The 129,297-nt window shown below is 31.9% G+C and overlaps 8 protein-coding genes and 3 long non-coding RNA genes across 27 annotated transcripts; 5 read left to right on the plus strand and 6 right to left on the minus strand.

Annotated features, from left to right (window-relative positions):
- Window positions 1-877: 877 nt before the first annotated feature.
- On the minus strand, window positions 878-2,956 carry LOC111701678 (EF-hand calcium-binding domain-containing protein 7). Its single transcript, XM_023473071.1, has 4 exons — window positions 2,875-2,956; window positions 2,364-2,461; window positions 1,461-1,568; window positions 878-936 (listed from the first exon to the last, which is right to left on the minus strand). The coding sequence occupies exons 1-4, from the start codon at window positions 2,898-2,900 to the stop codon at window positions 878-880; spliced, it is 291 nt and encodes a 96-aa protein (XP_023328839.1). The 5' UTR covers window positions 2,901-2,956.
- Window positions 2,957-17,923: 14,967 nt separating this feature from the next.
- LOC111701694 (complexin-2) lies at window positions 17,924-37,195 on the plus strand. The gene is made up of 6 exons (XM_023473095.1): window positions 17,924-18,209; window positions 28,058-28,132; window positions 28,458-28,565; window positions 30,908-30,958; window positions 31,186-31,249; window positions 36,154-37,195. Exons 1-6 carry the CDS (start codon window positions 18,183-18,185, stop codon window positions 36,225-36,227), a joined length of 399 nt encoding a protein of 132 aa, XP_023328863.1. The 5' UTR covers window positions 17,924-18,182; the 3' UTR covers window positions 36,228-37,195.
- Window positions 37,196-40,994: 3,799 nt separating this feature from the next.
- LOC111701681 (protein PFC0760c) lies at window positions 40,995-67,462 on the minus strand. Of its 4 annotated transcripts, XM_023473074.1 has the most exons (25): window positions 67,384-67,462; window positions 66,170-66,408; window positions 64,154-64,193; window positions 63,620-63,703; window positions 62,900-62,963; window positions 62,404-62,455; window positions 61,636-61,959; window positions 61,456-61,557; window positions 60,598-60,700; window positions 59,700-60,347; window positions 59,339-59,409; window positions 58,961-59,003; window positions 57,070-57,183; window positions 54,869-54,964; window positions 53,218-53,318; window positions 52,290-52,868; window positions 51,637-51,692; window positions 50,988-51,068; window positions 47,869-47,977; window positions 47,618-47,655; window positions 46,316-46,358; window positions 45,317-45,401; window positions 44,162-44,513; window positions 42,089-42,154; window positions 40,995-41,656 (listed from the first exon to the last, which is right to left on the minus strand). In XM_023473074.1, exons 1-25 carry the CDS (start codon window positions 67,415-67,417, stop codon window positions 41,566-41,568), a joined length of 3,615 nt encoding a protein of 1,204 aa, XP_023328842.1. In that variant the 5' UTR covers window positions 67,418-67,462; the 3' UTR covers window positions 40,995-41,565. The 4 variants fall into 4 exon arrangements, with proteins under 4 accessions (XP_023328842.1, XP_023328843.1, XP_023328845.1 ...); XM_023473075.1 differs by lacking the exon at window positions 63,620-63,703; XM_023473077.1 differs by lacking the exon at window positions 59,700-60,347.
- Window positions 67,463-74,344: 6,882 nt separating this feature from the next.
- LOC111701682 (uncharacterized) lies at window positions 74,345-89,355 on the minus strand. 3 transcript variants are annotated; one of them, XM_023473078.1, is made up of 15 exons: window positions 89,014-89,355; window positions 88,264-88,331; window positions 87,895-87,955; window positions 87,665-87,794; window positions 80,142-80,174; window positions 80,006-80,079; window positions 79,433-79,805; window positions 78,960-79,218; window positions 78,782-78,898; window positions 78,412-78,701; window positions 78,063-78,321; window positions 77,592-77,705; window positions 77,179-77,536; window positions 74,995-75,243; window positions 74,345-74,842 (listed from the first exon to the last, which is right to left on the minus strand). In XM_023473078.1, exons 6-15 carry the CDS (start codon window positions 80,043-80,045, stop codon window positions 74,592-74,594), a joined length of 2,310 nt encoding a protein of 769 aa, XP_023328846.1. In that variant the 5' UTR covers window positions 80,046-80,079; window positions 80,142-80,174; window positions 87,665-87,794; window positions 87,895-87,955; window positions 88,264-88,331; window positions 89,014-89,355; the 3' UTR covers window positions 74,345-74,591. The 3 variants fall into 3 exon arrangements, with proteins under 3 accessions (XP_023328846.1, XP_023328847.1, XP_023328848.1); XM_023473079.1 differs by having other exon boundaries at window positions 88,264-88,338; XM_023473080.1 differs by lacking the exon at window positions 87,895-87,955.
- On the plus strand, window positions 75,567-77,163 carry LOC111701691 (uncharacterized). Of its 2 annotated transcripts, XR_002765255.1 has the most exons (7): window positions 75,567-75,745; window positions 75,819-75,891; window positions 75,958-76,017; window positions 76,106-76,204; window positions 76,323-76,383; window positions 76,487-76,565; window positions 76,699-77,163. It is a non-coding gene; the product is annotated as an uncharacterized LOC111701691 (long non-coding RNA). The 2 variants fall into 2 exon arrangements; XR_002765254.1 differs by having other exon boundaries at window positions 75,958-76,204.
- On the plus strand, window positions 81,489-82,634 carry LOC111701689 (uncharacterized). The gene is made up of 3 exons (XR_002765251.1): window positions 81,489-82,257; window positions 82,315-82,468; window positions 82,578-82,634. It is a non-coding gene; the product is annotated as an uncharacterized LOC111701689 (long non-coding RNA).
- LOC111701690 (uncharacterized) lies at window positions 86,209-87,658 on the plus strand. 2 transcript variants are annotated; one of them, XR_002765253.1, is made up of 4 exons: window positions 86,209-86,912; window positions 86,973-87,102; window positions 87,215-87,283; window positions 87,412-87,658. It is a non-coding gene; the product is annotated as an uncharacterized LOC111701690 (long non-coding RNA). The 2 variants fall into 2 exon arrangements; XR_002765252.1 differs by having other exon boundaries at window positions 86,209-87,102.
- Window positions 89,356-91,397: 2,042 nt separating the features above from the next.
- Window positions 91,398-96,937, minus strand: LOC111701686 (uncharacterized). The gene is made up of 7 exons (XM_023473086.1): window positions 96,882-96,937; window positions 95,927-96,435; window positions 94,574-94,835; window positions 94,397-94,513; window positions 93,489-93,918; window positions 93,016-93,228; window positions 91,398-91,993 (listed from the first exon to the last, which is right to left on the minus strand). Exons 2-7 carry the CDS (start codon window positions 96,235-96,237, stop codon window positions 91,824-91,826), a joined length of 1,503 nt encoding a protein of 500 aa, XP_023328854.1. The 5' UTR covers window positions 96,238-96,435; window positions 96,882-96,937; the 3' UTR covers window positions 91,398-91,823.
- LOC111701685 (uncharacterized) lies at window positions 96,934-104,497 on the minus strand. 4 transcript variants are annotated; one of them, XM_023473084.1, is made up of 11 exons: window positions 104,397-104,497; window positions 103,794-104,019; window positions 103,241-103,508; window positions 101,932-102,066; window positions 101,085-101,416; window positions 100,123-100,387; window positions 99,264-99,374; window positions 99,070-99,204; window positions 98,508-99,024; window positions 97,808-97,981; window positions 96,934-97,392 (listed from the first exon to the last, which is right to left on the minus strand). In XM_023473084.1, the coding sequence occupies exons 2-11, from the start codon at window positions 103,895-103,897 to the stop codon at window positions 97,190-97,192; spliced, it is 2,244 nt and encodes a 747-aa protein (XP_023328852.1). In that variant the 5' UTR covers window positions 103,898-104,019; window positions 104,397-104,497; the 3' UTR covers window positions 96,934-97,189. The 4 variants fall into 4 exon arrangements, with proteins under 4 accessions (XP_023328852.1, XP_023328853.1, XP_023328849.1 ...); XM_023473085.1 differs by having other exon boundaries at window positions 98,508-99,204; window positions 103,241-103,514; window positions 103,795-104,019; XM_023473081.1 differs by having other exon boundaries at window positions 98,508-99,204.
- A 176-nt stretch (window positions 104,498-104,673) lies between these two features.
- LOC111701687 (uncharacterized) lies at window positions 104,674-110,372 on the minus strand. 7 transcript variants are annotated; one of them, XR_002765250.1, is made up of 12 exons: window positions 110,219-110,372; window positions 110,023-110,055; window positions 109,590-109,655; window positions 109,214-109,282; window positions 108,692-108,768; window positions 108,170-108,256; window positions 107,770-107,994; window positions 106,997-107,077; window positions 106,251-106,302; window positions 105,563-105,680; window positions 105,366-105,404; window positions 104,674-105,165 (listed from the first exon to the last, which is right to left on the minus strand). XR_002765250.1 is itself a non-coding variant. In XM_023473091.1 (11 exons), the coding sequence occupies exons 1-10, from the start codon at window positions 110,309-110,311 to the stop codon at window positions 105,594-105,596; spliced, it is 870 nt and encodes a 289-aa protein (XP_023328859.1). In that variant the 5' UTR covers window positions 110,312-110,372; the 3' UTR covers window positions 104,674-105,397; window positions 105,563-105,593. The 7 variants fall into 7 exon arrangements, 5 of the variants coding, with proteins under 5 accessions (XP_023328859.1, XP_023328856.1, XP_023328857.1 ...); XR_002765249.1 differs by having other exon boundaries at window positions 105,366-105,416; window positions 105,558-105,680; XM_023473091.1 differs by having other exon boundaries at window positions 104,674-105,397.
- A 4,198-nt stretch (window positions 110,373-114,570) lies between these two features.
- On the plus strand, window positions 114,571-128,494 carry LOC111701679 (ATP-dependent Clp protease ATP-binding subunit clpX-like, mitochondrial). The gene is made up of 24 exons (XM_023473072.1): window positions 114,571-114,678; window positions 115,099-115,214; window positions 115,920-115,967; window positions 116,316-116,457; window positions 116,621-116,687; window positions 116,798-116,815; window positions 117,074-117,152; window positions 117,453-117,480; window positions 117,811-117,874; window positions 118,190-118,233; window positions 118,489-118,573; window positions 118,989-119,065; window positions 119,202-119,276; window positions 119,761-119,814; window positions 120,373-120,493; window positions 121,863-121,885; window positions 122,017-122,089; window positions 123,341-123,399; window positions 124,435-124,546; window positions 124,749-124,817; window positions 125,407-125,536; window positions 126,215-126,291; window positions 126,711-126,802; window positions 128,173-128,494. Exons 1-23 carry the CDS (start codon window positions 114,644-114,646, stop codon window positions 126,771-126,773), a joined length of 1,659 nt encoding a protein of 552 aa, XP_023328840.1. The 5' UTR covers window positions 114,571-114,643; the 3' UTR covers window positions 126,774-126,802; window positions 128,173-128,494.
- Window positions 128,495-129,297: the final 803 nt, after the last annotated feature.

A 129,297-nucleotide genomic window follows, 5' to 3' on the forward strand; every position in this document is an offset into this window, starting at 1 on the left:
TTATTATTATTTTTATTATTATTTTTATTATTATTATTATTATTATAATTATTATCATCATATTGACCTAGTTTGTCCCCCCTGGTGGTTAGATCTGTAAACAATGTCTCATGATGAATAAAACCTGCAACAAGAGCAAACTTTTCTCTTTAATTTTAAATAGTTAAATTAATTCAACTTTTCATAAACTATTTGAAATATTACAATTAGAAAGTACATGACTCTGTCAAGCTCTAGATAATCTCAAAAATATTTGAATTAGATTGTAAATACTACATTTAAAATCAATAAGCACTTAAAACGAGATATTCTTTACAAACAGTTTAAAACTTTTGGGCATACTGTTACACTGTAGTCGGAACCATACTGTTACACTGTAGTCGGAACCATACTGTTATACTGTAGTCGGAACCATACTGTTACACTGTAGTCGGAACCATACTGTTTACACTGTAGTCGGTACCATACTGTTTACACTGTAGTCGGAACCATACTGTTTACACTGTAGTCGGAACCATACTGTTACACTGTAGTCGGAACCATACTGTTACACTGTAGTCGGAGCCATACTGTTTACACTGTAGTCGGAACCATACTGTTTACACTGTAGTCGGAACCATGCTGTTACACTGTAGTCGGAACCATACTGTTTACACTGTAGTCGGAACCATACTGTTACACTGTAGTCGGAACCCTATAGGCTGGATTACGTATGTGAAGTATTAAGCTCATTTCCATAAAATATTCAAGTCGTCACTGTGGACATCCTGTGATAACAATAGTTGTACATTAGCGATATTTTACAACAACAAAACTGTTGACCACCGAGTCATCTTTTCCAAAATCAAAAATTTTAATTTCAAAATTTTGTTAAGTCTTAAGCTTTTCCTGAATTACTGGGATCCAATTTTTCAAAAGAACTCAGCAGTCCATAATCTGAAATATTTTTAGGACTTAAAAATTTATTTTTAGGATTTACAAGTTTATTGTTAAACTATATGTTATATATTGATAAACTACTAGGTTTAAGTTCTATCTCTAATATCTCTATGAACTAGAAAACTACTAGGTTTAGGTTCTATCTCTAATACCTCCATGAACTTCATAAACTACCTGTAGGTTTAGGTTTTATCTCTAATATCTCCATGAACTTTATAAACTACCTGTAGGTTCAGGTTCTATCTCTAATATCTCTATGAACTGGATACACTACCTGTAGGTTTAGGTTCTATATCTTATATCTCCATGTACTGGTTGAACTACTAGGTTCAGGTTCTATCTCTAGTATCTCTATGAACTGGATAAACTACCTGTAGGTTTAGGTTCTATCTCTAGTATCTCTATGAACTGGATAAACTACCTGTAGGTTTAGGTTCTATCTCTAGTGTATCTATGAACTGGATATACTACCTGTAGGTTTAGGTTCTATCTCTAGTATATCTATGAACTGGATATACTACCTGTAGGTTTAGGTTCTGTCTCTAGTATCTCTATGAACTGGTTGAACTGCATCCTAGTCCTTGTCTGAGGCCAATGAAAGGATAAACGGCTACTCGTTGGGTTAAACCCTAAACAATCATAGATCAGATTTAAACTATTTTCTATAAAATAAAATTTTATAGATTTGATTTCGATTCATCATTATTCTTCTATAATTTTTAACAGATATATCTTGTTAAACTCCTTTGAGAAAAACTCCTGAAATATGAGTTGCAGAAAAGACAATCTCCTGAAATATGAGATACAGAAAAGACAATCTCCTGAAATATGAGATGTAGAAAAGAGAATCTTCTGAAATATGAGATGCAGAAAAGAGAATCTTCTGAAATATGAGGTGCAGAATAGGTAATCTTCTGAAATATGAGATGCAGAAAAGATAATCTTCTGAAATATGAAAAGCAGAAAAGACAATCTCCGGATATATAGGATGCAGAAAAGATAATCTACTGAAATATGAAAAGCAGAAAAGACAATCTCCGGATGTAAAGGATGCAGAAAAGATAATCTACTGAAATATGAAAAGCAGAAAAGACAATCTCCGGATGTATAGGATGCAGAAAAGATAATCTACTGAAATATGAAAAGCAGAAAAGAAAATCTCCGGATATATAGGATGCAGAAAAGATAATCTCCGGATATATTAGATGCAGAAAAGGAAAACTCCTTAAATATGGGATGCAGAAAAGGTACTGAAATTTGTTCACATGTTTATTGAGACCAATTTGAACAGTTTTCTAGCTCTAATATTTCTTACACTAAAGTGGTCTCTCAGGAATAGGAAGAGTTTGCTGATATGTTTATAATATACTAGGGTTTAATATGGCTGTACGCGGCCCCCTTCATGTAAAGTGTTCTGTTATTACCTGCAAACTGCAGAGCCATCTGTAGTTGACGTTTAGAAGTTAAATCTTCTACTGGAGACAAAACTACCATAGAATATGCTGCTCTCCCAATATCCTCCCTGAAAAACGTTTACAAAATTAGAAAATTAATTTTCCATATTCGTAAACGTACGCATTACACAAACACCAGCGTTACAATTATAATTGCAAGCCATATCTAAATCTACTTTTTTTTAAATAGTTAATAATGAAGCTTTTGTAGTTAGGTATGGATCTGTGTTATGGATATTGTTTTTTATTATGATATGATATTAACATTTTAATTATTATATTATTATCATTATAATATTATCATTGCGGCAAGAACGGGACAACATACATGCAACATACAATTGTTATTAAAGGATTAGAAACTAATGTAAATGTGCCAACATAGTTTAGGACAAAAATACAACGTTTTTATGACGATTTAAAAACTTGAACTTATTAAGCTGTTTAATAAAAATAAAAATAAAAATAGAATTTAAATTACCAAGTATAGTCCCCATTTTCAGGCATTTTTCTGAAAAAAAAAACATTTTTAGTTACTAACCTTTTTATTTACATTCCTTAATAATTTGGAACAAAGGTAAAATATTTCCCTTGAAGATTTAGTAAACATTTATACTTTTGCTGATCATCTTAAAACTATTATTATACAGTGAAAACCAGAAAACTGTAGAATAGGAAGACGACATTAAACCGATAATTAAGTGTATTTTATAGTTTTACTAGTAACTTATTTAATTCACATATTATGTGAAATGTGTTTGTTTACACTGCACAATTGCTGTGTTTCATACTCATTAAACTATTAAAAGTCATAACTTGAGCCTGAAAGTCGTCTTCCTATTCCACATTTTATCACTGTATGATCAAAAATTACATTTATGATCTGAAGCATAATATGTAAATAGGTTTATCTACATATTTGTTGGATCTCATTTTATTTAGATCAAAGAGATTCTGTTGCAGTTTCAAGTAACTCATTTTTCTAGCTTGAAAAGTGTATAATTCTGACAATTCCTACATACTTCTGTTGATAAACCTAAATTGAACTAAATAATTTTAATATAAAAAATCCCTCTCTTCTCCTTGGATTTACTCTTATTGTTAAATACTTTTCCCTTCTCTCGTAACAGTCCTAACTTTACTATTTGTATCTACTATACCAATACATTCATATTAGGGAGGTAGACAAGCTTTCTACAGATAGATAGATAGATAGATATGTAGATAGACGGATAGATAGATAGATAGATAGATAGATAGATAGATAGATAGATAGAAATGGTCCGGTCTATAGATACCACAATAATTGATCGATTTTTCTGGTTAAAATGAAATCGATCCAATACAAGTATGATAAACGAATTCAACGTATAAAGACGACTCCTCGCTGAGCCACTGTGCAACACTGGAAATTAGACAGAAGGAAAATGTCAAATTTATGAAAAAGTACTTGTACAACTTTGTGACCCCGACCTCCTCTTGTTTTGTTTTACCCACATTTTTTTTCCAACAGCTCTACAACAAGAAGAGCTGTTTCAATTTTTCATGCAATTTACTTTCGTTTGACCTCAGCTCTCATGTTTCCAGGATCCACTTTTACTCACCCTTGGGCCACCTGGTACCTCCTTCTTTACTGGACCACCCTGCCTCCTAACCCCCTCCTCTGCCTCTTGAACCGGATTAGCCGGAAATTGAACCCCTTGATAAATGGTATTGGATGGTAGAGAAGGTTAAACTAGAAACTTAATTAATTAAACACTTGCAGTAAGATCTAACTTGTTCACTGCTAACTGTTCAGTTAATTATCTGAACCTTTATTTTCATCGAACTTCGCCGGGAGGATTTATACGTACTAAAAGGAGTACAGCTGTTTCCTCAAGTTATCCTTGCCCCTTGAATCTAGCTAGCTATGTAAGGAAATCACAGGCAAAAATGTTTCTAAAAAAAATTTGAAACAAAAACTTTGGCAAAAAAGTCTCAGGCAAACTATCACTGGAAATAAAGTCCTGAGTTTTAGATTCCTGTGACTTTTTCCCCTAAAATGATATGGGGGGGGGGGGGGCGCCCAAAAAAACACCCAGGAAATAAGATCACAGGAATTAAAGTCCTGAAGAAAATATAAAGCAAAAAGCTTGTAGTATGTTGTACATTATAAATGATTCAATGTTTAAACTTAGATATAATGATATTATTCATGATTAGCTTAAATCATGCTACACTCTTAAATTACGCTATAAAACATGGGCAGAGATAGATTTACTACATTAGATCTAATATCTTTAAAATGAGGATACATCTGAGACTATTTCATAAAAAGGACTTTTATTCTGTGCATGGGTGTATGTATATAGCTGTATGGGTGTTTTTAATATCAACACCTTTTTTCCAATGTTGTAAGCCTCCTTCGTTCCATGCATTTTCCACTATAAGAGGATTTTTTTCTGGAAACGTTTTTGTACAAGATAAAATGAAAAAATAAAATACTGGAACCAGAAAAAAATCTCAAAATGGTAAAACTTTATTTCCAGAAACTTTTTATTTCAAGGAATTTTTTCTTAAGAACTTTTTTGTGCCAAAATTTAGGACTTTATTTCCGAAAACTTTTTTTCAAAGAACTTTAATGACGGTCACCTTTCCGCTTATAGGGACTGTAAAGGAAAAATGAAAGGGGTATAGGCTGAAACCTGAGCATTTTATTAGTTGATCGAGACCCATCAGAGTTCTTTCTGATGTTACTGTCTCTAGAAATTGATATAAAACTGTGTCGAATTTATACGAAAATCTATAAAATCTATATATATAATATATAGCGTGCGTGGCATCTCCGATTCAAGATTGCATGAGATATCTTTGATTTTCTGCATCGAAAATTGAGTATTTTTAATCGTGGCTTCAGTAGCTGTGAGTTGTGATGCTAAAGAGCTTGGTATTTTTAATTGAAATTGTTACATCACAAATCGTATGATGACGTCATTAACCTGTACTCTGATGTAAAGCTGAGAAGTGAGCAAACAGGGAAATTGTTTGAAATTTCTAGGTTTGTTTACTTTTGTAACGGTATTTATTATAGAAATAAGTGACTAGAAGCCACAGACTACACAGACTGCTTATCTCCTTTCACAGGGTGGGCTACGTAGCCTCGTAGGCCTAAGTTGACCCGGCTCGACATGCTACGTTTTTACGATAGGTTTTTAGAGTGCCATCTCACGGCCACTTGTTGAATGTAATACTCATTCAGGGGTTAAGTTTTACAACTATTAAAAAGAAATACTCCATGAAACTGAAACATAACATTTTTGAATTCAGTCTATTTAAGTTTCATAGCCAAAGGATCCTTAAATATCCCTGAATACAGATGTTTGCTGATTGGTTGTGTACAGTACTTGCACACAATAGAACATGCTGTGGAAAACATTGCATATCTTAGGTTTCAATCAAACTCTGTAACTCTCTTATAACTGCTAGAAGCCTAATTTATTTCTCTTGTCTGTAAATACTGGTTTTTAAAAGGGGAGGGCGGGGGGGATCAGGGGCTGAGAAAATTGAAATATACAGGGTTGAACAGGAACAAGTTGTAACATGAATAAACATTTTTCTTGGACAGATTTGAAAATCAAGGATTTCATAACTAAAAAACCATAAAAAATGTTTAAAGTGTTTATTTTAAAAGTTTTCTCTATCATATCACATACTAATGTTTTAACCATGTTTTAAAATTATTTCCGAATTTTAATATGAATAAAGTAATTTCATGCAATGCACTATTGTAACACAAAGACTTAGATATAGTGGTAACCTAAACATTTCCGGAATATTGAAGGTTAATAATTTTTTAATCTATGTCACCCCCTGGGTACCCAGTTTTCACAACAATGTCAGTAAAGGTCCTGAGTTTTTGCCACAAACCCAAATTTTCTGATCCCTATAACTCTGCAACAGGATGGTGTAAACTTTTGATATTTCAAACTCAGATTATTTGATTTAAAATTCGGTGATGGTGAAGGACCAAACCTCTGTAGAGTAAAAAAGTAGATGTTAGTTCCACATTTATTGAAAATATATTTCGGTCTGGGGTGACCCTCGTCAGTTCTTGAGATTGTTTCTTCACAAAGATTAAAAACAGATTATTTGAACTAACATAAGTCATAGTTTGAAATATCAAGGTCTACGTCATTGGGTTGAAAATATTGCAGGGATTAGAAAGACTCAACTCCTTTCGTCCGGTTGTTTGGCCAGCAATAGCTGACATACATAATGAGCAAAGAGCTTTATTACAAAGCTAGCTTCCTATTACGTCACGAAAATACTTCATCTTCGCCCCCCCCCCTCCTACTTTCTTTGTACCTTCTTCAAGGAATGTTTCCTGAACTGAAAACGAAAAGAAAATATTGAATTGAGTTTTATTAAATTCCTGTGTTACAGAACTTCTCTTGGAAATGAAATAAAAGAAAGTTTAAAATCAGAACTAAAAAATATATAAAATTATACAAAAAAGTCACTAAATTACCCTACAACGGGAAATATTAGGTGTGATATATTCCCTCAAAATTGAATAAAAGAGATATAAGAAAAAAGAAACTTTCTATTCAAACTATTTTTTTCATTCAAAATGTAATTCCGAGGAGGGAGAATTTGTAAACAGAAAATGCATTTTTAAAATTTCACTTCTTAATTTTTTTGCAGCTTTGCACTAATGTTTTTTTGCGGATTTTTGTCATTTCTCTTTAATTTTTTTAAAATTTTTTTAAATAGTTTTTTTACAAAAGAGCAGATTTTTTTAAAACGTTTAAAATCAGCATTTTGATAATTATATTTTACTATTAATTATCCTTAAACACGAACCTTCAAAAATAGTTGTGACTGCACAACAACGCTATAGTCGCGTTTTATTGACTCACCCTGTATATTGTAAACTTTTATAATTAAATACAAGTTAATAATTCAAGCAAAAAGAGATTTTGTCTTTCCATAAAAATTTCGTTAAATAAAAAGATAGATGTATGTCTTCTAGACTTTTCAATGTTCCTTAGTTCAATATTGGAAATTCGGAAACTGAACACACAAAAAATCCATTACACAGCACTGGAATTTTTTGCTATAATTGTAACAAACATGTTTGCATATAGAATATGTTCTAAAATCATACAAACTGCAGAGAAGAAGATTATCAAATGAATCTCTTTGAAAATTTTTAAAATTTTGAATTTAAAATATTATTTTTTAAGATTTATTAAGATTTATTTTATTTAAAAAAAAATTCCAAGAGTTCTTGACGGAACAGTTTATATCTGCTTTTATTTTGAAATATTTTGTCTGAATAAAATCCTCTCTAAAACTTAAAATACTACATTTTATCAATAAAAGGTACCTCATAGTTTAACCAAACCTGTGAACAATCCCTTGAAATAAAAAAAGGTCCGACTCCGGTAGCCCAAAAGTAAAGTTGAAAGTGTTCTGGGACTTCTATAGATTGGGTGTGGCATGAGTCCTCCTAAACTTGAACCTCAGTTTACTACCAACCCTGGAGCCGGCCACACACCACCTTGTTTACATTTTATAAAACCGGTTTTCCTCGTAAACATTTCTACATCGAAATTAGACATACATTAGACAGTACATCATGTAATTAATATTTATTCAAGGCAGAACTATTGTTATTAATTAGTTAATAATTTCTTTATATTGTAGTTTGAGTGTTTACAGATAGATAGATAATCTGATAGATAAATGGATAGATGGATATCTGCAGTGTTCTAACTTGTAGAAACCCAGAGAAAGTATAGAGACCATTATACCAAGAAGGGGGGGGGGAGGTTTATTTGCTTAAAGCTAGGATTTGTTATAATTTTGTAATTCTGAATTTTTATTCATTTTTTTTACTTTTAGCTTTATCGTAAAGAACTAATTTTACAGAAACATCCAAGAAAGTCTCAATATAAAATCTTTTGGAAAAAAATCCTTATTTCTTGCTCAAAAAATATTCATAAGTAATTGTAGGCTTTGCATTTTTATTTTAAAGGAAAAAACTGGGAAGCCCAGTATTTTTGTTTTAAATAATGATGATTTTTTAAAGGTAACGCTATTTACTTTCTAACCTTTCTTAATGAATCTATGTAAGAAAGTCACAGGAAAAAAAAATTTCTGAAAAAAAACCTGGAAATAAAGTCCCAGGAAATAAGATCACAGGATCTAAAGAAATGAAGAAAATATATCCAAAGAGAAAAAGTCCTAAGTTTTGGGAAAATGACGTCAAATCTAAGATGTTTTCATAAAAAAGAACTTTTCCTCTATGCTTATGCACACATGTTGAATAAAGCAAGGGGTGTTTAAAATATCAAACCTCTTTTTTCCATGCATGGTTGTAAACATCTTTTGTTCACATGAATTTTCCACTACAAGAGGACTTTTTTCCGGGGTCCTTTTTGTATTAAACCACAAAAAAATCCTTGAAAATAAAGTCTCAAAATAGTAGGACTTTATTTTTCAGAGACTTTTTTCCACAGGACTTATTTAGTGTTAAAATTACTGGCTTTATTTTCGAAACCTTTTTTTGCAAGAACTTTTTGGCGGTTATCTTCTAGACTACAACATTTTTTGGTCTGATCGGTTCAGTCATTTTGAAGTTTATTGTTCTTCAATAAAACAATTCGGGGATATCCCTGTTTAAATTGATGAATTAAAAAAATATTAAATAAGAAAAATCTGCGAAATCTTAAATTGTTATTATCTATTGTTAAACATTTTTTCTGCTTTTCATTTCCATCATCAAATGTAAAGAAAGAATCATATTTCCACTGAGTATAAGCTACTATAAATAATACTATATTATAGATTTATAAGTATATATGTTCAAAATACGAGAATTCTTTGTATAATAAAGAAAATGTGAGATATATTTTCAAAACATATTCAAACTAAAGAAAATTTGAAATATCATGTAGAAAATATATTCATATCATATCACATATACATATATTGTATTTATATATTCTGATTATTTATTCAAAAGCAAATATAAGGAAAGGTGGAACATGAATTAATCATTGAATGTCTTTCACGCAAACACGGACTGGGTGTCTCAAACATGGACTGGGTGTCTCAAACACGGACTGGGTGTCTCAAAAAGAAGAAAGGCAAAACTAGGGTGTCCACTGTCCAGAATTTACTATTTATAGCAAAGGGTATCTCAGAAAAGTTACAAGCACACAAACGCAAACTTGGCCAATAAGGTTTACGGAAAATAAGCAATGTTTTCCAGAAATTTAATCCAAAGAAAATCAAAACTATTACACAGAAATATTTCCGAAATAATTTAGCTTTAAAATAATGCTTTCTTAGCCAAATTTTTTCTTCTTACATCAAATAACTCATTATTAGTGGATTTTTAAAAAATGTATATTTTAATCGGAATTGTTTTGAGGCTGAATTTTATAATTGTTACTAAACCATGTGATAAAAAAATTGACAATGCTTGGTTCAGCCTTTTAGACAATTCAACAAACAGACAAGCCAAATATATATAATATATACATATACAAAAATAAATTTTTTTTTCGGTCAAAATTTTCATCTTTAACCATCAATAAAAATTCTCTGGCGTCAAAAGAAATTGTGCCCGCAGATCAACGGTGTTGACGTTAATAGTATAAAAACAAACAAGATATATTATATTATTATATAGAAAATGTTTTTAAAATCTTACTCAATATTTTTTTCATTTTCTATCCTTATCATCCTCTTGTAAAGGTAATAACTTTAATATAAGTTGAAAAGCTTATCACATTGTAAAGTAAAAGTAAGAAACATTTAATAATATTACATTATACCTACGCTGTATTCTCAACAAATATTCATTTTTAAACTTTTTAAACTTTTTTTTAACCTTGTTTCAACCAAATTATCGGTTCGATTTCCACCAGCTCAATCATTTTAAAATCACTTTTTTTGTAAAATTTGTAAAATTTCCTTTTTTAATATTGTAATGACACATGTACTCATTGCAACAACAAAAAATTGAAAAAAGAATGCGCGTGCATCAACTTTTGAGTCGTGCACACTCCAAAGCGAATTTCATAAAGATTTGTTTACTATTAATCATATTGTATTTATATTAACGTAATATTTTTAATCAAAAGTAGAAATATTGGAACATCTCCCCCCCCCCTTGGGAAACCTTCTTTGAAAACAGTTCCCCCTCCTCCTAAAATCTCAAACTTGAGTTCCAAGACAACATTTAGAAAGTAACTTTAAGAATTTTCAGCACGCAAATATTTTGTAAATCATTAATAAATTTACTTTACAACTTTCAACTTTCTTGGCTTCTGACTAGTAAACCTACAAAGTATGCTTTGAGTAAAACTGAAGTAAATAAGAGTAAACTTCAATATATAAGAGTAAACTCAAACATATAAGAGTAAACTCCAATATATAAGAGTAAACTCAAACATATAAGAGTAAACTCCAATATATAAGAGTAAACTACAGTATATAAGAGTAAACTACAGTATATAAGAGTAAACTCAAACATATAAGAGTAAACTCCAATATATAATAGTAAACTACAGGATATCAGAGTAAACTACAGTATACAAGAGTAAACTACAATATACAAGAGTAAACTACAGTGTATAAGAGTAAACTACAGTGTATAAGAGTAAACTACAGTATATAAGAGTAAACTACAGTGTATAAGAGTAAACTACAGTGTATAAGATACTACAGAATATAAAAGTAAACTACAGTATATAAGAGTAAACTACAGTTTTAAGAGTAAACTACAGTTTTTAAGGGTAAACTACAATATATAAGAGTAAACTACAGTGTTCAAGAGTAAACTACAGTATATAAGAGTAAACTACAATGTGTAAGAGTAAACTACAGTGTATAAGAGTAAACTACAGTATATAAGAGTAAACTACAGTTTATAAGAGTAAACTACATTACATTTAAGAGTAAACTACAGTTTATAAGAGTAAACTACAGTATATAAGAGTAAACTACAGTTTATAAGAGTAAACTACAGTTTATAAGAGTAAACTACAGTTTATAAGAGTAAACTAAAGTAAATACTGCAGTTTACTGTTATCAATGAAAAGATTTTAAGAATAATAATTTACAAATTAAACTAAGTTGAGTATAAAAATATTCCCTTTGCTCAGTTTTGAAATTAGTTTGTTTATGCTTCTAATGGCTTTCATTCATTAACCCGCTTTTCATGTTGTTATTCTCTTTTTTAATATTTACTATTTGTGTCAGCCGACTACCAATCATTTTCAACCAACCATAAATTGAAAAACATTTTATTTTTCCGGCCCTCCGTTGCATCTATTTTATCACTCTGCACAAACTTATATATCTATATATGTAAAGTAGTAATCTTTGTACTTAATTTGGCTTTGGGATTCTAAGTTGAGTGGGTCGACTTTTCTAGGGGCAAAAAGCTAAAAATGTTATCCATTCATCAACGTTTTAATTAATATAAACATTTCATAAAACGTTTATATAATCTCATAAAACTTTTATAAAATCTCATATAACTTTAACACAATCTCGTAAACCTTAGGTATAGAATCTCAAAAAACTTTTATAAAACCCTTAAATTTTAGATATAGAATCTCATAAAACTTTTATAAAATCCGTAAATCTTAGATATAGAATCTTATAAAACTTTTATAATACCCGTAAATCTTAGATATTGAATCTTATGAAACTTTTATAAAACCTGTAAATCTTAGATATAGAATCTTATAAAACTTTTATAAAACCCGTAAATCTTAGATATTGAATCTTATAAAACTTTTATAAAACCCGTAAATCTTAGATATAGAATCTTATAAAACTTTTATAAAACCCGTAAATCTTAGATATAGAATCTTATAAAACTTTTATAAAACCCGTAAATCTTAGATATAGAATCTTAAAAAACTTTTATAAAACCCGTAAATCTTAGATATAGAATCTTATAAAACTTTTATAAAACCTGTAAAACTTAGATATAGAATCTTATAAAACTTTTATGATACCCGTAAAACTTAGATATAGAACCGTTTAAAGCCATAAACTCTTAGCATGATAGAATCTCATTAAAACTTTTATAAAATCAAATCATATATTTTACCGCAGTCATAATTATTACAAATATTAACAATACATTATTGCAATTTATATATTTGTAAAACAACTGCAGCAGGAGAGCTTAGATAGCTTATAGAGATGTTTTCACAAATTTCAGAATCTCTAAAAACTTCTCTGTATTTAAAAAAAATCTTTTATAGAATTTCATGAAGTAGTTATAGAATCTATAATTCTGATACTTTTTTACAAGAAATACTTTTTGATCGAGTGCGGATACAAACAAGAAAACTTCCTTCGCAGTCCGCACGATAAAATTCTCAACTTGTTTTAAAATTTCAATCTTTTTATATTAAAGACACAGCTTAAAACCCCGTGAAGACTCTTCAGTGTGTTTCCTTTTCAGTCTGAGCATTGATAAATGATACAATAATAAATTATGAAAACTAAAATTTATACTCTCAAATCTGTAAACTTCTTTAAACAATAAAAGAATTTAAGGAGTAAGAGCTGGCTCATATGTCTTTGAACAAATTTTTGTTATTGGAAATTTTCTTGTAATTTAGCCAAAGAAAACGTTTAAATCTTTGACTTGATTTTTCTCTTTGATAGAATATTTTTGATCAAATCTGAACTTATATTCGCTCGTTTCGCGGACAATAACCACCCCCAGATAGATAAATGTATAAGAAACTGGAAAAAATGTTACTCCTGTATGAGGGTTTCGACTTTTTGCTTAAGACATTATTTCTCTTTGCCATTTGTTTACAAGTTGTATGCTTTAAGTTATTATTTTCAAGTTGCTTGTTTTTAAATGGTTGGTTTACAAGTTGTATGCTTTAAGTTATTAAGTTTCAAGTTGCTTGTTTTTAAATGGTTGGTTTACAAGTTGTATGCTTTAAGTTATTGTGTTGTTTTTAAATGGTTGGTTTACAAGTTGTATGCTTTAAGTTATTAAGTTTCAAGTGCTAGAGATGTCAACGATAGTGTAACGTAACGTAAAATGTACGTTTTTGTACGTTACGTTACAATAATGTGTAACGTTTGGATATACTCTATATAACGTGAACGTTAAACGTTAACGTTAGAGGAGCTCATACCTAACAATAACGTTAAACGTTAACGTTAGAGGAACATACCCCTAACGTTAGCGTTTTGTGGAAATGTAACGTAATTTTTCTAATATCTACAACTTTTTTGACCATAACGTGAAGAAATGTTTTGTTTCCATGGGGAACTTGAAAGTCTAACGTTTGTAACATTAATTGTGATTTGATTGAATATCGTAACGAAAGGATTTCTATTTCAAAGTTCAACTTATAAAAAGTGTAACGTTGTGTAACTGAAAAATGCATTTCTGTTAATGAAAACGTTTTTAAACGTTTTCCCTTATAATATAATGAAAAGTTGAATGTTGCAGAAATGGGTTATTATTTTAATAATCAGGAAACGAAAGTTTTTTTTACAGAGTAAAATTTCAATAATGTAACGAATAACATTTTAAAAAATGTAATTCTGAAAATCAAAACGTTTCATAACTTTTCTCTGAATACTAAATTGATTAGTCTAACGTTAGATATATGCCTCATGAAAATATTGTTCATAAAACGTTAGACTATGAGGGCTGAGTTTTAATTTCAAAAGTGTAACAATAATTCTGCCAATCAAAACATTTCAAAACGTCTCTAATATATCAATGTTAGAGATGCGACTGATGATTATGACAGCAAAGACTAATGGTTTTTCATTTCAAGTTTAAAGAAAATGAGTTTATGCCACAAACTCTAATTTTCATTTAATATATCTTTGCAACCCGATGTCGTAGACCATTAATATTGAAATATACAAGGTTTAAACCATCGGGTTGGAAAGATATAGGGATAAATAAATTTGAAAAAAAATAGTTTTTTTCTAAAGTGTAAACTAGTTTTTTTGTAACATGCTATTTGTGAAAATTCAAATCTTATAATTGTTTCTTGGACATCAAAGGTTTTTGATTTGCCATTGTTTGATGAAACACACTAAAACTCTGGAAAAGGAAGACGACATTAATAAATTTTACGTATGCATTTTCTGTTATAAAGCAAATGATTTACTAATTGTAAAAAAATCAACCTATTAAGTGGAACGGATTTGTGAACAAACACAATTGCTGTGTTTCATGTTTATTTGACTACTTGAAATCATAACTTCAGTTGGCATGGTTCATGTTTTAGGTTGAAAAATTTAGAAATGTAGATACTTACTAAAATACTAAAATGCGTGCTATGTTTTATTCATCAATAGATTTTTATGAAACTTTAGAATAGAAAAAAAACTGATTTTTTAATCGATTTTTTTAAAGTAAAAAATGTTAAATAATTTTATTTCGCGTTGTTTGTGTTAAAAAGATTTTGCACTTGTCTTACTATATTTGATATTTTTTAACCCCAAACATGAACTCTGAAAACATTTTCATTGTGGTTTGTAAACTAAAGCTAATGCCGCTTTTTTACTCACTTTGTAAGTAACATAAAAAAAAGCACAAAAAGAACTAAAAATTCGCCACAAATTATTATTTTCTAATCTCTAATCTCTACATCTTTGCGAGCTGGTGTTGTAGACTTTTGATATTTCAAGCTATGACTTCTGTTAGATAAGAATGTCTAAAGGAATTAAGTTGTTCACAAACTTATATTTCTAATCCCAATATCTTTGCTACCCAATGTTGTAGACCACAGATATTTCAAACTATAAATTCTGTTAGATAGAAGAAAAGGGTCAGTCTGCATTGCGTAAAAAAAAGAAAAAAATAACCCTAAACTAATCTAAAATAATTTAAAACTACTATTCCACATGCAAAAGTGGTTTGCCTTGCCGAATTTTAACTCATTTTATGAAGTGTCCCAAAACATGTCTATTTTTTAAGCTCGTCAAATACGCGATGATAATTTCAAGTGATCCTCCATTTAAAGAGGGCCATACTCGATTATCAATGATAACGTGTATACCTTTATCTGATTTTGACGATTTGAAAATTGGGAGTGTTTTCCTATCGTGTAAATGTATGCTGGACATTAAGGGTAATTGATTTGTGACTTTTTTTAGAACTCAGCCAGCCACCCACCTGAGGTCGCTGCGTTTTAAATTTAAAAAAACATTGTAATAAAAAAAAATTTCAAAATTTCAAAATAGGGTTGCGAATTGACAATTTAATATTGGAGAAATCGCCGTAAGGCCTAAAAAAATATTTCAAAAAATAAATATGATGCATCATTTGCTTGAAAATTTCATGCTGAATTCAGATTCGAAAACCATTTTTAAATATATTTTAAAATAAAAAGTTATGGCCAAATAACGATACTAAATTCCGGTTTTTTAACTTTTAAATGTTTTTGATGAGTTTTTTAGCTCTAACTCACTCAACTTTCAATTTTTTTAAACGCTTTTCAGATTTGAATTCAACACTGAATTTCCAAGAAAATGATGTATAACATAAAAATAAAAAATAAAATCTTTTTTTGCAGCCTTACGGTGAATTCTCCGATATTAAATCGTCAAATCGCAACCCTATGGACGATTTTGAAAATTTTTTTTTATTGCAATATTTTTTTTTACTGAAAACGTAGGGACTTCCGGTGGGCGGTTGGCTCTATTCCAATATTGATCACCCTTACTGGACCTGCCACTCCATAAATGGAAGGTCACTTGAAATTACGTCTCTAGTCCCTTTAAGACACACTTTGAGTTAAAAGTCTAATGCTAAAAACTTTCATTTACAAATTTTAAAAATCGTTAAAAAAATAATATTATAACATCTTTATATTGCATAATGCATATTCTTCTATACAATCTCTAAAAAGGTTAACAATACAACAGCAACACACAGGGTGAGTAAAAAAATGTTATTATCACGAAAAAATCTTGCAATGCTTTCATTTAGAAACAAGATAATTTTAATAAAGTGTAACGTAAGAAACATTAAGGCTTGAACATTTTAATAAAACGCAACGTATAGAAATTTTTTTCAAATCTTTCTTAGAAACGAAACGAATAAACAGTTTTGATTGTCAGTTGTAAAAAAGTGTGACAAAAAAAGTTTTCACAATAACGTTTCGATAAATCGTAACGTAAGAAAAGGTGCATTTTAGTAAAATTTCCAAACGTAATTAAAAGAGTTTTTATTGGAAACGTTAAGATAAAACGTAACGTTAACAAAAAATATTCTTTGCACTGAAATGCATTGTAACGTACAGAACTATGCCTCAATTGACGTTTTATTAAAGCAAAACGTTTGTCATATTTTAGATCTTAAACTAAGTGAAAATGGAACGTAAGGTCTCTAAGAAATATTTACCTTGCATGAAAGTGGAACGTTAAAAAATTGTGGTTATGTTACATAAGCTTTAACGCAACGTTGGGAAAGTTTTTTAAAACGGGAAATGCAAAAGCGTAACGGAGCTTACTGTGTTTTCACTAACATTTACTAAAGCTTAACGTTGTATAAGGTATTCAAGTGCAGAAAATTCATAACGTAACGTTACTCTATGCCATAAAATTTCATAATATGCAACGTAACATTTCAAACGTTTATACTTTTGATGAACACTATCGTAACGAAAGCTAAAATCTAGAAAAATCAAAACGTTGACATCTCTACAAGTTGCTTGTTTTCAAATGGTTGGTTTACAAGTTGTATGCTTTAAGTTATTGTGTTTCAAGTTGCTTGTTTTTAAATGGTTGGTTTACAAGTTGTATGCTTTAAGTTATTGTGTTTCTTAAGTTGCTTGTTTTTAAACGGTTGGTTTCTAATTATTACATGTTTTAAGTTATTGTGTTTAAAGTTGCTTGTTTTTAAGGGTTTGTTAACAAATTTTGTGTTTATAAATTGTCTGTTTACAAATTGTCTGTTTACAAATTAATAGTTTACAAAAATATTGTGTGTTCAAAAATTGTTTTTCTTTATAAATTGTTTGTTTGCAAATTGTTTGTTTACAAATTGTTTATTGACAATTTTTTGGTTTACAAATTATTTGTTTACAAATTGCTCGTTTACAAATTGTTTGCTTACAAATTGTTTGTTTACAAATTGTTTGTTTAAAAATTGTGATGCTGGTAACCAAAACTGAATTCCTGTGCCCTGGAAATGTCTTGTTTAAAACTAATTATAAGTTAGTTAAAACTAAAGCTATAAAACCTTCCATAGCCTGGAACAATTCCCATATGTAACTTTAAGACGGAGAAACTTTCAAATTATGTAAAATGTTCTGAAATCCAAAAATGTAAAAAATTATTGTAGAAAATTCTTCATAATGAAATTAACTAATTGAAAGATTCTAAAATCATAACAAATAACGTTTAAAGAGGCTGCTAGCGTAAATTTAAGTGATCCTCCCATGCAAAGATGGCAATGCCTCATTTACAACTGTACCCAGGAAACAGGTTAAAGAAACAAAAATATTGAAAGCAAATTTATAATTGATCAGACGAAGCTTTTGAGGGACTGTTTAAAATGGGGCATTACCATCATTGCATTGAGGGTAACTCGAAAAAACGCTTACAGTCCCTTTATTTTGAAAACAATGAAATGGAAACCTTTTAAATGTTTCAGATACCAGGAAATTGAGACAATCTCATAAATTGATCAATAAATCATTCAATCAACCAATCAATCAATCAATCGACCCTACATATCCCGTTTTCTTGAAGAACACCGTGAACCCCTGAACCTGCCTCAAGATGATGATGCTCAAGATGATGATGCCGGTAAGTCATTAAGTCTAAAGTCATGAATTCATTAAGTCATTAGGTCAATAAAGGGACTGTAACGGAAAAATTAAAGGGGTGTAGGATGAAACCTGAGAATTTCAGGCGTTAAACAATCCATATAAAACATCTATCTGATGTACATATCTCAAAAAATTGATATAAAACTGTATATGGGGGGTATAAAACTTTTATACGAAAAATCATATATATATGCAATTTGTATAAAAGTTGAAGTATTAAACAGATTATATTCAACAAATACACAACCAATCTGAAAACGACGATATCGCACAGAAGCCTGATAATCTCAGGTATTCTCCTATTATAATTTTGAAAATTTTATTTTGCATTTTTAATAGATATAATTGATAATATTATTACATATAGTTTATATAGTCCGTATTACGTCACCATGAACTTCAGCCAATGGCAGTAAAGTATCGTTGTCACGTGATACAGACGGAAATCACGTGACCAGTATACTGCATCGCCATTGGCTGAAGTTCTGGTGATAGACTATACAGACTATAAGGACTATATGTAATAATATTATCAATCATATCTATCAAAAATGCAAAATTAAAAAAATATAATAGGAGCAAACCGGAGATTCTCAGGCTCCTGTGGGATATCGTCGTTTTCAGATTGGTTGCGCATTTGTTGAATATTTTATGCAAAATTACATACATATGAATTTTCGTATAAATATGACACAGTTTTATATCAATGTCTCGAGACAGGAGCATCAGATAGATGTCTTATAGGTATTGTTCAACTCCTGAGATTCTTAGGTTTCAGCCTATACCCCTTTTCATTTTTCCTTTACAGTCCCTTTAAGACATTGAGTCATTGAGTCATTAAATCATTACGTCATTAGGCCATTAAGTCATTAAGTAATTAAGCAATTAACTCATTAAGTCTTTAATTCATAAATAATAAGTACCATTATTTCATTATGAAATCACTTCAAAAAGTCGTTAAGTCATGAAATCATGAAGTCATCATAAAACTACTTAAAGAAGTTTTAAGTATAAAATAGATAATTTATTATAAAATTGATGCAATAAGTCATCAAGTCAAGTCTTAAATAGATTAGCCATTATAGATTTAATTGAAGTCATGAAGTCATTAGTGAGTTATCAAGACTAGTAAGACACAAGTAAGTCAGTAACTTTTTCGAAAGAAATGACTGAATCATATTTGCGAATTAACAAAATTTCATTCAGCTATTATACAAAAAAGTTGTGAACAAAATAAAGGAATTGAGTTTTTGCCACAAACTCAAATATTCTGATCCCAATATCTTTGCAACCTGATGGTGCAAACCTTTGATATTTCAAACTAAGCTTATTTTTTCTTAAAGTTTTAATAGTTTGAAATATCTAAGGTCTACGACATTAAGTTACAAAGATATAGAGATTATAAAATCAGAGTTTGTGGCAAAAACTCAACTCATTAGTTCAGAAATAAGAAATGTTAAATGTTGAAAAATATTAAATTTCAACCAGTATAAGAAATCCTATAGTTGAGAATCCTTAGAACATTCCAGAAGAAAACAAAAATAATTAAATCAATAGTTTTGTTTGCGACAAACAAGTTTTTTTGTTTATTTTTCCTCATTGTGAGCAAAACTATGTGTATCTGTAATTCAACAGTACCAAGTAAAATCTTTATCTGAACAGAAATGTGGAAGATATCGTCGTTTTGACGTTTCAACAAGTTATTGATTCTGATAATTTTTCCATTTTTCTTAAAAGCAAAGTAATTTGCCACTTTGGAGAGAAACCATAAACGAAAATAAACAGTTAGAAAAATATTGATATTTAATTTAATCTTGATCAGACAAAACTTTTAAATACCATTGTAAATCAAGCGTTGTCATTTTAAACTTTTAAATCAGAGATTTCCTTTTTTATTAAGAAAAGAACTGACCTGGATTTCAAACTATGAATGTAGCTAGAGATATGAAATTCTATATTTGAAAAGTTGTTGCACCATTAGGTTGCGAATAAGAGTTTGTGGCAAGATTGTTTTATAATTTCGATTGTGCGTCCTTTAAATTGCTCTATCACACTTATTTCATAGTTCGGTCCTTGTCCCCCCCAAGCTGTGACATTCGATCAGAATTTGACCTTTCAAACAAAATTTTTTAGCCTTATCACTTTTAAACTTTTAAACAGCATTTGCGTTTTAGATTAAAAAGTAAAATCAATACTTGGCAAGTTTAAAGATTGTTGAATTATTGACCAAAACTTGTTATTGGAGTTAAATTGAAGAAACCAAAATGTAACATGATCAAACCCAACCGCCCTACTTTTCAATAAGGTAAACCCCATTAAACCCCATCATTCTGCATAGCCAGACTAAAAGAAATAATTGCAATGTCATTAGGTTCACCCTATATAATTTAAAACATATGCCAAACTCGGGTACGAACACACCTCAATGTGACTATAAGCAAAAATTGAAAGGGTAATATATCTAATCTCAGTCTAAACATTTTCTCTGAAACATAAAACACTAATTTCCAACGCATTTATGCTATGTTCACAATAAAAAACACAAAATTATATATATGTTTGTCCATCAAATGCTCAAGTGACACTACAGGAATTGTACCCTACATGGGCCGTTGCTCATTTACAAAACTAAAACTGGTTTGATGCCGGTGTCTTCTGTCTGCACAACACATAGTACACATTCAAAACCAGGGGCAACTCATCAATCAGAGGAGAATAACCCAGGGGCGGCTCACTTTCAAATAGAGACCAATTGATTGTGAACCACTTCCAAACCCAGAAAAAGAAAAAAGAAAAAGAAAATTAATTGATCGATTGTACCCCATGACCGGCGGGTTCCAGCAAGCAAACACATTTAGCCCAAAGATCAAATAAATTGATAGATAGATAGATCTGTACAATTATCCAAGATCAGACTAAGGCAAGTAACGATTAGATAACATATACACTCTTAACAAATCAAACACCGTGCATAAAAGAATATTCCAATATATATTTTATATAACAAAACAGCACTGGTAAACATTCTCCTTCTTCTTAATCTATATACATTCAGAATTCTTCCTTGAGGAATCTCATATTGGAAATCAACATCGTCGGGAAAAGCTATAACGTCATCCTTCACATCCTTCAAATAAGAAATATTTAAATGTCGTCTTATGCACAATTACCGCGTACATGTATTCAGAAAAGGTCATTGAATACATTTAACAGGGAAAAAAGTATGCTGAACATCGCCAAATAAATTCAATTTTTGAGATGCAAAATTATTAGCAGTACAAACGTATTTTTTTATATTAAATAAGATTGTTTTTATTTTTTATGGTAAAGTAACTACATTTAAAAAATTAAAAGACGACCTTTAAAAAAACTCTTTTTCAAATGGAGTACTTAGTCTGTAAAGCATGTATAATCATATGGTAGGGCGAACCGCGTCAGTTATATCTCCCTTCTATTCCTTACTCCCTGGTCCGATACCTTACTGCAGCATCAGACCATGCCCGCCTAGAAGGAGCACTCGTTCTCCTCTTAGGAGTCAGTCTACGAAATCCTGGAGCAGAGCTAACCTTGACAGAATCAGAACCCGTTTCCATCTCCCCATAACTGGAGTACTGGAGTACATCTACCTCAGGATCCTCCTCAACCATGTCCTCATCCTCATAATTATCATTATCATCCTCTTGCTCCTTCTCTGGTTCTCCTTCACACAGTTTTTCAGAACTGAATTTTTCTGTGAAAGCCTCTGGAAAACGTTCAACCTTAACCTCATCCTCAACGAAGTTTATTAAGTAAGAATATCACCCTGAAGTAACCATGTGATGTTTTGTGTTTTGCGACTAATTGGTCTCGATCTGAAAGTGAGCCGCTCCTGGATTATTCTCCTCTGATTGATGAGTTGCCCCTGGTTTTGAATGTATACTATGTGTTGTGCAGACAGAAGACACCGGCATCAAACCAGTTTTAGTTTTGTAAATGAGCAAAGGCCAGGGTATGGTACGATTCCTGTAGTTTAGTGTGACTTAAATGAATTGCTTGATACTATCAGATAATATTAGTATACAGGGTTCAGATAATATTAGTATACAGGGTTCAGATAATATTAGTATACAGGGTTCAGATAATATTAGTATACAGGGTTCAGATAATATTACTATACAGGGTTAGATAATATTAGTATACAGGGTGGTTCAGATAATATTAGTTTACAGGGTTCAGATAATATTATTAAACAGGGTTCAGATAATATAAGTATACAGGGTGGTTCAGATAATATTAGTATACAGGGTTAGATAATATTAGTATACAGGGTTCAGATAATATAAGTATACAGGGTGGTTCAGATAATATTAGTTTACAGGGTTCAGATAATATTAGTTTACAGGGTTCAGATAATATACCCCAATAGGTAATTGTGTGGTTGATAGTTTCTTAGCTGAATAGTTTGTGCAGGATAAAATAGGAGACTTGATATGACGTCATAAATATCAATTGTTCTAAGATTTGGTTCATCCAGTCGAGGTTGTGACGTCATACCTACCTTCATATCTGAACTATTTTGTATCATTTATCTACAATATGTTTTATAAATATTAAAAAGATTAGACGGAAAAAAAGTCTACATGTAGCTGGTACACAGGGTTCTATACATTCTGGGTACATTTGTTCTATTTATTCCGGTACCTGTGTTCTATGTATCCCGGACATGTGTTCTATGCATTCTGGTATACAGGGTTCTATGTATTTTGGTATATGGGGTTCTATGTATTCTGGTACATGGGTTCTATGCATTCTGGTACATGGTTTCTATGTATTCTGGTATATGGGTTCTATGTATTCTGGTATATAGGGTTCTATGCATTCTGGTATATGGGGTTCTATGTATTCTGGTACATGGGTTCTATGCATTCTGGTATATAGGGTTCTATGTATTCTGGTACATGGGGTTCTATGTATTCTGGTACATGGGTTCTATGCATTCTGGTATATAGGGTTCTATGTATTCTGGTACATATGGGTTCTATGTATTCTGGTACATGGGTTCTATGTATTCTGGTACATGGGTTCTATGCATTCTGGTATATGGGGTTCGATGTGTTCTGGTCCATGGGTTCTATGCATTCTGGTACATGGTTTTTTTTTATATTCTAGGTACATAGGGTTACTGGTACATGACATAGGATTCTATATATTCTAGGTACATAGGATTCTATTTATTCTGGTACATAGGGTTCTATATATTCTGAGCTGGGAACTTTAGAATGGGATACCATTAATCCCGACTTCTTAATCCGAATATCCAACGTGGACACTTTTGATTTCTTGCTTAATCCACTCTTTTTTGGATATAGTACAGAAAAATCAAAACCGGTTTTTTAAAATTAAGAGTCCTTCCCGTTTCTGTATTTAAATCTCAAATGGCGCGCAAAATTTCAAATTTATCGGCTTCTAATACGCGACTCTAATTGGTTGAATTTTATACACTTTTCAGGATACAAGTACAAGATTAAGTTAGTCTCGAGATCAAGAAAAAAGAGAGGATCAAGCATTAATCTCGATATCCACCATTCTAAAGTTCCGAGCTCTGGGTACATAGGGTTCTATGTGTTCTGGTACATGGGTTCTATGTATTCTAGTACATGGGTTCTATGCATTCTGGTACATGGGGTTCAATGTATTCTGGTACGTGGGTTCAGTGTATTTTGGTACATGGGTTCTATATATTCTGGTACATGGGGTTCAATGTATTCTGGTACATGGGTTCTATGTATTCTAGTACATGGGTTCTATGCATTCTGGTACATGGGTTCTATGTTTTCTGGAACATGGGTTCAGTGTATTCTGGTACACAGGTTCTATATATTCTGGCATATGGGTTCTATATATTCTGGTATATTATTCTATATATTCTGGAGCATGGGTTCAGTGTATTTTTTTACATGGGTTCTATATATTCTTGTATATGGGTTCTATGTATTCTGGTATATGGGTTCTATATATTCTGGTATATGGGTTCTATGTATTCTGGTATATGGACTCTATGTATTCTGGTTTATGGGTTCTATGTATTCTGGTACATGGGTTCTATATATTCTGGTATATGGGTTCCATGTATTCTGGTACATGGGTTCTATATATTCTGGTATATGGGTTCTATATATTCTGGTATATGGGTTCTATGCATTCTGGTATATGGTTTCTATGTATTCTGGTACAAGGATTCTATGTATTCTGGTACATGGGTTCTATATATTCTGGTATATGGGTTCCATGTATTCTGTTACATGGGTTCTATGTATTCTGGTACATGGATTCAATGTATTCTGGTATATGGGGTTCTATGTATTCTGGTATATGGGTTCTATGTATTCTGGTATATGGGTTCTATGTATTCTGGTATATGGGATTCTATGTATTCTGGTATATGGGTTCTATATATTCTGGTACAGTTCTAAACTATTAAGTTGATTGTTTTCTAACTTGTAGAGAACTTATAATGAAGTTTTCCCTTCACCAGTTCTGTATAAAAAGAGCAATAATTATATAGGGTGATTCAGGACCTAAACAATGATTGTACAGGGCAATTCAGGCCCAAACAATAATTTTACAGGGTGATTCAGGCCCAAACAATAATTATATAGGGTGATTCAGGACCTAAACAATAATTATATAGGGTGATTCAGTCCCAAGCAATAATTGTACAGGGTGATTCAGACCCAAACAATAATTATATAGGGTGATTCAGGACCTAAACAATAATTATATAGGGTGATTCAGTCCCAAGCAATAATTGTACAGGGTGATTCAGGCCCAAACAATGATTGTACAGGGTGATTCATGCCCAAACAATAATTATATAGGGTGATTCATGCCCAAACAATAATTGTGCAGGACCAAAAAATAATTATATAGGGTGATTTATGACCAAACAATGTTATATAGGGTGATTCATACCCAAACTATAATTGTGCAGGGTGATTCAGTTCCCAGCAATAATTGTACAGGGTGATTCAGCCCCAAACAATGATTGTACAGGGTGATTCATGCCCAAACAATAATTATATAGGGTGATTCATGCCCAAACAATAATTATATAGGGTGATTCATGCCCAAACAATAATTTTGCAGGGTGATTCAGGCCCAAACAATGATTGTACAGGGTGATTCAGGCCCACACAATAATTGTACAGGGTGATTCAGACCAAAACAATGATTGTACAAGGCGATTCAGGCCCAAACAATAATTTTACAGGGTGATTCAGGCCCAAACAATGATTGTACAGGGTGATTCAGGCCAAAACAATAATTGTACAGGGTGATTCATGCCCAAACAATAATTATATAGAGTGATTCATGCCTAAACAATAATTATATAGGGTGATTCTTGCCCAAACAGTAATTGTACAGGGTGATTCATGCCCAAACAATAATTGTACAGGGTGATTCAGTCCCAAGCAATAATTGTACAGGGTGATTCAGGCCCAAACAATGATTGTACAGGGTGATTAATGCCCAAACAATAATTATGTAGGGTGATTCATGCCCAAACAATAATTGTGCAGAGTGATTCAGGCCCAAACAATGATTGTACAGGGTGATTCAGGCCCAAAGAATAATTGTACAGGGTGATTCAGACCAAAACAATGATTGTACAGGGTGATTCAGGCCCAAAGAATAATTTTACAGGGTGATTCAGGCCCAAACAATGATTGTACAGGGTGATTCAGGCCAAAACAATAATTGTACAGGGTGATTCAGCCCCAAACAATAATTGTGCAGGGTGATTCAGGCCCAAACAATAATAGTACAGGGTGATTCAGGCCCAAACAATAATTGTACAGGGTGATTCAGGCCCAAAAAATAATAATACAGGATGATCCAGGCCCAAACAATAATTGTACAGGGTGATTCAGGACCAGAACAATAATTATACAGGGTGATTCAGGACTTTAACAATATTTTAACAGTTTGTTTAAATTGTATAATATATTATACACGGATGGAAAATTAAAAAACTAGACATTGTTTTGTTATTTTTATATGTATTTTTTTTTAAATCTTCTAAAAAAATAAGAACAAACTTCTGTGTTAAAATACAAAAAAGCTGGTTTTGGTAAAGAAATTGTATTTTATCATCAGTCATTTTATAAACCTTGTTTTAAGAAAAACTTATGATTACTTTTTTGTTTCATTCTATAAGTCTGAGACCGCGAAAATGAAAAATAACAATGTATTTTTTTGACATTTACAAATATATATTAATTATATATTTCTTTAGAAATTACTGGAGAGGATGGCAGGGTGTCAAAATAAAAAAATGACAAAATAAAGCTTATCATGTTGTTTTTTAAATAAAAACTGTTATAAAGTTCTAAAAGATAGCTTTTTTACATGTTCTGTTGTATTATGAAATATATTGTATTATGAATAAGCTTGTAAATTGTTCTAGACTAGTTTTTTAGTATAGTAAGTAATTATTTATCAAATACATAGAAAACTAAGTGTTTAAGGAGAAAATATTTGAAAACATCCAAAAATAGAGGTTGTGGGAATATTTCTCCCCAATTCTTAAAAAGTATAAAAAATAAAAGGAAAAGGAAAGGAAGTTACATATTTTTGTTTACATTATATTAAATATAAACTACTATCCAGTACTATAAACTAATAGCTGAATAGAAGTTAATGAATATTCCGGATTACAAGATATTTATCTAATTTGTTATTATCATATATATATACATATATAGCTATAAAGCAATAATCAGAACAGCTTCTCAGTTTTCATATTTATTAATACAAATTGTTTCAGATCTCTCGATCCTCATCAGTCAATAAACATGGGTTATGTTAATATCAATAATGAATATATGAATATATATATATATTCGGTAACATTTCCTTTAATTAGTTATATATTCGCATTCTTTTTTCACAATGTTTTTAAATTGTACTTTTTTATAATTTTTGTTAAATAAAATGGTACGAGGCATAGCAAATAATTTCAAATGTTCATCTTTTTATCTCCTTTATCCATCTGCACGTCTGTAGTTTTTCTTTTTCTTGCCTCCCTTTCCCCGTCCAATTATGGCGCTGCTTTTAAAAGAATATTTTACTTTAAAAAAAGTTTTTAAACTATAGTTCTAGAATTTGAAATCCTGCAAAAACCAGTAAAAAAAGTGTTTTCCAGTTTTCAACTCTAAATCTTGTGTGAAAAGTGTAAAAATATTAAAACAAATCAAAATTAGTTTGTTGCAACTAAAAATTTCATATTTTTGTAAAAATTTTATTCAGTTTTTCATAAAATACGGAACTGCTACAAATAAAAGAGAAACTCTGAAAAGATTAAACTTTTTAAATTGCTATTTAGGGGTTTATCAGGTTAAAATTGTTCAATAATATTTTTAACGATCATGGATTATCTTTTTAATTGGCATAAATCAGGTTACACAGAAAATAGACCACCAACTGATCCAACTTAATTAGGAGATATTTTAGATTGCGCAGGTTAAAAGGTTAGGATTAAAATGTATATTGTGTGTATTCAAATCTAAATGTTAAAAGCTTGAAACGACTATGAATGAGATAGTCAGGGGCAGCCGTAGTACATTTGAATTTCCGAGCCGGATCAACCTTTCCGGTCCCAATTTGTACTGTATCGCCCGGACATTGGGTAAATAAAGGAGACACTCAATAGAACTAGCCGGTGCAACAATGTTGACGTGGTCAGACTTTAGGTTGAATTTACTTTTACTAAAGGGTGAGAGGTGCGTGTAGAAATAGGAATATCTCATTCATTCTTAATTAGATATCTTAATGAATTCTGTTTAGTCAATGCCGAAGATGCCAGGAGGGGATGAGAAAAAAGAGGAAACAGCAGAAAGTAAAGAAGAAGCAGCAGAACAGGTTGGTCAACTGTTTTTCTGTTTTTTTTTTTTGCTTCTATTCAATTTACTATTTTCTATTCTCTATTTGCTAAATCTTCTGTTTTCTGTTTCAAATTTTCTGTTTTCTTATTTTTTTTATTTTCTTTGCTCTATTTTCTGTTTTCTGTTTTCCGTTTTCTGTTGTATAATTTATAATTTCTGTTTTCTGTTTTCTGTTTTCTTTTTTCTATTATTTTCTGTTTTCTGTTTTCTGTTTTCTGTTTTCTGTTTTCTGTTTTCTGTTTTCTGTTTTCTGTTTTCTGTTTTCTGTTTTCTGTTTTCTGTTTTGAATAAAAATATTCCAGGAGAGATTAAGGCAAGCTGCGATAAAGGAGAAGGAGAAGGAGAGAAGGGAACATTATCAGAAACAGAGAGATGTCGCTAAATCAGAGAGATCGAAGATCAGAGAAAAGGTTAGCCATAGTTTCTGTCATGTGTCTATCTGTCTAACATTTTATCTGTCTATCATTTTATCTGTCTATCTATCATTTTATCTGTATGTCTGTCCATCTGTCTACCTGTTTATCTGTCTATTTGTCTATCTTTCTATCTGTCTATCTGTCTATCTGTCTATCTGTCTATCTGTCTATCTGTCTCTCTGTCTATCTGTCTATCTGTTTATCTGTCTATCTGTATATATGTCTATCTGTCTATCTATCTATCTATCTGTCGATCTGTCTATCTGTCTATCTGTCTATCTGTCTATCTGTCTATCTGTCTATCTGTCTATCTTTCTATCTGTCTATCTGTCTATATGTCTATCTTGCTATCTGTCTATATGTCTATCTTTCTATCTGTCTATCTGTCTATCTTCCTATCTGTCTATCTTTCTATCTGTCTATGTCTATATGTCTATCTGTTTATATGTCTATATGTCTATCTTTCTATCTGTCATATGTCTATTTGTCTATCTGTCTATTCGTCTATCTGTATATCTGTCTATCTTTTTATCTGTATTTCTGTCTATTTGTTTACCCTGTATGTCTATCTGTCTATATGTCTATCTGTCTCTTTGTTTATTTTTTCATCTGTCTATTTGTCTATCTTTATATCTTTATATCTAAATATCTGTATATTTGTGTTTCTGAATATATATCTATCTATCTATCAGTTTATTGCTATCTATCTGTTTATCTCTACCTATCGTTCTAGCACTATCTATATGTTTAATTCTATTTGTCTGTCTATCTATCTATCTGTCTTTTTGGCTATCTGGGTATCTATCTATCTGTATATCTAACTATATGTCTACCTGTTCATCTGTTATATCTCTATCTATCTATATGTCTACCTGTTCACCTGTTATATCTCTATCTATCTCTCTATCTATCTATCTATCTATCTATCTATCTATCTATCTATCTATCTATCTATCTATCTATCTATCTATCTATCTATCTATCTATCTGACTATCTATCTGTTTATCTTTATCTTTCTGTCTCTCTGTCTATCTATCTATCTGTTTATCTCTGTCTATTTATCTATCTGTTTATCTCTGTCTATCTATCTGTATATATTTTTAAAAAGTACAAAATCGGAAAATAATCTTTTTCTATCACGTTCAAAGACGTTAATAATAAATATAATATAAATAGAGCATCTTATAAATAATATAATATACATAGAGCATCTTATAAATATGAATAATATAATATACATAGAGCATCTTATAAATATAAATAATATAATATACATAGAGCATCTTATAAATATAAATAATATAATATACATAGAGCACCTTATAAATATAAATAATATTATGTATAGAGAGCATCTAAGCCCACGTTTATTCGCTATCAACAAAGTGCTTTAACCAATTAAAGAATAAATCATGAAACATAGAATTATGCACATTTGTTTCATGTAATATGCGTACAATATTCTGTTTCACTAAGACGACCTTGAATATCTATAAATATTGTCTATAATGCGTCAAATGCAGAGAAAACAAAGTGGAAAAAAACAAATGTTCTGGGAAGATTTTAAAAATACAATTATAAGGTTCACGAATTCTTCTAAACCTTGAAACGGGCAGAGCTAAAAAAATTCATCTGCGTCAAATCTTGAGGAAGTTTTGAAAATGAACTAATGAATAACTACATTAATTTATGTAACTGTGAAACTATATTAATAACTTAATTTTATGCGGTATATGATCGTCAAAATAAAAATATCCAAATAATGTAATTAAAAATCTATTTCCACAAAATTCCTTTCTTTCATTCATCTTATTCTGACAATGCGGGCTACAGTGATTTATGTTTCTAGAATTTACATGTTTAGGACTACAATAAATAAAAGTAAGGAGATAATATTAAAGGCTAAGGCGTTGCGAAATATAAAGTCGACCAAGTCGTAAAGACTGATGAAACTTTGAAGGGAGTGTTCTTAAAAAATAAAAGGCGGTGTAGGCATACGGCGAAAAAATAATTTTGATCGCTACTAATCTCACGTTCATCTGTTGTGTCTATAAGGAGAAAATTGTTAAAAATGTCTAATCCTGAATAACGTACCATCCATATAAATCCAGATAGTTAAATATCCACAACTCGGATCGTATAAAAGCAATTTAGTTTCAAACAAATCATTCAGATATTACAACCTTTAGTCATTGTTTATTTTTTATAACTTTAGAAGACTTTTTTCCAAAATTATTCAGGGAAAAACCTATACATATTTTTATCTTACTGAAACTGTAACTGCTACTGCTAGTAATATCTGAACAATTCCTTTAATTTCATAATTTTGTTTCAGTATAAGCTAGATGCTACCCCTGAACCTAGCGACGAGGAGGAGGAAAGTGAGGTCAGGATTATTATCATTATTATTATTATTATTATTATCATTACTATTGTTATTATTATTATTATTATCATTATTATTATTATTATTAATATTATTATTATTATTATTGTTGATGTTATTATGAAAATCATGTTAAAGACGATAAAGAATTAAAAAATTGAAGGTGTGGAGGAAGATATGAATATGATGTGGCGTGAAGCAGTGTTAATTTTACAAAGTTTGTCTAGGATGATGAGGATGATGGATTCGGTTCATCCAAGAAGAAGGATGAGGATCTAGACCCAGCAGCAAGTAGGTTTATTCATCCTTTATCATCCTTTATCATCCTTAATCATCCTTTATCATCCTTTATCATCCTTTATCATCCTTTATCATCCTTTATCATCCTTTATCATCCTTTATCATCCGTTATCATCCTTTATCATCTTTTATCATCCTTTATCATCCTTCATCATCCTTTATCATTCTTTATCATCCTTCATCATCCTTTATCATCCTTTATCATCCTTTATCGTCCTTTATCATCCTTTATCATCCTTTATCATCCTTTATCATCCTTTATCATCCTTTATCATCCTTTATCATCCTTTATCACCCTTCATCATCCTTTATCATCGTTTATCATTCTTTATCATCGTTTATCATCCTTTATCATTTTTAGATAAATATTTAGCACTTGTCATAGGGACTATAAAGTATCCCTCCATTTAAAGATTAGCGCAAAATCCTTTAACTGAGTAATAATGCGGAAGATATCGTCGTTTCTATATTTTGGAAGAAGATTATTTCGATCAATTTCTTCCTTCTCTCTGCGATATAAATCCGCGAATCCCTTTTCTAATAAACAGAAAATGAAGAAGATCAATTTTCAATTAGGAAAAAGGATATCTCCATCATTTATCTAAGGTTAGAGGGTACCCTTGTGAATCGGGCGGGGAATCTCTTAAATGTCTGCACCTGAAATTACGTCAACAAAATAAACTTATAAATGTTTAAAAATGAAATACCAAAAATATTGTTAGTTAGCTGTATAGCTACTGCAGATGCAATATAGATTTTTTTTCGGGTTGGGGAGTGGTAGGTGGGGAATCATTAACAACAAGTTATTTGTCGATATTCAGGTTTTTTACGTTTATAAAGTCTATATTTTTTAAAGGTTTCAGACAAAAAAAGCCTCGCGCGTTTGGTCCTTATAAAAAGACCTATTCGGTTCAGCAGTTTTAAGCTATAATCAAAATAATTAAGATTTACTACAGTGATAATCAGATCTGGAATAGGAAGTCGACTTTTAAACTCAAGTTATGTCTTTAAACAGTCATATGATGAAAATGAGGCACACCGATTGCATGCAGTGTAAACAGACCTATTTCACTTAATAATTAATTTAATAACTTACTGGCAAAGCTATTTGCTCCGTAACAACATTAACAACATTAAATGCAGTTCAATATTGCTCCAATGTCGTCTTTATATTCTACAGTTTTCTGGTTACCAGTTATCACTGCACAAATGGACGCGAGAAAATAAAATAAAATTGTTTTTATTTTGTAAAAACATTTATTAATTAAATGGTAAATGGAAAATCGTCGTTAAACTTTCCTCTAATTTTACAGAACAAGTCATGATGCTTCAATCCCTTTCCCTTTGGTACTGTTTCTTTTTATGATAATTTACCTACAAGTCAGAACTATAGTACGTAGAACTTTACAGCATAAAATCTTGCTCATCCTACTATATCGAGGAGAGTCAACTTGCTTTCGATGTTAGGTACTTTCCCAAAAGATTGTCCCAAGTGTCAACTTCCCAAATGTGCAATTTCCCAAGCGGCAACTTCCCAAGTCTGTCCTAGACGCAGCGCTCGCCCCCCAGCGCATCCTAGCCTTGTCCCTCACCCCCCATCCCATCATAGCCGCAGTGCTCGGCCCCCATAGCAGCTTGCGGCGCCTCCAAGAGCCTAAAAATCTTTGGGAAGTTGCCGCTTGAGAAGTTGCCACTTGGGAAATTGCCACTTGGGAAGTCGGTCTAAGGAAAATGCCCTAACACCATTTGCATTACCGTTTCGTACTTATCTATTCCTTTTCCTATCCTAACTTTTTTTTAGGGCTTATTAATTTGGCTGTTGGGGCAGGCAGTTTTGCTTGGTTTAGACTTTCAGTGCTATATGATTTTTTTTCCGGGATAGAGAACTCGTTTCTAAACTACTTTAGCCTTTTGTCAATCATTTTCCTATAAATTTCAACAAATGTTCTAATAAAATTGCTATGTTGTATTATTTAAAGAAAAATATTTTCCATTCTTCGCCATCTGTCTTTTGTAAAAGTTTTGACACAAACTGGGTTAAAGCATTATACAAAACTTTACAAAATAAATATTTAAGGAAGAGAGGAGGAAAGTTATTGGCAATATGGACTAAAAAAGAACATTTTGAGAAAAAATGATTATTTGAACTCATAAAATGAAATCTGATTCATGCCCCTCATTCGAAACCAACTTTAATTTTTTAGTTGTTGTCATGTAGGCCGCCATATATCTGTGCGAGACAAACTGTTCAGTAGTTATTTTGGAAATTATTATCTTTGAGTACAAAATTACTAACTTATTTCAAGTTAGATTTTGTATCCTGACAATTCGAAAAACTCTGTCTATCCGGTCCCGACAATTCTCTGACAATCTTGACAATTCTGTCGATCCGGTCCCGACAATTCTCTGACAATCTTTACAATTCTGTCGATCCGGTCCCGACAATTCTCTGGCAATCTTGACAATTCTGTCGATCCGGTCCCGACAATTCTCTGACAATCTTGACAATTCTGTCGATCCGGTCCGACAATCTTGAAAATTCTGTCGATCCGGTCCCGACAATTCTCTGACAATCTTGATAATTCTGTCGATCCGGTCCAGACAATTCTCTGACAATCTTGATAATTCTGTCGATCCGACAATCCTGATATTCCTCTCTAATGAAATCATTGCAAAGTTATGTGTGAACGGAACACTACATGTTCCTCTTCCTTGATCTCGTTCCTGGGGAGCTAAGTTGTTCCTCTGCCCAGATATCGTTCCGGGGGGGGGGAGGCTAAGTTGTTCCCCTTACCTAATCTCGTTCCTAGGGAGCTAAGTTGTTCCTCTTCTCTGATCTCGTTCCTAGGAAGCTAAGTTGTTCCTCTTCCCTGATCTCGTTCCTAGGAAGCTATAAGTTGTTCCTCTTCCCTGATCTCGTTCCTGGGGAGTTAAGTTGTTCCTCTTCCCTGATCCCGTTCCTAGGAACTAGAAAATATGAGTTTGTGACAAAAACTCAATTCCTTTTGTTCATCATTTATCAGCACTCTCTGTCAGCCAATTATTAATGTTTCAAATATGTTGTGTTTGTGTACTATTGTTTACTCCAGAAGAGTAAATATTACAAGAGACCTGTGAAGATATATATCCAACCAGCACTGAGGAGTGTAGTTTACATATTCTAGAATATAATCTGCCAAATGGAAGGAAATCTCAACATTTAGGAATAAATTCTAATGCTGGTTTTACTGCAAACAATAACGAAGATCAATTCTAGGCAGGGCCGGTGGTCCGGGTCGGGCAATCGTTATCTGTTTTTTGTTTACAACAATAAACTCATAATGAAGGGAGGGGGGGGGGGGGCGGGTATGTAAACACACTAACAAACCAACAAATATTCATTTTTAAAACTAATGATGTGTTTTCATTAGATATTGCTTTTGGAGAGTATGTCAGGTATTAATTACAATCATAGAGATTATAGAAATTATAGAGATTATAGAGATAATAGAGATAATAGAAATTATAGAGATTATTGAGAAAATAGAGATTATAAAAATTATAGAGATTATAGAGATAATAGAGATAATAGAAATTATAGAGATTATAGAAATAATAGAGATAATAGAGATTATAGAAATAATAGAGATAATAGAGATTATAGAGATTATAGAGATATACATATACATTAAAGAGATCATAAAGATACATTAAAGAGATCATAAAGATTATAAATAAATTATAAAGATAATAGTGATTATAGAGATAATAGAGATTTTAAAGATCAAAGATATTATAAAAATCATAGAGATTATAGAGATAATAGAGATTCTAAAGATCATAGAGATTACATAGATCATAAAGATTATAGAAATTATATAGATCATAAAGATCATAGCAATTATAGAGATTATAGAGATTATAGAGATTATAGAGATTATAGAGATTATTGAGATTATAGAGATAACAAAGATTAGAAAGATTATAGAAACTATCGAGATTATAGAGATTATAGATATAATTGAGATTATAGAAATTATCGAGATTATAGAGATTATAGATATACTAGAGATTATAGAGATAACAAAGATTATAGAGATTATTGATATACTAGAAATTATAGAGATTATGTAGAGTACAGAGATTATAGAGATTATAGAGATTATAGACATTATAGAGATTATGTAGAGAACAGAGATTATAGAGATTATGGAGATCATAGAGATCCTAGAGATACTAGAGATTATAGAGATATTAGAGATACTAGAGATCATAGAGATACTAGAGATTATAGAGATATTAGAGATACTAGAGATCATAGAGAAATTAGTGTAAACGGACCTATTTCCATTAAAAATCATTTTCAGGCTAAAACTATTTGTATGTTTTAAACTAACATTGAACACAAAAAGAAGGAAAAAATATAAATGAATTGTCGTCTTAACACTACATTCTACATGGGGACCATTGAATTACTGTTCTGCTTCTTTTCTCAGGTTATTTATTAAAATGTTTTGGAGTTGTTTTTCAAGTTAAGATAAAAAATTTCTCTCTACAAATATAAATAATTAAAAAGCCTTTTAGATTATAAATGATTGAGTCAACTTTCATTAAAAATAACATTTTTTAAAGTTTTTATCTGGTTTTATCTTCTCGTTTAATCAAGAAAGGAGATTATGAGATTTTATATATTTGTCTTGAATCCCAAAACTAAATTAACGTCAATTTTTCTCAATGCCCCGTCAAATTACTTAGGGTTAGGTTAGGTTTTCTAAGGCCCCGCAGCCTACGAGAGTGGGTGAGCGCTGCGACTACAGGGTCCAGCACTGCAGATTGACAATAGCAAAAACGAATTAGCGCCATTTATGATCTGTGTTGATCACGTTTTATAAACTAAATCTTAATTTTATTTCTAGAAGCTAAGGCGTTGGCTGAGAAACAGATGAATGAAGCAATGGCGATGGCGCAGGGCAAATGTGTTCTTCAATAAACCAGAAATATATATCGAAGAAAAATCTCAAAATAGACCAGCATCAGCTCTCATAGGAATCAAATACTCAATGGGTTGGGCCTTCAGGCCTTTAAGGGTGAGAATATGAAAATTTAAATATTTGTTTTTTTTCGCCGCAAATAAAATCCAATTGCCGAGTCTAATTTATTTATTCATAAAATTAGATAAACACCCCAAAAATTGTTAATTGCGAAAAGATCCTTGATTAAAATATTATTTTCTCCAGATAACATCTCAATTTACTCCCAACTGATATAATTATATCATAAATATAAAGATAATTGATACAATTCTTAAGTAATCTATACCATAACCAGAGGCGTCTTCAGGGGGGGGGCCTATTGGGGCTAAGCCCCCCCGGGACCATTGACATCTATTGATTTCAGGGGATTTTCATGCCCCAATGGGTGCTGAGTCTCCCCACCTGGAAAGAACACTTTTTTAAGCCCACCTGAACAAATTCCTGAATACGCCCCTGACCATAACATGGTTCGGATCCCCCCCCCCCTCATTTACAAAACTTCCAGTTTCGGCCTGGTTGTTAAGACAGGGGAAATATTATTTTTAAAAGTTCTATTTTCTCCTTGACTATATATTTACCAAGATATATTGATATTACCTATTATTATCTTATTTGAGAGGAGGGGTGGGGGACCCCTCCTCTCAAATAAGATAATAATTCTTTTTAACCCCCCGGCTCACCCAATCAAGTGAAACCTCCTCGGCTCTCAATTTTCATAAATCAGAATGCATTTAAATTCTTGGATTTCAGGTCTAAGAACAAGGTTATCTAAACTGCATTTTTATGCATAGATATCATAAAATATTGTGCTTACAATCTTTAGAAAACTAAAGATATTAATCCGTTAGTAGAGACTTTGGGGTTTAAATAAGAACTTACCCAATCTTTGATTTTTCTTCACCAAAAAGGAAGAAATTAAGAAAATTTTAAAAAAAAGTTTAGTTTTCATAATCAGAAGCAAAAGGATGCATAAAAAATCTTTCAACGTTTTTTTGCTGGGAAATAAAGTTAGTTCCAATTTTTTTAAAAAACAAACTGAGCTGAAAACTTTAGAATGGTGAATATCGAGATCAATGCTTGCTTGATCCTCTCTTTTTCTTAATCTCGAGACTAACCTAATCTTGTACTTGTATCCTGAAAAGTGTATAAAATTCAACCAATCAGAGTCGCGTTTCAGAAGCCGGGAAATTTGAAATTTTGCCCCCCATTTAAGATTACTATACAGAAACGGAAGGGACTCTCAAATTTTGAATTTTGAAAAACCAGTCTTTGATTTTTCGTACTGTATCCAAAAAAGAGTGGATTAAGCAGGAAATTAAAAGTGTCCACATTGGATATTCGGATTAATTGCAGTCGGGATTAAAGGTATCCCATTCTAAAGTTCCCAACTCTATTGTTTTAAGTATATAAAATTTGAAGATTTTGCAGTGGAATTCAAATCTCACAAATAAGTATAATTTTCTGACAACCAAAGTTTATTGAGTGTCTCTGTATTCACTTTAGTGTAATGTTTATGAATACAACCGAGTTGATAATTGTTTTAAACAATGTATTCAACGAATTTTAAATCTGTTATCTGCTGTTCAAAACAATTTCATTGTTCAATTTTAAACTTTAGATTAAGAAATTTGAAATGGCTTCTTCTAAAATATTTAAAGATTTTAAATAAAGAGCTTTTTCAAATTTTGAAATGTAGTTTTAAAATCCTGATAGAATATTAATAAGATGAAGTCTGTATTCTATGAATTTTTTCTTTGTTAAAATTTCAATGAATAAATTCTGCCCAATATTTATTTATGATTTTAGTTTATATACATATACTACATCAAACACGTCTAATGCATGAGAAAGTAAATTTTCGTCCAAAAACAATCAAACGTAAAAAGTAGAATCTTTTGTGCAAAAAAGTTTCATGCTTTCTGTTTTACTTTTTTATTAGTATAAAAAGATGTGAAAAATTATTTGTCAAGCTCTTGAGATTTTTTGTTTTATTCGTTCAAAAATATTTATATTAACCCTTTGGTGGCAAAGACGTTTTAGACCTTAGAATGTATGTAAAGTTTGTTAGTTTTTGAAGAAAACTTTGATGAATTTGGAGACGATTCTGTAGCTCTAAGACGACGTCATTGTCACCCAGAGAGATTTTTTAAAAAATATTTTGATCTGGTTTACAATGACAGCTTATTGTGTACAAAGTTACCATAGAAAGAATGACGACTTTTTCTTACAATCCTTGCTCCTTAACACTTAAAACTTCTTTGCAAAATTTCTTAGATAAAAAAATGTAATCTGAGAACCAATTTTAACTTTTAGATCGATTTATTCTACGAGTTCTAGGTCGTCATTAAAATATCATTCTTAAATAGATAGCGTAAAACTATAATAACATTTCTCTTGTTTTATCAATGTAATCTATGAATTAAAATATGTTAAAAGACTTTAATCTTTAACCAGTTATGTGACACTGACTATAATAAATTTATCAATGATGACCCTAAATTTTTAGCTAGGCATTAGGAAAGAAAAAAGTTTTAAAGGGAGTACTCTTACCCATATGACAGGTTACTCCAGTCGTCTGTGACACTGATAGGTGATCCCAGATAACATTAAAATTGAGGATTTCTTGAAACATTAATCAAATAATTCCCCGAGTCCAGGCATTTCCAAAATTTGGTCTGCTTTGTTTGCGAGTTTTATATAATACCGGATATATTAATTGAATTTTGTTGAGATTTCAATTAATTATAAAAAACCAAATTTCTCAAAATTGTCGAAATTTTTCATAATTCCGGTAATTAAATATTTTGTGATTATTAATTCAAGAATTTTATTTCTAAACTAAGGTATGAGAAAATTTGTTCAACTGTCAAATGACCTTTAAGTCGTCTCTCGACTGTCATGTTTCGTGACATTCGTGAGCCAGCTCCTGTATCTAAAGCAGTGGCTCAGTAACATTCGTGAGCCAGCTCCTGTATCTAAAGCAGTGGCTCAGTAACATTCGTGAGCCAGCTCCTGTATCTAAAGCAGTGGCTCAGTAACATTTTGCCTAGTACAAGTTCGCCTGGTACACTTTTGCCTAGTAAACGTTCGCCGACTAACTTTTTTCCATAGATAACATTTTACCTGAACTCAGTTTGCCTAGATAACATTACAAGGTAATTTTCGCCTAGGTAAATTCACTAATTTTTTAAAAAAAATTTCTAAAGTTCCATTTTTTCTCCAGAAATTCAATTAAAAGCAAAAAAATGTATTATAATAATGTTTACAAATTTTTCCTTAAAGGGCACTAGCTCGCTGTAGATCATGGGCCAGCATTTTCAGATAATCAGTTTTAGGCATTGTAGCAAAAGCTTCTACCACCAGTTTAACCCTCTGTTTTGCATCCTTGGCTCTCTGCTTTCTGCCTGTATTATCACCCATATCCTGGCCAACTGAATTAGAAAGAAATGCTCGTCTTGCATCAGCATCTTGTTTGATAAACTGGTCCTGAATGTGCCAAACATTTGGACTGTACACAGACAATAAATTCCAGGTACGATTAAAGGATTCCAGCATATTGTTTGTTTCTATTCCATCCTCTAGAATTGTGCCGTACTGGTTCCAAAGACAGGGCGGGAACAATGCTCTCTTCCCACCCCGTTTTTCAATCGAAGTATGTAAATAGTAGTACCCAAAACGATAATTGTGAAATTTTTACAGAAAAAATTGCGTATTTTTTGTTCCAAAAGCTGGTTAAATATAACTTGAAGAATGTTAATCTAGGCTTAATAACTCTCTAATGTTATCTAAGCAAAATGTTATCTAGGTAAAATGTTGTCTAGGCAAACTGTGTCTAGCCAAAATGTTATCTAGGCGAACTTGAACTAGACGAACTTGAACTAGGCGAACATGTACTAGGCAAAATGTTACTGAGCCAAAGCAGCCTTTCACACTTTTCAAATTTCACAACATGAGTCTTGGATCCATTCCATTAGATCAGAAAAAAAAACAATTGTTATAATTTCGGTTTATTTGACTAAATATTTTAGTTGACACATTTTTCAAATTGACACTTTTTAATTTTTTAAGGTAAAAAAACACATTTTTTTTAAAATATACAACAAAGTTTTATTTATTATTGAAAACATCCAATTAAGTAAGAAAAAAATAACAGATGCAAATTTTTTGAATATTTTTTTTAGAACTTTTGAGTCAAATAGAAAATGAAACAACAATTCCGGATCTAAAAAAACCTTTTTTATCATATAATATCTTATCATGTTAATTCCGTAACTTATATTTATACGAAGACTAAGATTATATATATCTTTTTAACCTTAATTCTTCAAACTTAATTTCCAATATTTTCAAAAGATTTTCAGTAAATGAATTTCTTCAAATTTCTTTTGTTTCTTCTTGAAATCAAAGAGATAATTTATGAAACTTAAAAATGAAGAAATAAATTTGTAGAGCAACTTCTTTTCATAGTAAAATCAAATAAAAAAAGCGATTATTAAAACAAAATATCATCAATATCAGTTTAAGTTACATATTGTGCACTAGCCTACAGAAACAGTGGGGTTTAGTCGATGTTCCATAATAGCAATATTAGAATTGAAAGCTAGACTAAAAATGAAAAAAGTGTTCACTTTTGTCCTTAATCGGAAAAATTGAAGAGTTGTAAAACAAAAATTTTGATATGTGAAAAAAGAAATTAATTTCAAGGTTGTTAAAAACCAACAAACCTAGTGAAATGTATAGAAGGTCTAGATGTAGTTGCAAGAAATGAAAGACTGGAAAGGTCGTGTAAATTTACATTATTCTAATAAGTTTAACAGATTCAACGAAATATGTCGTTAGTTCTCAGGGCGAAGCTTTTGCTATGGATACCAACTGTTTAGCTTCACTAATTAATTAATGACACTAAAATCGCTTAAAAACATGGCCAAAAAGCGACCTTGAAGAAAGGAAAATGTTTTTTTAAAAGATTAAATTCTGCAACGTTTAATGTACACAATTCCAGAACTAATGCCATGTTAAGATATCTATTCAAACCTGTTTAATTTAAAGTTGTTAACACCCTAAGCAGAAGCAAGTGAAGACAGTGGATTAATGAGCAGTGCATAGTTCCAGGTTTAAGCGTCATGATGGTTCTTTACTGTTTTTTAAAAAAGTTTAGTAAATTACTAATGAATTCGCTTTTGGGTAATTTGGTACAGAGTACAAAGGGTGCAGTACTCGAAATAAGCTTTTAACCTTCAATTTTTTTTTCTTTATTTCTAATCCCCCGGTTTTCCAGAAAGCATTTCTCGTTTTTTATCTTTTTATTGCATAACATTTTTCCCCTTCGCATTCGCCGCGTTCATTTTCACAGTCGTCATCACAATCCTCTCCACGTGAGCGCCGCCTGTTAAGAAAAAAAGTTCACATCAATCAAATCCGATTTTTAAGAAAATGCTTACTCAAATCTAGAAGTGACTTTACGATTTTAAGAATGAAAGTAGGACATAGAGGATGTTTACTGTATAGGATTGCTTTTGGCTGTGAATATTTTCAACAGTATTAAATACTAAACCATCATTAAATCTTCTTTTTTTTAAATGTTCCGCCATGAAAATAAAATTACAATTCCTTTATTGCGTTTTTTTCGTCACACTAACGGAACATACAGTTTAAAGTAAAATTAAGACTAAATTGTATAACTACATAAACTTTTATGTAAAAAACAATTTTTACTGAATACAAAGGAAAAAATTCATTAAAATTTCTCTTCCCGATAAAAATATTTAAATCTTAAAAAGAAATCCAACGGGGGCGGGAGAAAGCTTAGCTCAATCACCTTTTTCTTGCTTCATACCAGTCTTCTTTCTCATCTTCTAGTCTTACATTCTTCCTTTGTCTAGCTCTAGATAAATAGATAATCAATAAACCTAAAGGGACTTAGATGTAATTGAGAATTTAATTTCTCTGGTTAATAATGGATGACGTATCCTTATTTTCTAATTGTAAATTGTTTTGCTTGTCAATTTCAATTTCGGATTTTTGTTGCAGAATCAATGAAGGAAATGAACAAAAACTATCACTTTATCTTTTTAAAGATACAAAAGATGTAACTTTCCATATTTTTGCTCAGATAGAAGTTTAAGGGTAACCTGGTGAGCTTACAATTACATTTACAATCCCTACTGTAAGCAGATAGAAACAACTAATAAACTGCTGGGTAGAAACATGAAGAGAAGAAGAATGTAGGAGTGAGAGTGAGATAAGGATTGAAATAGACAGAAATGGAAAAGTTTTCTTAATAAATAAAAGATAAATATTATATAAATAATTTATGGATAGCGTTTAGTTAATCTTAGTTTGAGCTTAAACTAGACAAATTTATAGATAGCGTTTAGTTAATCTTAGTTTGAGCTTAAACTAGACAAAAGGGGGGGGGCACAAAACGTATTACTCTCCGGAAAATTTAAACAGTGGTTAAACATAACTTAGAATTGTCGTAGGAGGCTGATTTTTTGCATGCAAACTCAGAATTATGTATATTACGTGCATTTTTTGGTTTTNGTTTAGTTAATCTTAGTTTGAGCTTTAACTAGACAAATTTATAGATAGCGTTTAGTTAATCTAGTTTGAGCTTTAACTAGACAAATTTATAGATAGCGTATAGTTAATCTTAGTTTGAGCTTTAACTGGACAAATTTATAGATAGCGTTTAGTTAATCATAGTTTGGGCTTTAACTAGAAAGGCATGAAGATTGTTGAAAAGAAAAAGAAAGAATTGTTATAGTCATACTGCTGAGGAAAAAATAGTATTAATATGAAATCACTACTCAATGTGCTACAACTCGAGCCAAAAGGTCAACCTTGTGTGACTTGAAAAATTTCTTTGCCATGACTTCTTGATGACTTAGGGGTTCAGATTCTGATATTACACAAATCTAAACACACTTGGGGGGCCCAAAATGATCCAAATTTTTAAATGGCCGAAATCATGTTAAAAATGTGTTGAATTAAAAAAGTTTACTTCGATGACCCCCTGAACATGCTGAAAATGTTTAGGGTCATCAAATATAGTTTTTGGGTAAGTCGATTATAAAAAGAGTTATCGACTGTAAATTCTACTGTATAGGTTGAAGACGATTCGGTAAACCCTTCGGATGATCCTATAGATGATTCAAGACCTGAAGATTGAAGATATAGAAGATATAAAATCTAAAAAGCCGCGCTATAAAAATTGCATTTTTCGTACTTGTTTGTATATATTTTATATTTTTATAAATTATTTTATATTTCAGTTTTCACCTGTTTTTGGATTGCTGTCTATAAATAAATTCTAAACTGACAGGAGTCTTTAATCCGAGTGATAAAGAGGAAGCTTTGCTTATAGCATTCCATTATAAACTAAATCTTCAGGGTACATTGATTGTGCCCGTTCGTAAAGTGGGAGCACGAATGAGTATAAAATAAACCGAACGAACCAGCTTTGGCTGGAAATCACATCGACGAATGTTAATACCTATTCTTTAATCTGAATTTTCATTAATTGAAAGTGAATTAGCGGAAAATAGATTGTTTTATAAATTTTAAAAAATCGACGATAACTTGAATTTTTAGACTTATTGTTAAATTGTGTAGTTATTTTTAGCATATTTTGGGGTGTCGGAGAAACAAGATGTTTTTTTTATTAAATATTTCAATAATTGTTGAGGTCATTTTTTGGGGCCGCCTAGTGTGGTCAGATTTGTGTGAAATCGGATTCTGACCCCCTAAACCATTAAAGAAGACATAGTAAAGAACATTTTTAAGTCACACCAGGTCGACCTATTGGGTCGATTTAGAGCACAGCAAACGTTAATTTTTAAATATAAAAATGATTTTTTCTCCTTAATTTTTCAGAAAATCGGCTAGTTACCTTTCAAATACCCAATCTCCTTTAGATTCTTGATTTCTTTTCAAACTCCTTCCCATTCCTCTTCTAGATGTCCAGTCTTCATCCTCCTCCTCTTCCTTCTTCATCTTCTCATTCCCCCTCTCTCTCTTGTACTGCTTTCTGCTCCTTTTATTCTCTTTCTCTCTTATATCCTTCTTATGCTCCTGTCTCTTTGTTTCATCTATTTTAATATTTTCTGTTTCCCTTCTTTCCTCCGCAAACTTCCTTCCGTATTCCTTTTCCTCTTGTCGTCTATTATTCTTCTTCTCTTTCTCTTTAATTTTCTTTACTCTTTTCTCATCTTGACTTCTCTTGTATTTGGAGTCTGGAGAATCTGAAATTAGAAAAGTATTAGAATGAAAGCAAGCAAACATGTAATTTTTCAAAACAATTTATAATTTTATCTTCGGAAAAAAATGTACATCTAAAAAATTGAATGAATCCACAAATTTTACATAGAACACCAGTTTCTTGGCAAAAAACGATAAAACTATTTTGCCAGAAATTAGCTATATATTATGAACAGTGGACACTGCACATCTTTGAGCAGTGTTTTTTTTGTTTTATTAAACGTTCCAAATTCTTCTGGATATGTTTATCATTTATATACATAATAATTGGGCTATTATGTGAAATCTAAAAGAGGTAAAAAACATCATGTATCACCGTAGAACAGATGAAAGCTACTTGGTATAATTATAGAAAATCTGCAAAATTATAATGAAAAAGTTGATCTGTAAAGTTAGATGAAAAACGCGTCTTAAAAGAAAGAGAATTATAGAGAAAAATGTTTTGCACCGAAAGTAAATAATTCCGTAGGTATTTTTAATTATTGCAACTGTAAATATCATATTAAAAAATTTCTTAATAAAAATTACTTGAAAGTTTTCATTAATATTTTTTTTAAGGCGTTTCTTAGAAAGGTTTATGCTTTGGTAAAACAGAGAGGGAGGGGGTAGAATTGTTGCAGGTAACGAACCAAATTATTTCTAAAGTTTCCTGGAATAAGAGAAGCGGGTTAAATAGTTTCAGTAAATGTTTTCGAAAAAGATAATTTATTTTTAATGAAAGGATTACATTAATTTGAAGGATTTCCATTTCAACTGAAATAATTGATTCTAGAATAAAATTAAAAACCTTTCTGTTGGTCCTTGTCCATCTTCTGGTTGATAATGTTGGTCCAGGTGTTCTTGATGTCGGTCCAGCTTCTCTCCATCTTCATCTACTCATACATCAACACGGTCAAGGATATCATTAAAAGTAAGAATTGATTTAACTGTGGCGGCGTAGTGGCGGAAGACGAGACTTTTGAGGAGTTTTGAACCTAAGATCTAGACGCGACAAGATGAGCAACTTCCGGCCACGTCACCTATCTAGCTATTGAATATTTTTACGTTTCTATAAATTTAAGTATATAAATTTAGTAATAAAGTAATTATTTAAACAGGCGTTTGTTAAATTGAGCGTAGCTAAATTTGGTGACCCCGAATTTTCTCATTCTGAAGCAAAGGTTTTAATCACTTCTCGTTATAATGCTAAAAACAATGATTTACAGTTCAGTCATATCAACTTATCAAGGACAAGAAAAAAATAAAAAGGTTTGGAAAGTAACAGGCCAACCAGCACTTTAAATTATATATATCTGGTCTAATTATTTGACGAACAGTTTTTGCTGTGATTATTTATAAATAAAGGTTTTAAAGAGAGTCTTAACTTTCATTTTCATAGTAGCTTACAGTATCTAAGAAAGTATGACAAACTACTCCAAACTATAGCAATAAGTATGAAAATATGTTGTAATAAAAAAATCATTTATTCGTTTATCTTGACATTATTGTGAACAAATTAAGTATTGAGACGGGGTTCGGAGGGGGGAATATTTTATTCTGAGGGATGGGAGGAGGAGGAGGAGGGGGGTGATTGAGATGTTTCCCATCAAAGCTTTATTATTGAAGAATGTACTGACTTCTGGAAAATATTTTATTTACAAGGTATTTGTATTCAGAATTAGAAAATAATGTAATTTTAAAAAATAATTCACGGAGGCCTTTTCTTTAAAAAAAATGTANGGAAATATATCCAGCTGATTTAAAAAATAAAATGTAAAAACTGAAAAACCAATTTTGTGCTGTGTTCCTTGATTTTGGAAATTTCTTCGTTCAACTGATTATTCCAGGAACTGAAAAAAAAACTGCATTACCTTAAAGGGACTGTAAAGAAAAAATGAAAGGGGGTATAGGCTGAAACCTGAGAATCTCAGGAGTTGATTGAGACTTATAAGATTTCTTTCTGAAGTTTCTGTCTCGAGAAATTGATATAAAACTGTGTCAAAATTATACAAAAACATATTTTGATTTTGTATAAGATTCGTAGTATAAAACAGATCATATTCAACAAATACACACCCAATCTGAAAACAGCGATATACAAGAGGAGCCTGAGAAACTCAAGTTTAATAATTTTTCATTTTAATAGATATAATTGATATTATCATTTATGCGTCCGGAGCTCCAACCATTGGTATTGCAGTATTATTGTCACGTGTCTCCGTCTGTATCACATGACCAATATACTTGCACTGCCGTCGGAGGGAGTTATAGTCACGTAATACGGACGTATATCTTACATATATACGTTTTGGTATAATCTTGACACAGTTTTATGCCAATTTCTCGAGACAGGAACATTAGACAGATGTCTTATAGGTATAGTTCTTGTCCTTGTCCTGATATACCACATACAAGATATACTCGTCCTTATATACCACATACAAAGTATACTCGTCCTAATATACCACATACAAGGTATACTCGTCCTAATATACCACATACAAGATATACTCGTCCTTATATACCACATACAAAGTATACTCGTCCTAATATACCACATACAAGGTATAATCGAACTAATATACCACATACAAGATATACTCGTCCTAATATACCATATACAAGGTACACTTGTCCTAATATACCATATATAAGGTATAATTGTCCTAATTTGCCACATACAAGGTATACTCGTCCTAATATACCACATACAATGTAAACTCGTCCTAATATACCACATACAAGGTAAACTCGTCCTAATACACCACATACCAAGGTATACTAGTCCAAATATACCACATACAAGGTATACTCGTCCCAGTATACCAGATACAAGGTATACTCATCCTTATATACCACATACAAGGTAAACGTATTTTTTAACATAAAGTGCGCGCGCATATTTGCATTTGAAATTGCATTTTGCAGTTACAATACAAATTTGCGAGTTCGCATGCAAAGTCAGCGTCCTACGACAATGCTAAGTTTTCCGGAGAGTAATACGACTTATGCCTCCCCCCCAACCCCCTTATGTACATGATGATGTACACATACTCGTGTAGAATAAGTACAGAGGTTGGTGATAAATAAATTAACAGCAGAGCAGTACCTTTTTTCAGTGGCGTCTTTTGCAGCTTCTTGTAAATCCTTAAAGTATGAAAAAAAATTAGTTAACAAAAAAGGACGAACAAATGAAAACGCACTATTTATAAAGCACTAATAATGAGAATGGGGGCGCATCCTCACCATTTAAAAAATCTAGGGACCCCCCCCCCTGTTGTGCCTCTGCCACATGTTGTGAAACTTTGACAAATATCAAGTAAGGTTTATTACCCAGAAAACCATGCATCAGAGATATACCTTTACAGAGTGCATCAGGGACTTCAGGAGTTTCCTAGCAGCCATTTTAGTAGGCTCCACGTGTCCTTCCAGTTCTCCCTTTTCAACAAATCCACGAATCTCAGCAAATCTGTACACAAGAAATCCTTTAGAATTCTTGGAAATCATGAAATAATTTATTTGATTAAAGGTTCAATACATTTCTAGAACAAAAAAAAGGAAAAGATCCTGGCGTAGGAGGATATTAGAGCATGGTAAGTTTCCAGGAGGATATTAGAGCATGGTAAGTTTCTAGGAGGATATTAGAGCATGGTAAGTTTCCAGGAGGATATTAGAGCATGTTATGCTTCTAAGATAAAGTCTTGGTAGGTTTCTAGGATAAGATCAGAGCAGGGTAAGGTTCAAGGTTAATGAATAATCTTGAAAGTTTCCAAGATAAAGTCTTGGTAGGTTTCTAGGATAAGATCAGAGCAGGGTAAGGTTTCAGCTTAATGAATAATCTTGAAAGTTTCCAAGATAAAGTCTTGGTAGGTTTCTAGGATAAGATCAGAACAGGGTAAGGTTTCAGCTTAATGAATAATCTTGAAAGTTTCCAAGATAAAGTCTTGGTAGGTTTCTAGGATAAGATCAGAGCAGGGTAAGGTTTCAGCTTAATGAATAATCTTGGTAAGTTTCTAGGATAAGAAATAGTCTTGGTAGGTTTCTAGGATGAGATCAGAGCAGGGTAAGTTTTTAGGTTAATGAATAGTCTTGGTAAGTTTCTAGGATAAGAAATAGTCTTGGTAGGTTTCTAGGATGAGATCAGAGCAGGGTAAGTTTTTAGGTTAATGAATAGTCTTGGTAAGTTTCTAGGATAAAACCAGAGCATGGTAAGTTTCTGTGATAATATTAGCGTATTGTAAGTCTCTATAATGATATCAGAAAATATGCAGATCCACGGATCCGGATCCCATGGGATTTGAAAAAAGAAAAATTATTTGAAAATTCTTGTTTTGTTAAAAAAAAATCGGTAAATCTTCAAGAAATGTTCCTGACCTGGAATTAGACCCAGACTAGAATGATATGAGAATAGTAAGTGAGGAACGAAAGAACATAGGAATAAGAAAATGAACAGAAATCTGAAAAGACCCAGGAAATAGAATCCCCACAGATTACAGTTGAGGAATAAACTCTAAGCATTACAGCCTAATTCTGACATGAGAAAATTGAGAACCAAAGTTAACAAAAATTTGCATTTAAAGAAATAGTGCAACCATAAAAATTAAATTAAAATTTGTCTGGAGAGAAATGCATTTTCTGTTCATAAGACAAAGGTTTATTTTCTTGCGGAAATTAAATCATTGCTGAGCTTGAAAATATAATTTAATAGCATTTACAAACACAAACAAATGAATCACCGTTCACCTTAGCTATGAAATAGGTTTTATAAACAAAAACTCCTGAGGTTTATCAGATTCTGAAAGTAGACTATGTCTAACCTAGCATGTAGATTTTTAGAACTTTTTAAGAAAATTCCATTTAAACTTTGTTGTGTAGTTTAGACTGAAAAAAACGCGTTTGACTCAAAGATTATTAGGAAACCCGAAACTTTTTAAGCTTTTCCGCTAAATTATATTATTATCATCATTATAAATTTATCAATGAAGGATTAACAAATTATCAAAAGGAATTATTAGGTATTCATGAAATGTTTTAGCTTTCTGCTTGATATTACGCGATTTTTATAAATTTTTATAAATTAACCATATTAAACAACGTTTATATGGTTAATTTCTTACGATTTGTATAAATTTTTATAAATTAACCATATTAAACAACGTTTATATGGTTAATTTCTTACTATTTGTTAATTCTACATTGATAAATTTATCATGATGAAAATAATTTAGCAGAAAACCTTATAACGTTTAGGGTTTCCTAATAATCTCACGAAAACTTCTGCGTCAAACGCCTTTTTTCATACACAACCAAGTAGAATTTTCTCAAAAAGGGCTTAAAAGGGATTTTTAAAATCTAAATGCTAGGCCCAGACATAGTCTACTTTCAGAATCTGATAAACCTCAGGTGTCGTGTCTTTGTCTTTGAAAACCTACTCCATAGCTGAACGGTGGCAGTTCGCGTAGATTTTTTGCTCTAGTATTCCTTTATTATTTTTTTCTCGGCATCCCTATTTAAAATGGAAAAGTATAAAAAGACAACCCGCAAGTTTAAAGATTGCTAAACTTTAGACCACATCCCTGGAAAATTCTAAAAGCCTTTCTAGCATCTGGAAAACGGCCTCTTTAAAATTTAATTCATATAAGTAAAGTTTACTATTATCACAACAAATATAAATTTAAAAATTCATAATTTATTAGGCATAAATTCTTCTATTTCAACTTTCAACTGTGGCAAGACCTAAGGGCATCTTCTCTTTGTACAGTAAAAAACAATAACAAACAAAAGATAAAGGATTTACTAATAATGTTTCACGCATTTTCAAACTTTTACAAAAATCAAAAACTTTAGGACACACATTTTGAGCATATAAAATCTTCCCTGGGGTCATGTGAGGTCCCAAACAAAATTTGGGACCGATTGGTTCAGCCGTTTTGACGTCTATTAGGCACAAACCGACAAACAGTCAGACAAGCAAAGTATATATAAGATGACAATGGAATATTTTTACTTTTCAGAGGGAATTTTTTTCTAAAAATAGATTTATGAAATAAAATAAATATTTAGAGTTTATGAAAGATAAAATAAAACCATTTTTATCCCTTTAAACTGATAAATGAAGTAGCGTATAGAGATTATCGAGGTATTTTAAGCGAGCCTCCGATTCACACCGATACTCTCTAAATTTTTGTCTGATAAGAAATGACAGAGATATTCTTCATTTCCTATCTTAAAATTCTAAATTGCAGTTTCTCTGAAAAAGGTGACTTGCGGCTTTAGGGACTAGAAATAGAAGGATATCGACAGAACTTAACAATTTAATGGAGGGTTATGTGAAACTAAATCTACAGTTCATTTAAATGGAGTGTTTGTACATCTCAAAATCAAAATCATTTTTTTTTGGAACAAAAATTATATCAATATACTCACCATCGTTCTAAAATTCATGAACCCTTCCCTTAAAAATTATCTGTATGACATACTTCTCCTGGAAGATGTTGAGGTTAAGGCCTCCGAGGCTAGAGAGCTTGACTCCTATGTCCTCCTGGAGTCCGGAGAAAAAACTAAAAAAATGAAATAAGTGGAATGATTGTCGTCATCGTTATTTCTTCTAACTAGAATTATAGCTATAAATTTACTAATTAACTGTTTGGAATGTGCCCCTCAACATTATCAAAATTACATCATTTCTAAAACTTCTAAAAAGTTCTAAAAATTTCAAATTACATGATCCATTCCCCAGGGTCATTTCATTACTAAAAGAAAAATCAAATAAATACGACATTCATTTCACTGTTCTCCGGTCCCCCTTGAATAAAAATAATAAAAAAGGAATAACAAAAACAGAAGTATTTTAAATTATAAGGAATATCATACGATTATTTTTGAATAAAAGAATGAAAAAAAAATAAGAAAAGATAGGAATGAACAGATGAAACAGAACAGCAAAATGAGAACACTGAAAAACCCACTCATATATAAATTAAGACAGTTAAGAAGAATTAAACTAAAATTGTATAAAAAAATAGTATTAAGACAAAGACAAGACTAAAAACGTTATCAAATTTTAAAAAAGTTCAAGAATTTTTTGGACAAAATTGATCAAATTAAAAAATCTAATAAAAAACGTACTGTTTAGTATCCTCCCAGTTAATTTCCCCAGCAGCATCAAACAGCTTGGATCCAAACTAACAATTGAAATAATTATTATTAATTCTTTAATAAACACCATTTGCATTTTCTAATTGGATGAGAAGGAAGAAGAGAGAGGGGGGGGTGGTAATTCCCATTTCCTTTTTTTAGAAAACAAATGGTTGAGGAATGTGGATCTTATAAACTTAGTTTTAATGAGAAAAAAATTCATTGAAAAGTTTTGAGTGGTCACGAAAAAGAAGTTATTTTACTTTTTACAAATTATTTATTACCACGTTATAACACGCGACAATATTTAATTCCACCTTGGATTAAAACTTTCTATTGAACTGAATTCTTTTCACAAAGTTTAAAACCTAATAATCATATTGCGAGAGCTTTAACAAAAATAGGTATTAGATGTAATATCTGGAAAGGAAACTCTTTAAAATGGGGGGGGGGGGGGGCTTCAGGAGTTGAGAAGAAAAGAAAAAAACAGCATCGTTTTAAGTTTGAAGATGTCTTTTGTTATCAAAACCAGTTTTATCTTTCAATACTTGTACATTGTACAGTTTCTACAATCCGTATTTTTTGAAATGTCAAACAAAATACTTTAATTATATTTTTGCGTAAAAATGTTAAAATTGTCGTGCCTTGGAGAGTTTTTTGGCGATCTTTCTGGAAATATCTTTCAGGACAGGATGTTCATGTTCATCATCCTCGACTATTTTTCGGTCATCATTTGGCTTATTTTGGTTTGTTGACTTTTTCTCCCAGCTTTCTTCATTATGCTTCATTTCTTTTTTATCTGATACGTATCCCTCGTCAGTATTGTCATATTCATTAGTTTTCTGCACAGTTTCAGAGTCACCATCATCATCATCATTATCATTATCATAATCATCATTATCATTATCATACTCATTCTCACCATCTTTATCAATCTGTCTTCTTTCCTCTTCTCTCTTTATGTCGTGTTGTCTTCTCATAGGCCAAGATTCAGACAGATCTTCCTTTTGTACCTTTGAACTTATTGACATTTCATTATTTTCATTGATTTCAGGAGAATCAACTTCGATATCAACATCAGCATCATCAGAATCATCTATTGCTTTACCACTTTCATCATAATCAATAACTGTATCTTCGTCTGTAATGGGAGCAGCGGAATTTGGAGCTCGTGTATTGGGAGCTGCAGAGTTTGGTGCTGCTCCGTATCTGTACTTTCCAACCTAAATGACAAAAATCTAGACAATGTGTGTGTGGGGGGGGGGCGGTTGATTATTCAACTTCCAATTTCATATTTAAAGTATTCAAACAAGAGTTAAACCAGGCTTAACGGGTTCACTTAATCGATTTTGCGTTTTTGAGTTACCGGACTTTAGAAGCCGCAGATCGTAAATTTCGTAAAAACTGTTCTATTAAAATATTCAAAATCTCAGAAATTGTTCAAAGTGTCAAACTTGGTCATATTTAAAATAAATGCACACGATTGCTATTAGAAAAGCTAAGTATTAGACCTCAGCAGGAGGAAGGGAGAAGTTTAGACTTTACATTCAAAATATCGGCTTTGATACCAACCTGGATTTTGAGTTGATCATTCTCATCAACAATGTTGTTAAGGGCATCCCTAGTTTTTCTCAGCTGCTCCAGACTCTCAATAGATTCAGCCGCTCCTCGGGCTAAACAGGGACAAAATTTGAGAAATACCAAGAAGTAGTTCAACTGCCTATTTTTTAATTAAACCAGTTCCCTTCTGCGTCGGTTCAAGTGAAAAGATTCAATTTAGTGTGATCCGTACGATTTTATTTTAGCGATGATGTTGATAATTCGAAGATTGAAGATGGTAATGTCGATGTGATGACGATGTTACGATGATGATACTACTATAATGATACTACTATTAAGAATAACCAAAAAAAACAATACTTCTTCTAAAATTGTGTTTTCAATAATACAAATTCAGATACAACATCAACAAATAAATTAGATGCTTAAGCAAAGCTGACATATAGAAATCGTATTAATATTTAATTTGAAAAAATGTAAATATTATTCAACAAATTTCAAGTTTACATGGAAAAGCAATTACTTGGCAGTATAGGCGTGTAAATATGCAAATTGAAAATCTCAAGGTTGGAAAATCTCAAGGTTGGAAAATGTATCAAAATATTCAATAAAGTTGACATCTAAACGTTGAACAGTACTCAACACTGAACACATTATTCAGTGTTTATTCTTTAAGAAATAAAAAAATTTCAACAATAATTCACCAATATATTCATTATCTAATTTAAGAAAATTCGCAATTTGTGTCGTTTAAATTTTTCCTTCACTTTAAAAAAAGAAGAAAAAATCCGAATAATTAAACAACGCTAAAATAATAATTGTAATGTTTATTTTTCTTTTAAGAGCAAAAATTAAGATCCATAAAGTGCTTCTCAAATTTTCAATTTGGCGTATGATCCGGATCCTGAATACGCCCCCGGCAAAATTTACCGAGATTTGAATCCAGCTTTGTAATATTACTTAAAGTTTTACAGATTTTTTCCTATAAGGCAGATTTCTTCAGTTTAGTTTTAAAAGTTTAGAATTAAAATGTGCAAAGTTCTGTTTTCTCAGTTAGTCAGGGGGGCTTAAAATTCAATTAACTAAATGTAAGTTTGAATAAAAATATTTCCACATTGTATGTAAAGCAAGAAGCAATACATTTGGAAATATATAATAATATCTCTGAAATATGAGAGTTTAAAATAAACTCATTCCATGCATAAGTTGTAAGAAAGACAAAAATTCCCTGATTCAATAATATTCAATCATTTCTGTAGATTATTTAAAGGGGCGTTGTGCGTAATTTCAAGTTATTCTCTAAGCAAAGATGACAATGCCTGATTCACACCAGTACCCTTGAAAGCTTTGTCTAATCACCTATGAATTATATATCAATGTGTTTTCTCTATAAAAGTGACTTGTGCATTCTGCTGCACGAAAACAAAGAGTTTTTCGGAATTAACCACATTAAACAAAGGAAAACGACAATTTTGAAAAGATAAACGTTTCAAGGGTACCACATTGCCATCTATGCATAGAGAGTCAATTATAATAAGCTTAAAATCCTTTTAAGCAACCCTTGCCTTACTTGAAATATGAACCAGCGATTCAATGCATCTAAGATTCTTTTTTATATTAATAAGTTTACTTAATTAGGGAAAAACTAATATATTTTTCCAACCTGCTTCAGCATATCTCAACCTTGCCACCTCCCTTTCCAGGTCACCATTAGCGGTCAACAGGTTGTTTATCCGGTCACGGAGTATTGCGGTCATCGCTAAAATATAAATATTGTGAGCTAGAGTTATCCTTCCATTACGCGGGCACTTAAGATATGAAGATATTGTCAGTTTTATGAAGTTTAAACACAGTAATAGCTAATAGACAGATACTGTCAATTATATGAAGTTTATAAAGATATTGTCAACAAGATAAAGTTTATACATACACGGTCATAGTTGATATAAATATATTGTCAACTAGATACAGATTATACATACACGGTCATAGCTGATATAAATATATTGTCAACTAGATACAGATTACACATACACGTTATAGCTGATATAAATATATTGTCAACAAGATACAGATTAAACATACAGGGACATAGCTGATATAAATATATTGTCAACTAGATACAGATTATACATACACGGTATAGCTGATAGAAATATATTGTTAACTAGATACAGATTATACATACACGGTATAGCTGATATAAATATATTGTCAACTAGATACAGATTATACATACAGGGACATAGCTGATATAAATATATTGTCAACTAGATACAGATTACACATACACGGTATAGCTGATATATTGTCTACTAGATACAGATTAAACAAACACTGTATAGCTGATATAAATATATTATCAACTAGATACAGATTATCCATACACGGTCATAGCTGATATAAATAAACTGTCAACTAGATACAGATTATACAGACACGGTCATAGCTGATATAAATATATTGTCGACTAGATACAGATTATCCATACACGGTATAGCTGATATAAATATATTGTCAACTAGATACAGATTATACATACACGGTATAGCTGATATAAATATATTGTCCACTAGATGAAGTTATATTTAAATATACATTATTTTGTTTGCTGCTACACAAATGGTGTTATGAAATAGATGAAAGAGAGGGGGACAGGGGTGTATATTTTCAGAATTCCCTTGTTACAGAATTTTCCCCGAAAATAAAGTCATTTTCCACAATTCAGGGGAAAAACAACTTTTCAACATATGTAACTTACGGGGGAGAAATTTCTTTTTCTAGAAAATATACACCCCTGGAGAGGTAAACGAGGAGATGGAAGCAATGGGAGAAGAAGGAGGATTCTTAAACTTTAAGTGCTTATAATAAATCAGGCATAATATGTCTAAAGTATGCAGCTCCTAATTCCTACCGATTTATTTTCCAAATTTGCAGGATATGAGAAAGCTAGTCATTGCATTAACTAGTTTTCTTGAACAAAATCTATGAATTCTATACCTATTACCTACGTATAAAAAGAATGCTGGATATATAATGTTATCTTTCTGAAAACAGGAGTCAAGATAATTCAAAATACGATTCCAAATAAGATTACTCGAAATTGGGGTTTCAAGACGAAAACGAAAATAACCGAACATGGAAATTGGAATTATTGGGACAGAAAATTAAATCAATAATTATCATTAAACTTGTAGATTGGGCCATGTTTGAAAAATTTGATCAGAGCATAATACCAATCGCTCACTCTGTATATCTAATGTGGACTTCTGATTTCCGATCTTTTTCCTCTTTATGATATCCCCGATTCCTACCAATGAAAGTTTTTTTCATTAAATCGACCGCAAAATTTCAATTTTTCCAGTTTCTGATTGGCTGCTCGGTTTCTACAATCGACACTCTGATTGATTGCATTTTAGACACTTTACATTATTAGAACTATTAGAAAAGGAATCTGAAAAAGAGGTCCCGTTATGAACCCCCCATTATACCAACTATTAAGATTGAAATAATCCTAAGATTTAACAAAAAGTGGAGATCAAGCATTGCTCTCGATAGATATCCGGAATTTTAAAGTTTTTATCTCAGATTTAACAAACCAACATGATAAATAGGTTGCTTTACTCTGGAGTGTTCGAAATATAGTAAAGAAAGATTTGAGAAGTAGCTTGTTTTTGGAATCTAAATTAGGTTGGTCTAGCCGAGGCACGAATACAAGACCTTTAAATAACTNAAACCATAGTCTTTCTTTAATAAATACATCAAAAGTGAACAGGAAGCTGCGAAACAGTTTTTTTTCCTGGAAAGGTGGTTTATATTGTTTACGTAAAAAAAATGTGGACGGGAAGAGCTCAAAACTCCTACCTTCCTCCCTCGTGTCTCCAATATTAGATTTGAGATGATGAACCTGGTCACGGAGCTCCTGGTTCTCCTCCCATAGAGCTCGGATCACACGATCGTCCAGATCCTGGTCATCACCTAATATAGCAATCAATCAATAAATGGATTCATAAGTTTACAAGTTAATTAATCAATCAATCTTTAAATCAATTTCTAACGTTATCAGTTAATCAATCAATAAATCAGTTAACCAATCGATCCACCAATCAACTGATAAATCAATTATTCAATCGATCAAAATAAAAAACATTTATAAATTAATTAATAAAATAATAAATCAATAATTTAATACATCAATTAGCAAATCAGACCATTAATCAATTGACTCATAAATCAATCATTCCATTAATCAATTAGTCAATGTTCATGTTCATGTTCTTGACATACAAAAACAACTCACAAACAAACATATTTAAGTTTTTTTACAGGGTTACCCAATTGGGATGAATTCAAATGAGGCTTAAAGTGCAACAGTGCTGTTAATATTGATGACTTCTCCAAATTTGTTAAACCCCTTTAACCAGGTTAACCGTTGAATACTGAAGTATATAATAGCTGAAAAATTAGGAATTCATTTTGTTTCTTTATTAGTATTTAAAAGGATAAAAATTCATTGTGGAAGACGGAAACTAATCCTTAGCTTGGCAGTCGCAGATGTCATTTATGTCTGATCTTTAGTGGGCAGTCCTGTATGTAAAGTGTGAATAACATGTCTTACTGTTTAGTAGCAGGGTAAAACAATGGGTGGTAGTTAGGGTAGGGTTAGTTTCAAAAAACTCAAAATTACGTACAGTTAGCTCTATAGTCTATATTCTCGTTAATATTCTAAAATTAATTTCATTAATTAACAATTAAATAAAAGTTAAGAAATCGTTGTACCGGGAGTAATCCAAATTTTGATCGAAGACACTTTTAAAGTGAAAAAATAAAACAATGGCGATTTTAACTTTATCATTAGATTTGAATATTTTCCCAGATTTTAGGGTTCTATTGTTTGTGAATTTTATTCTAAAATTGATCAGCTGATACCCAAAATATTCAATTTAAAAAAAAAAATATCTATAAACTATACTCATCACGTAAACTTTTCAGGGCACAGTTGTGAATCATTCATGGAACTCATGAAGAAGGGTCCGTTAAATTATGCTGACGGTCTGTATAAAGTTAAGAAAGTGTGTTTTAATATTTAATAGGAAAGATGCTTTCCAAGTTCTAACATCAAGTATTAATTGCTCATAAAAATATATAAGAGGCTATTAGCAAGTTTAAACTTGCTACCGTAGAGACTGGAGAATACAGGGAAGCTGGATAAATACAAAGTTTTTAAAAAATATCTAAAAATGCAAATTAAATTTTTAAATCCTCACGACCCNAACGGGTGCTGAGCCCCCCTGGAAAAAAAGAAAAAAATTAAGCCCCCCCTGGTCAAATTCCTGAATAAGCCCCTCTTCACGGCTCTTTTTAGCATTTTGCATTCATATAAAATCTTACATATAAAAATACTAACTTGGTTTCGGCCCCAGGTGCTATGAAATTTGCAGACCGAAATTATGAGCTAACGGCCCAAGTTCATACTTAACGACTCAGAAGATAAACTGTGCTTATTTATTTATTTTTCAACAAGAAAATACGATTTTTTTCGAGTAAAACAATGAAAAAGAGATTGTGATACATATATTCTTTTAAAAATATGATTTTTGTAGCTAAGCCATATCAAGACTCAAGAGCAGCACAATTTCTGGAATAAAAATTCGAAAATTTCCGAAAAATGGTTAACTTGAATTGAAACTGTACCATGATCTTCGAAAATGAATTAAGTTCCCAAAAGAAATGAACTATAAAGGGCTAGAGATACCTCCTTGCCCTTCCACTCCTGAGATACAAGTAACTAGTTCATCCTGCAGAAAATATTACTTTTCTCTTCTATTTTTTCTAATTTTTCAATTATTTACAAAATCCTGGATACAAAAAGATGAAAAAAAATAAAGGCATCAATAAAATAACAGAGTTAAATCCATTTTTGAGTCCCCAAGAGACAAAGTAACAATGTAACAAACCTTGCTTTCCTTTTTGACATTTAAAGAGTAAAACCTAACAAATCCACTCAATAAAATGATAAAACAATGTTTTCCTGTTTGCGTTACAAAAGAGAATTTGGAATGTTTGAACATTAAAGTAAAATTCACTATGCACTTATTTTCAAATCTTAAATAAAAGTTAAAGTAAAATATTCCTGTAAATGGCAAAGTTTCTCTTCTTGAATCTGATCATACATCTCAACAACCTCAAGCTTCTCAGACATTCCTAAACAAGGGGTCAAGGGGGTCAAGGGGTTCAAAGGTCAAAGGTCAAAGAGTAAAAAGGGTGAACGATTTAGCAAAAAACAAAAATGTCATAAAAATTTAACATTGAGGGAATTAGCGAGTCTACTAAACTAATTCAATCAATTCATTAATGCTTTAATTTGCTTCCCTAAAAAAGCATTAATCATAATTTGAAAAAACAGATTGTTAGAGCACTCTTCTAGGATTACAGGAGTTCTAAAACACTCAAGGGTTAGTTGGGTCAATCACAGGAAACTCTGAAATATTTACTTTTAAACACAGCTCTGGCCTCCTCCATGAAGACTAGCTGTGGATCAGCAAATGCTGCGAAGTCCATGAAGTATTTATGACAGTCCTGGGGCTCAGTGACAAGAACAGGTTCCCCTTCGAGTAGAATAGGGTTGTGTGTATCACTCATACACTGGAACTGGGTGTGCTCAGGATCAGAAGTTTGTCCAGGATTTGATTTAGGTTCAGAGTTAGGAGTAGAAGTTTGCTCGGATTCATAGTTTGTAGTAGGATCAGGGTCTGATTCAGAGTCAGGAGTAGGGGTAGGACCTGCTTCAAGCTTCGGAGCAGAAGAAGTACCTGTTTCCGGATTAGGAGTAGGTCCGTGGTACCCTGGAGTTTTCTTTAAGTAACCAAACTTGGAACCAAGATTTGACAAAACTTTCTTTATCCCGCCCAACACGGAACCAAAGTCTGAATTTATAACTGAATCTTTCATTCTTTCCAGATCATACTCATCACTGATACCTTCTTTATGAGTCACAGGTGTTCTTCCACCATGCATGAACTGATGATCCAACTGATCCTGGGTAAAATCTAATCCTAGACCGAAAGTTGAACCCTGCTCAGGGTGCGGACCTAACCCTAGGTAAGTGGACGGTATACCCAGAGATACGGAGAACAGAACACCTTCAGGGGAGAATAAATAAAAAATTAAATTACTCAACCTAGATTCTGTTAAATACAAATATTTCAATAAAAGATCAGAAATAAATAATAAAATTAATGTAAATAAGAAATATGATTCAATAACAAATATATGACAATTAATTTTTAAATTCAAATGAAAAATAATTTCGAATTCAATTTTAAACATTTAATATTCCATCCAGATCACATGCGAGAAATGATTCGGTGAGTTTAAAAACTTCAAACTGACCTAGAAAATGTCCGATCCCCAGACCAATGACCAATGCTGCCATGAGAACAAGAATAGCTGTGAGTAATGAATTCAGCTGGAAGTTCTTGTTGTGCTTGTAAACCTACATAATTATGAAAACTGTTCAAGATATCTTTGGAATAAGATGTTAGCAGAAGAAACTTGAAGGGAATAACCGACAAAAATGGGTGGTTAAGCATAGTACACAATATTAAAAGTAAGTTTCATATGATATTAGTATAATGTAATGCGGACTTTATACCTAGTACCTAACCTCTTCGCATCCCGGAGAATCAGGGATCTAGCTCCTGACTAGAGTATATCCTACCTCTCCTCTCCGTATCCTGCAGATTCCTAGATCTAGCTCCTGACTAGAGTATATCCTACCTCTCCTCTCCGTAGCATGGAGAATCCTGGATCTAGCTCCTGGCTAGAGTATATCCTACCTCTCCTCCCTGTATCCTGGAGAATCCTGGATCTAGGTCCTATCTAGAGTATATCTTGCCTCTCCTCTCCGTATCCAGGAGAATCCTGGATCAAGCTCCTTACGAGAGTATATCCTGCCTCTCCTCTCCTTATCCTGAAGAATCCTAGATCTAGGTTCTAACTAGGGTATATCCTGCCTCTCCAATCTGTATCCAGGAGAATCCTGGATCAAGCTCCTTACTAGTGTATATTCTGCCTCTCTTCTCCGTATCCTGTAGAATCCTGAATCTAACTCCTTATAGAGTATATCCTACCTCTCCTCTCCGTATCCTGGAGAATCCTGAATCTAGCTCCTTAATAGAGTATATCCTACCTCTCCTCTCCGTATCCTGGAGAATCCTGAATCTAGCTTCTTAGTAGAGTATATCCTACCTCTCCTCTCCGTATCCTTGAGAATCCTGGATCTAGTTCCTGACTAGGGTATAAATCGCCCAGGAGTCGAACCAGAAAGTTACCACGGAAACCATCATCATCCTAAAAATAATTTATACTCTTAAAAAGTTTTAATGGAAAAAATATGAAAATATTAAATTCAGAAAACTGAAGTTTAACCTCATCTATCCCTGGTTCACCACGCTCTAGTTCTTCTACAGGTTCTATAACATTATTTTCATCGTCAGCATTATGTCTGTCATCATATTCGTCATTCTCTTCACCATCTTCATTCTCATAGTCATCACCATCTTCAACCTTTACTTCCTCTTCTTGTTGTGCAACGTTATCTTCCACGTTCTCGTCTTGTTCGTTGTTTTCAATTCTAACCTCGTCAACATTCTCCGCCTTCTCTCTCTCCTCGGCCGTATCCCTCTCCTCCTCCTTCTCTGCTGGAATCTCATCCAACATATCTGATACTGAAGCCTCACTCTCCTGTAATTCCTGGATAGTGATAATCATTAATCATACTTCATTTAAACTTGGATAATTAAAACTTAACAATTAAAGGGATCAGACGCCAGGTTTAACTGGACTAGGGAGGAAATCCAAAAACTTGGGAAGGAAATCATGAATCAAAGGAAGTTAACCAGTTCTGAGTTCGGAACTTATTAATGTACAGCCCCTCCCCCCCTCTCCCCAGGATTCAGTCTAAATTGCTAATTAAACTCGTTTTAATTCCATATCTTCCCATTTCTCTTTAATTGTTGCAAAATTCAATTAAGCATAATTGTCAAGATACTAAGCCCAAGGAAAGGTTTGTTTATTTCAAAAACTAAATCACCGAATTTACAAGTTTCCGCTGTACTATCAAGTTATAGCTCTGTAGCTTAGCGCAATCTGAACCAAAAGTTCCGAGCTGTGAATCAAAAATGCTAACATTAGTACCTGCTCGCCGTCTCTGTTCCACAAATACTGCTCATCCACCCCACCATCAAGACTGAAAAATAATTAAAATTGTGAATTTAACAGGTGCAACTGAGATTGATGTGTTCAAATATTAGACAAAATACTGTAAATTAGTAATACACTGGTATACTGTATAGTGTATATACAGATTACAGTACAGAGTTTAACATAAGGAACATAACAACCATTCAGGAACTATCTAAGTAAATAAATAGGCTTTAATTTCTCTTCCCTTCCAAAACATTAAACTTTTTATTGTTGCTTGCAGATACGACTTACCAACAAAACTAAGATTGTTTGCCGAATTTTTTTTTCAATTTCAAAAATGGATAAAGTAAAGGATTTTTAAAAAAGGGAAGTTTATTTTATTTAAAAAAAATAGATCAAGATTTAAGTTAGATGAAAATAGAAAAACAAAAGTATTATCTCTTCACCTAATTGTTAACTGTGTAATGTACAGCAAACTGTGCAGTACCTGTTTTTGATCGGGATACCATCACTTATCGTAGAAGTCTGGCTGTTCAAGCTATTGTAAACATCTAGAACAAAACATATAAAAATTAAAAACTAAAATAAAAATTTTTCAACAACCAATCATGATAAAAATATAAAGAAAAAAAATTTATGCGGTCATAGAAATATGGCTAAAACAATCTGTTTAGAGACATTCTCATACATTCGGTGCTTTAAAAAGTTAGGCCCTTAGGAAAGGTTTCATGAGCTTGGCATTTTTGACTAAAAATAAATTGCTATGTTTTAAACTCAAGAGTTTGTCAAAATTAACGTTCAGGAGTTTTTTATGTTTCATTTATGGGAGTTTGTCATGTTTAACTTTCAGGAGTTTATATGCTTTTTTATGTTTGATTTTCATGAGTTTGTCATGTTTAACTTTCAGGAGTTTATATGCTTTTTATGTTTGATTTTCATGAGTTTGTAATGTTAACTTTCAGGAGTTTATATGCTTTTTATGTTTGATTTTAATGAGTTTGTCATGTTAACTTTCAGGAGTTTATGTGCTTTTTATGTTTGATTTTAATGAGTTTGTCATGTTAACTTTCAGGAGTTTATATGATTTCTTTATGTTTGATTTTCAAGAATTTGTCCTGTTTTGACTTTCAGGTCTTTACACATTTTGTAAGAGTCGATTTTTAAGATTTTAATTTCAAATATCAATAATTACAATCTCATGCACTACCTTGCTTGTGTTGGACTGGGTTAGTAAAGGATTTCACAAAAGGTTCATCATCACTAATAGTTTCAATGCTCTCGCTGTCTGTTTCTGAGAGAAGTTAGTAAGGGTAATCAAACAAATAATAACAAAAAGGTTTCTTCAAATAGAAAAACAACATTTAAAGACAAAACAATAAGAAAAATTAATTATCAAGTAATCATACATTAAGCACAGGGTTTTCCACAAAGAATGAGATTGTAAAGACGATCTAAAACACTGAAAAAAGTCTTTTAATGTTTTTTATTTAATGATTGGACAAAAAAGAAGCAAGTTTAAAGTTGCAGGGAGCCATAATTCTCACAGTCGTTTCTGAAGTCTCGTCCTTTGTGGATAACCCTTTATATAGAAAACTAATAAATAATCCTAAAAAATAAGTTAACTAAGAAACCTTAAAGGAAAATAATTAGTGATCAAGGAATAATATTAAGTTAGCAGAGCTCGGAAGTGAAAAGAATAAAATTAATTTAAGGTTGAAAATATATTGATAAAGAATGTTACCTTCTTGTGTTACAGATCGTGAAAAACCTTCATCAAAATCCTGAAAAACAAATTTTATAATTCATGGATTTAGTTTATTCCTCATATATCCAAAAATGAGAAACTAAAAAAGTTTTAGCAAGTTTGTTATTTGTATAAATGTCCAAGTTGGCAAAATAAAAGTCAAAACACAAAAATAGAAGAAAAAACAATTAAAATCATAACAATAAAATAGAAAATAACGTAACAGCAAAACTATTATTTTAGGATAAACTACAGCCTGAAAGAAGAAGGCTAAACCAGTTTGATCCACTCAATAGCTATACATGCAGGATAGTTAAATAATCAAGAACATTCCCTTTAATCCTGTCAATTTTTAAGTTAAAAGAACATCAAAATGTAATTTTATTCTGTATTTTAAAAACTAAGATATAATGTAAACCAGATTTTTATCGAGCATCTTAAAGGAAAAAAATATATTGGCACATTTTAAATGTTACAACTGTAAACATGTAATGTTTAATCCCAAGCTTTCATGGTAAATAATGATCGTCATGTTGCAGATGATCATGGGAGATCAAGATCAGTAAAGACTTGCTCCCTAATCCTGTCTCAAGAAGTAATCCTTTAATTCAAATGCCATTCAAGGTACAAAATAGATCATATAAAGCATTAGTTTAGTTAATTGTATTGCAGTTGTTTCATCTAGCTGATCATCAAGAGTGATCAGTATAACCCGAAGTCCTTGAGGTTCAGGAAGAGGCTAAGGTTGTCTCACAAACACAAACAGGTCAATAATCAGAACTTATTGAAATGATTCATATGAAGAAGATAATTGATGTTGAAACGTTATTTCACTGATTGATCTTTAGATGCGTAACAGGACTAATACGAGATATCTTTACCAGAGCTTCCTGTCTACAGTTTGATCCTACATCTTACATTCACCCATCTACACTCCCAGTCAGCTTTTTAACAAAGATCTCACGGTGATCTAGAGGGATCTCACGGTGATCTACAACACACAGTTAGTCTGGAAAACCTCCGAGATATTGTTTACATCTAACTTGTGTTAAAAAAAAATTCCTATGCAGACTGAAAGAATCTGAGGACGACTGTACGTATAGTTTCTGTACTACGTACTACTGTTCCTCTGGTGGGATTGTCTAGATCAATTCCAGAAGGTGAATACTTCTGATATTTCAATACTTATTCTTTAAAGAATATGATCGTTCCAGATCTGACTTTAAACTAATTCAGAAATATCCAAATCTACATGCGTTCATCCTACAGAATCAAGGAAAGAATTGCAGTCCGCAGTGTTCACAGTACACGCTTAAAAGGTTATCATATAATAAACCTAATCTACATTAATTCTGCAATATCCACAATGAAAACTAGCTGCTTATAGTTCAACATATTTGCAGGATAAATTATACTGTCACACGGAGAACTTGAAACCCGATAAAACCCCAACAGAAGACATTTGGATCAGCGTATGAGAAAACCAAACCGCCATCAAATGTAAGATTTATATTAGAAAGCTTGGGACACCGTTGTATTTGTAAAATATTATCATTTGCCTTTAGAAACAGATGTTTTCAGTTTTTATAAAGTTCTCATATAATGCTTCAAATCCTTTTATCTGGTCGTAACATTTCACCAGATATCACATTTTGAAATATTGGATTTTAATGTATTCTGTCAAATAACTTTATCTGGTCACAACATTTTACCATTCATCACATTTTATAAATATAGCATGCTAATTATGTTTATATTTAAGCTTCACAGCTTGTTGAATGTTGATGATCAAGAAATGAACTCTAAAACTTAAGACTAGACTTGTTCCGAGGCTGAAAATTATATTGAGAGACGCTAAAAGCTGACAAGTGAACAAATAACATGAGTAATAAACGATAAACATCAATAAAATATAAATGCTTATCAGAAGATGAAAAATTGCGATTTGTTTGTAAACACTACAATTGTGTAAATAATAACAACAATCATAATAAAAATAATAAAAAACTGTACCTTAGGAATATCTTCTTTTTCTACTAGAGTCCAATCACATTTATCTATTGAGACCTGCATTCTAGACTTAACTGCAGTCGTCTCCAGGTTTATAATTTCATTTTTTAGGTTAGAATCTCGTATGTCGGGGTCATCAAGGGTTCCATCGGGAACTTTATCGGTCTCAATATGTTCTTCGTCATTCAAAATGTCTGATTTATCGTGACTGAAATTTTGGTTCTCCCCGCTTACTGGTTCGCCTAGAAGTTGTTTATTACTTTAATTTACACGGTAAAAACAAGCAAATTGTGTAATGGAAAGACAAGTCATGATTTGAAATAGTTCATTGAACAAGTAACACAGAAATTATGCAGTGTGCACTGTGCATAGACCATTTCACTGGGAAAAGTGATTTTTAACTTTAAAAATATTTTCTGTATAACATCAAGTGCTTTTAAATATTGGTTTAATGCCGTCTTCTCCTTCCAGAGTTTTCTAGTTCTCGTTAAACATAAGTCAAAATTTGATAATTAAAGTTAAATAAAATATTAACCAATTATACATTGGTTGCGAATAATATTAATGCATACGATTCGAATTAAATTTGTAGATAATTGGGTAAAAACTTCCTAGATTTTCCGGGGGGGGGGGATCCAAAAAGCGTACAATAGGAAATTACCCAAAGTTGTTTACCTCTGATTAGATATTGCCAACTAAAACGTAAAAAATAAAACCATAGATAATGATAGATTGCGCATAAGACGACATTTTTCATCATGAAAGATATAAATGAACAGAGATGTTTTAAAGATATTCCTATTATATAGATTAACTAGGTCGGTTGTGAAAATTGGCTGTTATTATGTCATTGAGTACTTGTGGTGTACATGAATTCTGTAGAGAGAAATTTAAGTTAGTTTGGTCCATCTCATGTCCTTCGTCAGTTCTCGTCAATATGATATATTGCTCAGTGAAATATTGTTCAAATAGTTCCATTCACGGAGTTAATTTACACTCTATTATGAAATCCATTAAAACACCAAACCACCCCGCTTATCATTGAAGTACACTTTGACCCCTAGAAGTATGAGTTCGCGGACTGTACAATTCTCGGTGATTTTACGTACATAAGCTATCTCTGTTTATTTATTTATCTATGAATAAAACAGATGAATTAATGTTTTCTTCTCTAAGTATTTATAATATAACATATCACCAGTTCGTCTATATGTTACCTGTCAAAACCTTCAAGTCCTCCACCCCCGACATTTTAAACCTGAAATCATAAATTCAAAATATTTGTTTACAATTAAGTTTTATCAAGGTTGTTTTTTTCCTTTTTCATAAGTAAATACTCATTTAATGTTAATGATTGGAACGATCTCCGATTTTAATTGATGAAAACTGAAGATTAAAAAATTGTCAAGCAAAATCTTAAATAAAATTTAAGCCTGCAAATAAAATTGTTAAAATGAATATTTGTAAATTATAGTTTAAGTTTAAAAATTAAAATTATTTTTCAATAAAAATGTAACAAAGATCTATTGCGTATTTATATCTGTAGAGTATCCTCTGTTTTGGTTCAATCAGCTGTTACAATAGGGCCACTGAGTCGGGTTTAAATACAGCTAAATTTTGGCTATGAATTTAAATCATTTTCAGGGGGAATCTAAGAATTATGATTATGCACCCTGGCTTTTTTAGGCTTATGACCTCCGTACAGAGATATTACATGTGTTATGTGTATTTTTATAATTTTACTAATCCAGTTAAAGGAGGGGGGTGGGGGAGTGCAAAAGTCCTCAATTTGTAATCATCGCCACCCAAATGTGTTTTGCGGCATGAGCGCTCCTAAATTAGTAATCTCCACCACCTCAATTTTTAATCACCGTAAATTCCAATTCCCTGATAACGACTACATTACATGATTGGAGTTTAGATACTAAAAGGTCGGGATACCTGTTTACTAAAAATTAACTCACCCTGGCCAAAGTAATATCTATCTCCATTCAAAAGATATTTTCAAAAAAACCTGTGCATTGTTTAGATTTTTATATTCGCCTACTCGAGTTCAACATCTACAACAAAACTAATAACATGCCACGGGCGTATACAGGGGGGGGTAAGGGGGCAGTACCCCCTATACCTGTAAAGGGGGGGGACATAGCCCCCCTAGAACTCAGAGCTTTCACACTTTTCAAATCTTAAACAGAGTGAAGAAAATAAAAAAATAGTTTGCTGTTCATTCAGTGCAGTTCTTGAGTTTGGAGGTAATAAAAGACCATTTTTGTTCTTTTTTTCATTTGGATTTAATCTACTATATCCGTTGTACCACTGTTTTGTAATCTTTCTTTATTACAAACTATAGCTGAAGTGCCAGGCATTGCCATCAGAATTTAAAAAATCGAATTAAAGCAATAAACTTATAATTTATTTAGCAATTAAGTCATCCCCAAGGGTATCCATGAGTTTCCTAACTAAAATTCACCCCATTTGATTCAGCCGTTTGACCAGCCATAGCAAACATATAAATGAACGAAGAGCTTTATGACATAGATTACAATTGTACACCTACTTTTTTTCAAAACAGAAACTTTTACAAGTCATAATTATTTTCTGGACCTTTGTCCTTTTTTCATTTCATAGAATTTAAGTTCAAGTCAGGTTTTTTCATTTTCAAAAATGTCTATTACTATCTCTAGTTTAAATACTAATTATTACTAACATAACAGCATAATAAAGTCGATTAATTTTAGAAACAATGTTTTTTTTCTGCTAGTTTTGTTTGAAGGAGAGATAAAGTATAGTTGTCAACCATTAACAATAGGTCTCTGTGTAAAGTCGTCTTTAACTTAGGTCCCCTCTTGGAGACACCAAACCAAACAATTTTAACCCCCTTTTCTTTGTTCTCCCTGACAGAGTCATAAACAAAACCTCCCGTATTGTGAATCCATTTTCAAAAGTTAAACAAAGAATATTTTCACCCGCTATTAGATCGTAAGGATTTTTTCATAATAATTAACATTCATTATAACATCTGTACATCGTTATCAACATATGTAATTTTTTTCAGGAAATAAAGAGAATTTTTGTTATAGATTTTTTGAGACGGGGGTTCATTCTGTTGTGTGTCTGCTGTTGCAATCGGGAAATATTGTTGGGAAATATATACCCTTCAACGACTGATTCCAGCGGGCCTTTGTCATTTCATCTGATATTCGTTTTCTATCTGTCAACAATAGTACATGCAAGGTAATTGGACTGTATGTGTACCTTTAATGTATCTCATACTTATGCCTGATATCCAAGCAGCCAAATTTTGCCCCCCCCCCCTCCCAGAATTATTTCTGTATACGCCCTTGTTTACATGCATAGAAAGAACAAAAATTACAAAAATTAAGAAAATCAGTCTCATCTCGCCCCACTAGTGAAAATAAAGTATTAAGTTCACTAATTTTTTCTAAACCTTTATTGCTATAATTGAGGAGAAAGCATGCACAAAGGTTCAAAAACATAATTTTATTTCTATATCGCTTTATGTGGCATATTTGTAGATTTATTTTTGAAACTGACGAGCAATAATGAACACTTTAACAATATTGTACACCATATGGCCATTACCAGAGGTCAATGGTATTATTTCTAAGAATTAAATGATTTAATGTTAACAGTTTTATTTCTGATTAAAAATTGAGGTGGTTGAGATTACCAAAATGAGGAGCGCGCGTATTCCTAGCAACCTAGGATGTCCTAAGACCTAAGGACGCCATGAGGACGTCCATAATTACCAATGTGACGTCCGACAACATAGTATTTTTGGTCTTCAGGACGTCTAATGCACAGCTTCTTACATACACCTGACCTAACTTTCGAAGTTGAAATGACATCACTTTTGACGTCCAAATTACCAAACCAGTCATATGCATTTATCCTACATTGAACCACAGAACTGAGACTAATCTATTATATTTGTACTGCTACCCCTACCCCCTGGTATTACATTTACAACATGACTATCCTTCTGTTGTTGTTGCTAACATCTTTACCCAGGCTCGTATCTAGGTTTTTCCAAAGAGGGGTGCTGTAGTATATGGACCCCGGATCACCGAGTGTAACGCATATAGCCCCCCTCCCCTGCATAGAAAATATTCAGAATTTTGGCATAAACAAGTAATTTTAGCTAGAATTTTTTGATATGAAGGTTATTTTTTAATTTGTCAACAATAGTAATTTAAACTTGAACTTAATATTACAATGCAAATTTGATTTTCACTGAATTTGATATTTTGTATGGTACAAGGAAAATTTTCATAATTTAGTTTTTAGCTCAAATTTTACAATATTGGAAGACAGAAAATGTTGATAATTTGATATTACTACTCATGTTCACTGATTTTTAATAGCCTGAACAAAATATTGAAACTGAGGCAATGTTTCTGCAAACTTTTAAGTATTAATTTTTTTATTCATACTGGAATATATTTGTTACATTGCATGTATGACGAATATGTTTCCGGACTCATTTAACTCTGAAAATCTTAACTCAGGACAAATGTTTTTCAAAGAAGGTTTAACTTGGTTGGTCTGAGGAAACAGCTTTAGTAAAGTATTGTTTAGACATAGCAACAGCATAAACACAATACAGTATACAGAATAAACATAGCAACAGCATAAACACAATACAGTATACATAATAAACATAGCAACAGCATAAACACAATACAGTACACAGAATAAACATAGCAACAGCATAAACACAATACAGTACACAGAATAAACATAGCAACAGCATAAACACAATACAGTACACAGAATAAACATAGCAATAGCATAAACACAATACAGTATACATAATAAACATAGCAACAGCATAAACACAATACAGTACACAGAATAAACATAGCAACAGCATAAACACAATACAGTACACAGAATAAACATAGCAACAGCATAAACACAATACAGTACACAGAATAAACATAGCAACAGCATAAACACAATACAGTNTCATAGCAACCCCGTTTAAAATTTGAGGCAAACCGGCCAATTGGGATCAGAAATATTATTTATATTAAGAAGTTTCTATATTTACATGTGAATTACAAGGAACATGTTACTATATGAAAATATACAGGATTATCCACAAAGAATGAGACTGTAAAGACGGCCTGAAACTCTAAAACTTTCACGAAGGTCAAATTAAATCTCCTAACTGTAATAAATTAGAAACATTTGCAAAGAAAGAAAAGAGTTTACGTTTGCCAGGAATTCCGAATTGAAGGAAAAAGACGGTATAAATTCCTTACAGTCGTCTCTGAAGTCTCATCCTGTACAGGGAACCCTGTAAACATTTTATCATATAAATTTGTTTCATTTAAAAAATTGTGTCCAAACTCTGAAGGCACTGAATTTGTTTTTCTGTAGATATTGTAAAAAATAAATAAAAGCTAAAACGGGTTTTAATGGATTATCTTAATTTTTCGGTTAAAGTTTCAACCGTAATTTCTAACTGTTCTTATGCTATGAGTTGACTTTGTTATGACGTTTGGGTGCTATGGAAACGCCTCAACACGGAAACGTCTCCACACGGAAATGCCTCAAAAAAAGCGGAAACCCCTCAAAAACCGGGTTTTTTGAGACGTTTCCGCAATTTCTGCAAGAAAAACGGAAATCCCTCAAAACCCAGTTTTTGAGGGGTTTCCTCTTTATTTTGAGGCGTTTCCTAAAACTTTTGAGGGGTTTCCGCTTTTCACCTGACAATTATTTTTGAGGAATTTCCCAATATTTTTGAGGGATTTCCCAATATTTTTGACGCATTTCCGCAAAATTTTTGAGGCGTTTCCGTATTTTAAAAACTTGATTTAGTTGAGGTGTTTCCTCTATTTTTTGAGGCGTTTCCGCAAAATTTTTTAGGCGTTTCCGCGTTGAGACGTTTCCGTGTTGAGGCGTTTCCATAGCACCGACGTTTGTTATGACCTTGATGAAGATTTTCCAAATATACCATACATTAACTGATGCCGATATATTGTAAAAACAATAAATTGAAAAAAACGTCTTTAAAATATGAACAAAAAAACTGTCAAAATAAAGCAAAATGAAACAATGAAGTTTTAAAGTTAGGATTGCTTAACTCAAACAACTGCCAAAAGATATTTATTTTAAAAATGTATGATCAATGACCATACATAAATTATGATGTATCTTTACCTATTTTTACCTATAACCTGTTTTTATTAACCTGTGAATTATTATAACCAGTTTTTCAAAACTAGGTTGAATATTTATTTGCTACGAGTTCTTTGAAAAGTATCAAAATAAATATGTGGATAAAATCAAACGTTTTCAGTGTCATTTTTCAATTTTAATCTGATTTGAATTAAAAAAGGTGAAAAGATTTAAAATACATATCTATATGTAAGGGATTCAAAGAAGTTCGTATTAAGATTTCGATTCTATTGGAGACCACCGGAGGGATTTTATTTTTACTGGAGGGGTTGGAAAAAATGCTTTTTACAATTTAGAACTTTACGCAGGGATTCAGATATCTTTCCAGGGGGTTTATACTTCCACTGGAGGGATTCAGATATCCTTCTTGGGGGGTCTATAATTCCACTGGAGGGATTCAGATATCTTTCCAGGGGTTTATAAATCAACTAGAGGAATTCAGATATCCTTCCTATGGGTTTATAATTCCACTGGAGGAATTCAAATATCTATCTAGGGGGTTTATAAATCCACTGGAGGGATTCAGATATCTTTCCTAAGGGTTTATAAGATATGGAAAGATTCCTGGAAATATATCTGAATACCTCCAGTGGAAATATAAACCCCCTGGAAAAATATCTAAATCCCTCCAGTGGAATGTAAATCACCTTGAGTAAAGTTTAAAGTTTTATTTATTCAAACCCCTCCAGTGAAAATATATTCCCTCCGGTGGTATCCAGTGGAGTCAAAATCTTACTACGAACTTCCGTGACTCTATGTAAGGTAATGTTTACAACCTCTCTTATACATATACTTCAAAGGGAATTTGGATTTATATAATTAAATGATAATAGATTGTGTTGCTGTTTATTAAAATTCTAAGATACTTAATCTATTGCCCCTTCTTTAGAAACATTTTTCAAAATAAGTATTTTTTTAAAGGTTTGATGAAATTTTCAGTTGTTGCATGCATGTTTGGCTGTGTTCAATACAAATTGTTCAGGCCCGTAGCCAGGGGGGGTGCAAGGGTGCAGGTGCCTGTACACTTTCAGACTTTTAGCCCCCTCCCCCCTTGACCGGTGTGCTATGTTTTATTAGTTATTTTTTTTGAGGCATTTCCGTGGTGAGGCGTTTCCATAGCACCCCCCCTTGACCCTTGAAAAGTTTTTTTTAAATGAATAAGAAATAAGATCATATCATTTTCATATTGCAAAGTCAAAGTAATAAATGATTACTTGACTCTGTTAGTTAAGCAGTACTCCCTTAAAAGCTCAAATACACTTGTTAAAAGGTTAGCCTTTATAGTGTGCATTGAAAATGTAATAAAAACAACCATATACCACTGTAAAACCAAACCAAACATTGTTTAAAAAATCATCAAAAACCCCCCAAAAAATTTTTCGCCTGCGCCGCGTCATATTGCACCCTGGTCAAATCCTGGCTACGGGCCTGAAATTGTTTAACTTGTGTTTTTAAAAAATTTATACGTTTTCAACAACTGTAAAATTAGCGATATGAGTCAAACAATTCTTTTAATGTGTGCGCGGAGCTCCAACGAAAATTTGTTAAGTACCTGGTTTAACAGATATAATTACAAGAAATAATCATTTATATATTATGAAAAAAAACATCAAAATACATTTGTAATTTTAATCATCTACATTGAAAAAGGACAGATAATGTTACGTTTTCTCCTGAAGTTATTGAATTTATGATTGATCATTCTAACCAACATTCATAATCTTATTTCATTCTCGATTTTATAGAAGTTCTTTCAAAGAAGATAAACAGGTTACAGTTTCAAATATGATAATCAGTTAGAAGTTTGCCAGGTTCAGTCTCAGATTGTTCTCTTGATCTGGAACTGAGTTTTTGCCACAAATTCAAATATTCGAATCCCTAAATCTTTGCGCCGAGTGGTGTAAACCTTTGAATTTCAAACTTAGAATATTTTACCAAAGTAATTCAAAGTTTGAAATCTACGACATTGGGTTGCAAAGATAAAGGGGTTAAAATTTCAGAGTCTGTGGCAAAAATTTAATTCCTTTAAGGAGAAAAAATAACTTATGATTAGAAAAGAACAATACAACAATATCTGTCCTATTTTTTTTTAAACTAACCACAGTAGAATACAATTTCTACAATAACTCTTTTGGTTGTATTGTTACTAACTCCAGTGATACTGATATTCGCCAATCATTCTAATCATTCTTCAGGGGGGGGGGGGGGCAACCCAATCTCAGGTGCTAGGGGGGGGGCGCGCCCGGCCGCCACCCTCAGTTGCGTCTCTGGATAGAACAAGACTAACTGTGTTTTCTACTACACGCAATTCTGCAGGATAAAGTAAAATGAGTTCCTGCAAATTTTCTTTCAAAATTTGTTCTTGTGGGAATCTTTTCCTTAGATACTTCACAATGTATGTCATACTCTCAACACCACCAGTCTTGGTCTCCAAATAAGCCCGGATAACATTCTTTATCTTTTCAGCATCTAATTATAACCATGAATTAATTTTACAAGCCAAGATAACCAAGATTTTAAAGAATTTCACCACAAATGGAGAAATTAACTGTGGGGAAAAACTGTTCAGAACAAAAATTTAGATTAACTATAATTTTCTAATAATTTCTCCTCTTTCTTACCTTTATTCTTTTTTTTGTTTGTTTCTTTTTTCTTCATAATATTTTTAGATTTAAAAGGAATTAAACCAAAGCCACCATTATTTTTTAGCTCTATAATATGAGAATTCTCATCAATAAGTTTTTTCAACTTCCGTAAGTCATAAACATTTCTGAGAACTTTAGGTAGATGGCTTAGGATCTCCTGCAGAAATGTTCCCTTATTCTGATTCCTTCCAGCCAAGTATCTCAAAATCCAGTCAAGAACCTCATCTAAAAATAGTTTTATATCAATTAAGAATTTTATTTTGTCTTTTGTTGATGTAAACCAGTTTTTACCACTTAATCCTGTAAAATTTATACTATTCAGGGAAGACGACTTGGTTACACGGGATAAGTTGAAGAAGGACGCAAGATAAATCCTGGAGGACGCACAATCCTTCTATATACAATTATTAATGTCCATTCTTTTTATATAAGGTTACTTAAATATATAATCCTATTTTAACCAAAAAACCTTACTGAGCTTTATGCATAATGATTAAATGCAAAGAACTTAAAAAAAAAAAACACATTCGAAGTACTGTTTGGAATTTTTAAACATTTTAATTTCAAACCAATTTAATTTCCATGCTTGGAAATTTGAATATAAAACTTTTTATATTTTATATCTGAATGTTTCAGATATTATGCATGGCGCGTTTTAAGTACTGTGTCCAAGAAACTGCGGATAGGATGTTAACCTTCTGCAATGTTTGATCCTTAGTAAACATAAGTACAATTTTAAACATATATAAAAAGTTGTAAAGAAGTTTGCATTATAAAAAATTAACAATTTGTAAATCTAGATCTGAAGTTATAGCAACTACTGACGATCTACACCTCTACCTATACGTCCTTGCAGTCTCTGTGGCATTTTAGGTGAATAAATGAATTGCCCAAAAAACACTATAAAATGAGCATAAATGAACAATGCACTTTTTATAGAGACTGAAGGAGCGTGTAGAGTGTGACCGGCTGATCGAGCTCTCAGCTTTAAGTATATAGGTATATACATATACTTTAAAATGCATTCATCTAACATTTTTCACACCTTTCAGTTAATAGAAAAAAGACTTTAAAACCTTTTCTCTAGAACCTGAATTGCATGGAGACGAGTTTCCCTGCAGACCCTTCTAGCGAAGTCGTACTAAACTTCGCTCAACGGATCCTGTTTATTGTGAATCCACCACAGGTATATATCTCTCATAAGAAACATTTGAACATTTAAAGAGAGTATATAACCTAAGCATGAAAAGAATCGGTATCTTTTTTCATGACTTATCAAAGTTTAATCGAGTTTTAAACTTTAGATCGCTGGGTGTGAGCGATCCTGATCTCTATAGGTTGTCATGCTACAAAATGATCCTATAGGTAAATAATATTATTCTCTAAAAAACTCTGTTAGATATAAATATTAATTTGTTATATGTACTGTTGATTGATTGATTGATCATCTAAACGTCAATAATTTTAGACGTCGACTATCAACCATGAAGCAAGCTTTAAACCTGTGAACATGACTATCTCTCTTGTAACTGGATAATGTCCGTAATGTAAGTACTCATTTATTTACCATTCATAAAAGCCGCGCCTTATAAATAGCTGATTTTATCTTTAAATACTTTCCCTATTTTTATATATATTTACAGTAATTTATACTAATCTAATTGTGATTTGTTTTTTCAGTTATCACCTGATTAGAGGATAAATAAATACATAAACTATTTTGGAGTTATCTTCTATACCTCGAGTTATAAAGAGGAGTTATTATACCACGGTACAATCAAAATCTTCAGCACGTCCATGAGACACGTGCGACCCACGAAGTGAGAGATAACAGTCATTTAAAGATACACTTTGAAACCCTATAAACCCTAAAGTCTCACAAATCCCTTTCAATGATTTCCCCCTTTTTGAGTATATATATATATAGAATTTAACACAAATGTTGATTGGAGGATGCAATGTTGAAAAATACCCTCATGGAATATGAAGTTAGAAGATTTTTTTTTTAAATTAGATGATTAAAAATGTTATAATGAAAGAGTGAAATACTTCCGGTTCTTAATCCCCAAATCTCATTATTTACTTCTGAATCTGATGCAGTGCTAATGATAACCTTGATTGTAAAGGTAATAAGAAAATTCATATAAAAATCACTCTTACCTTCTAATTCATCTTCTTGTTGAATAGTAGTGATTGGAGCAGATGCAGTTGACACCACAGGGCAGACATCCTCAATATCAATCTCATCATCCTCATCATGTTCATCAAATTCATCATTTTCCATGGATGAAGATTTCACCTGCTGTTCTTTTTCCATCAGTTCCTCATCTTTTATTGTCATGTTAAACAACAGATTTTGGTAGTTTGAATCCTTTTTACCCACTCCAAGAAAGATGGTTTCATTATTGACATATATAGCCAGGATGCTAGCAATGATATTCTTATATTGAATACAAAGTCTCAAATCCACCAAGGCTTTTTGTCCGTTCAAAAGCTTGAGATCTTTAGAAACATCAACCTTCAAAAAGAGGTAATACAAAATGAATACATATATTCTTTAAAAATATTTATACCGTTAACTTCAATCCTCCTTTTGTTCCAAACCTGAAGAAGATTTGCTTCTGTTTACCACAACACAGAGTTGCTCCAATTTGTAAAATGTATACTGACTTCTTAACAATCTTCACCTACATATTAAATCATCATAAATATACTGTTGCATTATTTCAGGTCAGGTTGGTTACAATTCATAGATAGCTATGCAAGATTACCAAAATAATGGCAAATCACCAATTACCAATTTAAATATAAGGCAAATCAGTCCAGGAGCTTAAGAGTTGATCAGACATACAATAAAAAATGAAGATACTACTTTATGCATAAATTTCAAAACTAGAATTGAATTTTGCCATTTTTAACTGATATTTGTGAAAACTTTTGGGAAAATTCACAGTCAACAATTTTGGAATTTTTGTTAAAAAAGCTGTTATAGGAAGTTTTGCCAGGTGGCAAAAATTTCTATAAAAAAATCTTATTTTGATCACCTGGTTCCTGTTAATGAGTGAATAGTTTTCAGAGTCATAACAAGCTTCTTTCTTCGTATTACAAGCTAGATCTAGAAGGAATCCACCAATCTTAAGACTAGAAACCACCCTTATGATGTTGCCAGACTTAATGTTAAACAAAGAACTTTTCTGAACTAGAACACTTAGATCTTCAGTAGTGTGTTTGCAAGGGGTTTTGCAAACCTTTGTATGCAACTTGTTCAAAGTGATGTCATCGTTCTTCAGTGCAATGAAGGCTCTAATCATCAAAAGAATGATTTGATCATGTGGGAATGGAAAAAAATTAATAAAAAAATAAAATATTTTGTCTAATAAAATTTATTCTTTCCTAAATATATGAATCTTGCAATCAGAATCAATCTCCTTTCCAAGAGTGTTTTGAATCCTGGGATTTTGGAGATTTGTGCCAACAGTCATAATTTTCTTAGCTTTAACCTCAACTTTATTAAGCATGAGATTTTTATATTTAGAATCCGCTTTACCCTCCTCAGTTATAAACTGTTCGTCCTTAATGTTTATTCTTAGGATGTCAACTTTGACTTCTTTAAAACTCGTACATCTAAGTCTCAAGTCAACAAGGGCTTCACATCCATTAGGAAGATCTAATAAGCTTTCATTCTAAAAGTGAAAGAAGTAGAGGATGGATCCAGGTTCAATAAAAATTTATTTTCCCATAAATATAGTATGGTATTTTTTACCTTCAGTTTGAGACATTCCTTGGATCCAAATTTAAAAGTAAGAGAAGACTCCATGTTGTCTGTAGAGAGTTTTGCTACAATTCTGAGGATATAAACAGAGTTTCCCTTCATAACAACCTGTTAATAAAGGTAAATCAGATTATTTTTTGACAAGAATTACTTTTATTAAGATCAATACCTGACGTTTATTTATCAGAGAATACATTCCGGATCGTGCGGTGGTTGACTGCTTTATGTTAGTTGAAAGCTTTAGTAGGTTGCCCCCAATATCAAGGCTTGAGACAATACTAACACTTTTTGAATCAATGAAAAATAATGGATTCTCACTCACAACCATTCTTAAGAGATCAAACTCCAGATTCTTTAGCTTTGCTGAAAGCTCCAGGTAAAGAGAGTAAATGCTTGTGTTGCCACTTTTCATTAAAGTTTGATACACTCTATTATCAAGAACTGAGCTATTTAATCATTAAAAAAATCTAAAACTACTAGAGTTGTGAATTTTTGCAGAACAGAATTAGTTTTAATTATAAAATAGATGTCAACTATTCCCTTTTTTTTGATCCACAAATAAATTTCAGAATATAAAAAGAAGAATTAACATTATAGATAAAATTAACTTAAGTGTCAGAGTCTTTATAACTTAATTCTTTCCTAAAAACTATTATGTTTTCTGGCCAAGTCTCTAAAATTTGAGTTTGCTCCAGAGAATCACTAAAGGTTGCTTCCTGATTGATGAAATGTGATGGTGTGATAAGTTCAGGCAAATTACTAGCACCAGAATGCATTCCGGTGAAGAATTCATTTTTCTTGGATTTTCTTGAATTTTCTTGAATGACAGTTTGTTCCACTTCTTCTGGACTAGTTATAAAAGCAACTTCTTCATTGAAGATTTCAGAAGATGGTACCAGCAGCCTGGAGGTATTTTGTAAAATTCCCTCATTAAGAGAATTGATAGAATGTGCTATGGAATTTTTATTCATTTCTTCAACATCTTTTGGAGATTTTCCACTCAGCTTGGAGGAGCCTTAAATAAAGGAATTGAGTTTAAGTAACTTCTAGGACATTGTTTTCCTTCATAATATCATTTTGTCACAGAAATTTTTCTATTGATTTTTAGTATAAAGATTTTTAAAAGTTTAGTAGGGAAGTCAGAAAATAAACAATTACAAGTAAAAAAACGATGACAAAAACTTATTGTTAAAAATAAACACTTTAGTCATTTGCCTGCTTTTTTAGCTTTCAGAGTTACTAACTTCGACCCCATTATGTTCAATGGTTGCTGCCTATTCTAACTAAAACTAAAATTAAGTTATATAAACATTGAAAATTAAAACTAATAAAAACTTTTATAAATTTTCACCTCATTTTATAAACAGCTTCTTCAAACATATATCTGTAAAAATAATCAAAGCTTTATTTGAATAACATTTTTTTACAAATATTTATCAAAAGTAAAGGCGTTGAAAGTTAATTTTTAATGTAATTTAAAAATCATTTATGAGCCTAAGACATTTCTTAAAGGTCCCAAGTTTTTGTGGGTCTCCCTCCCTTCTAAATAAATAAACCGGTGGTCAGTTGCTCACTGCTCAGTGCTCAGACGGAGTGTTTTTGTAAATTCATTTTCTAAGCTAAAACTATGACTAAAGATAAGACAAGTTAATACACACATGATAGTGGTTGTGCCAGGGCAAAATATATCCTTAAAAAAGTACATGTTCAGAAAAAAAAACATTATAAAGGAGAAAAAACAACTATGAAAAAATAGTAATAAATACAAACAATACAAGATTATGTAAACCAATGTTTCTTATCTCTCATTACTCACTTCTATACACACACTACTCTTTAAATCTTAATACAAATTACAAATTATCCCCTTACCAAAGGTTGTAAAATAAGGTTGATTACTCTCGATGCGATCCAATGTTCTCGGAAAATGTCGTCTCCTAAGATAGATAGATAACAACCTAATCAATGACATCACTGATTAGTGATTATAGAGGCGATAGTGACGTCATACCAGGTTTTCTATATATCTATCTAAGGAGACGACATTTTACATACATTGGAGCGCATCGAGAGAAACCAATCTTATTCAACAACCTTGCCCCAACTCCGCATTCCTTAAATAAACAATAATATGATTGAATAAGAATCGCTCTTTGACGATTTAGCTGTAAGGAGTAAAAATAAGATTAATATTGCAATCTATAAATCAAATATCTGTATCTGTATCTTAATTCACACTTAAAGAATATACAGCAGACACATATTTATTGTCTTTTCTATGAGCCACAAAGAATTCACAGTGAACAGAAACGTACTAATGCAAGGAAAGCAAAGATAATATTTATATACATACCTGCCAGCGTATCTATATATATTATCTTAGGGTAAAGCTTAGTTCAGATGTACACAACCGACCTCCCTTTTTAATTAATTAATAGAGTGGTCGGTTGTATACATCACAATATGTTTATGTATCTAACACCGTATTGTTGACCTATGAATGGTCAGTTTAATAAAATAAAAGAGATCAAAAAGGATATTTCTTAACATTTATTTAAAGGGAAATGGAAGATGAAAATTGGAAGATCTACGGATCTTTTCCTAAATCTTGATGTTCAGGTTGAATCCAGAAACTGTGATCTGAAGAAGCACATGAAGATCTACTCATCTAATTCTATACTTGTTCCTCCTATATATATATATATATATAAATATTTAATCAAGATTTTACCTGAGATTTTATCTGAGTTTAACTAAAGTTTTACATCAAATGTATACAATTCTTAAGCCTAAAAAGCTTTTTTATACTGCATAGATATAGTCTTTAAAGCCCTTTGAGTATAATTTTCTTAAATATTTAGAAAAACTTCTGGTCAATAAACTTTATTCAATGGTCTATATATTTCAGACCACAATAGGCTAGGATAACTGCGTTATCCTGTTTTAGTACTCCAGGTTGTGCAATACTAGGTTTATAGAACATCTTATTTAAAAGTAAACGCTAACACTGCCTACACCTTTAGAATTGAAGCTCTTTAAAACTTATGGATGTTATATAAAGTGAATCCAGATCATTCTCGTATTTCAACGCCTGACCTGAACTATGAACTAATGAATCAACAGGTGATAATACGTTCTTAAATAACTTAAACTTTTGAAGCTTATCCGAGACTAATTAATCCCTTATCTCGTAGACCAAGTCCTCCTCTTATCTACCCACGCCGTACTCCTGGACGAGGATGATCTCTTCCATCTAAAGAAAGTCTGATAGAGCAGATTCATCTATACAAGCTGCAGACTGCCTGTTTGCAACTGGGAGCACGATGAACCTGTCGACCTGAGCCAAACCGCCTGCAGAGTGTCTCCCTGCTGGGCACTATCGTCTTCACCTCCTACATGGAGAAGTCCTGTCGGAAGCGTCTTCCTTGCTTCTCTAAACCGGGACTGCTGCTATTAAGCAGATAAAGGTGAAGATTAGATATGAACTCAAGATGAGATCTAATGTCTAACTTAATCTTATTTAGATCTCATCATTGTCCTCAAGATTGAGATCTGATGTTTAACTCAACCTTATTTGGATCCAATCATCATCTTCACTACCTCCCTATTGGAGAAGTGCCATCTGAAGCATCTCCTTTGCTTCTCTAAACCGGGACTGCTGCTATTAAGCAGATAAAGGTATATAATCAAGTTTTGTGTGATCTTTGTGAACAATTAAAGACAAAAATGTGACTATCTCCTCTAACACATGATAAGCCTTTATATAAACTCATCTTATTATTTCTAGTTATGTATAAGAGACAGCTGGTAACGATCATCCAACTCTAGAGCTATTAAATTCTCCGGCCTAATCAACTTTGTAAGTGTTACCTTAATTTATATATTTGTCGCAATTTATTCACATTTAGCACATTGTAAGTGTTATTTCAATACCTAATTGTTGTTACAACTTATTCACACTTAGCACACCTGGAACAAATTTTAATGTAAACTTGGCTAATTTTATTCATTTAAATCATTCTAATACTAATTTAATATTTATGCAACCCTTGACTGATGTATTGTTTTTCAGTTCAAGGGTCTCAGCTCTGTAACGATATACCTGAAATACAGAATATAAGAAACTCAAGTGTATTAAAGATTAATGGAGAATTGATGTTGCCCCATCATGTTAATAGCTGAACAATAACTGTGGATCTAGGTATCGTATTTAGGGAAAATGCTAAAATTCCCGAAACGGGCACAAAAATGACAAATGTTTTAAAATTTTTTTACCAGTTAGGGACTGAAATTGGTTGGTTAAATAATATGTTTCAGAGTATTGGGTGATTCTAATGATGATTTTTATACTCTTTTCTCTCTCTTATCCCAACTTAACAGCAATTCGCTAATTCCTTCCAAAATGTTGTCTTCACCCCTTATTGTATTGTATCTGTACCCACTAAACTACATATTCTCCATAGTTTTTATATTTATTAAACATTTTTATCCACTAAACTACATATTCTCCATAGTCTTTACACACGTATTTTATTATATCTGTATCTCTGTTCTGAACTTCTATATCTTGCTGATTCTCTTTCCAATACTGTGGTCCCCTTAGAACATCTATTCATTACTCAATGTTCCCAATCACTCCAACTTCTGATTTACCAACCCTTTTATCATCCTCACATTCATTGAATCCCAATCCCAACTTCCTCTTTAGTTGTTATCCATCCCAATTCCCAACCTATTTTATCTATTCCCAATTGATCCCTGTTCAACCTATTCCAACTTCCTTGTCCTCATCCTAATCCCAATCCTTCCAATCCCAACATTAGTTAACATTCATTTGCGATTCTTACAGTTTGGAATTTTACTTATAAAATCAGAAAGAAATGTTTTATATTATTGCCGACTTTTTACATGACAAATGACAACTAGCAAACAAAATATTATGATTTAATGATGTATTATTGTTTCATGAATGCCTTTTCAGAAAGCCTTTATTTACACCAGCTTTATCTGGTGCTTGGATTTCTATCTTTTCTCTACCTGCGTGGTTTTAAATGGTTGGCTTGGTTTAGGGGTGGTTATATCCCAAAACAAGAATTATTAATTTAATGATGTATCAATTTATCAATTTATCATTCAATTTAGATCTATGTATTTTTTCTTGTAAATTGTTATTTGCTATTTTTACCCTGAAATCGAACCAGGATTTTAGGTAGTACAAGCCCGACCAGTAAAAAGAACACACACCATCATGTAGTGCAGTTGCTAAGAAATCCCACTAAGCCTCTCGCAATTGGCTTCCTTTAAGCGAGTTTGTTTTACCTATGTGATCGTGGATAATAAACATTAATCAATCATCGGAATCATAGTGCTCATTAAACAACCAGATTGGCAGATAACAGAGAGGAGAGAGAAAGTGTTAGATAGATTGGATACAACAGGTGGGGGACCTTCAAACATATTTACATCACATCTACATCATTCCTCCCATCTCTTTTATTCCTCCCAACAAACCAATCTAATCTTTTTGCCTTACCGGCAAAAATAACAAAGGAATTAATGCCGAATATGTGTGGGGACTTCATGGGAGCGTTGTAGAGCTTCATGTTGGTGGAGCAGATCAACAGGAACTAGAACAACAGGGCTCACCCCATTCAGGCTTGATCTCAGGTTATTCGTCCTGGCTTGAGCGATTATGATGTCTCTAGTAGCCAGATAAACTGGGGTAAGCATTGCCTTTATTTAAAGAGAATTTGATTATGTTGACTGCAAACATTTGACAATTTTCAATTTATGGGTTTTCAATTTATTAGCAAAAATTTACGTCAAAAATATTAAGTTTCTAGGGCATGAATTTAACTTAAAACATTCTTATTTCAAACATTTTTATTTTTTTTCTCTTCAACTCTTTATCATAAACATGACAGTGTATGCAGGGTTACCACAAAAGATGAAGCAACGATGACGACCTGAAGCTCTTAACCCTAAACAGGCGTGGGACACCCCCCATAGTATACAATTTTTGGACCCCCTCCCCCTCCTATCAATTTTCTACATGACCACTCATTTTTCAGCAAAATTATTATTATTTATTTTTTAATCTTTTATGGTTAGGTTAGGTTAAGACAATTTATGGGCCGAGCGCTGCGGCTATGAAGTGGCTAGGGGGTCGAGCGCTGTGGCTATGAAAAGCTAGCGGGCTGAGCGCTGCGGCTAGGACAGGCTAAGGGGCCGGGCGCGGCGGCCACATGACCAATAATATTGATAACATATGAGATCCATGCAAAAAATTGATAGGATTATGTTCAAAAATCGTTCTCTAGGAAATTACCACTGGATGGGTGTACTCATAACGTTGTTTTTGAGACTTTAAAAACATAAAAGCTCACTCATATCCAGGGCGAGTATACCCTTATAACCAGCGCACCACATTAATACACGAGTGTTATTGTTTATATATGCTTTATTGAAGTAGGTTATCCTCAACTTTAGCTCTCACACTGTGAACTGAAATTAAATTATTATATTATAACAAAATATATACGTATATGTTTACAAAAATTTGCTCCAGGTCTCAATAAAGAAATTTAGTTTTTGAATCACTAAGAAATCATATTAGTAAAATGTTCAATATTTAAAAACACACTTACAAAGTTGTTCGGGCTGGGGTCTTGATATGAGCTACAGTTTAGAGAGAGAATATCTTATGCTTCATTCAGAGTCCTTTCGAGTCTAAAAGAGAGTTCTCGGCGAGGTTTGATCGACAAAAGATAAGCTTTTAAGGTCACTTATCATAATATTAGCACAGTAATTGCAGTATACCTTTAGGTGCGATCCTTAAAGCAGTGAAGGAGAGTATCAGAGAACCAAGGGGAAGACGACATCCTTGATATTGTTCTCCGATCTTGAGGAATCTAAACAAGACGGAGTTTAAAATCCTGTTTGTCAAGATAGTTACATATTTCTCGTATAAATGAGTCTCACCTTAACAGGACACATCGCATATGACGTTCCAACATAAGTCCTCGTAAGTCAGCGTATCCAGTCGGAGGCAGCTCGGTCGGAGCAATTAGCACTCCAAGTTGTAGAACAGAGGAGGTGGAGTCACATTCACATGCTCAGGAAGATGATCAGGTAGAATCACAATGGTGGAAGACGGCCAAAGTAATCTAGAACAGTTCCGAAGAATGAAGACGACATCAGAAGATCTCACCAGGTGGAGAGAATCTATTTCATTAGATCTATCAGACGGAGAAGTATATGAACTTCAGGTTAGAGACGGTCCTGATGTAAGTCTGAGGATCTTTATAAACTAATGTGTGTTCAGGGTGTTCAGCGACAAGACGTTATTCAGCGTGTTCAACCAGAATTTCTCTACAAACAATCGATCAATCACACGGAATTCTGTACCTACAATAATCCTATATTTAATCACATGTTAAAATCTATATAATTAACTGAGATTTTTAACATATGACTATTTAAAGGCCAATTTTTATAAAGATTAATCTGATTTTGTTTTAATAATGCAGAACCTGAGTTTTATCAAGCCTATATATAATATTTAACCAAAGCCTATATAAAGTGTCTAGTCTAAGCCTATATAAAATGTCCAGCCTAAGACTCAAAATTTTGTAAATAAATGAGTTTATCTTTCAGAACACGATGGGTTAGTTGAACTCTGCTAACCGGCATTCGTGTTTATTTCTCCAGGTCTATAAAGCATCGGTAATCAATGTTTAAGGCTATTTAAGCAATGTTGCCAAATCTTATTCCTACGGATGGTTTATAGAATATATGTAGATAATTGTGATTGTTGTGATTCATCTAAATAGTTCCGGCTTCGTCTCCTGTATTGAACCAGGTGAAAAAATTGCAAATATCTAAAATGAGCTTAAAAATATCCTGACTCCTCACAAATTTCTCAACGCATTTCTCATGCTAGGCTGGCACGAGTCCCGTTGATATGTAACCTCGTCTTGCTCTGCTGACTTGCGGACAAGTTCTACTTCTCTTCAACATGCAGATGATCTCTCCTGTGTGTTTGACTCCTGAGATGAATAAGTTCTCTCCTAGTCCCACCTATTAATCTTGACGTCCTGAGTCTAAGGAAGTCCACATAAAGGTGAGGATCAAAGCTCACAACCTTTGAGCTCTGGAACTCAGTCTAATTATCTTTATTTAGACCTCCGTTGTCAAGACTCCGACATCACCGGAAGCTGAGTTATCCTGTTTCTCTGGACACTCCGGCACCTCCGATGAGAAGGATCTACCCTGTATCCCTGATCTAAACGCCTCCTTTAGATCAAATACAGGTAATAATCTAATTCACGATGCTTGTGATTAGTGTGAGAAAGTCACCACTTAATAAGGATATTTGAAGTAACACATGAAAACTTTGATTAGACTAAATAAGCTCATTTTTAGTTACCCTGTTCATGACTGCGGTGCAATTTAATGAACTATAGGCTACAAACCTCTGGACAAATCAACATTGTAAGTTTATTTTCATATTATATAAATATTTGAATAATTAACCTGGAGAAAGTTTTATTTTAAAGGCTGGAATTTTTATTATTGTCATGAATGTAATTAACCCTGGACTGATTTATTGTGTTTTTCAGTTCACGGTTGAGTCCTGTATAAACTGCCTACCTGAAATATATACATAAGATTTAATCAGTGCAAATAGAGGTGAGCCGAAGAGAAAGAGTTCATGCTCGCTCTTATGTTTGTAGTTATTACCTGGTCTCCTATAGGTAAAAATGAGCACACCTGAATAGATATATTTAAGGTATCTGCATGTGCATAATATTGCCGATGAATATTGTTAGTCTCAAGGTTCAAAGTCTATTTATGATTTCGCATGGAATTCACCTTAGTTTCATGTACTCGACGAATGAAGATTTGTTGGATGATGTTGAAGGTGGTAGATTTGTAGGATGATGTTGTAGGTGGTAGATTGTAGGTTTGATTGAAGTTTGGGAGAACACGTTTAATCTAAGATCTGTATCACCATTATATAACATCATTGCATATATCAAAGTTTTTTAGCTCAAGTCCTTTTTTATTATTGAAATTTGTTTTTTTAAAAGAAGTTTATAAACCTCGTAAAAGCTGAGACCTGGAGACTTAATAGGGTTACAATATAATCAACCCATTCTTTGTCTGAAAAAGACGATATATAGTTTTTTCTTAAAACAAAATTCCTTTTTCTCAAATTAAAATCTTTGTTCTACAAACTAAAATCTTATACTCTCAAATTAAAAGCATTCTTTCTTACAAAGTCTCAATAAGATAAAGAATTTTGTATAAAAAAGCTCATGATTAACATTTTTCATGGCTTGATAAGATTAGAATCATATTTTTAGGATTATATAACATAAACATTGACTTCTTAATATAAAGATAAATAATCAAAAGTTTTAGAAACATAGGAAAAAGTTCGAGTTTTCATGTGTAGGTTCAGATTCAACCTTATCCGCTCCAACTTCTTCACATTCATCACACGGATTCATCATTCTTCGTCAGGTTTTCAGAAATCCTGAACACTGAAAGTTAATTAGAATTCTTTAAATTCCACAATGGGTATAAACAAATGATAAACAAATGAACTGAAAAAACGAATCTCTAATTGGGACTTTTTAAAAACTATGTTATATATTATAAATTAAACAATACTGTAAATGTATTTTTATAAAATTAACAAAATTATTAAAATTATAAATTAAACAATACATGTAAATTCATTTTTATACGCGCCTAAAGCAGAGAGAATTGATGTAGCATTTTTCTCCAAACTTGGTATTTCCCCTGACTTATATCTCCTTCTTTAAAATGGTTTTAGCAAATGCAACTTGAGAGATATACTCTGGAGTTTCCCAACCTTAAAAGGTCTAGCCATGCACAATTTTTTGGTATTTTGAAAAAACTCACATTTTTACAAGAAGAATTGTTATTTAATCATTCTTTCATTAAAATAAACAAACAACTGAACTTGAATGTACTGCAGTATACAATCCTGTGTTTACAATCCATATTAAGTGTCTACATAATTATCAATACTAATATTCAAATATCTGCATAAAACCACCCCTTAGAAATATGATCGCTCTATATACAAGTGTACAGCGTTAGATACGTTAACATATCGTGATGTATACAACCGACTCTCTATCAATTAATTAATAGGGAGGTCGGTTGTGTACATCTGAGGTAAGCTTTACCTCTTTGTTTTATTACTCTATGCTAGACGAACACTGATGCATCTATTCTTGGCCCAGAGAGAACTGGTTTCAATATGAACGCAGAGGATGCAGAGTATATGCGCCCGCAATTAACTTTCCTTTCAACTATGTATTATTTATTATAATCTGTATCTACGTAGTCTACGTGTAAAAATAAAGAATTTCTATCTATCTATCTATATATCTATCTATCTATCTATCTATCCATCCATCTCTTATGACTCCGCAATAACACAAGTGTTACCAAGTAACCACGATGCTATCTCATTTGAACTACTCCCGTTTGAACAATTGTTCATTTGAACTACTGCACGTGCTACCAAGTGAGTAGTTGAAATGAACAATAGTTCAAACGAGTAAATATATGGCTCATTTTAACTTTTTTTTAGTTCATTTGAACTATTTTCATTTTAACTATTGGTATTATAAATGAAATAAACAAAAAATAGTTCAAATGAACATTAAAAAATAGTTTAAATGGACATAAAAATAGTTCAATTATCAACAAAAAAATAGTTAAAATGAACACAAAAATAGTTTAAATGAACAAAATATAGTTCAAATGAACATAAAAATAGTTCATATGGAATAGTTCAAATGAAAAAAAAATAGTTCAAAAGAACTTAAAATATAGTCTAAATGAAAAAATAGTTCAAATGAAAAAAATACTGGAAACATAACGTTACATAACGTTTTAGAACCGTATTTGAAACATTTCTGCAAATACCAATCCAAATTGTATGTTAATGAACAATTGTATTCGTTAATTATAAATTTCTTATGTAATTCCTGGAACGTGATTTTACCCGGCCCCTTTGTCTCCTCCCATGGGGCAGACGCTGAACTCCAACCTTCGAGTGTGCGAGGTGGGGAAGACTTCACTGCAGATTTTACTTTTGTACATGACCACTTTTTCAACAATTTTCAATTAAATTACTATTTATTTAGGGTTAGGTTAAGACACTTTCTGGGCTGATCGCTGCGGCTAGGACAGGCTAGGGGGCCGAGCGCTGCGGCCACAGATTAGGGGTTATAAATTATGACACTTTCTGGGACAAGCGCTGCGGCTAGGATTCAATTTTGATCTACAAATGTCATCCTTAATCATGCTTTTAATTATTTTTCTGTCCATTTGAACTATTTTATATCCGGATCTGAGTGTTAGATAGTGCTGTAATGGAGCTCCAAAAGAGGAGTAGTAACGGAGCTCTAGAAGAGGAGTCGGTACGGTCACTGCAAATCACTCTTTGGTTGTTGAATGGTGCACCTCAATCGCAGAACCTCCGTTTTTTGAGAATCGGAGTTCCGTTTTTCGAATTCCGAGACATGATTAACGGTGCACCTTTTCTCCTCAGTTCTTTGTATTTTTTCTTGCTGGGTAGGTCGGATGTACACTCCCAAGAAACCAAAGGATGTCCTAAGGTCGTCATGAGGACATAAATAATTACCAGTGGGACGTCCGGCGACGTCATATTTTAGGTGTTGAGGACGTTTCACGCAATGATTCTTACATCCTCACGACCTAATTTTCGAAGTCAAAATGACATCAAATGGCATCTAAATGACCAAACTTTTGACTTCCAAATGACCAAAGTTTTGACGTCCAAATGACCAAAGTTTTGACGTCCAAATGACCATACTAGTCATATATTTATCCTACATTTAACCACTGAACAGAGCTTAATTTATTCTATTTGTACTGCTACCCTTTAAGCCCCCCCCCCCCGGTATTACATTTACACCATGACTGTCCTCCTATTATTGCTAGTATTAAACATTAGACAAAATGAACATTTCAATAAAATAAATGTTCAGTTGGCTAAATTAGCAATTGTGTAAATTTCCTTAGCAAATTATGATTTCTAAGATTTACTTTTTTTGTTCAAATGTTCGAAATTATGTTCATTTAGAATATATTTTGTTTGAAAAATAGCTTCCAGATAACAAATTCCAAGATAGTGGAATTATCCATACACAAGTTGGTAACAAAGAAAGCCACAGAATCTTACTTCATAATTGATTTTCAAAGCGCATTAGGTGAGCTTGAAAAATGTAAATGTTTTTTGCGTTATATATGAATTTTAAATCTATTAAGAAAAAAAGGAAAAGTCAACAAAATTGTCTTCTAAAAAATAAGATAGTTAAGTTAACATTGAAAAACCATTAACAAAAGTTGAGAATATTCAAAATATATTTATTGTTAAAATGTGTGCTTTAGCACTAACAGAACACATACATGTATAAAATATGATTTTTATACTAATATGTATAGAACTATCTTTGATGACTTATAACTAATAAATATCCATAAATCATGATTATTTTTTAAGAACTGATAAAATATTTTCTGGCAAAGATTTTCGTTAATCTTTTTAAATGTGTGATTTCTTAATTTTTGAATCTCATTTCAGCAACATTGATTTAATGGTCTAATTAGTCACCATGCGATTTACTAGTGGATTTCTGATAGTACAGTACAGTTAACATCATAGTTTATGCTTGAATGGAAGGTACTCTTGTGTAGTAGTTCAGGCACTTAGTAATTTGATCAGTAATTTTAATATAACCCTTCTTTTTAGTCTACGGGGAGGGGGGAGGGGGATAATTTAAAGATTGTGTTACCGTACAAGCAGAACGATAATAACAGCATATTCTACAACATGGAATACAGATACTCCAGGATTAAAAAGAATGAGTTGTTTTACATTTGCTTTGAGAATTTGTTCGGGAACTTTAACTGTAGATATTGCACAATATACTACTTCATGCTCTCAACCCATTCGATCCTTCTAAATACTTTCTATAATGTGAGAATTCTCTTCAAGAACTTGTTCCAGCTTCCTTGGGGTGTAGACGTCTTTAAGAACTCTTGGTAGGTGACTGATGATCTCTTCCAGTGAAATTCCATTTTCACTATTTCTCCCATTTAAATATCTGAGAACCCAGTCAATAAGCCAATCTGAAAATAATATTTTACGATAAAATTATTGAGAGTTCCTTTGGCAAAAGTATTAAATTTCCTAATATTGTTTTTATGAAGTGGACTTTTTGTTATATAGTTCAACTAGCCTTAGAGGGCGCTTCGCGCCCATCTTCTAAATTAATTGTGAACATGTTCTCTTTGTGTACATCGTAAAACAAAACAAAAATAATTCGCGGATTTTCACAAAAAATTTCGCGGATTTTCAAAATTTTTAAAAATTTAATGACGATCGAATTTTGATAGAGACAAATATTTGAAATTTTGATTTTTCATAAACCTTCCCTGGGGTCCCTAGATGTCCCACAAAAAATTTGGGCCCGATCGGTTCAGCCGTTTTGACGTTTATTGGATACAAACAGACAGACAGACAGACAGACAAACAGACAAGCCAAATTTATATATAGACTAGAAATTCAAGGCGCTTCGCGCCCTTCTTTCTAGCCTTAGAGGGCGCTTCGCGCCCATCTTCTAAATTAATTGTAAACATGTTCTCTTTGTGTACATCGTAAAACAAAACAAAAATAATTCGCGGATTTTCACAAAAAATTTCGCGGATTTTCAAAATTTTTAAAAATTTAATGACGATCGAATTTTGATGGAGACAAATATTTGAAATTTTGATTTTTCATAAACCTTCCCTGGGGTCCCTAGATGTCCCACAAAAAATTTGGGCCCGATCGGTTCAGCCGTTTTGACGTTTATTGGATACAAACAGACAAACAGACAGACAAACAGACAAGCCAAATTTATATATAGATGAACTGGAGACACAATTGTGAAGTGTATACTGTATATGGACAAATATAAATTAATTTAAAAAATTATTTTATAAGTTACTATGTAAACTATTTGCTTTGTAACAACATCAAATAGAATTAAGGAAAATGTTAATTGAAGAAAGGCTGTCAAATCCTCTTAATAATTTTCAAAATCTTGATTGCATTTAAAAATGTAAAAAATGAAATTCCCATACTAAGTCTTGAATATACCACTCTTACCTCTTAACTCGTCTTCCTGTTGATAAATTAGTCGAAAGCAACCTTTTTTTTGATTTATAATGTGAGAATTATCCTCAAGAACTTTTTCCAAAGTGTTTAAGTTATAAACACTTTTCAGATTTTTAGGTAATTGTTTGTGGATTCCTTTCAGTGTTGTTCCTCGACCCTGATTCCTTCCCTTTAAGTAACTCTGAATCCAGGCAATAAATTCACCTAAAATCAGTATAATGAAACATACAAATTAATAACATTGCCCCCCCCCCCCCATCCCCGGTGCTCATTTACGAGTTTTACATGGGTCTAAGTTATTATATTATTTAAGAATCCATTCATTCCGACAAGGATCAAATTATGATTCTCCTCATTATGTTACAAAAACTTAAAAATTAAAAAAAAAACTGTTTGCATTTAAAGGCATCAATTGTAGAAATGTAAAAAAGGAATTTCTCAATTAAATTTTGAACACTAATTACCTTTAGACTTATCTTCCTGGGGTATAGTAGTGATTGGAGCAGATGCAGATGACATCATTGGGCAGACATCCTCCATATCAATCTCATCATCCTCATCATATTCATCATTATCATCAGAGAGTTGAACCTGGTTAAGGAGCTGATCATTATCCAGGATAGAGCTTGTCTCGTTTTCCATGAATGAAGATTTTGACGTCTGAATACCTTCACCAAGAATTTTCTTGTCATTTAAAGCTTGGCTATTGGTTTCAACAAAATCCATCATGAGCTTCATATATTTAGAATCCGCTTTACCCTCTACAGTTAAAAGCTGTTCATTCTCAATTTTTATTCCAAGGATGTCAGCTTTGACTTCTATAGAATTCATGCATCTAAGTCTCAAGTCAACAAGGGCTTCACATCCATTAGGAAGATCTAGTAAACTTTCATTCTAAAAGTAAGACAAAAGTAATAAACAGATGCAAGTAAGCTGAAAATCTGACCAATGACAGATAAGTGAATGAGTTGTTCAACTCATTTAATTCAAAAGTTGATATTCTTTGAATAAAGTTTAGGTAACCAAGATTGATTATTGATTAATTGATTAAGTATCTACAGAAAACTCTAGTCTTTATAGCTTTTACTTTGTTGTTGTCTGATAGTTTAGTTCTTCTTCCGGATTCAACCAATGAAAGCTTTGTTAAATGGAAACTGAGATTAATTAGAAGCTACGCAAATTGCATTGCAGGAAGAATGAGTAACTGATTTAGTACAAAATTACTTCAGTTGCCATTGTTAGGCTGTAGGGAATTGTAGATTAAAGCTGGAGATACTAATCTAGCAAAACTTTTTCAAAATGCAAAAACAATTAAATTATTTTTTAAAAATCTTAGTTTTAAAACATCTATGATATGGTATTTTATATTTACCTCCAGTTTGAGACATTCCTTGGATCCAAATTTAAACGTAAGAGAAGACTCCATGTTGTCTGTAGAGGGTTTTGCTACAATTCTGAGGATATAAACAGAGTTTCCCTTCATAACAACCTGTTTAAAATAGCTATTTATCAAACTATCTATTATGATTACTTAAATCAATCTCAATACCTGATGTTTGTTAATAAGAGAGTTTTTTCCACCCTGTGAACTTTTCGACTGCCCTATGTTGGACGCCAGTTTGAGAAGGTTGCCTCCAATATCAGGGCTTGATACAACACTAACGATATCACTTGAGTCAACCAGAAATAAAGGACTTTTATTCAGAAGTATTCTCAGGTCGTTGGACTCAAGGTTGTGTAGCATCACAGAAAAGTTGGAGTGAAGAGATGACAATCGTGTGTCCCCACTTTTCATCAAAGTTTGATACAATCTAAGTGCCATGAATGTTTTTTAACAATTTTTTTACCAAATAGATGGTAATAATTAAGCATTCTTGTAAACACTCATTTTATTTCGTAAGTGCCATGAATGTAATTATTCATAAAAAAATAGGCACACAATGTCAATCAAGAGTTACAGGGGAAATTAGTTCCAAAACTAACACTTGGACCATTTCTAACACTGAGTGTTAGAAATGGGCAAAATCTGCAAAGTTATCTTTTTCAAGAGAATATATCGTTAAATCCAAGACGAGTAAAACAAACTTACTCCATGTATTTAAAAAAAAAATAGCTAAAAATATATATTGAAACAATATATGTCAATTTTAAACTAATAATAAGGTATGAGAATTAGTTTTTGATGATTCTTGATTTCATTTTCGAAAATATCCCTATTCATAAAAACAATTACCGGATTTCGCGTTTTCGGAACATATCCTGGTTTTACGACAATTATCGGAATTCATATCAATGTCAATTTTTAGGCATTTAATCACTACTTACGTAACAAAACAAGATTTTTGATAAGGTAAAATATAAACAATAGAAAATAAAAACAAACTGTTCTTTTATAATTTAAGAATCATTACAGCATTGAGAAATCAAAATATTAATATCAGTTGTTCTTACAATATAAATTTTACTAGAAATGTGGAAAACTGTTTGTTTAAAATGCTTGAAAATAAATCATCGATATTCTCTAATTTAACAGATAAAATATGGAAACTTAGATTCTAGAAATAATTCAGAAGTTAATTTAGTCTGCATAAGATAATGTTTGTTTTCAGTGATTTATTTTGTAAGTTATGAAAGCGAGTTTTGTTTTGAATTGCGGATTATATTCAAAAACGGGAAAGTGGGGTTTGTCTCGAAAACGCGACAATGTTTCAACTTCAGGATATGTTCAAAAATGGAAAACCTGACATTGTCTTGAAAACGGTCAAGAGATTTAATATAAAAAGAACTCCTATTATAATCTTGATTTAAAACAAAAGTTTAAAATTGGGAATTGTTGTCCTCGTCATATTAAATAAAATGTTGGTTATAGTTGTTAAATAAAGTTAAATAATGTCATTCTTTCCTAAAGAGAAGCACGTTATTCTCCTTAGATTCTAATATTGCAGAGTCAGAAGAAGCCATTTCTTTCACAATTTGAGAGTAGAGTTTGGGTTTAGAGGAACAATTCGCTTTCATTTCTGTGTTAATCTTTTTTGAAAATGCCATTTTCACATTTCCATAACCAAACGGATGTATTTCTGGATTTAACAGTAGATTAGTTGAGTTCAAAATGCGGTGAGGTTCCCCTGGACATTGAACAGGTAATTGATCAATTTCCGACACCTTCTTAAAACTTTCCCTAGAAATGAAAACAAATTGGGATACAATATTCATTCAAACCAACAAAGTGATTCATTTATATACAGAGAGTTAAGTTTTTGGGAGCCATATTCGACACTTTTACTGCTCTTTGGATCCCGTTTTCATCTCTGTTTTTGGGAGCCATATTCGACACTTTTACTGCTCTTTGGATCCCGTTTTCATCTCTGTTTTTGACTTAGATCTGGAATCCAGTGATCAGCTTATTGTTAGCTAGAAGTATTTAAACTATGTAAAGTGTACAGCTAGATAAACTGGTTGTACGAATTGTACATAGTTAAACTAATTCTTGCTCTTAATTAACATCAATATTAAATATCTTTAAACTTAGGCTTTGTAAATTGAAATAATTAAAAGATGAAAAAAAGATACCCAAACAAAGATACCCAACAAGAAGTGAAGATGAAAACATGGATTGAGGAATGAACTTTTGAATTATAGTATAAGAAATTCTTTTAGTTAATTATGTTCCCCAAATCAATAAGAAACCCCCCCCCACAAAAAAAATGTGTGCTCTTGACAGCATCTTTAGTTGACTAGTGAGGAAGAAAATGATTTTTAAAAGGAATTTTTGCTAAAACTAAGATTACCCTTTGTAATCATTATTCATCAACAATTTCACATGTTTGTTCCATTTCATAAATGAAGCAAAACATTACCTGTATCCTACAATGTTGGTACTTGGTTTACCCGTTACAAATTGCCATGTTATTCTAAAAAATTAATTCTTTTAACCGACAAATTTGGGATAATGTGCACATTCAATAATTAATATTAATCAGGCACAATCAGTAAATCACAGTTGCATTAAGTACAAAACTATATAAAAGTATACTGAAATTTTTGCATTTTGTGCATAGATATACTCTTCATAAATCACAATTTTAAAGATTAATAAAAAAACTAATTTGATGATTTAAAAAGAATGTTTTTTAATTTACTATTTATATAGATAGCCAGTTATTGCTTATTGCTGAATGCTGATCAACTGAATGGAAATGTCGTCTTTTCTAAACATATCTGTATTGTTTGCTATCACCCTGTTAAGACCAGTTAACCCAATTGGTACCAGGGGATTATCTCTATTAAGGAACTTAATAACATTCTTCAATGTATCCTTTCCATTCTTATTTAGTAGATATGCCTGAATTCGATAGACCATCATGTTTCCTAAAATATTTATAATTTTTTCAAATCTAATTTTAAATAACTCATAGTTTAATATTTAAATTTGAACCCAATGCAATATCCAAAGAGAATCTTCGAAAGTAGAAAGGTCTGAAAGGACATTGATAAAGATCGGGAAAAATAACGTCAAAAGATTAAAAATCTTACAGCAGAGGTGTGTATTTTTCAGAAATTTGGGGAAAAGAAAGAAAAATCATCAATTGGCAACATTTTACATTTTTTGTCCAAAATTTTACTCTTGATTTCCCCTAAAAATATTGTATCTTGTGGAGAAAAAAAATATTTTCAAAAGGGAGAAGAAAATTATTTTTCGAGAAAATGAACATCCCTGTCTTACAGCTGAAAGAGAAAAACTGATCTAAGTTTATTAAAATTAAAAAGAAAAAACGTTTCTCACCTTTCTCTATTTTTTCTTTCGTCTTTTGGATTTGCAATCTCTCCTGGGTTATCTGCTTTATCTTTGTTCGAGTGAGTTTAATTCTTAGATGACTTGGAATTTCAGAAAATATCTTCTTGAACGGAGAAACTCGACAGAAGTTCATGTGATTAAATATCCAATCATTTAGTTCATCTAAAAAAAATAAAGGTTAAGACTCCTAAAATGTAGCATATTCTGGGAAAAGTATGGTGAATGGGAGGGCCGGGGAGGGTTTGGTGAGAAGATCGCTTCCCCCCCCCCTTTCCGTCCCCAAAAAAATATCAGGAATTGGTGTTTTTGCTTAGTCAGATGCAACTCATGAATAAACAATTTAATAGAGTTCGGAAAAAAAGAGAGGAAGATCTTCTCAGTTCAATGCAGTACAGAGTTCGGAAAAAAGCAAGATTCTCTAAAAAAGGTTGTTTCTTGTAAAATGGCGTAATACAAGAACATCCAAAAAATCTTTTCTTTTTATTTTCAAAATTAGCCGAAATATGATTGAAAGATGTACGAACAAGAAGAAAATGAAGAAAAAGAAAAATTGAAATCTCAAAATATTTTTATTTGGTTTCATATAAATATTTAAAAATATTGTAAAAATTAATTAAAATAAATTATTAAAGTTAAAAATGGTGAATGGGATGGGGGGGGATGATTTTAATTAAGATGACATTTTTACCTATTGGATCATCGTTTGCTGGAATTGTTATTATTGGAGTATAAACATCAGATACCATCGGACAAATCTTATCATCAATATCAGTATTATTTCCATTTGATGCAGTAATTTTAGGTGTATATGAATTTGATGTCATGAAATTGTTACCATCATCTTCATCTTCGTACTTTGATATGGTAGTGATAGGTGTATCTGAAGATGATACCATGGGAGCAATATCTTCATCATCAATATTATCACAAGAAAGAGGAGTCAGGTTATCTTGGTCTTCACTTGATCGAGATGCAACCCATTGATAAAACCGCAAACAATCATCCTCTAATGCAGCCTCTTCTGTTTTAGTAGCTTCTAACGGCAACACAGCAGCTTCTAATTTAGCAGCAACGCTTTCAGCAGCTTCTTGAACAGAAGCTTTTATTGCATCAGCTTCTTTTTTCGTCAATAGATTCTCCGCCAGCTTGCTGGATATTGAACTGAGATAGGTTTGATCCTGAAAACCTTCTTCAAGGAGGACAACCTTGTCCTTCAAGTATATTGTCAGGACGCTTGCAATCAGGACAACCTTGTCCTTCAAGTATATTGTCAGGACGCTTGCAATCACATTTGATGATTTTAACTCCAGTTTTATATCAGCAAAGCATTCAGGTCTAGTCATCAAAGATCTCTTTCTTGACAGTTCAGCAGAACTCACATTCAGCTAAACATACATAAATTGATAACTTTATTTAACTAGTTTTTTAGTGCTGTAGTGAATACCTTTATCTGAGGAGCCATTCGACCTCCAAACTGAAGAGTAACACAATCTTTGTTCATATACAGTGATGCTCCAATTTTGTAAATGTAAACAGACTCTTCCTCAAAAGTAATCTGAAATTTGTTCATGATTAAGAACTGGACATGAATAATGATCTTTTTACTATTCAAAAATCTAGTTTACACGAAAATTTATCCTTTCTTAAGTTAAAAACTGGAAAATAAATGGTTAAAGATCTCAAAGTAATCTAAAATCCTTTATTAATTCCGCATTAGCAACATATCATATTTTTCTGCGTGATATGCAATGCATGTGGTCCTAAATAGGATCAAAAATATAGGTTCATTTCAAAACCTGGAACTCTATATCTCAAGGGAGCTTGGACTGTTGCAGAAAACGAAAATTCCCGCGTCTTAAAATTGGGCACACTTAGAACCTTACTCATCCGACAAGAAAAATATAATATCACTAACGTTATAAATTTGTTGTTAATTAAAGGGACTGTAAGCGTAATTTCAAGTGACCCTCCATGCAAAAATGGCAATGCCATATTTACAATGGTGCCCTTGGAGCCTTATTCTGATAAAAAATGTGAAAGATACCATCGTTTTCCTAACTCGTAAAGTATTAATTCTGATAATTTCTCCGTTGCTACTTATCAGCAAGAAATGTGCAAGTCACTATTGCAGAGAAACCTCAAATATAAATAAATAGTTCTAAAAAACAAAAAAATGGATATACCTAATTTATACTTGATCAGAAAAGCTTTTAAGTGTATCGTTTTGTAAATCAGGCATTGCCATCTTTGCATGGAGGGTCACTTAAACATTACGCTTAGTCCTTTTAATATATGTATTATACCTGGTTTTTGTTGATAGAATGACATTTTGCAGGATTCTGTAAGGTCGACGGTGGAATAAATGCATTGGAAGCTAGTCGAAGGAGATCTAACCCTACTTCTGGACGAAATGCAATGCGTGCATTTTCTTTGTAGTCAAAAGTGAAGAGATAACTAAAGAGTAGAATAATCTTTAGGTCACAAGTATCAATCTTGCTTGACTTAGGACAAACCAGAGCATGAAGACGGTTCAAATTTTTCTCTGACCTTCTGAGTGCAATCAATGTTCTAAATCAACAAAAATTAAATATATAATCATGTAAATGAAATTATAGATAAATTTTGCCAAATGAATGAAATGCCACAGAAAGGAGACTTGGAATATTATGATGGCCTACTAAAAAAATAAAACAGCATTGAACTTGTCAAAATTACAAATATTTCATGAATTTTTAAGATATTTTCTAAAAAGGGCTTTACTTACATGGCTTGATTAAATATGCATTTCCAAAACCGGTGTAACAAATATTGATGGGCAATAACTTTGTTTTTGAAAACTTTTAAGGATTTTGGACTTTTAAAATGATTCACACAAAACCCGTTTAGCAAATACTGATGGGCAATAAAGGAGGCGTTGCATCAATGACATTTTTCAATATCTCAGTAAATAATGGTGCTAGCCGGTTCTACTTTTGCATGTATACTCATCTGATGCTCTAGGAACAGGATATGAGATCAAATCTTCAATGTCTCCGTTCGGAGACCGGAGATATGGTATAAGGTACCTCCGAGCGAAATTTTTTGTAAAAATCCGCGAATTATTTTTGTTTTGTTTTACGATGTACACAAAGAGAACATGTTCACAATTAATTTAGGAGATGGGCGCGAAGCGCCCTCTAAGGCTAGAAAGAAGGGCGCGAAGCGCCTTGAATTTCTAGTACCTATAGACCTCACTAGAAACAACTTCATTTTATTTAATTCTTTCCTGAAAACAATAACATTTCTAAGTTGAAGGGGTAAACCCTTCCAACTTTCCGTTTCCACTTCTTGACTTGTTTTTTTGACCTTCTTTTCTACTTTCGGCTCAGACATGACTGTGGGAGTGATTTCCTCAGTTTTCTTGTTCAGATATTTGGCTTTAAATTTAAGCACGAGATTATTATAGTTCGGATCCTCTCTTCCTTGTTTCAGCAAGGTTTCTTCATTCTCTACACGGATCCCCAGGATGTCAGTGATCACTTCTGTTGAGTTTATGATCTGAAGTCTGAGATCTACAAGAGCCAGAGATCCATTTGCAAATCCCCACTTACATTCATTCTTAAAAATAATAAATAGAAAAATCATATATTTCCCTCAAAGAATGAACCGTGAAAAAAATGTCCACTTCGCACAACCATACTTTTTATCTTCGAAATAAAATATTATGATAGGGGGTGGCTGACATTTTAAGCAAAGTTATATTTCGAGGATAAATTTTACATGAAAACAAGGTAATATTGGGTAAGAACAAAAAGGAGCATTTTTGGGCGAAGTTATAGCTGAAAATAAGTAAGTAGGTATAGTAGAGGTATATTAGAACTGAATTAGTAAAAAAAGTGAATAAAAACTAAGTTTCTAATTCTGGGTAGGGAAATCAAGGGTTCAAATTTTCGTTATTTTTTAGTTAGAAACTGAAATTTGTGTTACAACTTTACACTGCAATAGATATTTGAATGTTTTTTTCTTAATATAGACTCAGGAGATATACTACAGTGGGAAAAAAACGAGTAAATTTTTTTTGATACACCCTACTGATTAACATAATAATTAACTTTAAACAATTATCTAAATACCTTGAGTTTTAGACAATGTTTAGAGCCGAACTTGAAGGTTAGACTAGGTTCTATCACATCGGACGGAGTTGTTCCGACAGTAGATAGAGTTGCACCAATGTTAAAGATATATATAGAGTTCCCTTTCGTTCTGACCTACAAATTTATACATTTTATAAAAAAAAAATTCTGCGAGAAAATTTGAATGTGTCACAAAATAAATTGAAATCAATCAGTACAGTACAGTACAGTACAGTACAGTACAGTACAGTACAGCAGTACAGTACAGTACAGTACAGTACAGTACAGTACAGTACAGTACAGTACAGTACAGTACAGTACAGTACAGTACAGTACAGTACAGTACAGTAAAGTACAGTACAGTACAGTACAGTAAAGTACAGTACAGTACAGTACAACTTTATAATCTGTCTGTGCAATTTTCTCATTGCTGGTTCCAGGCAACGTGTAAAACTTTTTAATTTTTTATGCCAAACTATTTTGATAAAAAACCCAAATTTCTTAATCATGATTTATTCTACCTACATCCACTTCCATGTTTACCGACCGTTCCCTTTCCATGCTAAAACGAAGCAGCGGATACTTCTTGCTCCTTTCAAAGATACTGTTAAATCAGTGTTTGTTTAGACATTTAATGGTAAATATGAGAGAGACAATGTCAAGAAATCAAACAATGTTGAATAGTAAAAATTATTAAATTACTTAAGTTAATAGGTATTTAATTCAAAAAGGTAATATTATGAAGGGGAAACGGATAGTAAACAAAATTAAGAGCTAAAACCATAATTCATTACAATAACAAATATCTATATAATAATACAAGACATATGTATATATATATGTTGAGTATAGCCGGCCAAACGGCTGGACCGATTAGGCTGAAATTTTGTGTGGCAGGGGAGGCTAAAAAATTAGATTTTATATATATATATATATTTTCAAATTTTGTTTCCACGGGCAACGCCGGGCCCTTTAGCTAGTATTTAATATTTATTTACAACTACTTAACAGGGAAGTTAAAGGAACTTTATTTTACTAAGTGTTCCGTAAGACCAATTTTGCCTACAACACATCCAGAGCACAGTGAGGCATGTTTTCTATGCAAAAGAAACCCTTAATTAAGTAAAAATTTAAATTTCTCGAAAAAGTAGTTGTAACAATTATATTGTCTTTTCAGATGAAAATGCACGAATTTTTTCACGAACAATTCGCAGAGCGCGTGGTTAATTTACTTTATTGTCTCATGGGACGTACAGCAACTTAACTTTCCATCATAGGTCGTTAATGTTGGTCAAAAGGCGGTATATACCTGACTGTTGTTGATAAGAGAATAGTTTCCAAGTCTTGAGCTTGATGTCTGTTCAACATTAGTCGCTAGTTTGAGCAGGCTTCTTCCAGATTCAGGAGTAAACAAGATACTAACCATATCCTTCTCATCAATACGAAACAGAGAACTTTCAATCAGAAGGATTCTAAGATCTTTAAGGTTCAGGTTCTCCAGGTTCAGTAGAAGCTTAGCATGCAGTGAGTACAGACTTTTATTTTTTTCACCGTTTTTCATCAAACTTCGGTAAATTCTTACCAGGATAACAAAAAAAAATAGAGACAAATATAATTCTCAACAAAATACTAATAAATGACATTTTTATCATGTGGGATTTAACAAAAAAATGTTTTGATGATCAATTGCGATATGAATAATAAATGTATAGTGAATGTAAACAGTAAACGACCACATTTCAAAATCAGTTTTTTAAAATTAATTTTAGACAAAATATATTTTAGTTTAGGTAGAAAATATTAATTAATTTTTTCGTCGGAAAAACAGGCTCTTTACAAACAAGCCAAACATTTTTTTGTCCCTGAAAAATATGAAGTTCTTTGATGAATCATCAGTGTACACAATTCTCGGCAGCTCTGCGAGTTTGGGCGAAGTCATTTTCATTGTTTTCATTTTCCCAGACATCACAGTTTTCTGTTCGGAATTACGAAGATGATAATTATTAGTGTGATCCCGCCTTGCTATAAAGACTTCAAACTCAAAGCACAGATTTCATCCAGAAACTAATAGAGGTGATCATGAATTTTCTAAATGGGTATATAGATTAGAATGATATTGACCCATACTTGAGACTGATGGGTACTAATTTTATTTCGATCAGATAGTTATTTGATGAGTAAGAAAGGAAAACTGAAATATAGGATGTCTAGTTGAAAAAAGAGAATAGTTTTTATTTCACATGGTAACTAAAAAGACTACTTTAACAAAAGTGAAATAAGGACCCTAAATTTAATTACAATTAAGAACTTTACATTTTATCTGTCAAGTTAAATTTAGAAACTCATGAGAACTTTGGTAGCCAAGTTACAAAATGTGTGGACTTGTGTTTTTTTTTTTAATAAAGAAGACAATCGAACACCCCGCCTCCCCCCCCATACAATTTCATATCCCTTAAAGCAGTTACCTGTGACTAGATATATCACATTATCGGCTTCTTCTGCACGATTTTTTGTCCATTCTCATACTCATGTTCAAAATAAAATCTGAAAAATTAAACAATACTTTATTTCAAGTAAATAATATTAACATTTACTACGGCCACATAAAAAATACAACATTTCTTTCGTTATAAATAATAAATAAGAACGCTGCACTGATCTTACCCAAGAAGATTATTTTTAAAATTCAAAATCTAAAAATCTACTTATTTTGATTTTTCATCATCTTAAACAAATCACATGTAAACGCGATATGTATATATTTTATTACAAAAGGATAAAAATAATTGATAACTAATTATTTTTCAAACTCAGTCTCTTGACGCAGCAGCGCGGCGATGCGCGGGTAAAATTATGAAACTGGGACAACATCTTGCAAGGTTTTTTAATACTTTTTCCCTAATTCCCTAAGCTAATTATCCTGATAATCCTTTAGATTCGCCCAAACTTTTTTTCAAACCAAGAAAACATGAAAATGTTGATTCTCGTCCAAAATTAATGCGACTATGATAATAAATGAAGGAAAAAGGATGTACAATTTTTTTTTAAATGTTTTCCCCTCGTCCACTTTTTCCCAACGTTTTTATTCTCAATCTTGGCTTTAGGACTTGCTTTTTATGATAATGGAGAAACATTACATTATTCAAGGAATTATCACACAATGTAAATTGAATGTAAATTACAAATGCACGTATATATTGTTAAAATCACAAGCATAGATAGTTTAATAATTAACTAGAATTTGAAAATTTTCTAAAAATTTAATAAAATTAATTAAATAGTGTGAATATTTCGATTGATTGCTATAAAATGTTGGAAAAGGAAACTTCCTGAAATCAACTAATTACGGAAGATTTAAAGATAATAATGTCAAAACTTTTTTTAAAAAGAAATCAGGTCGAGAGAGCCTTTTAAATACTATGTTTTGGACTAACATTGCTCTTGTAATCCAAATAGTTTAATAGACCATGGCCGAATTTAAAGAATTTGAGCGGCGGTTTAAATTTAAGCCGTGGTTTAAATATGGCTGGTTCCAGTTAAAATTGTATCAAATGTTTCAAGATTTAAGCCGGCGCTTAATTTAAACTGGATTTTGGAGGATTTAAACCGCGGCTCAAATTCTTTAAATTCCATCTCAGTTTAATAAATAAATGCTAAAATGATTATTGAATGTTTTCAGATTCTTGTTCCTTCATCAGTTTTTCAATCTCCAGTTGCTCCTCTGTCTCCTTTCTTTGCTTCATTGAGTTCTACAGATCAAACATTAATATTATATCCAGGACGGGGGATAAAATAATTTTCTAACTCGAAACCAGTTTTGCGAAATCGGATCCAAGTGCAAAATATCAACCAAAAACGTCAAAAAAATCTTTTGCTCTCACAACTTAAATCTATAAGAGATATTATCGAATATGCCCATATCTCTGAATGGTTCATTAAGTTGTTGCATAAAAATAAGTGAAAAAGTAAGAAAAATAATTCGAAAATTCTTCCTCTGATACAAAATCAGTAAATCTTAAATAAATGTACATGACCTGGATTCGCATCTAAATTAAATGGATTCTGAGCACTGCAGTCGCAAAGATTGAAAATTTCTATAATATGTATATGACTTCCGGAAAATAGTTTACAATATATTTACGGCAGTGGATGAAGTTCGTAAAGCCTCAGTCAGATAAAAACTTTCCATTAAAAACTATGAAGGATAATGTTAGACATAGCAGTTAAAAACATCCTAGCGACGAAGTAACTGTTTTATCAAACAAAATTTTAAAAACATGAAATTAAACTAAAATATCAGCAATTTAATGTTTGAATTCCTTTTTTCTAGTTTCCATTCTCTCCGGTGGAAAGGTTATAGCTCTGGCAGGTCTAAAATAAAATGAAAAAAAACTGATTATTTTGTAAATATTTGTTGTGTCAAATATCAATAATAAAGTATACCAGAAGTCATTATATTTGGAAACTTGCAAATAATTATTATAAGGCATATAAACCGACTTTTTCCTCCGCCGTAGTTTTACAGGAGTTTGTGTTTACCTTGCAGTTGTATCAACCACAGGCTGTAGTATAGATACAGGCCAGGGTAGTTGGGGCTTCACGGCTTCGGGCACTGCCACTAGGGCATAACAGTATCATTGCACATGTCATGCTAAGTCTGTGATTCATGTACCCCGGAAGGGGGCATTGGGTCGCCTGGAGGGGTGGTTACCTGGTAACACTTGTGTTATTGAAGAGTCAAAATAGATGAATAGATCCACCATCTCATGTCTCGTATGAACCGGGATAAGTCTTAACCGTGGCTTTTTATCTGACGTTTTTTTTTACTTCAGGCGGAGTTTGGCAGAATAAAATCGCTGTCTTTTGCCTTGGTGTGAGTTTAAATTAGTTTTGTCGTGCAGTTGAGGCGGAGTTAACGCTCGTATTTAACTTGGCTTTGTATACGCCGTTTTTACCTTCGGTTGAATTTTGGTAGGAAATAAACAATATTTACCATCTTTCTCCTTTAAGTTTGAGTTTATATTTACATTAGTTTTGTTCGGCTCTTAAGGCGGCTTATGTTTACCTTGGCTTTGTATCCGCCGTCTCTTTCCTCCGGCGGAGTTGTGGCGGAGAGCAGGCAATCTTCAACAGAAATGACTGGTTCCTACGCAATTTAGGATCAATTTCACTGAACCTCTTAGATTTCAAGGCGCCCCTTTTGATAAAATGGTTCATTTTGGGTCTTTAAGCTATTGAAGACACTCCTTAAGGGATTGTATGGCTTAAAATAATCTAAAATTATTTTTTTTTCGTCGTTTTTGACAAATGAAATCCAAGAGGGGGGGGGGGTTATGTAAATAGATTAGGCTTTTTTGTCATGGTCTAATATTCTGTCAGACCTAAAATCTTGAAAACAATAATGATATATCGGCAATAAAATATTTATAAATATAAATATACCTCTTTTGGACCTTCCCCCCCCCCCCTTCTACGCCCCTGATGAAGAAAAAAAATTTGAATTTTTTTTCTGTCCCTTGTGGATTAAAAGAATATAGGTGCAAAGTTAGCACCATTTATCTCTGTTATTACAAGAGTTATTACAAACTCCAGGAGACTAGTGAGGTCCGTTAATCGCCCTAATTTCTTACTACATAATAAATAAAGTTTATTTTGCCAAAAAACGGAGTTAAATACATTAGTCAAAACTTCAAAAAGTGTGAAGTATAAATTATAATTTAACTCGTAATAAAATAAAAAGTGTGAAGTATAAATTATAATTTAACTCGTAATAAAATAAAAAGTGTGAAGTATAAATTATAATTTAACTCGTAATAAAATAAAAACTGTTAAACAAACCTAAATTTTTTATCCGATACTTCCGGCACGTAGAGAAACTCTCGCTGTCTTTTCTTCACATCCTGAGCTCTCAGGATAGATAGATATTCATCTATTAGATTAGACTCCAACAGATCTAGGTTCAGCAGAAACTGGTTTTGGTCTGGATTGGAGTTGGTTAAATCCGGTTTAGGTCGGAACCGTTTAACCGGACTTGAAACAATGTCGTCTTTGTATTCTTCAGGGCTGAAACACATAAATTGCAAACTAAGAATAACTATATTTTATAATTTTGTTAGAATATAATGAAGTTTTAAATGAAGAGTATAAAAACTAATCGAAGTCTCTGCAAATAAGTAACAAAATTCGCTTGATTAAAATAGCAAATATCAGGCAACAATTATTTTATTTTGAATCTTACCATTCAACATGATATGAGTCGACATGTCCTTTATAAAAATCATCGTTCTCCATATACTCTAGACCTACTCTCTCCTCCTCTACTTCACTACAAATATAAGTTAACATGTGCTTCATAAACTGTATTATTTTTTATTAATATAATCTAAACCAACTCTCGTGAGTGCCATTAACCATTCACAGCATTACCCTTAGAACCAACCAAACTCGAGGTTTTCCTATCTGTAAAGATTTTATCTTGTTTGAGCTGTAAAAAACCCTTTTACCAACTTTTTAGATAAATATGATAATTTATGTAAAAATGTAAAAAACTACGAAAACAAACTCGACGTGTTTCTTTCTGCAATGACACAAAATCAAGGACTAATTCTTGCTTATCTGTGCTAAATAAAACCTTATTGTGATATGTGTTCGACTATTATTAGAAAAAAACCAAGTTTTTTTTATTAAACTCTGGTCTAGAGTCTCCACCAAATTGTGTAGGATGTATTATTTTAAATGTAGTATAAGAAAAATACTAAACCTTTGTTCTGGAGAATGACTGATTGATTTGAAATCTTTCTTCAGTTTCTTTTTTGGAAGTTCAGTGGGTATTTGCTCCTACAAGATAAATTAAAAACTTTCAATAATTTCAATTTCCCCTGTTATGAAAGTATTTTCTTTATGCCAACTTTCAAGATATTTGAAGGAAAAACAGAAAAAGGGAAAGGGGTGTATACTATTCTTAATAATTTATCCCCCCCCTTCCTCTTTTTGAAAATAGTTTTGTCTAGAGTAACAGTTTTTTTGGATTATTCACTGAATTGTAGATTATGACTGATTTATAGGGGGGGGGGGGGGGGTTTATTGGGTAAAAAATATTTAACAGGATGAAAAAACTTGCCTTTAGATTTTAATTTTCACCCCCCCCCCCTTCCTCGATCAACAAAAAATCACATTCTCCCTTCCCGGGAATCCTTAAAATAATATATAAGAGATGGAAGAGAGGGAGGTATATTGTAACAATGTGTTTCCCTTAATAATAACAGCGGTTTAAAAAATGTACCTGCTTCTTGATAAACTGACCGGCCTCCAGATGACGGAGAAACTCACGGATTTTCTCCAGAAGATACAACTAGAAACAGAAATATGTTCGGTATTTTGTTGAAATTACACGCAAAAATATGAATTTTCAAACGACTTGAAGCGCTAAAAATATGAAAATATGAAGGTTAAACACTTGATTTTATGCAGCTAAAGTTTGGTCTAACATTTTTATTATAAAAATAATTTAGCAAGGAAATTAAGAAGTTTATAAACTGTCTTTTATGTCTCATCCTGTCAGGATAACCTTGTATAATAATTTATTACAATATTAACAAACTGAATTCATGATCTGAACCAAAATTAGAGTTTAAAAACCTTTTTTAATTTATGTTCACCTGCTGTTGGTTGTAGTAGAATATATACTCCTTCACTTTATTAATTTGAACTGTTAACTCATTATTCTACAAATATATATATTATTATATAAATGCAAAATTGTCAAATTTCAGTTTAATTGTAGATTTTGTTTTGAACAGACATAATTTAGTTTATCAAAAATAAACTTTTTGCTTTAAATCAATCACCATTAAAGCAATATTTTAAAGATAAAATTTTTCTGAGTAAAAGTCAAAACCTAAGCTCCAAAAATTCTGTAAATTTTCAATCGCCCCCTTCCTCCAGAGTTGCATCTAGGGTTTCAATCGAAATGGGGATATCGTTTGCAAAATTCATTTTGAGAAATTTTTAGGGAAAGTTTTTGTTCGCTGGAAACCCTAGTTGCGCCTCTTCCCAATGGATAGTAAGTCGTGAATGTTAATATATTTTTACCTCAGGTTCCTGCGTGAGTCTAAAATCCAAAATCTAGAAAAGAAAATTTAAAATCGGATGAATAAATATGCGCGAAAATATTTTGAAAAAAAATCTAAAAATTTAACCTAATTACGTAATTTACAAGATAAAGGTATATGTTTTACTTGTGATTATTCTTGAGTTTCTTGAATAATTTATGATTTGAATTTGTTACCTTGTGATTGTTGATGAGTATTTTGAGCTGATCTTGAATTTTGTAAACTTCATCCCGGAGAGTTTTAGGAACTATTGGAGGTATACCAGACATTATATTCTTGTAGAAAGGTTATCGCTAACTTCTTAGAAGAAATATAAAAATAAAAATTAATATATAAAAACAATATGCAAGGACGTGGACCCGAAAGTTAATCAGTTTTCCGCTAAGTTGTTCTCTGTATTAATTCGGTAAATTCATAGAGAACGATTACGTTCTCAAGGACGCACCCGCAAATTCTCTATTTTGCAGACCGAATTTTGCTCCTTCCAGCAAAATTTGCCTGGTCATGTCTTAAATACGTGATAATTAATTTTTCTTCTTAACACAAGGCTCAGCTTTGTCAGACTTTGATGATAGCTTCATTTACAATTTTTCTCTTTCAAACTTTTTATTGAAACAATAAAGGTACAGATCTGAGAAAAATATGTAATAATGATAAAAATACACGAATATTCATTTATATATTTACATACAAAATTACAATTAAAAAACAACAATCCGAAAAATTGTGCGAAGAAAATAGAATAGAAACAAGCGCGGTGGTTGCGCAGGTTGAAACAATACGCATGCGCAGTTTTAATTTAAATCCGTATCAATGGCCCTTCGATACTGCACAAGGAAAAATATTCTCTCTAAAATGAATAAATATTACTTTTTGAATTCCAATACACCGTTTTTAAAAACATAAAAATTGAATTTTTCCTCCTGAATGCTCCTCTCCCCTCCAGTTAAGTAAAACAGCTGATTATTACCAAATGCAATTCATAACTGTTCAACAAGATACTATTATAAAATTTAGGAAGTCAATTTTCAGATATAACATCAACCTCACATGTTGAAATCTTCCAGAAATTTTGTGAAAATTAATTTTACATGCTTCTGTGTACATTTTCTTTATATACGTTTCAGTATGCCATGCATGCAAAATGTATGGTATGGCAGCTTGCTTGATCTGGCTCAGAATCCAACATCATGCATTTTTCCTTTCATGAAATCATTTTTCCCTCAAATCACATTATCCTACATATTTATCTTTATTATGTATTCCTCTTTTTGGTTTTTTGTGTGTTAATATTGTACCATGAACATAAATTATACACTTTAAATAACAAAAAGAATTGGTCCAAAAATCGTACATTAGGAAATTACCCATATTTCAAGTGAACCCCATCCCAATTATGACAATTCCCGACGATTCACAAAGGTACCCTCGAAATCTTTATCTCATCAATAAGGAGGCAGATATCGTCGTTTGTTTTAGAGTTCGTATGTGTTTAATTTTGATACCCAAATTCGCTTTCCTGCAGGAGGAAATGCAGAAGTCACTTTTTAGAGAAATCACAAATGAAAACGATCAATTTTCTAAATTATAAACACATATATCAAATTCATGCTAGAACAGAAAATGCTTATAAAGGTGTCGGTAATTTTCTAGTATACGATTTTTGGACCCCCCCCCAGGCCCCCTCCCCCCCCTCNCGATCTAACATGATATGGGACATATCCCTGTAGTTGCCCACTGTTCTTAAATTTAAGACTTAGCTTTAAAACAGCAATTCGTTCTTTAAGTTTTTAATTTTCAAGGAGAAAAGTTCTTAATTTTCAAGGAGAAAAGTTCTTAATTTTCAAGGAGAAAAGTTCTTAGATTTTTCAGATGCTTTTTTAAAAAATTTCACCTGAAACAAAAATGTTCGACATTTTCATCAGAAGTCCTGTAAAACCAATAAAATATGATGAAGAGATTTTTGTTTTTGTACTTCATCAGATAGTTACTCTTACATTTTATTTAAAGTTCTGATTTCAATCCTCATACCTCCATCTGTATATATGTTTCCTTTTACATTTTAGTGTATCAGGTTCAGAAGATAGATAAGAATTCAATTTTTAAACGATATAAGTGGGGTTTTTGAGACTTTTTTCGAAAGGGATGTGTAATTATTAGCATATGTCAGAAAAAGTTAAATTTACTTATGAAGATTGTTTTTCAGTTGATTAATTAAGGAAAAATATAAAAAAGGATTTCCATTTCTTAAGTCACCTCATTTTTTAAAAAGATAAAATATTTTGTAACATTATCACTAAACTTTTTTTCACAATTTATTTTTAAATTAAAAATTCTTACCAAAATTTTAAAAAGAGCAGTGAATTGTTTCTCTGACTTGTACCTTCTTTTTGTCTTGTCTGCACTTCTGCAGTTTTCAGTTTTGCCATGGAATGTCTGACTCAACTGATTGAAGGTTCAGGTTCAAATATAAATTCATTGATTCTTACAGGTTGGAGAAAAAAAAATTCACTGCACTAAGCGGGGTTTGAAAATTCTGAGAATATTCATTGTCAGAATTCCGCCTTAATAAGGCAAATGGGAAAAGAAAGGTTAGGAAAGGAATGGATATTTTTGACACAAGAATTGTGGTTCTTGTAAGTTCCTTGTTTCTGGCAAGCGCAGGGGGCGGAGGGGGAGAAGCACAGAGAAACCCCTCCTTATCCTCACTATTATTTTCTTTTTTTTCTTCAACAGCTGACCAGGCTTGTTAATAATGAGTATATGTAAAGCTTCCAGAAGCAAAATCTGAATCCAACTAGGTAAAAAACCTCCATTCTCCAGGTTAATACAGCGTTGAAAGTTTAATGCAGGCCTTCAGAATGTTCCTTGTAGTTCCGTTAATATCTTTTCCATTTAAGTATTTCTATTTTACCATTTTCTATCTCTCACCCTTTATCTCTGAGTACTTTTAGAAGCGCCGAGCCAGCTATATGTTTACTGATAACTAAACGTTAAAACTATCTGTATTCTGTACTGTACAATAGTTCCAAGTTTACTGTTTAGATTAGGAAGGTATAAAGTACAATATTATGTTGAACATTTAAGTTGTTGCTTTAATGATATTTTTTAGCATATTTAAGATTCATATATTCTCTAAAGATGTTATACTTTTAAAGAAACTATTAAATTTTTGATGCGGGTTGCAGTATAGTTCAGGTTTCGAAAAATCTTACCAATGAAAGAGAATTTTTGAGGTGTCAAAGTAAGATGACTAACAAAAGCAGTTGCGATTTTCCTATGATTAAAAGAAGAAGAGTAACAAAGTATTCGATGGCTACAACAAACACAACAATGCTTATCTTAGCAAGAAAACTTAACAAAGTGATGTTTGACATCATAAAAAGAGAATTTAAACAAAAAATACAATTTTTTCATATTTTTCCAATTTTTGTAGTATTTCAAATAAATGTTCTTAAAAATTAAAAAATTTCGCGATTTCAAAAATTTAGAAAAATCTTAAATTTAAGAACAGCGTTCTTAATTTTTTGGAGTGCATTGGTCAACTATGTTTTAACTTAATTCAGGTTTTAACTCAATTCTGCATTTAACTTGGTCCTGTTTTAGAACTCAATTGTAGAAAATTTTATTTTGGCAGGAGAGATAAAAATTAGGTTTTAAATTGATATAAAAACTTTGAATCTTATTCCTGACTGCTCATTTTAGGCTTATGTATTAAATAGTTTTTGTATATTTTTTGTTTTTTTTTCTAGGTTGATAAAATCGGAGCAGTCCCCGGGATCCATCAGCTCCGCGATGTAGGGACGGAGCATCCTTAATTTATGATTCTAGTATACATTAGAAATAAGTCTCCTAGACAAAAAATAATTAGTTTATCTCTGAAGGCACAGAAAATACGTTTTTTTTAGTGTAATGTAAACAAACATTTGAAATATGTAAATAAATCCCCTGTGAACGGTGTTTCTTCGTGAACTAGGAGGAGAGGGAGTACAGCAGGGAATGCTGAAGATGGTGGAAGGAACGATAGTAAATGTTCCAGAGAAGAACGCCGCCAGGAAGACGAGGGGAGAAACCGTCCAGGTAAATTCACGAACAGATCAACTGATCCTGCAGCTCATAATTAATCATTTTATTAGTTCATTTTCTTGTCACTAGGTGGACACTACCAACATTCTGTTTGTTTGCTCTGGTGCCTTCAATGGTCTAGAGAAAATAGTTTCACGGTTAGTTATTTATACTTAATTAAAAAAAATTGAATAGCATGCTTCCCCCACTTTGATACTGAAAGGGTCTTCTGACGTAATTTCAAATGACCCAAGAAGCAATGGAGTAACTTACAGAAATAATTACTTTTTGAGTGGGGGCCTGGGGGGGGGTCCAAAAATCGTATACTAGGACAGACCCAAGGTGTCTTTGTGAATCGGGAATTTCTATTTTTGCATGGAGGGTCTCTTGTAATTACACTTACAGTCCTTTAAAATGATCTTATTCCATAAGTGTCCATATACACGATACATTGTACAATTACATAATACATTGTTGATTTCAGATTACGTTAACCACTGCAGGTTCTTAAATTTTCTATAAATTTAAATTTCAAGATGATGAAACTACCCTCAAGAATTAGGTTCTACAGGTGATTTTACATATTGTATACAGGGAGGGGCAGAGGCGTAGTCATAGGGACCAGTGAACTCGATGGTATTCATAGGGTTATTAGACCCTTAGAAAAAAATGAAGTCCCCCCCCCCTTGAACAAATTCCTTATTACGCCCTCCAGGGTAATTATGAAGTTAAAGTTTATTGATTTAAGTTTTCCTTCAATCTGATGATTTCTTCCTGTTTTGCGACAGATACTTACGCAGCGGGGTAATTTCCTATTGTACGCTTTTTGGATTTCCCACCTCCTATCAATTTTGTACATGCAACGCAAATTTATTCATAAATATAATTGGACATGAGAACAGTCCCCTAGCCGTAGAAATCGGACCCATTGTCCTTGATTAGGGGAGGGGATAGATTATCATGAACATATATCTGTTATTATACATTGTAGGGAGGGTGGTAGACTAGTATACCTATATGGAGGTATTGAGGACCCAACTAGACAGAATACTGCTCTACTTCGTCAACTACCAATACATCATCAGAAGCAATGCAGAGCTCTTTCAGGAAAAACAAAAACTAGATATTTATAATTTTATTTTACTAGTCTTTCAGGCCGCTTCGGGCCCGTCTACTATTTTAATTGAACATTTTCCCTTTTTATACATTTTGAAACAAAAACTTACAAAAACGTTCGCCTTTTTAAAAAAATTAAATTTTGTGGATTTTCTAAATTTAATGAAAATCGAATTTTGTTGGAAGCTAATATTTGAAATTTTGATCATTTTTAAACCTTCCCTGGGGTCATGTGAGGTCCAATACAAAATTTGGGCCTGATCAGCTCATTCTTTTGACATTTATTGGATACAAACAAACAGACAGACACCCAAGCAAAGTACATAATTTTATTTTATTCATATGATATACTATTACTGCGATTGCGTATATAAGAATTTTTCCTTAAACTTTTCATTCCCGGGGTGCTGCTCTCAGCCCTCATGGTGGGCTAGACCATAATTTTCACTTTCTTGGGGAAAGAGACTTAGTCCTCATAGTATAATATATACCTTTGTCTTCGTCCTCAATGCTGCGTTCTAAATATTCTTCTTCGATGTGCAGAATTATGCATTCTCTCTATAGGTCCTCATTATTGCATCCTCAGTGTTTCATGATTAGTGCATCTGCATAGGTTGTTATTAGGTTTCTGTAATTTTACTTTGAAGAAGGCTAAACAATGTTTTACTTTAAATTATTATTAATCTTTGTTTGAAGTGAGTAATGTAGTCCTATCCTCCAGCACTTCTGGATCTGACGAATCAGGTTTCATTATTATTATTTAAAAATAGATCCTTCAGTCGGTTTTGTAATCTTTAATCCTCCTTTCGAATGAAAGGTGCACCGTCCATTAGCGTATATTATATTCTTAATTGCATGTGGGACCCCTAGGGGTAGTTGATACTTTTACTCAAATTTATTTAATTTCCCCAAACATCGGTTATTTTTCCCAGTTCACCTGGAGAAAAAGCATTTTTAACTTCTGGGGGAGATTATTATTTTCGAAAGTGTGTGGGGGTGACATTTTTAAAGAAAATGTACACCCCTCATAAAATAAAGAAAAATGTTTGTTAAGTTTGTTAACTAACAAACTGATATTTTTCTTTGTGTCAGGTGTCGGAGGGAGCAAAGGAGCAGGAGGAAGTGTCGGAGGAGGTAAAGGAGGCAAAACCACAGGATCCGGAGATAATCAGATGCTCTGTCCCAAGTGTGGAAGTCCTTGTGAGCATGTGGCAACGTTAATCTCCAGTACACGGTACTTTTTTTCAGAATAAAAAAATTATTTCATTTATTTTTACCTATTCATATAATTTACTCGAGATCAGTCCAATTAAAATCTTTCTTTTTTTCATATAGTTTAAGTATGATTGTTCCATTTTTGAGTATTTATTTTTTTTGTAATTGAGGGTTTTTTTCAGATTTGTCAAGTGTGAGAAATGTTCCCATTTCTTTGTTGTACTCAACGAACAGGATCAAAAAGCCAAGGAAATAATGCATCATCATTTTTTTGTTTTCTCTAAAAGAATTGTTTCTTTTTGTTAAAAGTTTTTTGAATATTTTTATCGAGTTTTTTAAAATCACGATGCATTTTTTAGACAAAAGAGACGAGGAAGGCCAATCAAACATTTTTTTTAATTTAAAGATTTTTCGAATTTATTTTTTGATATCAATTTTTATTTTAACTAAAGGTAAACGTGGACTATCATGACCAATATTTAGTAGATTATATAAAATTCGTGATTAATAAAACTATCGGAATTCTTGAGAAATTTTGTTTTTGTTAGTTAGATAGTCATTTTAAAAAACGTAAATTTCCATTTGAGAATACAAAAAAATGAGATTTATCGACTCAATATTTGATTGCCAGGGAGGTTGACAACGGAAAGGGAGGAAGAAAGCCTCCTCCCTACCCAAAGAAAATTTTTGATTTCCTCAACAACCACATTATTGGTAATTTTGTTATTATTTTAATTTACTGGGGAATGATTTCAGGAATTTTTTGCTGAATTTTTTGGAAAAAAATTATTAAAAATGGAACGTGTTTTGCGAGTAAAAAATAACTTTTGCCAAATGTTAAAAAATATTAATTTATTGACCCTATTATTTTGTTTTACAGTCCACAAAATAGTCTGAAGTCTCTTTCTTGTCAAATAATCTGAAATTTCTTCTTTCAATATTTATTGAATTGATTGAATTAATTGAACAGAATTTATACATATATTTGATAAACCCATGTTTATTAATGTTTAGGTCAGGATGTTGCAAAGAAAGCTCTCAGGGATATACAAAATATTTAGATATATGACGATTGATTCACTAATATTGAAGTAGGCTCCCGTAATCTTGTTATACTAATTCAAACTATTCTATAGTGCGTTTTTCCTGAAAATAATATCTTTTTCAACATCTTCTTAACTTCTTTTTCATTAATACAGATATAAGATTTGTTTTTGCAGAGTTTCTTATTTATAATTTTCATATTTTTTACCCCCTCCTAAAATTTTCATTTCCCTGTTTAAGAATTAATTTGTAGCGCTGATTTTTTTTTCTCGAATTATAAGACGACAAACTATTTATTTTTACTTCATTTGACCAAATATTGTATTAGTGTGGCAGTGTATAATCACTACAAGAGAATCTATCATAATATTCCTGTCAACAAGAAAAATCAGGTTAACCCCTTTTTAATGACAGGATGTGAAGTAGCCAATTGAAAAATTAGAATTATTTTTGAAATAAAATACATATTGTCATTCAGTGGGTCTAGTGTTTTGATTGTTACTTTTTACAGTGTTTTCTCTTTATCTTGTTAATTTTCTATTTTAAAAACCTTTTTTTAGCATTGTTTGATGATTTTTGCAAAACTCAGTGCCTACTAGACTATGATTAATGATGCGCTACGTTTAGATTAAGTTTGGCCAAATCAAACAGCTTTTTAAACCTTTAAAAAGGATGGATTGAATAATAATTTGATTTTCTTGTTTCAGGAGAATTTATCAGAGCAGTCTGGCCGCCAGCTACCGAGTCACAGGTAAACAAAACTTAATATTTCATGTTTTTTTACTGGATTTTATTATTATTTTAATGTGACGACTACCGGAATAAATCCGCCAAAACTTCATGTCGAAGCAGCAGCTGATTTTAAAATCTTTGGCGGGAAAAAGTCAAACTCGTTACAGATAGAAAAAGTTAAAACAACAATGGTCGTCCCTACGTCCTCTTTTTATAAACAGACCCATGCATTTAGGTTTACCCTTTTTCAATGTTAATCTTAAATATATAAAAGGGATCTGCTACATATTGCTGGTATGGGATCAGCTCTAGGAGTTGGATTCCAGCCTGAAGCTCGTCAACAGGAACCTCAACAGACGGTAGGAGATAATTTGATTGATCAACTGATAAGTTGATGAATCGATTAATTGAATAATTTATTGGTTTGACAGTTGGTTAGTGGTTTATTGGATCAGTGGATTAATTGATTAGTTGATATTAGTTGATTTGTTGAATGGTTGGTTAGTCCATTAGTTTATTATTTTATCGATTGATTGAATGAATTAAAAAATAGTAAATTGAATGTTAAATCTATTAATTGATTAGTTGATTAACTGTTACGTCTGATAGATATTCAAGTAATCTGTTGATATGTTGAAAAGTTTATAGTTTACTTACTGAAAGATTGATTGAAAAATGATTGATCGAACTCAAACTGACAAGAAACTCGCATAATTTGATTTATTGATTGGCTAGTTATGATGTTAAACTTGATTGATTGATTGGTGAATCTAGGAGGCTGCTTCTCCTGGAGCCGCGTCTGGTGCTGATCATGGCTCAGATATTCTTGAGGCAACCTCTCATAACCTCAGGTCTGTTATTTAAAATTCGAAGACGTAGTCGCATCATTGCCATTTTGCATTTATTCCGGCTGTCAATAAAGGTTTATAGCCGGTTTTACTTTTGCTAGTGTAATGTCAAAGCTAATAAATTGATTGTTTTGTTAAGGTTGGAGAAATCTAACATCATGATGTTCGGATCCACAGGGAGCGGTAAAACCCTTCTTGCCCAAACCATCGCAAGGTACAAATCATTCAAATATTTTTAAGGGATATATATTTTCTTGAAAATAATTCTCTCCTTTTTAAAAATCTCCTTTTCCTTTAAGAAAGAAATATTTTCGCGCAAGAATTTAGGGTTGTATATTCTCTTAAATGGATTAATGATTTTTAGGAGGAATTTTTAGAATGAAATATCAAGAAGGTTTTGAAACTTTTAAAATTTTTCCTACTTTTTTCCAGAGCATTGAAAACTATTCCTTCCCCCCTTCCACCCCCTCTTGTACTTTAAAATATGAACCCCTGTTGTTCTACTTGATTTAACTTTTAAAATCTTTAGAATACAAACTATGGCGAATCATACAGATTTTCAATGCCAAAATCAACCTTTGTAGATTTTACCAGGCATATTTTGGCCCCGTTCTCTTGTGGTTATTCTGGATTCCCAGCCCCTCCTATAAAAGAGTAACTTCACAGCACATTTGATTAAAACTAACCAATTATTTTAGATGTCTTGATGTTCCCTTTGCAATCTGTGATTGTACAACTCTAACCATGGCTGGGTGAGTACTAAGTATAAACCTTGAACTTGATATCTTCTTCTTAAAAGTTGTTAAACTTTAATGCCCCAAATTTCTAGAAAATCATGCTTAATTAGGTTAACAGACTTAAGAAAGTAAAAATGAGCCAAAAAAACAAAAACCAGTTTTTGACTAATTAAATTAATATAAAAAAAGATGCTATAATGGACGAAAGATGACAATGCCCAATTTACCACGGTTTACAAGGATACCGTTGTAAATTGGGCATTTCCATCTTTCCATGGCCTTAAAAGCTTTGTCTGATCAATTATGAAATAGATATTCATGTTTTTGTGTCTTCAACCTGTTTATTTTAATTTGCGGGTTCTCTGCGAAAGTGACTTGTCCATATCTTGCCTATAAGAAGCAATGGAGTAACTTACAGAAATAATTACTTTTTGAGTGAGAGAAAAGACGTTCACTACCACATTTTTTATCAGATTAAGGTTTCAAGGGTAGCGGTAAAATCGGGCATTGTCATCTTTGGATGGAGGGTCACTAAAAATTACGCTTACAGTCCCTTTAGTAAATGGTGTCTAGGTATGTTGGTGAGGATATAGAGAGTGTAGTGGGTAAACTCCTCCAGGATGCTAACTACGATGTAAACAAAGCCCAGACCGGGATCATCTTCTTAGATGAGGTCAGATTAAACTTAATTCTAGTTTCAATTTAATCTTGGTTTTAACTTAATCCTTGGTTTTACATACAGAGCGTCCCATATCATATTAGACTATCTCCAAGCTTCAATGCCAAAATAAACCCATAATACTCGAAAAACCTAACATTTTCTGCAAGAAAAAATTTATATAAGCCTTATTCAATTTTACGAAATGATATCTTCTCCATAATATTTTTTATTAGTCCCAAAAAAACATAATTAAGACTGATTAACGATCTAACATGATATGGGACATATCCCTGTAGTTGCCCACTGTTCTTAAATTTAAGACTTAGCTTTAAAACAGCAATTCGTTCTTTAAGTTTTTAATTTTCAAGGAGAAAAGTTCTTAATTTTCAAGGAGAAAAGTTCTTAATTTTCAAGGAGAAAAGTTCTTAATTTTCAAGGAGAAAAGTTCTTAATTTTCAAGGAGAAAAGTTCTTAATTTTCAAGGAGAAAAGTTCTTAATTTTCAAGGAGAAAAGTTCTTAATTTTCAAGGAGAAAAGTTCTTAATTTTCAAGGAGAAAAGTTCTTAATTTTCAAGGAGAAAAGTTCTTAATTTTCAAGGAGAAAAGTTCTTAATTTTCAAGGAGAAAAGTTCTTAATTTTCAAGGAGAAAAGTTCTTAATTTTCAAGGAGAAAAGTTCTTAATTTTCAAGGAGAAAAGTTCTTAATTTTCAAGGAGAAAAGTTCTTAATTTTCAAGGAGAAAAGTTCTTAATTTTCAAGGAGAAAAGTTCTTAATTTTCAAGGAGAAAAGTTCTTAATTTTCAAGGAGAAAAGTTCTTAATTTTCAAGGAGAAAAGTTCTTAATTTTCAAGGAGAAAAGTTCTTAATTTTCAAGGAGAAAAGTTCTTAATTTTCAAGGAGAAAAGTTCTTAATTTTCAAGGAGAAAAGTTCTTAATTTTCAAGGAGAAAAGTTCTTAATTTTCAAGGAGAAAAGTTCTTAATTTTCAAGGAGAAAAGTTCTTAATTTTCAAGGAGAAAAGTTCTTAATTTTCAAGGAGAAAAGTTCTTAATTTTCAAGGAGAAAAGTTCTTAATTTTCAAGGAGAAAAGTTCTTAATTTTCAAGGAGAAAAGTTCTTAATTTTCAAGGAGAAAAGTTCTTAATTTTCAAGGAGAAAAGTTCTTAATTTTCAAGGAGAAAAGTTNTGCAGGGTTGTCCTCATATGATATTAAAGCATGTCTGATTCTCGACGGTTCTTATCATTTATCTGACGAACTATAAGAAAGGTTTCTTTAAAAGTGTTACATTCTCAAATTTTTCTTGATTGTCTCTACAGCATCAATACGCAAGTAATTTTAGAGAAGACACAATTTTCATTCATCTTTGATTAGACACAGGTTTAAAAGATATTGTTTTAAATCAGCCACACCACTCCCTGATCGGAAGGTCACTGGAAGTTAATGTTTCTCCCTTGTGAATAATTCTAAACTTAACATTAATCAAAACTTGACTCATAACATAGCCTGCAGGACATGATACATTGGATGGAGGTTGAATATTGATAATAATAATGGTAGGAGAAAGAATGAGAAGTATCTTGGGTTTGGAACCTCTACTGGTGGGGGCCAGGGTAGAAGAGCAGCGGCACAGGTAGCTTAGTGTACACTCTAAACAGTGTACGTACAGTGTACAACACACACTGTACACTCCTCTATCTGTTTATTAGTAGTTTAGTGTACAACTAAACGAGGGGAGGAAGGCCAACCACAACAATTCCTAGTCCGAGACAACAATTTTCTCGTCCGAGCCATCTCGAAATACTTGTCCTTTCTAAAATATTTTTTTAAAGTGTCCAATCCTTGAAGATGAGAATATTTTTTAAAAATCTGTCCACGTTAGGGAATAAATGAAATATTGAATTTTTTCTTACTTTTAAATTTGTGAAAAAATGTATATGCTCCCAAAACGATGTTCTACAAATTAGCATCTGTCTGCAGTAACCCTTTTTATCGTAGAATTCCGCAAATTTCCATGAAATTCAATTAAAACAACTATTTCTAATCTTAAACTTTATTTTCGCCCATATTTCCTTAATGATTTAAATACTGTTTGAATTTATAAGGTTGTGACGGAAAAATTGTAGCAAATGATTTAAATAATTTAAATTAAACATTATTTTCTCCTTGGATTGGATATAATCGTGAGACAGGCAGAAGTGATCTTGGTACAAGAACAAAAATTTGCCTTATTTTAAATATATCAGAAATCAATGATTTTTTATATGGGTTGAAATGAAAAGATTATAGACCATTTTTAAGTTAATACTTTGATATAATTTTTGATTTATGGAAAGTTAGCAATTTTTGAGGCAGAAGAGGTTTAAGTTTTAATCTAAATAAAGTTTGACATCATTCTCGTGGATTAAAAGATCCCAGCATTATAAAATCATTGAAAAACTTTAGTCTAACCATGTTTTATATACTTACGTGGCCAGATTTTCAAAAAATATTTTCATCTTGAAGAATTGGACACGAAGTAAAAATATTTTTGAAAGGACGAGTAAGTGCGTTTTTTGCTCCAGTAATTTTTCATAAGAATTTTTAATCGTTAAAAGTGCGTTTTTTGCTCCAGTAATTTTTTGATAAAAATGTTTAATTACTCGTTGAAAAGTTAGGTTTTTTGCTTTAGTAATTTTTTGATAAAAAATGTTTAATTACGCGTTAAAAAGTGCGTTCTTTGCTTCAGTAATTTTTTGATAAAAAATGTTTAATTACTCGTTGATAAAAGCGTTTTTTTGCTCTTTTTTGATAAAAAGTGCAACTTCTGAAAATGCGGACAGAAAAATTTAATTTTTGAATTACCTAGGAGCAAAAGTAAGATGGATCTAATATATACATTTAGGCTGGTCAGGCCGAAGGAAGTTTATCCAGTGAGCAAGAAGATGCCTTGGAGAGAGACAGGTAGGGTCAAAAAGTACAGATTTAGATTACAAGGACATTATGTTTTCCATAGCAAACAACGCCTCCTCTCTTAGATAAAGCATGCAAAATACTTGCAGAATATATTCAGGACTAGGGCCGCAACCCTTATATAACCTTTATGCTGTCAACAAGAATGTGTTCACACCCTTTGCTAATGTTAGATGTCAAAGTCTACTACAGACAACGAGTATGGGTTCACACCCCTTGCTAATGGTAGATGTCAAAGTCTACTACAGACAACGAGTATGGGTTCACACCCTTTGCTAATGGTAGATGTCAAAGTCTACTACAGACAACGAGTATGGGTTCACACCCTTTGCTAATGGTAGATGTCAAAGTCTACTACAGTCAACAAGAATGGGTTCACACCCTTTGCTAATGGTAGATGTCAAAGTCTACTACAGTCAACTAGTATGGGTTCACACCCTTTGCTAATGGTGGATGTCAAAGTTTACTACAGCCAACGAGTATGGGTTCAACCCTTTTGCTAATAATGGATGTGAAAGTCTACTACAGTCAATACATTGCCACTTTCCTGAATCAATATTTATTTATAAGTTCAATCAATGCATTTCCTGAAAATGTTTTGATTATTTGAGTGCTGACTAAGTATTTACTTGTAAATTCACAATGAATGTATATTCAGTTGAGATTTCAATATGAATAGTCTGTTTAAACAAATACCGATCAGAACAAAATTATTAAACATCATATTTTCAATTGGCTCATAATAAATTTTCTTTTGTGTTTTATTTTAAGCTGAACCATCATACCATTATAATTTTGTATTTTGTGTTTGAAAATAAATACTAAAAAATATTTTGAAAGAAAATCGAATTTTTTCAAGAAATTAATTCAAAAGAATAATTTTTACTTAAAATTGAAGTATTTTTTACACTAAAAATATATAAATATTAATGCTTAGGGAAAGTATATTTCGATAGGGAGGGATGGATAATCTGGAGATTTACTTTAATAAATATAACAAATAAAATTTGTTATTTTTTCTTGTAGATATTTCTCCGATGTTGAAGCTCAAGACTTGATTGAGTTCGGTATGATTCCCGAGTTCGTTGGTAGATTCCCAGCCCTTGTTCCCTTTCATTCACTCACAGAGGAGATGCTGGTAATTCATTCATCCATTCATCAATTTATTCATCCTGTCATCCTTTTATTTATTCTTTCATTCTTTCTTCTACATATAGTCATTCATCCTGTCATCTTTTTCTTTATTCTTTCATTCAACCTTCCTCCTACATTTCTCTCGTAATTTTACTTTTAGCTAATCCTGCATATTTAAGTAGAATGAATTAATTTTATTTTTTAAGGTCCGTATCCTCACCGAGCCCAAGAACGCTCTTGTTCCCCAATATCAAATGCTCTTTGGCATGGACAAGGTTAGTTTAGTTCTATATTACCGAACTCAAATCTGAGATATTAACATAGTGCAAGATCAGAAGTATATGATATATTAGATGGGAACCCAGCTTTCCCTGGAGTTTTCTTTTTAAAAGTCCACCAACTCAACTGACGATTGTTAAACCAAACAATGATAATAAACAAGATAAGAACATACTCGTGAGTTATGATCGGACATCAAAACAGAAAACTAAACACCCAAACAGAGATGCGCTCACCAGATGGCACTCTGGGGTGCTTCCAGATACTTTTCCTGGTATTCATGATCTGTCAATGTCCTTATTTTCTTATTTTTCGCACACAGCAAGCATAGATTGAGAACGTTCGATTTAATATTTTGGTTTCCTGTAAGACAGTGAGTTTTAATTAGTATATTAATATTGTTTTTAGTCGTTTACGCTGAATAACGTATTATAGGCTGGTACATTATTAGGTCGTAAATGGTGAACAAGAGGTTAAAGTTATTGTGTCCTGAACCTGTGAGTAATATTATGCTTAGCCGGCCACCTTTCCCGTTGACAACTAAACCTTATTTAGCAATACAATTGCTTGATTGGTACATTCTAGGTTGAGTTGAAGTTTACCCCTGAAGCACTGATTGCAATCTCTAAGATGGCAATCCAGAAGAAGACTGGGGCCAGGGGGCTCAGAGCCATCATGGAGAAGTTGCTACTCGACGTTATGTTCGAGATTCCAGGTAAAGAATAAATAAATGTTTTTCCTTAGATGTTTGATATTTGTTAGAGTTTTATTCGCTGAATTTGGAAAAATAAATGATGTTAAGGAAAATAAATGATATTAAGGGAAAATAAATGATTTTAAGGGAAACTAAATGATATTAAGGGAAAATAAATTATATTAAGGGGAAATAAATGATATTAAGGGAAAATAAATGAGTTTAAGGGAAAATAAATGATATTAAGGGAAAATAAATTATATTAAGGGAAAATAAATGATATGAAGGGTAAATAAATGATATTAAAGGGAAATAAATTATGTTAAGGGAAAATAAATGATATTAAGAGAAAATAATTTATATAAAAGGAAAATAAATGATTTTAAGGGAAAATAAATTATATTAAGGGAAAATAAATTATATTAAGGGGGGAAAATTATATTAAGGGGAAATAAATTATATAAAAGTGAAATAAATGATATTAAGGGAAAATAAATGATTTTAAGGGAAAATAAATGGTATTAAGGGAAAATTAGGGAGCATAAGATAAAGAATTAAAATGATAGTCAAATAATTTCACGTCCCCAATATTTTTTATCATTTCTTGGATTTTTAAAATGTTAGTTATTTAAATTACTCATAGAGAAAAAATGGGAATACTTATCGCATCTCAAAATTAATGAATTTTGAATATTTCAGGATCAAATATTGAATGTGTTGAAGTTACTGAGGAAGCTGTTCTCGGGATGTCGTCTCCAAACTTCTCATATGCCGAGGTACAGAATTTGTTAGGATTCTTGCCTGAATTCGATGGATTGATCGATTCTTTATGTTGATTAATTGATTAAACTATTCACTTGATTCGGCTTTATTTTATTTTATTTTATTTTATTTTATTTTATTTTATTTTATTTTATTTTATTTTATTTTATTTTATTTTATTATTTTATTTACTTGTTTGAGATTGGTTGAGATTGGTTGATTGTTTGATGGGTGGATAGTTTTGTTAAGTTAATTGATTTTATTGATTGAATTCATTGATTATTGATAAATTAATGAAACTGATATGAATTGAAATGAGCGAGTTGCTTACTTTAATAATTTGTTTTGTTTTGATTGATTGATTCATTAGTGATTGATTCACTGCGATTGATTGATTGATTGATTGATTGATTGATTGATTGATATTGTTTAGGCTCCTAAGGAAGGTGGGGATGAGAATGATCAATCTGATGATCTACAAAGAGCATCAGCTTAGTGCATAGTCTAATACAAGACCAAACACAGGTCAGTCTATTCTTAATATAATAAACAAATCAAAACTTTCCATTATCCTGAAGTGGCAATTTTATATTTTCTTTAAATCAATTTTTATCCCCAGATGATTGGTATGGTTGCATGGAGCGTAAAAATTTTATTAGGGTTTTATTCCCTGAATTGGGAAAAATATATGATTTTTGATGAACAATAAATGAATTTTTGGATAGAAATGGTGAAAAAGAGTGAAAAGAACTTGCCCTTCTAATAAAGCAATCCCTGAATTTTAATATTATAAGAAAATGAACATTAAAAAAATTGCTCACCCTATGTCGCATCATTTTTTGTTCAATTTTTTTTATCTTTTCTAGTAATCCCCTTGTTAAAGACCCTTTTCAATAGATTTTTAAGAAAAATTGGCCAAACTTCATATTTTTTGCAAGAAGTAATTCACAGATTGTATTATTGAGAGATGGGACGCTTACAGGATTTTCGGCCTTTTTCTTTTTTTATGCTGTTACCAAGGATCGGAATTTTTGTGTGCAAATTGTTAATCCTGACCTTCAATATCAATATTCAATGCGGGCACTTCTAATTTTAGGATCAATGCTTGATCTCTCAATTAAAGTTATCCCTGAATAAATGACGATCAGGAGATATCGAACTGAAAATATAATAAGCGGTAGATAAGCATAGGAGATCAATTTATGCTTGATCCCGAAGTTCACAACACAAAAATTTTGACTTTAGAGCTGAAAACTCGTATTGTATATTGGATACCCCTAATCATGATTGCTTGATCTCTGTATCCACTCGATATTCTACTTAATCCTCCCTTTTGGATTTCCATTATCTATGCTGTCTTTGATTTCTCTTATTTATTGCGGGCCAACATTTTTAAATTTCTCGACTATTCAGTTTCTACAATCGATATCTGATAGGTTGCAGTTTAAACAATTTTCCGGATATTGAAACGTAAGATACAATTACGCTTTATATTAATACAAAAGAGGAAATCAAGCATTGATCTCTACATCCACAATTCTAAAATTAGAAGCTCAGAGCTGGGAACTTTAGAATGGGATATTCTTAATCCCGATCTGTTAATTGATCTGTAAATTAATAACAAGAGGAGAACAAACATTATTTAATCTGAGCTGAAAACTTTAAAATGGGATATCCTTAATCCCGATCTGTTAATTGATCTGTAGATTGATAACAAGAGGAGAACAGGCATTATTTAATCTGGAGATTAAGCAATAATCCCGATATCAACTATTCAAAAGTTCCCAGCTCAGGGTATTTATTTTCCCAAAAATCCGTTTAGTAATTACAACCCTCCAATAAAATGTTGCACTAAACATCGTATTTAAGTTTGCTTTATAATATCATTAATCTAGGTTTCCTGCTGTAGGATGTATTCTACTACACAATATTCCTAAAACTAGAATCAAATATTCAAATATTTAATTCCTTCGGGATCCTCGACCAACCCGGCCGGTCGTATTTGCCGTTGTTATTTATTGGCATTTTTCATGTTTTCAGAATTTAATTGTAAACTTGTTTTGTCTCTAGTTCACATTCATTCTTGAGGACACTAATCTTCAATTCAAAAGTTGTGTCATGAATTTAATATTTACCACTTTTGTTATTCAATTCAAATCAAATATTCTAAATTTATAAATTACAAAAAAACAATAAACTGACAAATTTAAATGATGATAAATCTGAATTTGTTAATTTAGTTTGATTTATACTTTTATGTACATATTTTTTGTTTAGCAGAAAAATTGATGATAAAGATCAATCGGAAGAAAAAAACTAGTTAGAAAAAGTAAGCATATGCTGTCTTAGAAGTAAAATATTAACTGGGGTTTAAAATAAAAATTAAAATTTTTTGTTGAAATAGTTTTTACGAATAGTATACTCCCCTATGAAAATGGTTGCTTCCCCTGAAAAATTTAACATCTAAATTTGTTGGTGTCAAAAATTTGTAATATTTTATAATTTTTAGATTCATTTCATCACTTTAGAACTGCAAACTGTTTAATAACATAAAATGTTGATATGAATACAATGTTTATATTTTACAAGAGAAATTTTAAAATCTTAACTTCTAAAGTTGGTAACTGTAAAAAATTACTTGAATTCCTTGAGTTATATGCAAAGCATTAACATTTAACAGTTAATATACTTGTTATTCTATGGTAGAGACAGGGGCGGATATAAGGATTTTGTAGGGGGGGGTAAAAATTTAGAACTTTGCGCGCGAAGCGCGCCGAAATTTTTTTTACCCCCCCCTAGAAATTTTTTTACCCCCCCCTAGAAAAATATCATGATGTATATCAAATTATTGGTTTTAATTGGGTTTGATTTGCATTTTCCACTCATTTCTGGGATTTACAAACTCAATCTAATAAAGGCTTCATTACATACCTTTCAGCTTTCACCTTGTTTTATACCCTTCATTATAGTCATTCATTTTACATTAACTACAAAGATCTGTAAAAAAACTGAATTTATTT

Source organism: Eurytemora carolleeae, unplaced genomic scaffold (genome assembly GCF_000591075.1).
Source record: "Eurytemora carolleeae unplaced genomic scaffold, Eaff_2.0 scaffold436, whole genome shotgun sequence".
Lineage (NCBI taxonomy): Eukaryota > Metazoa > Arthropoda > Copepoda > Calanoida > Temoridae > Eurytemora > Eurytemora carolleeae.

What these genes read in the sequence shown, in the direction of transcription:
- LOC111701678 (XM_023473071.1), bottom strand. Translation starts at nt 2,900, where the DNA reads ATGCCTGAAAATGGGGACTATACTTG. An exon ending in GATGGCTCTGCAGTTTGCAG is followed by an intron (nt 1,569 to 2,363) that starts GTAATAACAGAA and finishes ATGATTGTTTAG; the next exon opens with GGTTTAACCCAACGAGTAGC. An exon ending in GACAGAACCTAAACCTACAG is followed by an intron (nt 937 to 1,460) that starts GTAGTATATCCA and finishes AAAATATTTCAG; the next exon opens with ATTATGGACTGCTGAGTTCT.
- LOC111701694 (XM_023473095.1), top strand. Translation starts at nt 18,183, where the DNA reads ATGATGATGCTCAAGATGATGATGCCG. An exon ending in TGCTCAAGATGATGATGCCG is followed by an intron (nt 18,210 to 28,057) that starts GTAAGTCATTAA and finishes AATTCTGTTTAG; the next exon opens with TCAATGCCGAAGATGCCAGG. An exon ending in GGATCTAGACCCAGCAGCAA is followed by an intron (nt 31,250 to 36,153) that starts GTAGGTTTATTC and finishes TTTTATTTCTAG; the next exon opens with AAGCTAAGGCGTTGGCTGAG.
- LOC111701681 (XM_023473074.1), bottom strand. Translation starts at nt 67,417, where the DNA reads ATGTCGGGGGTGGAGGACTTGAAGGTTTTGACAG. An exon ending in AGGAGTGGAAGGGCAAGGAG is followed by an intron (nt 57,184 to 58,960) that starts GTATCTCTAGCC and finishes TTGCTATATTAG; the next exon opens with GTGATGACCAGGATCTGGAC. An exon ending in AAGAAATTTCCAAAATCAAG is followed by an intron (nt 45,402 to 46,315) that starts GAACACAGCACA and finishes ATGTATGAGTAG; the next exon opens with ATGAAGATGGAGAGAAGCTG.
- LOC111701682 (XM_023473080.1), bottom strand. Translation starts at nt 80,045, where the DNA reads ATGGGGTCGAAGTTAGTAACTCTGAAAGCTAAAAAAGCAG. An exon ending in TCTGAAAGCTAAAAAAGCAG is followed by an intron (nt 79,806 to 80,005) that starts GCAAATGACTAA and finishes CCTTTATTTAAG; the next exon opens with GCTCCTCCAAGCTGAGTGGA. An exon ending in TGCAAGATTCATATATTTAG is followed by an intron (nt 78,322 to 78,411) that starts GAAAGAATAAAT and finishes TTTGATGATTAG; the next exon opens with AGCCTTCATTGCACTGAAGA.
- LOC111701686 (XM_023473086.1), bottom strand. Translation starts at nt 96,237, where the DNA reads ATGAATATTGTATCCCAATTTGTTTTCATTTCTAGGGAAAGTTTTAAG. An exon ending in AATAACGTGCTTCTCTTTAG is followed by an intron (nt 94,836 to 95,926) that starts GAAAGAATGACA and finishes CATGGCACTTAG; the next exon opens with ATTGTATCAAACTTTGATGA. An exon ending in AGGAATGTCTCAAACTGGAG is followed by an intron (nt 93,919 to 94,396) that starts GTAAATATAAAA and finishes TCTTACTTTTAG; the next exon opens with AATGAAAGTTTACTAGATCT.
- LOC111701685 (XM_023473081.1), bottom strand. Translation starts at nt 103,897, where the DNA reads ATGTCTGGGAAAATGAAAACAATGAAAATGACTTCGCCCAAACTCGCA. An exon ending in CTCTTATCAACAACAGTCAG is followed by an intron (nt 102,067 to 103,240) that starts GTATATACCGCC and finishes ATAAATTTGTAG; the next exon opens with GTCAGAACGAAAGGGAACTC. An exon ending in AGAAATGTTATTGTTTTCAG is followed by an intron (nt 100,388 to 101,084) that starts GAAAGAATTAAA and finishes TTGTTGATTTAG; the next exon opens with AACATTGATTGCACTCAGAA.
- LOC111701687 (XM_023473091.1), bottom strand. Translation starts at nt 110,311, where the DNA reads ATGTCTGGTATACCTCCAATAGTTCCTAAAACTCTCCGGGATGAAGTT. An exon ending in TACTCATCAACAATCACAAG is followed by an intron (nt 110,056 to 110,218) that starts GTAACAAATTCA and finishes TTTCTTTTCTAG; the next exon opens with ATTTTGGATTTTAGACTCAC. An exon ending in GTATCGGATAAAAAATTTAG is followed by an intron (nt 107,078 to 107,769) that starts GTTTGTTTAACA and finishes TAAATTGCGTAG; the next exon opens with GAACCAGTCATTTCTGTTGA.
- LOC111701679 (XM_023473072.1), top strand. Translation starts at nt 114,644, where the DNA reads ATGATGAAACTACCCTCAAGAATTAGGTTCTACAG. An exon ending in TCAGATTAAACTTAATTCTA is followed by an intron (nt 120,494 to 121,862) that starts GTTTCAATTTAA and finishes GTTTTAAATCAG; the next exon opens with CCACACCACTCCCTGATCGG. An exon ending in CACTCACAGAGGAGATGCTG is followed by an intron (nt 124,547 to 124,748) that starts GTAATTCATTCA and finishes TTATTTTTTAAG; the next exon opens with GTCCGTATCCTCACCGAGCC.